At 36.9% G+C, this 127,102-nt stretch overlaps 2 protein-coding genes and 1 long non-coding RNA gene across 3 annotated transcripts; 1 reads left to right on the top strand and 2 right to left on the bottom strand.

Annotated features, from left to right (window-relative positions):
- The first annotated feature begins 8,516 nt into the window (after positions 1-8,516).
- LOC145981353 (uncharacterized) lies at positions 8,517-15,138 on the top strand. Its single transcript, XR_014440959.1, has 3 exons — positions 8,517-8,611; positions 11,455-11,500; positions 14,789-15,138. It is a non-coding gene; the product is annotated as an uncharacterized LOC145981353 (long non-coding RNA).
- A 28,371-nt stretch (positions 15,139-43,509) lies between these two features.
- LOC145981360 (uncharacterized) lies at positions 43,510-46,769 on the bottom strand. Its single transcript, XM_083114593.1, has 4 exons — positions 46,688-46,769; positions 45,874-46,073; positions 44,800-44,959; positions 43,510-43,604 (listed from the first exon to the last, which is right to left on the bottom strand). The coding sequence occupies exons 1-4, from the start codon at positions 46,764-46,766 to the stop codon at positions 43,522-43,524; spliced, it is 522 nt and encodes a 173-aa protein (XP_082970719.1). The 5' UTR covers positions 46,767-46,769; the 3' UTR covers positions 43,510-43,521.
- Positions 46,770-47,828: 1,059 nt separating this feature from the next.
- On the bottom strand, positions 47,829-98,184 carry LOC145981396 (uncharacterized). Its single transcript, XM_083114633.1, has 5 exons — positions 98,094-98,184; positions 88,523-88,950; positions 80,513-81,590; positions 49,276-50,898; positions 47,829-47,930 (listed from the first exon to the last, which is right to left on the bottom strand). The coding sequence occupies exons 2-5, from the start codon at positions 88,864-88,866 to the stop codon at positions 47,829-47,831; spliced, it is 3,147 nt and encodes a 1,048-aa protein (XP_082970759.1). The 5' UTR covers positions 88,867-88,950; positions 98,094-98,184.
- Between the last annotated feature and the right edge of the window lie 28,918 nt (positions 98,185-127,102).

Here is a 127,102-nt window from a genome sequence, read left to right as displayed (position 1 = left end):
GAACTGCACTCCACAGCGCTTGGTTGAGGTGGAAATTACATCCCTTTATATCCACTGCAGGCAAAGCATCCTGTGCTGCGGAAAATGCTGCAGATTCGAAGTCCATCATTATGGTATTGGGATTAAACCCCGGACACCATCCTTTGACTAGATTATAAAGTCGTAGATAAGTGAAACGTTTCTTATCTGGAAGAACAGCGTACACTGATGGTATAACACAAGTCACCTCGTCAGTGTTCCCTGCATATACGTGAATAGTGTACAACTGAGTGAATTGTATTGGACAACTGTCAAAGGTTCCGTCGCAAAGGCACAATTGGTATTTTCTATAAAATTCTTTACTTCCTCCGTAGCAAACATGACAATTCTGGAGCCATCAGTCGAATCAACCTCCAGAAAACGTTTCCCGTCAAAACACTCTGCCTTCTCGCGTTCTTGCCTGTTACCCAGAGAGGCATTCCGTAGATTGTTCAAGCCCGACTTTAACGACGAATACAGGGGAAGTTTGGTAACCATTTCGTAATTGTTATCCTGTACAGCTTTCATCTCTTGCGAGAACACTTCGGGGACAGGTACACCTACATCTTCCCGTACTCTCTTCCTACAAACAGTCAGTGCCTTCCTCACTTCAGCTGCTGCTATATTTGGTACACAGGTATGGTCCTTCTGCGAAATAATTGTTTTTCCATTTATTGATATTATCGCCGGACATCCCCTCCTCTCGTTCAGGAAGGCCTGAAATAACAAAAAATTGTTATATGGTGTACGGTTTCTATTAATTAATTCTATTAATTACAACAGAACAAGAAATACATTATTATGACAATTTGTAAAGAGACTTACCCATAACACTGATCCCTTGTTTATCCTCTTGAGGTGAAATTGATGCCTTGGCGAATAAGCAGTGGCTTCCCCTTGGAAGTTTCCGTTACTTCAGACTCCATTTCTCACACGATACAAGTACTTAAGTATTTTTTTATTATTATTTTTCGTTGTCATGTCGGGTTTCCTTTATTATTTAATTGCAACCTCTTTATTCATTATACTAGATAATTACATGATTACATGATTTTGTGTGGCATTACGTAAATTTTGTACTACCTCCCGCAACTGTCGCAGGGAGGAAAAATCTGTGTTGTTCCCAAGACGGCACATAAACAAACACAAACGAAAAAACATATAACCAATTCAGATGGCAGCTAACAGTTCGTGTAGGATCTGAAGTCTGTCATCTGAGTCTTCAGCGCGATGGATGGCATGTAGTCCTTCCACCAATACGCGTAGTGTCTGGAGTACAGGTCGGTTCAGCAGTATGTTTAACAGCCGACGTAGTACGTCCAGGTTGTGGGCTCTCTGTGGTCTCGGTATTGAGGCCGATGATTGGCTGGGAGAAGGCGCTACAGGAGTTGGTCTATTTTCTAGCCTCCGTTGTTGAATGGCGCTCTGCACTGAAGTAGGAGCTGGTTGAATGGCGATCTGCGTTGCAGTCGTAGCTGGTTGAATGGGGACAGTATGATCCGGAGGCTTGGATATATTATTCTTCTCCTTGTTAGTGTCCTGGGTTGATTTCGTTGGGACCTTAATACGGGAAGCTTGCAGTAGCCGTTGATACACAGGACATCCGTTATAGTTGGATGTGTGTGCTCCTGCACAGATCACGCTCTTGGCTGGTATGTCTGGTGTGCGCTGGAGACATTCTGTAATCCAATGAACCCCAGAGGATTTTAGGCATCTGGGGTACATATGGCAAAATCGCTGCCCGTGGCCAAAGCGTTGGTAGCGATGGCACTGCAGAACGTGTTGAGGTCTGCGTTTTTCAACTGCGATTTTGAAACCACTGAGGGAATTGAGTTTATATGCATCCGATGAAGGTCTTGCCGTCTCGGAGTCGAGTTCTACACGTCGTATTGTTGCAACGACAAATGGGAGTTTATATTCCCTTTATTCGGGAACTGACGAAGCTCGTGTAGAGATAATAGTTTGTCTTTCATGAAGACGACGAACATTTTCTGTTTGAAAGCCGACGCCCTGTAGGGCATGATAAATTTGTTCCTCTGTATAATCCAAAGGAACGTGCCTAAGCACAACCTTACGGTAGTTCTTTGCTGCTGATCCCGCAGCTATGAGCTTCTTGCCACACGGTCCTCGTAGATACTGCCAAGTCTTATTGAAGTCAAAAGCGGTTTTACATAAAACCTTGAGTTGGTGAAACATCACGACGAATGTTGGACACGTAGTTGTAACCTTTCGTATTAGGTTGGCGTAATATTCACATCGGTCAGTTCTGACGAAAATGGGTAGGACATATTTTTCTGTGCAGAATGGTGTCTCATCGTATCCTTGAAAACCATACGGTGTTGACGAACAGTTGCCTTCTGGAGTTTCGCTCTGTGACGTACTCTCCCTGCTGCGTTTCGCCCTCGGTCTGGGACATCCTATCCCTTTCAGGTCCGAGGCTGGTAGTGGTCCGTCAAGTACTTACAAGTCTGGTCTTTATATATATTGTCCTGTTCGTATTTCTATTCGTAGGAAAAGTGAAAGGTGTATTTCTATTCGTATGGAAACGTGACAGGTGTTTTTCTATTCGCAAGGAAAGTGAAAGGTGTAGTTCTATTCTCAGGGAATGTGAAACCTAGGGAAAGTGAAAGATGTTTTTCTATTGGCTTACCCTATTCTGTTAATAGAAAAAAATAGTAGAACAGGTGAAGGAGTGTAAGTGGAGTTGGCAACACTTAACGCAAAATCCATCCCGGCGACATTACGAGTCACAAAGCGACACGACGAAGGGCATCCTAGATACTTATATACGGGCCTCACACCAGCTTCCGTGACGTCACAGGACTAGTCAACTAGAGTCAATTTATATAATTTAATATTTATTTTTCTGATTGAATCGTCCTTTCTTATCCATTCAGAACGTTAATTTCACATCAAGAACATTTCAAATGTTATTCGGCATTACAAAATACGTGAACAATGTTGACAAAAGTAAAAATCCAATTTTTTCCGATCTGCATAATGTACCTTTATTTTTCAAATTACCAAGAGCAAAAAATGCGGCAGAGTTAAAATTTGATCCTACATTGACACTTATTCAGATTCTTTAGAAACTAGCAAATTTTCACTTTAGCAACTTGTCTACAGATTTTCGTTCTACATTTCCAACTGGTAACACAAGAACACATTTTTATACAGTTCGCTAACTACATCGCAATAATCATAAAGATTTATTCCTGTCTTTTACAGAAATAATCGACAAATAGAAAATATAACATCCATTACTGAGTACAAAGATATAAAATTATCCACAATGTATTCGTGAAATAGGTTATTAGAGCTGAACGAAGTAGTAAAATTCCATTGTAAACCGGAACATAGCTTCAAGAAGTAAGTGAATACTCCTCTACTGTGGCTAGATAGTAAATTAGATGTTTAAGACGTGAATTTTGAACTTTGAAATACACAATTCAGACAACTCATCAGCAATAACATAGACATATGATTAACTATCAACATTTTTCGTGTTAATTAAATTAATATAATTAGTAGTTACAAGTTCGGCATCTGTGTAATTAATATTACCATATACAATTTCCTAAATGTCGTACTTCGCACTGGTTGAACACACTTGTTTTTTTTACTAACGTGTAATTAAACGTTGTATTACATGTAAGCGCAAAAATTTACTTGTAACTGATAAGGACATAACTATGTTAATTATTAATCTTACTCTGAAATAAATACATTTACAGGAACTCTTTTTAGAACAACTCACTTATTCAGATACATGTGTTTCGCCAAAACACAGGACTAATCTTTTAACGTCATCAGTCCTTTGACGTCATTAGCTTGATGCTCCTATACGGAGTATGCACGAAGTACACGCATCTCTGAGGCCCCGCATGACGAGTCATTTTGTTAGTTAGCTAAACTCTGTTGGTAGATTTCGTCTATGAATGCAATAGGTCTAGGTCTGTCTTTTATAATTTGTGAAGCGGGTTAACGATATATAACAGTTTACAGCAGAATCAATGCATCAATGTAAATGTACATGCAGAATTAATGTATTATTCTGTATTTTATATGTTGTGAATAGAGTCAGATTGTAATATTTCAAAATGCATCTCAAAATATGACTTAATATCTCCATAAAGATACAAAAGGTAGTAGCATATTGCACTGGCCTTTAATTAAACCTTAATTCATAGATCAAATAACAATACATGAGCTAATTAGCTTATTTTCTAAGGGAAACATTAATCTGGTCATCCAGATTTTCTGTTTCAGCGATTTTCTTTGTCAGAATATAATCACTTTTAATTTGCAATTAAATAAAATTTCGCCGCCATGATACTGTCCCCCAGTGCGAAAATTTTGGATTGGAGTTTTTGGTCTGTAACTAGATGTTTGTGGCTAAATTAAATAGATTCACGCATGCGCAGATTGTTTTGTCGCAAGCTGCTCCATGCAAAACCAAATTCCCTAGGCATTCGTAAACTGTCGCAACGTGATTCGAGGCGACTAGAGTCAAATGTTTCGTCCGGTGTGCGGCCGCCGTAAGAACCATATGTTAAACCTTCCCCAAGTCGCGTCGCGTCGCGTCTGGTCGGATCCGGTGTGCGGCCGACCTTATAGTACGGCGGATATGTGCAAAGAGCGATAAGAGCATGAAACTTGGAATGTAGTTTAATATCCGCCTTAATATCATTTTAAAGATTGGAGGCATTCAAAATACCCTGTTGGTCGGTAATGGCGGATGTTTTCAAAATGGCGGCCGATTTATTAGTATATCTTTTGACACAAGCGGGGTAAATGAACTTTTATTGGTCCTGTTTGAAGATTTAACTTTGTTATTGGTCAAAGGGAAGGAAAACTTTCCAATAAGGCCTACAAAAGCATTCTATATGCCTATTAGTGACGAAAAATACCTTGATTGCCTATGTTTAAGGAACGCTTTTTTCAAGATTTTTTATAAGAGCATGTTGCTGTTCAAAGCGCTTCAGTTTTGAAGTTTGAAGTGTAATCGTTAATTATTACCACTTTAGTTACTAATTATTATATTTCAATGATGTGGATATATGGGTTGTATAAATTCCAGGAGCAAAAACACAAACAAAGACTGAACTACTTAATGCTACTTAAAAGAGTTTCTTGCATATCAACAACTGTGTTAAATTGTTTTAATTGTGTTAATCAAATTGTTTTAATTTTCAAATTATTGCTTATAATCAGTACCTAAAAAAATATGAATGCAATCAATAAATGCTCTTAGTAACATCACGAAATCATAATTGACATCTTCAAATGGTGTCTTGTCCTTCGTCACAGCCACCGCATCTACATAGTTGGGTATTCGGAAGGTTTGCAGGGAACAGTGACGTGCATTGAGGAGTAGCTAGTCTAGCAGAGATAGAGCAATCAATCTCAAATCTCTAATTATTTTCAAATCACAATAGTTATTGTATTGTTGAAAGCACAGTTCATATGCAACACCTTTTTTTTCACGCGCTTCTCGTCCCTCGGTGCGTTCAGCGGTCAAAGCTGGCCTAGCTCGCTCATACTCCGCCTCACAGTTCCAGGTAGAAACGGGTTTCCGAAGGGAAAGGGAAGGTTTCTGACTCTACCTCCCTTGGCCCCTCGCATCCTGCTCCAATGGATGAAAGCCCGTGCTTTCAGGTCCTCCAGTCTATCTCCTATAAGCCCGACCCTGTGGCCGAGTGTTGTCGACCTCCGTGGCGGAGTGGTTAGCACAGCGCGCTGCAACGCCAGGGGTTCCGTGTTCGAGTCCCGGGTAAGGCATGGATATTTGTGTTTTTCCAAACGTGAGAAACTGAGAATACTGTAAAAAATTAAAAGTGTAAAGGTTGAAAAAGTGTGAATGACGGGGGATACCACCGCGTAGGGGTATTCCTTTTTTAAAAAAAAAAAAAAAAAAAGTGGTTAGCACATCGCGCTGCGACGCCAAGGGTCCCGGGTTCGAATCCCGGTCGGGCTTGGTTGTTTGTGAATGTCCATTCATCAATTTCATCATTTCATCACTCATCCCCATCTTCGCAAATTAGCCAAGAGGCACAAAACGCGAAGTAAAATAAACTAAATCAAATCAAATCAAATCAAATCTCCTATAGGACAGATAGGGGATTGGTTTCTATTCGATTTCTTTGTAAATCCCCTAAAGAACGAAAGGGAAATTTTTCTGCAGTACTTATGTTCTGTGTATTTACACTACTTTTTACACATTGTACAATATGTATGTATAATATGAGATGTACTTTTATTATTTATGCAATTGGAACGTCTTATATGCAGAGGAAAATGTTATACTTTCCTTTTTTTTAAATATAGAATATATAATGATTAAATAACAAATATTTGCTCACGCTCTCTCTCGCTCACATTTTAGTAGTGTTTTATTTAAATATACTAATCTCTTGGCCTCCAACAAAAAAAGGATAAGCTAAACAAACATAAATACGGATGTACTTATTTGGGCAAGAGAACGCGCGTTCTAATTCTTGTTGTTGGTTTGGTTTATTTTATTTCGCTTTTCTGGCACATTTGGTTATCGCAAAAATGAGGATGAGTGATGATATGATGAAACTGATGAAGGGACGTCACAAAGTACAATTCAGACAGGAATTCGTGACCAGCGCGCATTCCTGTTCCTATGTGTTGTACTCTGCCTGCAGTGAATAATGAAAAAAATTAGAAATAAAAAATGTATCCCAGAACTCAAAAAGCCAAATGAATATCAGTGAAGAAAGTAGAAAAAGGTGTGCTTAAAGATGTTTTTGTTACCTGTTTATCCTCCATCGCTTTTTCCAGCTGTATAGATTTAATCGCAATAAGTAGCTAAGAGCTTATGAAAGTCGTGAGGAACAATAATAAACAGAGAATTCTAGGCTCCTGATTTCACAGTACCCTGCAGACGCAATGGGAGGAAATTACTTGTATTCTCTTCTCTCTTCCATCGCTTTACCTAATTTCTGCCATGACGATGAACGTTCATTAAATTAAACGGATGAAGAGTGCTTGCAAAGAAACACTCATGCAACGGTCAGGGCTCGATCTCGGATCCTTCAGTAACGAGATCGTGAGATGGGGAAATTATGGAAATCAAGCAATGCAAAATTTTTGAAAAAAAAAAGAAAAAAATCATATATATAAAAATGGTATTTCAAAAATTCAATTCAAAATTACTACTCAGGAAAAATGCAGTTTGCTTTACCGATACCCACGTATCCAAATGGTTAGCGCCTTCCTCTCATCTTTGCTGTCGGCCGACCTCCGTCGGGGAGTGCAAGTGGTCCCGGATTGGTAGTACCCGATGGAGGCATATAGTGGTTCGGATCACACATTATACTATAGGTCTAGTCCCGATTAGCCTTTCTGTGTATAAGCGTGGGTCTGTTATTGTAATAGAGTAAATACATAGGCGTAACTTGGTGGGGGCGAGGAGGCACTCGCACCCCAAATTTTAAGGTTACTAAATTTAAAAACAAAGGATACATTTTTATAACCTCTGGGACCTGAGTAGCATGAATAGTATACTTTATGATTGCGTAAATGTAAGTTACTTAGCAAAATAGTTCTGGACATTAAGAGGCACAAAACGCGAAGTAAAATAAAATAAATCAAATCAAATCAAGTTCTGGACATTTTACGAGATGGAAAACTTGTCGATCACGGCTCCCAAAGTCGCAAGTTTCATTCTGACCCCGAAAGTTAAGTCGCAAGTTTTATTCTGACCCCGAAAGTTAAATCCCAAGTTTGATTCTGATTTGATTTGATATATTTTTAAGTCAGTAAGGCTAATCGGTACTGGACCTACAGTTTAAAGTGGGATCCGAACCACTATGTGTCTCCACCGTGTATCGAACCCGGGACCCCTTGATTACAAGGCGACGACGCTACCACTGCGCCATCGGGGAGGCCTAAGTTTGATTCTGACCTCGTAAATTAAGTCCCAAGTTCTCTTTTGCCCCTCCAAAGTTAGGCTCCAAGTTACGCCCATGAGTAAATAAATTACACGAAATAACAGAAATATCAACCGTTTGTTTTTAAACTAAATACCACATTGGAAAAAGAAGTAGTCTAATATTTTTCTTCAGTTTAACGTTCTCAATTTCAAATAAGATAGGAGAATAAAATACAAGACGAATTAGAAATATCATCGTCATAGTAGAGATAATTAGCCGTGTCAGCCAAGAATACACGCATTGGCCGTCTATAATTCATATTTCTTACATACCGCTAGAAAGATCTGCGAATAGGTAACGCCTAATAATCCTAAGTATTACATTTTCACAAAGCGATAAGTATCAGTTAGGAAGATGACAAGTGATACTGCTTGAAAGGAACTTTACGATTACCTCTATATCATGGAATATAAAACGTAATGTCCATGTGTGCGTTAATATCATCACCCTTTGTTTTCATTTTTACAGCAAAGCAGTTTCGAAGGTCGTAAAACTTTAGGTTTACAGATTCTTGTTTTAGTGTTCAACATGTAAGTTTTCTCTGTTTCTTTGTTTCCTTGTGTTGATCATCTTTTTGTCGTCAATCAAGAATGAACGCTTTAATGGTCGTTGTTATATTTGTGATTCTGGAGGTAATTCCTGAAATTAGATATTGGAGTTAATATTTAAAGTAGTATTAAAGTTCAGTTCATTAACAGTGGAATCTTTGTTTTACTTTGTTTATTTATTTGTCTACTACAGAGAAAGGATATCTCCAATTACAGAAGCATTAAAATAACATAATTAATATGTGAATGTGAATATAAGTGAGATTAAATAGCATGCATACATATTACATAGATATAACTATAACGTAAGTATATTTATATATCGTAGAGTAATGATGTGCTCGCATAATATATATATATATATATATATATATATATATATAACACATAAGGTAAACTGGGGTATTAAGGACCATCAAATTGCTATTTCATTGAAGAAATTCATCAAGAGCTGTTCAAGAAAACACAAACAGGATGCATTCTGGAATGTGTACTTTCTAGTTTACATTAATGACAACACAAACGAGTGGGAATATAATGCAAAGGCAAAAATAACAATGAATTGAAAGGTAGGTTGTAATATCCCAATTGCCCCATTGCTGGGTAATAAGGACCAGCCAATGGGGTATCAAGGACCGGTCCGCTTTTGAATAGTACGTCCTTCTTTTTCGAAACACAATAATCTTGAACTACGTCACACAAGTCTTGTTTGTTCATTCCAAAAGCCCACTGAGGAAATAGAATGAAGCACTCCTCTAATTGTGATTCTTCTGCAGCTGTTAGTGCAGTAGACGTTCCAGGGTGAGCTTTTAACTTCATACAGCCGCTCAGCAGTTCTTTATGGCGTTTTCGCGCGTCTGTTTTTAGGCTGGTTCCATTTCGCGGTTTAACTACGCAGCTTACACACCATTTGTGTGCAGAGTACTATTTACACACACAAAAAAAGGATCACGGGCCGTGCACACGGCTGGTGCGCCTGCCGCTTCGCATTTCTTTGCGCTTTTTACAAAATTCTAGCACACGGTCCTTAATGCTCCGTGGCCCTTAATACCCCGGTTTACCTTATAAGTTTTTCATAAATCCACAACCAATATTCGTTAGAGAATATAGTATAAAATCACATTTCTCATGAATGCATATGTAGATTAGATTTGTTCAGAAAAATATGACCATAATAGGAGAGAAACAATAATGAAATAAATCCATACACAATTTAATTTACACATATCCATAAGCTCATACGCATACATATATTTACATTATACATACACATACATACATATTTATGTGGATATAGGGGATACATATAAAATATATTCTACAAATAAATAATAAATACAATAAATAATCAACCGTTTGTGAAAGTATCTCTGTCAAGTGTTACTTTTATAGCATTTATATATTCCAATATGTTAAGATTAAAATCAATATTTGGAATTGTGAATGTTATTCTATTATACATACTACTCATTCTAATTAATGTTGATTGTTTGTACTTTTCAGTTTTAAGGATATTATATAGCATATAATTTTCTTATTCTTAAATTGTACTACCTTCATTGTATTATATTTATTTTTTAATATAGCGATTAAATTTAAACTTTTAACATTCCGTTCTTTAACATCAAGTAGACATTTCAATACAGAAGATGTGGGGCATAAGAAAAGAAAAATTATCTTTGTACAGTGGGATCCACGAGTATCACCAAGCAAAGTGTCCATCACCAAAGTTTACTCTCTATATTGTACGTAATGAGAGCTTCAAGAATTCGAATAAAACACCAAATAGGCTGCTGGCAACTTCTGCATCAGCAAAATAAAAAGATAATTATCTTAATTATAATTCCTTAGAAACTAACAGGATACAAGAGAGAAATTAATTAAAGAAGTCATGGACAATTTGCCGAGCAATACTTGTGAATTTTCTGATAAAAATTATACGTATATTTTACTTTATATAAGGAATTGCAAGTATACTTTGTTGGTAGTTGATTCCACAGAATCGCTGTTTAAATAAAAAAAATAGATGTCATGCAATTTTATCGCACTTAAATAATTCTCTAACATTCACAAAAGCACAATTGAATATATTTAGATGATAATCATCAGAATACCGAAACTTTTGTTGGGTTTCTATATTAACCAAAGCATTAGTTCTTTCATTTACAAGTATTCCTCATGGTCAAAATTTACAATTAAGCAATTAAGTAACTAAAGAGAATTAGATAAACTTGTATTTTGATTCTACGGTAGTATTACCCTAAGCCCATTCTTATATTCTTGCACACATAATTTGTTTCTTTAAATGCAGAGGTTCTGGTTTCTGCTAGGAACGAAGGAAACAAACCACTGGGAGAATTATAACTTTATATTTTTATTCAGTATCAAAGTTTTACCTAATTGAATTTATAAGGAATAAATAACTGATGGAATAAATGACAGAACAAATATATAGAACAACAGAGAATGGAAGAAGAACAAGCGAAGATAGAATTCAAAATTAAGGTGAAATTGTGAGCAGGGTGTTAAAACTGCGGGCCCAGCAGTATCTTCCTTAGGTTATAAATGTCTACAACTATTTTTATTGTTATTATCTTATTATTATTGTTGTTGTATGAGAAAAGCAAAATAAAGTGCTTGAAATTAATTTTGGGTAGGTTAAGATCCAAAGGTTAAGGTTGAGTTTCATGATTTACTAATTATTTTTTCTTTTATATTATTACGTGAATTAACTTTAGCTACTTTTTGTGTGTTGAACGTTTTTAATGCTGGTTCAAACCTTTAATATTTCACGTATTTCTTTGAATTTTAACTGAAAAGTTTCACACGTAGAATGTTGCACGTTATAATTAAAACAAAGCCTTGGCTTTGTTATTCAAATATTGGGAATATAAACGTCTGACATTTTATTCTACTATTTTATTCAGATACATATCCTGAATGCCAATGAAGGAATGAACGGTGAAGTTAATAGTGAGTATAAATCAAGGGAGCACAGTTAAATAATTCAAACCAATTGACGAAAATTCTATGTATATTTTCTATTCTATGTTTGGTGAGAGAACAATTACAGGTAACAAAGTTAAGTAGTTTCACGATATCGAAGATCATCTACAGGATCACAGATGAATGTGTACAATATATAAAAATATAGTGAGATGTAAACTTGAGTATGCGTATATTATATGGGCCCTATTTATAAATCTTATGAAAATAGTCTCGAAAGAATTCAAAAAAGGTTTACAAAAAATATAATAAACCACCACATGACAACACCCCACAAAGACCTACTTCAGGAATTCAATTTCGAAACTCTTATTAATAAGCGAAAATTGTTAGATCAATTGTTCCTCTACAAAACAGTAAACGGCATACTATATAATAGTTTTATTTCTTGGAAAACTTCAGTTTAATATAAGGAAGAATAATTTACGTTGCAGAAATATTTTCATCCATAACATTCCAAAAACCCAAAAATTTAAGAGCTGCCCGATTAATATAAGTTGTGATATGTACACTTGCATGCAAAGAAATAGACCCACCTCACACTTTCGACATAAAATATTATTAAATTTATTAACATCATACGTATTTATTATTGAACTTTATCTACATATAAGTAGGATTAGACGCTTCCATTTGGATAAACATTTTATGTGCCTCCAAACAGTTGGAAGAAAAGTTAAGAACAAGCAAACATTTTATGGATGTATGCATATGTATCTATTTTAGTTGTATTGTAATTCTTCAATATTTTAATTACTATTCATTATTAGTAGTATTATTATTATGTACGCCTTCTGTCACTGGAGAATATACCTCTGTTGAAGGTATTAATAATTAAATAAATAAATATTTATGCTTCTTGAGGAAGAAACCAAGAAACGCGTGATGTGATATCGAAATGCATAGCTGCCACCAGTGGCGGCGATTGGGTTCCAAAACTGGATGGGTGCAAGGTTTCAAAATAGGGGCGAGAACAGTTTACTTTTCCTTGATACATAAGGTTTAGCATAGTGCGGGTGCAAAAGTGGCAAAAAGTGTGGGGCAAATGCCCCCCCCCCCTAATCATCGCCGCTGGCTGCCACTCTTTAAATGTCGACACTCTAATATGGCGTGAATTTTATCTTGAATTACTTATTGGCTTGCATCTCTGCTCATTTCCATCCGATCTCAACGATATATATTTAAATTAAAGTCCTTTAATAAAACACTCAAACGCTAACCAACGCAAAATTTATTGTATGAAAAATACACTATAAATCAAGGCCGCCGCAGGGAGGTCCAGGAGAGGCACTTACACCCCTCGCCTTGAGATTTCTGGAATTTAATTCCAATAGTGAAATTGTAGGAATATTTTATAACAAAAAGTATTGTTTTCTGTGACTTACTGGCCGTAAGATACAGCAATTATTCCTATAATGATAACAAGAATTATTACTATTATTATTCCCCACTTCCACCCTGGACTGCATTTTGCAGACGAACGAGACTCTGGCCAGTATATTTTTTGTGTTATCCTGTGTTTTGTCCGTGTGTGTGCTGAGTGCCTCTTGACAGCCTCAGCTTTTCACCGAAGTCAGAATATTTTAATATTTTTGTTACAACACGACGTTACAGTCATGTTATTTTAGTTCTGGTAAGGGGCTGGATACCGCATAAATTGACGGGTGCAACATAGCCTAAGTGCCCAAAATTTTATATTCAAATTCAAATGTTATTATTATTATTTGAAGCACGGTTACACTTAAGCTTACAGTCTATTTTACACTCATTATCTAACTATCTAATTATATATCTACAGTTATGCAAATTGTATACAGTTATACCAAATATAGAAATTACAATTATATGCAATTTTTAAAACAACATAAGTAGTGGTAGTAGTAGAAACAAAAATAATAGCAATAATAATAATAAAACGTTAAAATGCTGACCAAGGCAAACTTTTATAGTATACATAAAAACGTAACATTTCCACCCTCTAACAGGGTCTTCTTCAGACGAATGTTCACAATGAATTGATGAAAGATACAACCATCATCTTATATATACACTCCCAGTACAGGGAGGCACTAGTCCTTATCTTAGGACATTTCCTGTCAGGAATTCCTTAGTGTGGAATCTCCTGACAGGTAATTGACAGGTACCTGGTGAGAGTCTGTGCCTTATCAATTCCTCCACTTCTGGACATAGACAGGTTCCTTACCTCCTGGACTCGTTTCCTCCTCTTTTCTGTCTTCGTTTTTCTTCCTCTTCTTACCTCCTTCCTTTCTCTCATCTTTTTCACTCCTTGTAGCACTCCTTTCCATTCTTTGTTGACTTTCAGTCCCCCATTCCTGTTCATCATTTCTTCTTCTCCTTTTTTCTCTATTTCCTTGGCTTCTTACCACTTCCTTACTATTCCTCTCTTCTCCCTCCCTATTCTCCTAGCCTTCTCCCATTCTGTCGTGTCCCGTTTCTTTTGTGTGCTTGAATATAGCATTTTCATAATAATAAAAGTTTCTATGACCCTGCCCCCCCTTCATAAAAATTCTCCGGGTCTCCTTGCCATAAACGTAACGTTTCCACCTTCTAACAGGGTCTTCTTCAGACAAAGATTCACAATATTTTTTTAAAAATTACTGTGAATCTTTGAAGAAGACTCTGTTAGAGGGTGAAAACGTTACGTTTATAGTGTATTTTTTATACAATAATTTTTGCTTTGGTCAGCGTTTGAATGTTTTATTAAATATAAAAACAAGGCTTAACAATGTTACTAAAGTCGTTTGATTGATTTTAACTTTATTTTCGGACTTCTTAGAGGTGCCTAGCGGTTTTTCTATAAATTAATAAAGCTTAAAAATGTTATATTTGTTTATAACGGAAATTATATTTAAATTTATGTTCGAAATAGGGTAGTAAATAAGTTGCCATCAAAATATAAGTTGTGCATTGTTTGCATGTAAAAATAAAAATAAATCATTTAAATATTATTGTTACTAGAACAAAATTTAGAATTCGTCACAGAAAACACTAATAATTTTCATAATTTAAATGCTAATGAAGCTTCTTCTAATCCGAAGGTTAGAATTGTATAGACAGAAGATACAAATTATATTTGAACACTAACTGGACTCAAAAATTGACATCTTGTGCATTCAATACAATTCACTATTTATAGCAATGTATAAGGTGGTTAGCTTACTAAATTTATTTTCTGTTATTAGTTATTCCGATTTGGAGGTATGATTTTAACTTTAAGTTCGTTATTTCTTTTAGCAAATATTTATGGGAACGAAAAATCTACCCATCTTGGGAAGCGCCCAGAAACTAAAACAAGGAGAGGGAAGACAGACGGATCTTCGAAACATCAACGGAATGGGAAATCTCTTAGGGTGCTTGATGAGGAGTCAGTCACCACTACTGAAAAAATTACGAAACGTAAAGAAATAAACGTCGTAGTGAACGTTACTGTGTTGTAAGTCAGAAAAATACAAAATAAATCTACGATAAAGCAGGTATCATAAAAGGTGTACTGAATACAATTTTTATAGAATTCATTGATCAGTTTTATATTTTCGTTTCTACATCTGCCAGAACTGCAAATAAATATTAAGATTTACTATTTACTCTAGTTTATCAATACTTAACAGCTGCCTGCTCCTTCGAAATTTAGGATGATAGCTAGCTTATTGTGATCTGAGTGTTGTAAGCTAGCACGTCAGATCACTTCTGAACAAAGCAAACACTGTAAGAAGGTAAATGTTGCCATCTGGCGTTTGATACATGTATTACGTAGTGTCACACTGGTGAGTGTTCAATGAAATCGCCTTCCGTTTCGGTGCAATATTGAGTGAGTTACAGCTTCTAAATTTATGCAGTGTTTTGTACCCTCGTCATGAATATGAAAACAGCACAAGGAGTGGCGATTACGTTTTGTGCAAAACTCGATAAAACCCCTTCAGACACCTTTTAACACATTGACTGCCACCGTGTAACTAAAAATGTATCTCTTCTGGGCCAATCCGATTTTCTTGTTACTGACTGACTGTGAATGAAATGTGTATGCATAATATCTCAATACAATTGAAATTAAGCCCATTGTTCAGGTTTTTGTGGTGTGTATGCATTTCTATACACGCGGCGTAGGTTTTCAATTTGACGTTGTATGCCACGTGTATATGATTTCATACACGTAATTATTCACTTTGTGTTACCACATTTTGTCTTGTTCTTTCCGAATATCACGCTGTTTTAAAATTTTGTGGTGATCAAAGTACCAAAATTATCAGAATACTGGAGCACTAGTGCTTTGTTTGATTTTCCTCTTCCCCGAAGTATAATGAGTAGAAACAGATTTGAACTGCTTCTACGAATGTGGCATTTTGCAGACAATTCACGTGCTGTCCCTAATGATAGATTACATAAAATTACGAACATCACCAACAAACTCATTTCACAATTCCAAGAAATATACACACCAGGGGAAAAAAATTGTGTCGACGAAAGTATGATACCATGGCGGGGAAGACTTTCATTTCGGCAGTACATCCCTTCCAAAAAGAATAAATACGGAGTGAAAGTTTTCAAGTTGTGTGTCAGCAGGGGCTATACATGGAACATTATTCTTTATGTTGGAAATATAAACGGCCGGTAACATGTCAGTTCCTGAAACTGTTGTGTTACAGCTTGTAAGAGATCTTCTCGGTGAAGGCCGGCGTCTTTACACAGATAATTATTACACCAGCGTTCCTCTTGCTTACCTTGCCATTGACAATAACATACAGTAACATACACATAAATGAATTCAGGAAACTTGTAATCCTAAATATTCTTTCTGAACAATTACCTCCTGGACAGCAAACTCACTTTACCTGTGGAACAAGGCAGAAAAACTCAAACTCATCACTTGATAAACAAAGTAGGTGATAATGGAAGAAAGAAGCAAGGACGCTGTGAACATTGCTACAAAATCTATGGCAGAAGTGGAAATTCTGACTCGACAGGGAGGAAGTTTGCCAGGTGGTGAAGACAGTATTTGACAAATGTCCCAAAAATCCTTTTATGTGCCGGGAGTGTTTCAACAAAAATCATTGAACTTCCAAAGTGTTCGGTATAAAATATGTCATCCTTATATCTATCTATATATCTACAAGGAACATAAGTTTACAAAAAAATATTATATAACGAATCGTTTTGTAAGAATTATGATGTATTAACAACGTATTCCATAATGTATAATCGTTTGCTGTCAATTCTAACCAGAAAAAAAATGTATTTACACATTTACCCTTCTTTTTTAGTTGTCAATACATTTGTACTAGTGAAAAGAATACGTAAGCGTAAATAAAGTTTTGAAGATTTTTTTACTCTTGTAAGACATTACAGAAATTAAAATTATTACTGCCCCATCTTAGCTGTACGCCACGGCTATTTAACAGTCATATAGTTTTGCTTGAACTGTGTATGCGTTTCCATACACGCGGTCAAGAATCAGGTTCTTGTTTGTGTATGGAGTAGCATACACGTGGCCCAGAAGCAAGAAGCCATGTGTATGACATATCATACACACGGCAGTCAAAATGCTGAAAACTGCTTAAGCATACGGAAAGGAAACCTTCTGTCGTGCCAGTGATTTCATTTGGCATCGTCGATTCCGTGACGGGTGGGGGGGGGAGATGGGGATAATGACCCCAGGGAGGCTCGTCCCTCCAGCAGTCGAAGTGAAAATTCGACAAAAACTGAAACAAAATAAAAAAAACAGTCACTGAGAATGATTGATGATTGCGGCTGCGTATAGAGCCATTTTGGAGCGCATGCTAAAGAGACTACGACGAGTTAGACCAGAGCTGCTTAAATCCGTTGCTTGTTTCCGGCAGAACGACAATGCGCCAAGACATGAGGCAATTCTTGTACTTGTATTTGCAGGCAAATAAATGACTGTTTTAAACCACCACATTATTCGTCAGATTTGGCATCGACCGACTACTTTTTATTCCCCAAATTGAAATCCCACTTGAGCGCCTAACATTTTGACATCTGTTTGGATATTGAAGGAGCTGTGACGAGGCACCCAAGCACAATCCCAAAAGAAGTTGTCCTCAGAGGCATCCAGCAATTGTACAGACGTGCCACTAAGTGTGTGGACTTAGGAGAGATGTTCATCGAAGAGTAACTAAGATTTATGGTAAGTCTTAAATATTTAAATATTAAGCCAGTCTAAAAACTAGACACACGGTGTATGTAATTTTTCTTCTCTTGGTGACTTTGTGCGTTGGTGCCACAGTACTTTCTGTACATTCTTTCCATTTTAAAATTACTTTTAATCTATTTTCTACCTCTCTAGGTTCATTTCAACAACTATTCAGTTGGAATTCTAGTTTGGGCAACTTTGTAGTTCAATTTTGTGTAAGACTTACTACTGCGTTTCGAAACTTCATATAGGCACTTTTTTTAGGTAATGCAACCAAACCCATAAACTAATTTCGGAAAATCTTGATCTCCAATTTTACAATAGCATCCAGGGGCGAATCCTCCACGTAGGAAGTGAGGAACACTTGCTTCCAATTCTCTACTTTTTAGAAGTTTAATAATAATGCGCGTTATAAACTTGTGAGCTCAATGTACGTACAATTGACTACGTTAACTACTGCCAAGAGTTGACTTCTGTCGCTCGCTTCAGGTGCAGACCAAAGACGATGGACACACAGGCTTTGCTACCCCGATTGAGGAACCTCACTGGGAGCACTACAAACAAATAGGTGAGGAGTGGAAAAGGGCAGGGGGAAGGTTGCGGTTTTAAAGCATTCAGCGAGGAAGCATCGAGGGTTTCCTCAATGAGTGATACCAACTCCAGCAAAATGGTACTAAACCTAGCACAGTTTGATCTTTGTTGGCACCTAGCACCCTACTTTTGGCATAATGGTAAAATACAAATATCGCAAAATCTTCAAACGTGAGTCTCAGGGAGAGAGAAATATAATTCAAAGGAATATGTTTGCAGGAAATGAAAGTAAAATGAGGTTCAAATCTTATTTTTACTTCACCAGCGGAAATTTTTCAAATAAAAGGGAGTATGTCTACACATACAAGCTTTTCATAACCTTGCCAGGATCCATCCTCTATCTTTTCCTTACCTTGCCAGATTTTGTTCGTGAGGAAATTTTATGGCAGGAAATCGTTAGAAGGTTGGCGGTGAACAGTTACTTTTTTAAAAACAGTTTCAAGTTCCTTGCTGAACCCATTTCGTTTGTTGAACCATCGTACACAATTTTTCAAACCTTCCTCGGTTTACCATGACTTTTTCCTACACCACAAAAAAGCCACGAGTCGCCACTGAATTTTGCATTTCAATTAAGTTGTGAACTCTTTGGAATATGGCGGACGCATACCTTTTATTCCTACCTTGCAACATCCTGAAATATATATACAGAGTGTCATTTTATTGGCGCCCATGGACCACGGAAACGTACAGAGGACGACATCAAATCAAACCATTTTTCTTGGTAACATTCTCCTCGTGAGTGCGTATTTTTGGTGCTACAGTTGTTAAAAAAAAGCCGTTTCGCCTCCTGGATGATGGCAACCCAACACAACATTATCAGAAGGACGAAGTGCATAGACTAAATTGTAGGTGCCAACTTGGCAATGAGATTTGCAAATATTTGATATGTAATCTGAGACAAAATTCGATATTACCACTTCCATTTCAATTCTATTTGTTTTACTATTTTTCGTATAGTTTCTTCACTTCCAGTTGAGTTATTGATGCGTTTTCTCGCTTTGTTTTGCGGTACATAATGTGGCTGATTGTAGATATGTCATTTTTCGCAGAATATGTGTGTGTTCCTGGCAACCCTGGAACGCATCGCTTCACGACAGGAAATGACACTTCAAATGAAATCAAATGTTGTGTTAGGTTGCCAGCATTCAGGCTGCAAAACGGGCTTTTTTGAACGACTGTAGTGCCAAACGACGCACCAAAGAGAAAAATGTTACTGAGGAAAGTTGTTCACCTTGATGTTCTCTATACGTTTCTGTGGTCCATGGGCGCCATTAAAATGACACCCTGTATATAATACACACACACTACATACAGGGTGTTATTTTAATGGCGTCCACGGACTATAGAAACGTATAGAAGACATCAAGACAAACTTTCTTCCGTAACATTTTCATATGGTGCGTTATTTCGGCGCTACAGTCGTATAAAAAAGCTGGTTTTGCCTCCTGAAAGATGGAAACCCAAGACATTTGATCGTATATGTTACGTCATTTCCTACGGTGAAACAGCGCACGGCAGTGTTGCAACGAACGCATAAATCTTGTGAAAATTGACAGACTACCAGCCACATTATTAGCTGTAAAACGAAGGAGAAATTCGTCCAGTAAACCGAAAATCAGGGTACCAGCGCCAGAAGCCCAGCAGTCATCCCAGGGGAAGGGGGCGTGAACCAACGAAACGAGAAATGGTAGAAAACTTATTCAAAATGAAGTGGTATTATCGGAGTTTTTCTCACGCTACAAGTCAAATACAATAACAACAAATTTTATTGGACCTACAGCTTACATGTGGCAGTTTTACGCCCAGCTACATGTCAAATATTTACAAATCTCGTTGCAAGGTTGATATACGTATACAGGTTTGCGTCCTGATACATTCCTTGTGGTAATGTAGGGCTGATAACGGAAGTATCAGAGGTTCACGTTGTTACGTTACGGCTGAAGCACGTACAACCACAGTTACAAACAAATGATGAATCAGCAGCAAATATACTGTCATGTTCACAGTTGCACACTTCACTATTGCATGTGTATGCGGTTCTTAGATAAACATAGTCATCTGAGAAGTTGTTTTACTACTACTACTTATATCGCTGTATTTTGAACCAATTCTGTGAAAGGCCTCTTCGATGGAGGCGTAGTGGTAGCGTCGTTGCCTTGTAATCAAGGGGTCCCGGGCTCGATACCCGGTGGAGGCACATAGTGGTTCCGGTCCCACTTTAAACTGTACGTCCAGTCCCGATTAGATTTACTGTGCATAAAGTGGACTTAAAACATCAAATCAATTAATCAATCATTTTTGTCACTTACCTCATAATACCCTAAATATACATTATATTATGTGTTACTTACCATTGGAATTTTGAGTTCTTCCTTTTTTATTTTGCCAACTGTTCAGTGTGTCACAGACAACTAATATCAAATGGGCGACGTGGATAGACTAAACTGTAGATGTCAACTTGGCAACGAGATTAACAAATATTTTCCATGTATGCTAAGAGACAAAATCCTAAATTACCACTTCCCTTTGAATACGATGTTTTTCTACCATCTTTCGTATTGTTGGTTAGTTTTTTTGCTTTGTTTCACGATACATAATGTAGCTGGTTGTAGCTATGTCATTTTTCAAAGAATATGTGTGTTCTTGGCAACCCTGGCACTAACAGCTTCACAACAGGAAATGACATTACAAATGCGATCAAATGTAGTGTTAGGTTGCCAGCATTCAGGTGGCAAATGTGCTTTTTTGAAAAACGCACTAACGAGAAAAATGTTACTGAGAAACGTTGTGATTTGATGTCTTCTATACGTTTCTCTGGTCCATTGGCGTCAATAAAATGACACCCTTTAGAATCCCACTCAGGTGTCCATTCTTTTAACAATTTGATGTATACAGCACGCTTTATCTTGCACATAAATAAAGCGACAGTACAGGAGCAACAGCTATTACATACTCCGTGCTTACTGCGTAAGCTTGTATCGTGAACATATGTTAAATTGCCGGACCCTGTGGCCGAGTGGTTTGACAACAAGTTTTAAAATGCGACGGGGTGTACTACAAGGTAGTCCCTTGAGTAACACATTGTACGTCCTCACAATAGCCCCCTTTTTGTTTAGTATCCAGCATCATTTACAGGGCATTTCTATGGCTTAAACCACAATACAAGTTGGCAGCTTCATGGATGGCGTGGCCATTTTTCTCAAGGATGAAAGAGATCTGGACAGTGTTCAAAGCCAAATACACACTTTTGAGCACACATCAGGAGCAAAACTAAATAGTCGGAATTCATTCCTGATGCCCCTTGGCAAGGAGAATCTTTTCACAAACTATACGGAGATCCCTGTAGACAAGAAAATAAAAGTTTTAGGTATAAACTTCTATGCAAATATCGATGAAACGATCGAAGCAAATAGTAAACTCACGTGCGAAAGGGCAATCTACGTCCTCAGAGCGAACAAAATGCGCTCTCTGAGTTTAAAAGCACGAGTAAGATTTATCAACGTTTTTGCTCTCTCTAAACTTTGGTATGTAGCAAAAATCCTGCCCTTCAAACCACAGCACTTAGCCAAGGTCAACAAAGCTGTTGGCTGCTTTATGTGGCACGATACAATTTTCCGGGTGGCAATAAATGAGGTCATGTTATCAGAGAAGACAGGTGGGTTGGCACTAATACACGCGAACACACAGGCAAGAGCATTGTTTGTACAGACTGGCCTTCAAACAGTTTTCTCACTGCACGAGTCAACGACCCAAGCATGTATACAGACGATAATACGGAACATTCCATTAGAAGCTCCCATCGATATCCAAAGTATCCCAAAAAGGTTTTTGTTTTATAAGGACATCGCTATACAAGTATGCTATCAGTTATTACGACATGAGACAATTACACCATCTGTTAAAAAGTTATATAGTGAAATCAATAGTTCAAGGAACACTGTACCACGAATAGTCAGGGATTTCTATACCCATAATTGGCCACAAATATGGGAAAACGTCTCCGCCAAACACCTTTCAAAAGCTGGCCAATCAATATAGTACAAAGTGGTCCATCGTGTTATAGTGACAAGAGATAGGACATACCAATATAGAATCAGTGACTCTCCTAACTGTATATCCTGCAACATGTCAGACTCTTTAGCCCACGGCATGGAACAAATGGAGAACAATGCTCAGTCGTATATGCCGCACCTCATTAACAAAGTTTACGGATACAGATATAGTTTTTCCTGATTTCAATTTTTTCCCACCAACAAAACAACGAGCAGTACAATGGTTGATAACTGAATACTTATTATATATATTCCACAATGACGAGAGCAGTTTTCAGAAACAATTCAGTATCTTCATGCAAGAACAATACGAAAAAATTCATCCCCAAACAAGGAAGAAATGGTATGCAAATTTCTTAATAGTGATTTATACTTAATTTAGGTCAAACAAAAATGTAAAGGTTTCAACTAGATAGAAATACAAATTGAAATAGCAGTAATACACTTATGTAAACAACAATGTAATTCCATAACTTGTATATTAGAATGAGACAATAAATAAAAAGTGGTTAGGACATCGCGCTGCGATGCCAAGGGTCCCGGGTTCGAATCCCGCTCGGGCTTGGTTGTTTGTGAATGTCCATTCATCAATTTCATCATTTCATCACTCATTCCCATCTTCGCAAATTAGCCAAGAAGCACAAAATGCGAAGTAAAATAAACTAAATCAATCAATTTGTTTAAATTAACTTGGACACTTTTGATGGTTTCGCTCATAAAAACTGCCTTTCAAGTAGTGTAAAAGGCCATATTATAAACTCGAGAAATGATGAGCCCCCCTCAGGCAGATTTGCCCACACTTAAAACAAGCTCAAGATGTGCATATGAGCTTATTGCTCAAGTGTGGTACTCTGTCTAATCCAAGATTTTTGTAAAAATGCCCTCGGGAATTTCCCGTGAAATGATGAGCCCCCTCAGATTGATTTGCCTACACTTACAAAAGCTGCAACTGCCAGATTGTTGTCCATAAACTTGTCAAAAATATGCCCCTTTTGATATTTTTTTTTGGCTACACCTAAAACTAAGCCAAGATGCTCATAAAACCCACACCCACCTACATCTACACCCACATATATTTACTTCCGGTCCGGTAATATGGAGAAATCTTCTAGAATTGCTCTGTGACTCTCTCATTTCTTACATCATAAACATATGATTTTTTACCTATAACATTAACACTACATATGGTGTCATCAGGGAGTGTATCGTGGAATTCACAGATAATTTTAATGTTTGTCCTGTCATTAACCACAACTTGTTTTCTTTTTGAAGTGTTGATGACAAACATGGGTCTCTGTGCTTTGAATTCATCTGGTGTGTAATACATGTCAGTATTGCCAGTGGTGACCCTTTTATATGCTGTAAATGCTTCATATAATTTGAGGAAATCATCCTTGGACATGTCTAAATTATAATTTTCTCTAGGAAATACCTCATTTCTGCCATTTTTAAGATATATGTTCTTGATGTTGCAGTTATCAAATTTACTTGAATTTTTTTCCTGATTGTTGTGTCTTCCAGTCTGAAACAGTACTACCACAAAATCTGGCATGTCATATTGTATACTGGAGAATGAATTTGTAGCATCACACTCATAATAGGTACCAGTGGCAGGTTTCTGTACACATTGATATGTATAAAATTGTAAAGGAATCTGTGGATTTTTTAGGATATCAGCTTTGTATTTAAGAGCATAACTGGCTTCATATTCAACAACTGGAATTCTTAGTTCCATAGTCTGAATAAGGCACTTGCCCTCATCAGGTAGGGTATTAGGCAGAGCTTCCCCTGTAGAGTTTAATGAACTGTACCTCATCAAAGCATTATTATCATTGGCAGCTCTTCTAAATGTGATTCTTAAACCACCCTTCCACATAATATCTTTGTAATCTGAGAAGAATCCTGGCAACAGGCGCATGGGGAACAGCACTGTGTGGCTTTTAGATATAATTTTATCACCAGCCTCAAATCCACCTATTTTGTAGTAAGAAGCCTCGGTTTTGGATAATTTTAGTGTGGCCAAAGCTGTGGAGGTAATACCCAGATAATCTACTCTGTTTATAACAACACCATGTTTTCTGATCTCAATTTCAGAGAACAGATGTGGCACAAAATTATCCACCAATCTTATATTTGTGTTTGCCGGATAATCTGTACCATCGAGCTTTACAACATCAAATTTGATGTATAGATCTGCTCTGTGGGGGTGTATAAAGCCATCCCCTACATCAAGATCAACCTCAATCTCTGTGTTGGGTTGATTTAAATTTGCAAAGGTCCTCCTGTTTGGGGGGAATGATTGTAGCTCATAACTCTCAATATTTTCCATTTTTATTTTGTATGTATTTTTATTTAAATATTAATCTCTATGATAGCAGTTGTTGTGGCTCCAGCAAAATCAACTAATTCTTCTTTTTCATTAGTGACCATCAACTCAATGTAATCTATTCTATTATGGCACACAGGAAAATATAATGTTGGTGATGGATTGTAGATGATCGGCTCCATAAATTCAGAGTTAGGTTTGAATGTTGCAATGATGCCAGTTTGTTTGTGAGTGCCTATGCCATTTGATTTGGTGATCATACCCTCGGCCACATTACAGTGAATATTCAGTCTCTCTATGGCTAAGAATTTAGGTATATTAATAGCAGTGTGTTTGATGGCCGGTTCAAGTTTTGTGTTGTTCTCAAAGCCTAACAGCTCTCCTATAGTACCCAGATCCACTGTTTCTGTAGCAGATACAATCTCTACTCTGTGAGTGACAGAATTTTGAGTTAAAACTATACCTCTGGGTAACTGAGCATTTAGAGTGGATAGATTATATTGCCCTGGAGAAATGACAATTTTTTGATCCCCAACTGCAATTGTGTTGTTGTGGTGTGTAATATTAGGGATCAAGTACATGCCATAAAATGCTCTGAGAGCTATTGTTTTGGGATACACTATATCATCATGTAATTTGAGTTTCAATATTGAATTTTGGCTGGTGAGATGGAATACCCCCATGATTTTTCAGATACCACAGGGCTTTTTGAAAATTTTCAATTGATGGTTTATTTATTTGAGACAGATATCTAAGAACAGATAAACACAGATGTCCACAATTAACATCTTTGAAATTTTGAACACGGGCATTATTGTAATAAAGATTAGTTGATTTTAGATATTTTACTAAATTTTCAGGTGGAACACCTCCAAATGAATCAAACACAAATGCCTCATCTTTTAAATATTTAAGATAGCAGATCCAGTGAGTGCCCTGATTTTTGTACTTATCCAAATTAACAATGCCACACTCTTTGTTGAGTGGTTGTTCTGGCAAAGAATCAGACATGTACACACCTCTAAAATTTTTGATGCCCAGTGGCTTGATTAAAGCTTCAATATCTTGGTTTGTAAGCGGCTCTTGTTTTTTTTAAACTTATTCATGGCTCTCTTAACACCTTTGCCTTTTGTTTCCATGGCCAGGTTATGGCGCCTCTGCTCATCTAATTCTGCCTTATTCTTTTTGGCATCTATTACTGTTTTTGCTATGGCGGCTGATCCCCCAGCCAAGCTCCCCACAGCCCCAAGTGCTGCTAAGATAGCAGGGATAGTAAATATAAATCCACCCACATGTGATTTTTTTCTAGATTGAAGAATCTTTTTAATTGGGGGGTACTAAGTAACAATTTCATACCATGGCCCTTGGCAAGACAAGAGCTTTTCTTCTTGCGCTGCTTTTTGGTTAGAAGATTATTAATAGGCCCAAGAGATTTGAGACCTGCATAAGGTATTTGATACACAACACCCTTGGCCTTCATCCTAGGTTTATTATATATATATATTCACAACCCCCACCCCAGTTTTTGTTTGGTGTTCATAGCTATGGTGGTCCCCAATGCTGCTATTTTTTCACTCAAAGAAGCATCTTTGCTTACAAATCTACCAAATGCAGCCTCTTCTATTTTTTTCTCTGCAACATGTCTCTTGTCAAGATCAGTATGTGTGTTGTATGCTATGTCATGGTATCTACAAGCAGCATCTAGAGGATTAACACCAGGATCACCTCTGTGTAATCTATGGTCTAGTTTTGTGCCGGGACCACAATACTGATAGCCTGGAATGTGTAGTTCAAATGGCAGCTTGTTTATAATATCATTAACCAACCCCCGACCCTCAGAGATATTCCAAAATTTAGGTGGTAGAGTATTAATAATTTTTATAAGATATCCAATCCCCTTAGTGTCATTCACTATAAAATTAGACAATTTGGTGCTTATCATGTCCATAATTCCAACCTTTTCATTGTAAAAATTGTGGTTGCCAGCATTTTCCTCCCAGCTATCACCAGCAACCTATCTACAAGTTTCCTGACATCATCAACCCAGACAAATTCTTTAGGCAGGGTGTTGTATTGTTTGATTCCACTACCTGTCTTGATTTGTGACCATATGGGCTTGATTAAGTTGTTGTATTTTGCTCCACTGCTAGACTTGACTCTTTTTTGTGTGGGATCATTGTTCTGGTATAGAGCATCTGATTTTATTAATATTTCTTTGTAATACTCATAATCTTGATCTGATAGCTGCCAGGTCTCTTCCTAGTCATCAGTTCCCACAATCCAGGTGTTCCAGGATATTTAACAAAACCACCTCTTTCTCCAAGATGAGATTCTGAATATACAATTAGATCATCTCCCATAAATGTTACTCTGAAATTGCCAATTCTATGTATGATGCTACCATCACGCTCTGTGTCGGCATATAAGCCAAAAACCTCATCTTTGTTGTCTTTAGGTGTGCTTAAATATTTTTGAGCAAGAAGACCCAATTCAATAGGATCCTGAGTAGCTTCAATTCTTCGAGGATCAACAGGACTAGGTGTATGAATACTAGAAAGTGGGGTGAATGGATAATATAATATGTTTCTTGCAGCTACAGGTACAAGCTCTGTGATCAAATTTTGATTTTGCTCTGCAACAGTTTTGTTATTTTTACCTAATTCACCAATAGCATCAATAATAGGCTGTTCTGTGCGCTTGTGTTGTTCATAAAAACCTCGGTTCTCTGATTTCCATCCTTTAAATCTTTTTACAAGATAATCTCTTAATTTAAGATCGTCAATAATTGGCCTTTTCATGGTTATTTATTTATGTTTCAATGTCTAGAAAATTGTTGATTTTATTTCTGTATTTGCCACTATTGGGTTTTCTTGTCATATCAATTGTGACAAACCCATAACTGTCCTGGTTCGAGCACCCACTGCAAAACTTGGAAAAATCATTGTAGCTCAAGTCCCCACCTACATATTCATCATGTATGTGTTTGAGGTTGGTATGGTCTTGATGAAACACACATATAAAATTGCTGTTGTCTCGGATCAGTTGCTTCGGTATTTTAGAAAAAGTCTGTGCCAGGTAGAAGCAATCAATGTTTTTGTGCCGGCCCTGTGTAAAGAAATTTCTAACCTTGTTTTGATTATCCAGTATAATGTCATCAAACACAACAACAGAATTATCGAGACATTCATGGAGTGGCTTAACATCTGGTTCAAAAGTGGCTACATCCAATCCATCATATACCTTCATCAGCTGTTGATATTTTAATTGTTCCAAGCTCTTAGAGAAGACATACAAGTGCCTGTTTTTCCAGTCTAACCAGTTGGGTGCCAATAAAAAATTATCAATCATTAGTGTAGTTTTACCACAAGCCGATGGCCCAACAATAAGACATCTAATATTATCAGGTAGCAACTTGCCATTTCTCTTAATCTGCTGTTCAGGTTCTGGCAGCCTTTTTATAACATCCCAGGTGCTCATATTATCACTTTGTCTGCATCGATCCAGCTGTGTTCCGGAAGTCCTAGCCATTTGACAAATAACTTGTTGCCTTTTCTGCGAATGATTTTTTCTATGAGATATGTGTCAGGCTGTTTAGTATTGTTGAGTTCTTCTTCATAGAACCTGCCTTTGAGAATTTCTCCTCGGTGGTCTTTTATTATATATGTGTTAAGGGTCCCAGGTTTAACTTGAACCACTGTAAATAATTCAGTGCTCCAGTTTCTTGTAAAACCTCTTTTGAATAAGTGCTTATATTTGCTGATTCTTACTTGATCACCAATCTTGTATTTGGCTTTTCTTGTTGTTGGCTGGTATCTAGGATAATAAACAGTTCTGATCAATTTTTGCTCATCAGATGAAGTTACTTCAGAGGGTTTCATGTTGATTGTGGAATGGACCGAGTTGTTATATTTTTGTAGAAGTTCTGGAAGAATATTAATCCATTTATAATTACCTTGAAGTGTAAATTGTTTATACATATGATTTTTTAGGGTTTTGTTGAATCTCTCTACAATTGAGGCCTTGAGATCACTGTAACTCGAGTAATGTTGTATTGACTGGCTTTTAATAAATTGTTGGAACACAGAATTATAAAATTCTTTGCCATTATCTGTTTGCAAATAGCGCGGTGATCTTCCACTCTGATTGATTATTGTCCTGAAGGCTTCTGTAACACATGCTCCAGTCTTGGATTTGAGTGGCACAGCCCAGGCAAATTTTGAAAATGTATCTATGACAGTGAGTAGATACATGTAGCCCTTGTTGATTTTGTCTAAGTTTTTCAGCTGTCCACTTGCCATTTCCACCAAGTCGCACTGCCATAAATCATCTATGCCCTTTGTAACTACTGGCAGTCTCTTATAATTATGTCTGGCTTGTCTGTGTAATTCATCAACAATAATTTGTCTAGACATAATATGTAAACAAGAATATTGCAACTATAGGGTGTTCAGCAGCTGATACTACAGGATTTTCTAAATATAATTTGTCTCCTATTTGTATATTAAATTCCAGAGAGCCATCATCTTCAGCATAAGATGTTTCTAATGTATTGGGATCTGTAAAATCCTCTAACTCTACACTGGTGATTTTTGCTTTGTTATCAGCATTTGTTATTGATAAGATAGGGTAGTGGTGTGCCTGTGGTTGAAGCCAATATTTGATCTTGATTGGTCTAAGTGTGCCCCCAACAAAAAACTGGTAATAAAATTGTGCAGGGGACAGCATATATATTTTGCAACCTGGTGTAAATGGTGAATCATATTCTTTGTTGGGGATGCTGTACAATTCAAGAATTACTGTATGTTTAGGATTCTCGATTATGCCTGTTATTTCTTTTTCTGCTGTAAGCAATCTACTTGTTACAGATTCAAGGTGCTCATTGATAGTCCTAACAACATCATCATGGCCTGGCTTGATTTTTATGTCCACAACAAGTTTCTTGTATTGTTGCACAATCTCTTGTAGCTGCGTGGCAAAAACAGACAGAGCATTTGCTTGATTGGATTCCATGGTCCCTAGCTGTTGCTTGATATTAGCTACAATTTGCTGTAAATTTTCAACAACTGCCAATTTTGAATTTTGAGCAGTAAGATCATGGACCTGTCTTCTGATATCTTCAAACAGGGCATGCAGTTCATTAATATGTTGATTAGTTGGTAGAGTGGCCACTGTCTGAGTAAGTTGTTTGATCTCTGTCTGGATATTCCTGATATCTTCTGATTTCAATTTGCGATTCACAGCTCTCTTTATATTTTTAAGTTCCTGTGATATAGGCAGATTTGATACAGTATTTTGCAAAGATTCAAGTGCCAATTTCACATTATTTAATTCAGAAGCATCAGCCACATTTTGCATAGCATTTTGAAGCAGGGCTATATCTGCCTGAGTGGGTGTTGATTGTTGTAAAATTTCAAGCTTTGTTTGGATATCATCGATCAAGTGATGAAAATGAGATAGCTCAGATTCAGTGTTGAGGTTTTCAAGCTTTGTGATCTGTTGCTGGACACTGACAAGAGTGTCTACAATACCAGGCAAGCGGGATTCTAGAGATTCTTGTACATTTGTCAAATCACTTTGCACTGCTGCTATTGTACCCTCAAGATGGGTTATGGTACTTTGAATTTTTCCAAAATCTTCATATGTTTCAAGTTGCAGCTTAATGTTGGCAACACTCCGAGTTATTGCACTCAAAACATCAGAAGATGGCAAGTTGTTCATAAAATTTTCAAGTGTCTCAATTGGCTTGAAGAGCTGCTACAGCTTCTTCTAAACTTTGAAAATTATCCAATGTGGCCAAATCAGTATATTTCTGAAGCAATAATTTAAGTTCTGAGTCAATTTTAAGAAGAGGGTCCATGCATTGTGATTGCAAATTTGTAATTTCTAGTTGAAGACTGGCATTCAGTGTGGTTTGTAAAGCTTGTAAATCACTTCTTAATTTCTTGACTCTGACATCAAGCATCAGAATCTCATCACTGTGATCTTCATGTCTTGTATGGCCAAATATATCATTAGGCATTTTTGTTTTAGTGGTTATTTATTATTGAATATCTAATTCTTAATTCTATAAAAAAAGGTATAAGCTTGTCATAGGATCCAGGGACCTCAATATATAAGCAGTCACCAGCAGAAACAGTATAAACAGTGCCAGAAATCATGTTTGAGTGCTTAATTCTATAAATATTTTTCCCTAATGAAATCTTGACATTACCCTCAGGGGTTCTAATAAATTGTAATTGACCACCTACAGGTAATTGGTAATGATTTAAATTATTGTTAAATATGTACAATGTTTTACCTGTTTCCTCATCAACATCTGTAAGTATGCTGTTCAGATGAATAATTAACAAAGCACTTAGTTTAGATATTATATCAGAAGAGGGTTGTGGTGTTGGCAGGTCCATAACAGCCTGTTTTTTGAACCCAAATAAGTTCATAGGCATGTTTATTTATTTCAAATCATGCTCTGTAATTGGACATTGATTGCCATTTTTCAAATCACAATGACCCCATGGTAAAGTATGTATGCCACATGATAAAATGCATCTCTTATCATCATGTGGGTCCAGAGCCACTTTTCTTACAATATTTCTAGTCAACAAGTGATCCACACTCTGAATTCTGGATTCTGATGTTCTGATTGTGCTACATGATTTGAGGCAATTTTTGTAATCTTCAAATTCAAGCTCTTTGTCTACAGTCACTCTGCCAATGCCCTTGGCTTTTTTGGCAACAACAACACTACATGTTTCAAAACTGTACATCTTGGCCCTTAACCCACCAAATGCCACAATAACATCACCAAGTGTCTCATCTTTTAACTTGCCAGGCACCTTTTTGTTGTGGTGTTGAATTTTTGAATGTTCACTGGTATCAAAGTATTTAAACAATTCAGGCTGGGGCATATCTTGATAAACATCTTGTCTGAATATCAAGAACAAAACTATCTGTGTCCATGTACATCAGTTTTACACGATCCTTATAAAAAGGCTTCAACACATCATAATACAATTTTAACATGTGTAATTTGGCCATTTCCAATATCACAGCCCCTACATAAATAGGCTTATCAAACTTAATCTTTGTTTTTTTCATATTAAAAAGTGCCATATGCTCATCATAAATTCTTCTGTAATTGAAGTTGGGCTTTGCTATCAATTTTTTGCTCCGGCTGGGGTCAGTAATTATTTTAACATCAATATGTTTTCTGACATTTTCTATTGTTTTGCCATACACAGAATTGACCATCAATTTAAACAAGGTCTTATCAAATTGGCTCATTGCAGATGTTCGAAGCTCTGTGTTTGTATCAATATATGGCTTCAACCATCTTGAGTGCCTGAACCTCAAAACTTTGCCAACTTTGCTCACTTGAACACCATGATTCATCAGGAACTGGAGGTTTTTGTAATATATGACATAGCCCTGTTTTGGTTCCAGAGTAATCATCAATTTCTTCTGTTTAGAGCCAGGTGAGGACTTAACCTCAGGAATTGGGGGCAGATCAGAAAATATGTTGTGTAACTTATCTGGAATTGTCAGATCAACCTCTAAGAAGAGGCCATAGTCACTGTCATCAAAATCCTTAAGATCTTCAATATTGAAATCTTCAACCCACTCAAGCCCTGCATATGGCAGTTTATCCACCATAGCATAACCATAGAGGCTGTTGGCATCTACATACAGTATATAATTTGATGGCAGAGCTGGATCAAAATCAGGAATATATTTGTTATTTGCTCTGGCATATCTCTGAGAGCATTGCACCATGCCCCCTCTTATACATTGCTCCATAAACAGATACATATCTTGATCTTGGATTAGATCCAATTGCATTTTAGTATTCAAAAACATTGCAGACCATGCTAAGCCTGGTGCACTGTAAAAATACATTGGATCCAGTTTATAATTTTGCATGGAAGATTTTCTGAATGCCTGAAGTATATCAGCTAAGAGAGTGACATCAAGTTTTAAATATGCATTGTGATAATCACCAAATGTCTGGCATTTTAAATTGTTCCACATCAACTGGGCATGGTGATAATCATCATCAGTGATTCCAGATCCTCTGATTTTGCTGTAAAACTCTTGTTGCGGTGGCAGAGAACACTCATCAAATTTAGAAAAATCTGTAACATAGTCATATGGATATACACCCTTCCGCCTAATTAATTTCAGGTCCTGATTTGGAAACATGGCACATGTGATTTTGAATTGATCATCAGATAATTGAGTGGCCAGTGTAGCCAGGCTAGCGGACAGAATTCTGTAGGAATCAAGAAATCTTAAGTGAATAGGAACACCATTAACTTTAATTATTTTGCTAATTGCAATATATTTCTCATCATTTTCTGCTAAAATATTTAAATTCTCCTTGTCAAACCCCTCGTACCTGATCAAATGATGAAAATCATAATTGGATGCAGCATGGCAAAATATAGGGACAAATTTTGGTCTCTGGATCTTAATATTACAACTATTACACAGAGCCATTAAGAATTTACCATCTGTATAAGAATGGTGTTTCACCTTGATATTTGTATCTGAAAATTCAGAATCACATACCGGGCATTTTTCTGCATTGTTGAAATCTTCAATCTGTTTCTCTGTTAAAGGCAACATGGGTTTTGATTTTAATAAGACATTAGATGCTATGTCACGGCACTCATTTTCTATTCTATGTGCAAATTTTTTGATGGCATCTGCTCCTATGTATAAATCTTCTTTACTAACAACACCATCCTGTACAATCACATAATAAAAACTAGAAGTTTCATGTAACTGGTATGGTGTAATTGAAGATTCATCAGGGTCTGGGCTACAGAATGCAAGAGGTTTGAGATTTGATTCAAAATCACAGACTATATATGCTGGGTGTTCCAACAAGGCTTCAAACTTTTTGAATTTGACATTTTCACTTGGCATTGGCATCACCATATGAACAGGTTTATGGTTGCCACAGTATTTCAGATGCTCAAGTAACTTGTTTTTAGCAATTTCTGCATTCCTTTCACGAACCCCATTTATTATTTTTTTACCATCAAATACAGTCAAACATCTTCTGCACAACTTGAATATTGTATTGGATTTGTCTAATTGTGTTCTCACTAAAGCTTCAAGATTATGTATGAGAGTGTAATGATATGTGCCATCCCCTTCAATTAAGAGCAGATCAATCGGAACAGCAGAATCATCATCAAGTGTACTGATTCTGAGAGGTTCTATCAAGCAATTGCCACGGCCAGTAGAACAAATAAAAACATTAATAGATAATTGTTTGCCATTGATATCCCTGGCCTTTTTTTCAAATTTATCAATATTTTGAACAGACATTGGATATTCTAAGCCCTTCATTGCTTCATTAAAAATGTGTTCATGCTGTTTATAATAACTTATTCTTTCAGGATTCCTTAAAACTGGAAACAAAGCAGCTAAAATACACCACAAAAAGCATTTCTCATCATTATTTTCAATATTGACCACGGCTCCTTTGTTTTTAATATTGTCAGGTAATGGCAGATATGTAGATCCTTGTAATAGGCTGAATTCAGAAATATTAACATATAACTTGTGTGGAGATCCGCATAGGCTCCATCCTGATTCTTTTGCTGCAAATTCAGAGTGTTTAATATTCAATTGATCTATCAAACTGCTTATTATTTTGTCTAAATTTGCATTTGAATATACAGGTACAGTTTCTGTTATGTGGGGCTGTGTAAATTTTGTGCCATTTGATTTCTTATATTGTGTAAACAATTTGAGAGAGAGCTTATAAGAGCCATTTTGTGCATTTAGAATTGCCTGCACATCAGGATTTATACTGTTCAAAAAATTCTTAATGCCACATCTTGGCTCTGATACAAACCGGTAGTCCCTAAGTTGGCCATTAAAACTGCTATGGATAGGTAGTGCATAGCGTGGCTGCTTTGCTGCTCTAGCATTAACAGGTGCTTCATGCTTCCTTTTCAGACCAGATGTAGATGGTTGTGGGGGCAATGTTGATGACTGTGCAGAGCAAGTACCTTTATGTTTATATGTGAAATATTCCAGGCTATATTTTCTATGGCATTTAGGGCATATTTTAGTGGGAGTTCTGCATTTGTCTAGAACACAATTCCTTTGGTGCCTGGCCCAATTGGGGCTGGATATATTTTTATTGCATTGATTACAATATTTTTGATTTGGCATTTTTGTTGTTTATTATATAAGATTTCCTGGGGTCCAAATCAAAACTTTATACTTAATAAAAAATATCAATTGGGTTCAGCAGTGTGATTTGTGTGTGTGTATATGTGTGTGTATGTGTGTTAATATTTTTGGTTTTGGTATTTTTGTTGTTGGTTTATTATATAAAATTTCTTGGGATTCAAATCAAAATTCTATGCTTAATAAAAAATATCAGTTGGGTTCAGTGCAGACAAAAAAACTGCATAGCTCTATGTCAATTAGTTCTTGAGATATTAATTATTTTGTATTTAGGAACCACTTTGGCCCCCCTTCCAAAAATTGGCTTTTATTGCATCAGTGTATATTGTTTCTATGACCTTACTTGGGTTTTCCGCCAAATTATATGCTTCTAAGTCTCCTATACTTTGGTGGAGCCTGTTCAGGTTCTACCCCCCGCGATGTGGGTTCCTCTGCCGATCCAGCAAAGGTGAGGAATCTGCACTGTGCTCTGGCTTATATAGATTTATAGAGCCAATAGAAACCTTGCTTATTTAAACCAATCAGAAAACACCACATCATCACATTATGTCATAACCAATTAATCAGAAAACAACACATGCCTAATAATTTATTGCATAATATTACACAACATAATGCAATAGAAGTGTACCGGGAAGTAAATATGTATGGATGTGGGTGGGTGTGGGTGGGTGTGGGTGGGGGTGGGTGGGTGTGCATCTTGGCTTAGTTTTAAGTGCTGTGTTCAAAATAAAAATATAGTGGCTGGTAGCTGTATACAAGCCAGCAGAATGCCCTTCTTGTTGTATCCAAGCCCTATTATAATTTTTGTTTCTGCATTCTGTCACTAGTTTTGATCCTAGGACAGTTATATTTATGGGGGTGACTCTGCATGGCCCCCAGAGCAACATACTGAAATTTTGAAAAAATCGATTATTTTATTTTTGCAATTTTCACTAGTTTTGATCCTAGGCCAGTTATATTCCTGGGGGTGACTCTGCATGTTCCCCAGAGCAACATACTAAATTTTGAAAAAATCGATAATTTTTTGAATTTTGATTATCTCTGGAACCATGAATCCTAGAGACATGGGGTTTGTTGCTTTGGCCTGGGCATGGGAAGATGCAACTTTTTGATCTCTATAATTTTTCAAAAATCTCTTGTTGTTCTCTAGATCTTGAATAACTTGCCTATTTTTCAAGATAGGTGCATGGGGGTTGCATATTTGAAATCTAGAGGCTGTTTAGAAGTTTTGTTAAAAAATCGATAATTTTTTGAATTTGAGATTTTTCAAAAACTATCTGTACTGGAGACTTGAAATTTTGTAGGCATATTCTAGGCATGATTCTCTACATTTTATGTCTCTATAATTTTCCTGATATATGCAATACTTAAGCTGTAAATGCCTAATTTTTATAAATAGAATTTTCTGAAAAATGCAATATTAACAGAATTGTTAATATTTTGAAATCTAAACATGCTAGGGCACTATAGCAGTCACTATACTTAAGATATCATACAATATCAAGAGGGGCATATTTTTGACAAGTTTATGGACAACAATCTGGCAGGTGCAGCTTTTGTAAGTGTAGGCAAATCAATCTGAGGGGGCTCATCATTTCACGGGAAATTCCCGAGGGCATTTTTACAAAAATCTTGGATTAGACAGAGTACCACACTTGAGCAATAAGCTCATATGCACATCTTGAGCTTGTTTTAAGTGTGGGCAAATCTGCCTGAGGGGGGCTCATCATTTCTCGAGTTTATAATATGGCCTTTTACACTACTCTTTCATGATTTCAGATCAGTATTGTAGAAACAAAAAATCATAATTTTGCCTTCCGTACAATCACCAATATGCACGAAACTTGAGCCAATCTTGAGTGCAAGAATGAATAGAGAAACACAGTACTTATCCTATTGAATGATATTGCATTATTCCTAGGATCATCTGCTATGACGCCAGGGGTCCAGGGTTCGAATCCTGGCCTGGATGTTTGTGAATGTCCATTCATCAATTTCATCATATCATCACTCATCATTACCTTAATAAATTAGCGAAAGTGGCACAAGAAGCCAAGTAAAATAAAGCAATTCAATCAATCAATCAATCCAAGCATCATCTCAAATTCTACGAAGTTCTGATTTTACTCGACCATAAGTTGGAACCCGAGCTACAAGAACGAATCTAAGATTGCAAGCCTCTTTCATTTTGTCCATGTAGGTTTTCGAAACTGAAGTCTCCTCTTCTTGTCCATCATATTTCTTACATCTAGAGACAATTTTGAAAACATCATTCCTACATCTGCTACAGAGTATTTGCTATGTTTGGAAATTCTAAGACACCTGCCAGTCTCAGCATGGTTGGCAGGCTTTAGTCATTTCTCCTCTTCGCTCTGTACTCAGTCCACGAATTTTGCTTGAACGCACAGTCCACGCAACCTCTAAAATGCACTTAAATTAGCCAACATATTAGATTTATGTCATTATATTTTTGACTAAATACTCAGTACGAACTCAAGTAAGTTTAGATGCACCACATTGGAACAAAATAAATTGAACAATGTTCCTCAGCACAAAATAATATCCTGAAATATTTATTCAATAGAAAGAATAAAAACTTCGTGATATTGAAATGTGCATTTTAGTAAATGACTCTAATTCATTCTATGAGCCAAATTTGTGAAATTAATTAAACTGCGTAAAAGATGTGGTTCTAAAGTGAGTAATTATAGAAGTAAGGCAGATATTTATTTCTTCACGGGACGCAGACATAGAATTCTTTAAGTTTTGAAATCTGTTGGTATATTTCAGTAAATAGCTTTTCCAAGGAATTCTTTTTTTTAACTCAAATTTTGTGTTAATCGCACGATTTTCAATTTTGATATTATACATGTAGTACAAAAAATACCAGCCGAACGTTGTATTTCTATTAGTTATAATAAGATTCAAAATTATAGTTATGAAACAAATTAGAATGCTTAAAACAAACTATTTGAAAGTAATAATTTCTTGCAGATAACTCTTCTTTACGTGCACCTAGAAAGATATAACTCTCTAATATTTTGAAATATTGTGTTATATTTATTAAAACCATTAAGCCTTGTTTCCATGATAACCAAATACTCAATATGCTGACCAAGGCAGAATTTATTTTATTTTAAAACATAAAACTAAACGTTACGTTTCAACCTTCTAGCAAGGTCTTCTTCAGACTCTGTACCAAAGACAACTAAAAAATGTTTTGAAATAAAATAAATTCTGCCTTGGTCAGCATTTTGAGTATTTGGTTATATTTTATTATTTATTAATAAGCTAGTGGCTTCCATAAAAACTACAATTTTGTGAAATGTACATCGTTCCTATCATCAGAATTCTGAGTTCCATTGGTGTGTCCTCGGCAAGGTTTTCGTGACTATAGAGTGTTGCTTTTTGCTTGCAGTGACCTGAAAGGAGATCACCGTAGTTGCCACACCCATATCAACTCATTGTATTCCTCTTATCATGTGAACAAGTTTTGTTTCATGAAAGAGTATACTTATCAAGTGTTGGTTTCATGAAGAACCATAAGTAATGGATTATATATCGGTGATTTCGATGTACAGAAGTTACAAAATATGTCCGATAGGGTTACAGCAGATTCCAGAAGAACTAATGATTGCAGGACTCTGAATTAGGCAGGACACGGCGACAGAGTATGTTACGATAATGGAAGTTAATAGCGCTGTGTTATTTATATAAGGTATTGCATTATTATATTTGGATAAAGATTGTAAATACTGCGCAAAAACTAGCGCAGCGAAAATACAAAACATAGACCAATGGTCACAATCATACAGACAACTTATATTCATACACATGTGTAGATTTTATTTTTGAATAGTAAAAATTAGATCTTGACTGCCATGTTAAATTCAGCTAACCAAATGTTCATAACAATATAATGACATTTGTTCGGGCAAATACAGTTATTTCTATTTTAATAATATTGTACAAAATTAGTCACTGCCTGGTGTAGATATTCACCAAAACATGAATAATTTTAAAAATGAAGGGTATTGTCGAAAATTAAATGGTGTGACTCAGTTGTTAGTATATGCAGATGATGTAGACTTATTAGAGGAGGATATAAATACAATTAAGAATAATGCTAAAATATTTTTCAAAACTGCTAAAGAGATAGGTTTGGAAGTTAACAAAGAAAAAACTAAATATATGCTTACAGGCCGAAACCAAGTGTTAGGTAATAATCAAAATCTAATTATTGATAACAACTCGTTTGAACCAGTTTGCAAATTCAAATACAAAGAAGTAATATTAACAAATGAAAATTATATCAAAGGAAAAAAAATGTAGGCTTATTCAGGAAATGCATGTTACTTCTCTCTTCATAAACTTTTGTCTTCTCGTTTAATATCTAAGAAACTAAAAGTTAAAATATACAAAACAGTAATTTTGCCTGTAGTATTATATGGGTGTGAAACTTGGTCCCTTACATTAAAAGAGGAACATAAATTGAGAGTATTTGAAAATAAGATCCTTAGGAAAATCTTTGGACCTAAAAGGGATGAGGAGACAGGTGAGTGGAGAAGGTTACATAATTGAGAACTACATAATTTGTGTTCATGTCCAGATATTATTAGAATGATTAAATCAAGAAGACTTAGGTGGGCAGGCCATGTGGCACGAATGGGAGAGGAAAGGGGAGTTTACAGGATTCTTGTTGGGAAACTTGATGGTAAGAGACCTGTAGGAAGGCCAAGACGAAGATGGAGGGACAACGTTGAAATGGACCTAAAGGAAATCGGTAGGGATGGAAAAGAGTATATAGTTCTTGCTCAAGATAGGGACGGATGGAAGGCCTGTGTTGCTGCAGCCATGAACCTTCGGGTTTAAGAAGGCTAGAGAGTAAGTTAGTCAGGGGATAGTCATCCAAAAATGGACGTTTGAGAAGACTAGAGAGAGAGTTAGTTAGTAAGTTGTTCGCCACTGCACTATAGATTTTTTAATAAAATAATCACACTTTAGATATGAACGCATCGTTGGCACGCTGTCTGGCCATTTACGTTTATATCGGGATTCGAACCGAGGCTCAATATATGCCTGCAACATCTTTTCTTCTCTTTTTGTTCTCTGCTTTGTAAGAGGAGAGGCTCAAAACACAGGCTCTTGGCCTCGAACCGCTGGGTTCGTACTTAGGGTGACGGCAGAACCGGCCAATCTATTTTCGAACCATGTTACTGCCATAGATGGCCATCCATGGAAACGCCTGCCCCCATTCTTCTTTCTTTTTTCTACGAAGTTGTGAAATTTTCGATTTTGCCCCTGTACTAAGTTCTTGTAACTAGCGCATTGATTCTTCCGGTTTCAACATAGATTTTGACATAGTGCTTGATAGATTATCTTACTTCTGTGTGAAGAAATGCCATGTATTTTAGCGTCCGTCACTATCTGCTCAAAAGAAGAAGCGGAGGGTAGTACAAAACGGGGTCGTTCCCGTTTTGCACAGGAGTGTCCAAATTGAAATATGTTTTACCTGCTGGACCCATACTTTAAATCTCAGAAGATCTGTGATTTTTTTAAAAAAAATTAAGAGCCATTATTTCGAAATTAAACCAAAAAGGTGATGTTTGGATAGTTGTACATTCTGATCACTGCGATTTTGTTTGTATGTTGAAGTAGGTCATGAGAAATGAATATTACACAATTTTGAGACCCTGTAGAAAATCATGCTTGTCAGAGATCGTTGATGCCATTGGTTACTACTGAAATGCGTTTATAATGACGTTGAGCTGGCCTGTGAAGTTTCTTGACGATAGCTTGCCTTGACATTGTGAGATCGATTGCATTTGAACAGAATAACTTGTGTAAATGGATGTTAGGAAGGGGGCACTTCGTTCTTATTATGTATGAATATTTTTCCCACATCCTACGCATCAAAAACCGTCAATTCTTTATCCTCAGCGATTTGATGGACTGAATGGATATCGTCCCACACTGAAAAGGGTATTTCTGTGGTTTCTTGAAGTCGCGCTTACTGACTAAACTCATAGTTGGAACAATATCTTGTTTCCCATACGCCCATTAACTCGACTTGTGTAATTGAATAGTACCAGCCAGAAAGATTCGGTGGTGAGGTTGTTGATGATGAAGCATGTATAGTTTATATCCCTTAATGAGCTTTGAGCTTCTTCGTTCATTCGGTATACTAGTGATCTCGATCGCTTCCAAAGAAAACAATTTTGCAACTTTGGAAACGATTTTCACAAGATTACCATGAATTTATTCTCAGTGAGGTGTATCTGGTGTGTAATATGATCTGATAACAAAGAAAACGAAGGCTTGATTTTAAATTCAACATAAAATTACTAATAATTCTCGTTCTTGATTTGATTTGATTTGATTTAGTTTATTTTACTTCGCGTTTTGTGCCTCTTGGCTAATTTGCGAAGATGGGGATGAGTGATGAAATGATGAAATTGATGAATGCACATTCACAAACAACCAAGCCCGACCGGGATTCGAACCCGGGACCCTTGGCGTCGCAGCGCGATGTGCTAACCACTCGGCCACAGGGTCGGGCTAATTCTCGTTCTTGTTCTTGTAGTTTAGCACTGAAACAGTTAGATAGCATTGACTCATTTGTGATTGAACTTGCTCCAAAACCTGTTCTCTAAAGCTGGAAATAATTTGCTGAAGACTTTCCACAACATTAAGTTTAGAACTTTCCTCGGTCAGATCATTCGCTCTTCTAAGATGGCGTATCTGTGTTCTCTGTGCCGTTTCTGAGAACTATTTCCGTCGCTGTCCATTTACCTATTGTAGTTTATTCTCTCTCTATCTTCCGTCTTCTATCTCTTTCTCTCCCACAATTTATTTTATTCATCTCACCCATCATTCTCTTTCATTTCTTTGTTCTTCAATCTGCCTGTCTTTTCCCATTTTCTGGGTGCATTGTCAGACATCTTGGAATAATCCTGCCTGCCATAACTTCTCTCCCCTCCAGGGAACGCCGTCTTAAAGTAGCACTGACCGTGCGGGCGGAGGGGTTTGCGTGCTTTGTTGAGGCTGAGAGCTATGCCAGCGGCAGATTTTTCTACCAGCAGGGTCACCCATGCTGGACAGGTCTCAATAGAGAAGCCAGTCTAAGGCATTCTGCAACGTCCCATCTTACCTAGTATATCCTATCCTAATATTCCTACAAAGTCCCATGCAGACAAATGCGAACATCTGCATCTGTGTCCCACATTGTGGAGTGGCAAGTGCCAAGGCCTAAAGATGGCAGCCCCATCATGGCACTCGGGGTCAGAGGGCAAATAACCCACTACCCTTAAAATAAATTATTAAAGAAACCAAACGAAGAAATAGCCGGGCGGACAAACTGTTGACAACCTTTGGACTTAAAAAGAAAACTCTAGTGGGGTTTTGGAATATTAGAACATTATATGAGGCAGGAAAATTGCAACAAGTAGAAGCAGAAATGGAGAAATATAAGTTGGACATCCTGGACATCGTTGCTACTCTGTCTCTGATGTATTGGACGGCTTAGGAAGTTTTCGTTGGTAATGCCGTTTAGGATTTGTGGCAGAAAGAATGGCCCGATCACATGATTGTGGATGATTCCCATCCACACATTTAGTGAGAATTTTCTCTGCTGAGAACCCAGTCAACGAGGTAACGTTGTCAAAACGTTGTGGCAACGTTAGCCCCTTACATACCTAACGTTGCTACAACGTACAGTTTATGTTGATAGAACGTTGTGAAAACGTTGTGTCAACGTTGCAGGGTCATTTATTTCAACGTTGCTGCAACGTAGGTTGACGTTGTCAAGTTACGTTGCAGCAACGTTGTCAACCTACGTTGCAGCAACGTTGAAATAAATGACCCTGCAACGTTGACACAACGTTTTCACAACGTTGTATCAACATAAACTGTACGTTGTAGCAACGTTAGGTATGTAAGGGGCTAACGTTGCCACAACGTTTTTGCAACATTACCTTGCTGCTTCTGTAATTTATGAATATAACAATGCATATTTAAAATATGGTTATCTCGCCTGGCTTAGCTACTGAAGAGGTGAACGCCAAAGGACTTCAATTTAAACTCTTTGGCAGCTAAGCCACGTAAGACAATAATAACAATATCCCTTGGGGGTTAGTTATAACATAATGAGAGTAAAACAAACACACACACACAGTCATACAATCAAATTTTGTATGCAAAAAAATACACACATTGATACACAAAAAGTGGCAAACAACATTGGGCATGTCGCGAGAGCTCAATAGTTCCACAATTGGCATAATTTTTATAAATTTGGATTTTTTGAGCTCCCATCACATAGCTCCAATGGGTATGCATACCTCACATTAAGAATCCCTGTCACAGAGGGATAGTTATCAACCATACAGGGATTTAACAAGAGATGTTCCTGCACACCTCTACAATTAGTGTAGATGTATCTCATTTGCACAATCATTGAAGGGAAATGGATGCGAATTGTAAAAAACAATCTTTCAATTTGTTAAATATTTATTTAAAAATCGCTCTTGCCTTTAAATGCTATTCGTCAAGATACAATCTGGTTATATGATATATAATAAAATAACAAAAAAAAATAAAAAAAAATGCAGTTCCCATTGAAAGCATGGTTCCAATGTTGAGTCTAATTTCTCATCCTTGCAGGTGCAAAACGAAGCCAGTCTCCCATGCCTTTGTTGAATTCGACTTCAGTTATTTCTAAAGATTCTGAAATATAGAACGATTGAATTAAAAAGTGCACAAAGAATAAAAGTCGGTCATTTGAAAAATAATCACAAACCCTTATTGAAATTTTCATAATCACAGCATGTACATCAACTAAGTCAAAGAGTTAACAATAAAAGCACACACAAGTTAAAATGAAACCATAACGTTTCGTCCTCGTCCAAGGGGACATCATCAGGTGAGGTGAGGTTAAAAGTATTTTAGCGTATGTGCTTTTATTGTTAATTTTATTTTTAATTCAAGATGCCACGGATACACTGTTGTTGTTGAAACAAGGTAAGAACATGATATTTCCTGCATGTGGCACATTCCAAATTGTAAGCATAAGTCAAAGAGCTTTGGTGTGTCGAAAATATGTATTTTTCATAAATGTTTCAAAATGGTGAGCACTTCATAAAAGTATTCACATCTTGTGGTTCATTTTGAAGAAAAGTTTAAAAGGTTAAAACAGTTTCATGATAAAAGGCATTGAAAAGGAAAAGCACATTAGAAGACACTTTGTCGATTCAGAGCTTCACCCCTATTGGGCGTGTTGCTATGTCGTCAACAAAGTCACCCAATTTTCGACACCACAAGTAAGTATACAGATCTTCGATTTAATTAATTGTTTTTATATTACCAAAATTAACTTTTTCTCACATAAAGACTTCATTTTAAAATATATCACGAGTTGAATTATGTGCTCAGTTAAAAGTATAAATTATATCTTAAATATTATTTCTTAAAAAACACTGACAGCATAATTTATATCATCTATCCAGATAAAAAAAAATCACTGGTGACTGGGTTTCCCACCTTCAAAGGAAGAAATTCCAGTACATTGTATCCTTTTACAACTTAAAAATGTACAAATTGTGAACGCAAAAAGAAGAAATTGAGGGTGAAATACAGTCCTTACCTCCACAACTGAAGACGCTTTGGTTTTCATATGCTTTAAAGTGCTCGAAAATCACAAAATCAATCACTTCTTTGAAATTTAATGCTGATATATAAAAAAAAAAATTCCACTATGCAGTCATTGAATGTCGTGTTAAAATATACTGTCTACTTGTGTAAAATCTTGCCGTGAAAGTTTAAAGCATTTTAGAAATTTCAGCACTTAATTTTTTGATGCGTCTAAAAATTACTAAGGACACAATCAATACAAATTCAAGTATCTAAAAATTCCCTAACATACCAAACACACATCTGCATAGTCCCAGGGAACTGAAGCTTCTCTTCCCCTTTCTTCCCGTGAACGAGAATGCACTGGCTACCTGGTTGGTTAGACATTTCTTCATAATTCGCTGAAGTGTTTTAGTTGAACACTTCCCACCAATTCTTTTGAAATGTGAAATCTGAAAATAAAATTAAAATTGTTTTCAGAGAAAGATTAATATTGATAAAAATTACTTTGAGCAAAAGGTACACATCCTGACATTTAATTACTAGAGGCATGCAAATTTCGTTTTTGACAAAAACACGAAATATGAAATAACATGCTGTAATGTTCATTTTTTATGTTTCCGAAAGGTGTGAGGCGCATTTTTCTACCCTGTTTTGTCACGAAATAATGCGAAATGAACTGCAAAATGTGAAATATACTCTTAAACATGAAATTTACTGTTTATATACCGACGCGACACTTTCTGAAGTCTGAAGTATCCTGTGAGTTATGCAATTCACGGAAAATTGATTAATTCTGCTGTAAATATTTGAGAAGCAAAAATGGACCGCTTTACACAGGAATAAACTTAATACTCTGGTAACTACATAAATGTGCTATTAGAATGGGTAAGTTTATTTTGTGTAATAAGTGCAGTTTTTAAATCAAATTTAGGATTATATTCACAATTTTAAAACCAAAATGCCATTTTATATAGCACTTTTGATGTGATCATTCACCGCTATAACACCGAAATTTTATTTTATTTACCGCTTTTGAACCCAAAATCGACTGTTTTTGTACCGAAATTTTCCTTTTTTATTTACCAAAAATATGTGCCTCTATTAATTACACAAAAAGGGCATTTATAATTATTGTAATAGATTAATTCTCTCCAGCTTCTTGTTGTAATAGTAGCTACTGCTTTTAGGTTAATCAAGTCAAAGTGGCAGAAATGCCCTATCGTGACAGCTAATGAGTTCCGAACCAAAATTTATGTGTATCACAGTATGATTTGTAAGGTTTTTATACCCAATATATACATTACACACACGTCATTCAATTTGAACTCACATATTTCAAATATGACATTTATGATTTACTTACCAAAACTTCCTTATTTTCCTCCGATTTTAAGAAATCTTCCACAATATCCAATTCCTCTTCACTTTTAATTGGGAGAGCAAATGGAAGTGCACTTGAACGAGTGGAAGCACTCTGCAGATTTCCATTTGCTGCTGTATGCTTTAGTGTTTGGACTTCTTGTGTTAACACATTAAGCTTTTTCAAAATTTCTCTGTGAAATTCTGAAAGTACAAGAAATACATAATTATGACAACAAAAGAAATACAAGTACAAAGTTGTTACAAGTACAAAGTTTGACAAAAAGAAATGAAAAGAATCTGCATAGCATCAATGCCTTTACCTTTCTATAATATTGTTAAAAGAAAACCTGACTAATTAATTGAATTGAATTAATATTAACAAAGCTGAAAATGTCATTGTATATGGACACAGGTTCAGGATTTGTCCTAACATTTTCATCATGGTTTAGAATACTAGATTGAATTTTTGAAATTCTGGATTCCAAACAGACTATTCCATTTTTCATCACATCTTTATTAATAAAAATAAGGTTCTTCCTTAATAAATAACCAAGGCAGAATGCATTCTATAATGTGCAATGGAAGCAGCCTGAAAATAATATAACAGTGAAATGTAAATTACATAACACTTATTTCATGAGCCTCCCCGATAGCATAGTGGCTAATGCTATTACACTGTATTCAAGGGGTTTTGGGTTCAATTCCCCACAGTGGTCTGGAATCCACTTTAAACTGTAGGTTCAGTCCCCATTAGCCACTATTGAAGACAATATGCATTAAATTAGTTTTAAGTGAAACTTTACCATTGGCCTTACCAGTATTTAACAGCAGAAGTTCTTGCAAAGTTAGTTTAGATGCATCTACATCTTCGAGATTTCTCGGTCTTCCTACCATGGCAGCGGGACTCGGAAATGTTTCTTCTTGCATTATAGAGGGAACTGTTGGTGTTCTTTTTGTAGATGCATCTACATTTGTGTAATTATCCAACACAGCTGGAGGTGTTGGTGCCCTCTGTAATGCTGTTGTGGAAAACACCACATTACATTCTTTCCTAAAAATAAAGGTACAATTTCACATCAAAAGGTGAGCCATTCAATATATATTTTTAAGTTATGACTTTATACATTTATAGCCTAATAGCTTGCAGGCAAGTTCAAATATTTTGGAAGAGTGTGTTATGTTTTTTAGACATTATAATTTTGAAAAGAACAAAACTGAAAATAGGTGGTAATTTGAATTTAATAAATGAAGATGATAAATACAACTGTGAAAAGTACAGTTGTCTGTGAGCCAACTTTAGTAATATCAAAAATATTTATAACTCATGCAAGAAAAGTTCCTATGCAAAATATTTCAGAAAAATTACTTTCCCTTGAAAAGGAAACCATATCCCATAGTTGAAGTAAAGTTTGCAGGTTACTGAAATTTGGTTGAACAGGCACATAATAACACATGTAGGTCTCTTTTTGTGTGACCTAATTCATGAATGAGCTTTGGAGGTATAGAATAAATATATATAATAATAATAATAAAATAGCCTGCGATAAAGCCCAGAGGGACCGTGCACCTGCCATTCGACTGCTGGTCTGCCTCCCACGGTCCTCCCATGTCGTGGAGTTCTACAACCAGAAGTGGGGTGTCGAGTGGCCAGCTCAATGACCCGCAGCCATTGTAGTAGGCTTCAGAGGCCAACATTACGCTATTTATTCATAGGTTCCCAATTTCCTCACGATGTAGGTTGCAACCGGTCCTATACAAATGGGCCGAAACCGTTCTCAAGGAGACTGCAGCCAGGGCCCAGAGCTGAATGTCTTTGACCACTCGCCCATGGAGGAGAACTATAGAGTATATATGCAATAGAGTAACTAATATATAAAAGGAAAATGTACCTGACTTTTGGCCTAATTTGTTCATCATCTGAAGATGAACCTGGAGATTCTGACCAAAAGGGCTTCCTTATGGTTCTCTTCTTGGGGAGCCCATTTTCAGTGGAACAACTGCTAAGGTTGGAAGTATCCTCTGCTGTCCTTGATTTATGTACAGCCATGTTGTACTCCTCTGAAAGTATTAAACGATGAATTCCATACACAAAGAGGATTTCATAATTTTGAATGAAAGTATAAAAATATTGACCCCCCCCCCTTAATTTACTTTATCCTCTATTTGTGTAACTAAATTTTCAGATCTCAATGATTTCATGGCTATGCCACTGGAGTTTTGGTCAAAATTTCAATACAATTTTATATACCATTATTTTTTTTATTAGTTAAGAGACTTAAAATTAAAATAAAACACAAGGCTGTAATGGAAATTTAACAAAAGAACACTAAATTTTCTATTTCAAGGTCAAAATTTTAAACCACATTTAAAAATATAGAGATTATAATGTTTCTTTTTATTCTGCAGGCATATCCCATATATTTAAGTTACTGTAATAAGAAAAAAATATACTTTCTCTTACCATCAGAGCCTAAAATCCGAATATTATGGGCCATGAATGTACTGTTTGCTTCAGCCATTGTCTTTATAAGTTTTGTCACGTTTTTTGTAGTTGATGGGGGCCAATAACACTCCTTCAGGGATTTCAACCAACATTCAGGGACTACCTGCACTGTATTCTCTTCTTCAAAAAGTACTATGTAGTACATTTTCCTGACTCTGGAAAAAATTTGGAGCTCTCGTCATGAGTTTATGCACATCCAACAAACTTTATTTTGTCTCAGAAAGGTTTAAAACTCTCACTTTTAACAAGAATGAAAATGAAATACCATACATCCAGTTGCAGATTACTTATTGTTAAGGATTTGTATTGTTACAAAACCTGTTTAAACTCCAGAAAGAAAGAAAAAGTTGAACCAACTGCAACCTACTGCCTAAATGGAAGTAATCTGTATGTATCTGCTTGGCTCATTGGTAACTTGACACACTTATTTTTAACAGATGTGAAGGCTATCACAAGAACAGTCCTTGAGATGTTTGCAGCTAAACAATCACCAAAATATGAAATAGAGTCCACTGGATAGTTATATACACTACTGCAAGTTTTAAATTTCTGTACACACACATATATGGTTGATGGATTACAGTTCCTGCTTTCACATCTGCTGATTATGTTTACTATTATGCCATACGTATTGTCGACAAACACACAGCAATTGTCTTTGTTTGTTACATTTAACTGTAAATGCAATTTGGAGTCAAACAAATTTTGATATTGATAATAGGAGCAGTATTCTGCAGGTAATGGACCATCGTTATGCTGTCTTGTCAGCTGGATATGACTCTGTTCATCTACCAAAGTGTTCAATGGTGAATGAAGATTTTGAACTTTAGATTTTGTTAGTATTTCCTGTTCTTTCAGTCTATTCGCAACTTGTTCCAATGGACGATGCGGAGAACGTACAAGCTTTTTCAGTTTACCCAGGTAAGATTCATATTTAAAGGCTGATATTCTGTTAATGCCTCCATGAAATTTGACGTCTTCTGCTAAATGCAATAAGCAATGAACATTATACACTGCAATGTCCTTTCCATATAAAATGATAGCATTTTTAACGAAGATCTTCAGCAACTCAGATGCAAAGTTCATCAAATCACTTGATCTGTTTTGCACTAAAATTGACATGGCTACATGCAACATCAAAAAATGTTCATAGTGGGTTTCTTTCAATACACCTTTTAATGCTGTAGGTCCTATGTACAATAGAAATTGGTGGAATTCCGTAGCTTTCCACCTATCAAGATGAGCCAAGCTTCTTGGCTTTCTTCCAAATTCTGATGGAAATGTCGTGCCACATTCTTCCAAATATGAAGATACTTCTTGTACTTGATGAAATGATAGCTTGTATGTTGCAGGTTTCCCTTTCACCCACAAGCAAAGGAACTTCCTCATAACTCCCAGGCACACCAGGTGCATGTAATCCAAGGGGAAATTCTGTATCAAGTCTAACTGCGATAAAGCACAAAGTGGTGATATGGAAGTATGATGATCCTTCTGTGTCATGTTTATGAAACTTTCATTAGTCCTTAATGATAAATTTTCAACATTCAGAAAACAGACACGATTATTGTAGTAGGTACCTTTCTCTTCACACTTGTCACATGAATAGTAACCAGTATGCCCTTTGACGCATCTTAAAAAGCTTCTAGCAGGAGCATCACATATGAAAGCTCGTATGATTACTTTAATGTGCATATTGTTGTACAGAAACCCATTTTCTACAGTTGATGATAATTCTTCTATGAATTTTGCTAAGTACTCTGACACAGGATGTGGCTTGCTGTTGCCAACAAACAGCGCAACAACGAATGGACTTTGTTCTTTGTCTTCATCTATTGTGCACAGAAGAGGCCAGAATTGTGTGCTGCTGCTCTTAGAGATTGGGATACCATCAATATTAAATGCAAGATGTAAATGTTCCTCACTGAAGTTTGATGGCAAGAGTGGCATTCTCAGAAGTAAATTTCGTTCAATGCCAAAGTATTGGAAGTTTCCATTTAATGCAGGTGTTACAGTAGGTTCTGCTCTTCTAATCTGTGGTGTACACAAAAGTGTACGAGCATCTGAAGGCAAGTCATTATGGTACTTTTGCAGGATTTTTAAAAGTTTTGAGACATGAAGCAGGGGTACATTATTTTCCACCACCCACATTCGCAATAATTCTTCCAGCGGATGCATTGTATCATCAGATTTGTTATCCATGGTACTATATACTTCGTCATCATATTCAGAATCACTGCTCTCACTTTCCACTGAAATGTGAGTTTCAGCACCAATTGGATTTTGTGTAAAGGCATTGGGATTACTGCAGTCAGTGTTTGCACTTGGTAAAGAACTGGATGCTGATGAAAGCGGATAACTTATTGGTGAGATTTTTGATAACTGTATATTTACTGATGCTCTTTCATACAAGTTTTCCAAGTCTGTTTTGGCTATCTTTGCTGCCCTTCGAAATTTTAATTTCATTCCCGAGTTATCCTTACAAACTTGTTGGGCTTGTCGTTTTGTAGGACTCATGATTGCAAGCTGTACAAGGCAAAAGAGAAGAAAATAATTGGTCATACAGTCTTATCAACAGTTTCTGTACCATGCTCTCCTAGAGTCCTCGGTAACAGTTTCGTGTATCGGAAACACATTTCTTCATTTTTACAGAAGAAACTACTTACGGAAATGAGTTAGTCTAAGGTTTACAACATTCGTCAAGGTATTTTCTTTCATCGTGGAATATATTTGACCGGGAAATCTAGTATTTTTAAACAGAAATATCTCACCGACACACGCCCCTGTCAGTGTTCCCAACCCCTTTTTTTCACTATGCTTGCCTAACCTAACCTTATTGGAAATGATTTGTGGGGCTATACGTGAATGGCTCGTGGGGCTATCCATCAGCTACCCGTGCATAATGTACAATTTCCACTGGTGACGAACACGATAGTAGGTATTTTTCGGTGAAGAAGGTTGGAAACACTGCATGTGGCCGCCATATTGTGTGTTGCGGAAGAGAGGAAAGGAATCAAAGAAATTACCCTGTATGTGAAAAATTGTGTTTGTTTTCGTGTAAAAAGCATAATGCCACCTTGAACTATGCTCCGCAATACACAATTGGTAAGTACGAACCATGAGAAACACAAAATATCCGATTTTAATGTGTTTCCGATATACTAAACTGTTACTGAGTCCTCATCTTTGGAAGGTGTTTTTTTTTTCTATTTTATTTATTTATTTACATTTGGAAGAGAAATAAGAAATTAAATGAACACATTGTATACTGCATTTCCATGCATTTAAATAACTAAAATAATATGTCTAATGATACACAAGTTCAATGACTGGCTTGTTCAGTGTCAAGAAATAAATATATTTCAGGCAGTTATCTGAAGATGGAAACCCATGTTTTCAAGTAATTAAGGAAAAAGTATACAACATTTACAGTTTATCCAAGCACTGTAAAATATCAGGGAAAAATACATGGTTTTGACATGTCAATTTTGCATCATGAACAAGAAAAATCATTACATTTGTGAAATATTAATTTTAAGAACATCTGGCCTGGGACTTTGATATTATCAGGGTGCAATGAAATTATAACATGGTGTGGTGCTTAGCACAGGGGAGCACTTTACCTTTTTTTTTTACCTCACAATTTTCTGTAATAAGAAAATTTAAAAATGTTTTCTCAGTGTATGCAATTTATACATTATTCCTATGTGCATCTTTTTGTACATCAAACTTATATTTTTAGATTCGAAAAGTGAGAGGGAGATCATTACATGTGGACCATTCCCATCTAAAACAAAGGGGGGCAGCTGGAAAAGTTTTGAAACCACTGAAATACACATAGGTGTAATGAAACAAACATTATTCAAACAAGTTACTGTGTCACATGTACTCTATCCTGAATTGAAATGAATCCAATTTTAAAATTCCAGTGATATTTCCCTAGAAACAAACTTCTTAGTTGATAATGTCTCAAAAACATTAAATCTATGGAGGGAACAAAAAATTTCTCAAATGGACTGGAGGTGCATAATGGGCAGTACCAAAAAAAGTGTCATCTTATTCAATTTTCTATATGTCATCTAAATAAACTTTAAATGTTAAATTGACATTCTCAATGATTACAAAATAAATTACAAGATTTCTTCACATTGTACATTTAGCAAACTTGGCATAAGAAATCACTGTACTACGAATCTACAGTCCAATCCTGGTTGTAAACATTATTCTTAAGAAAATTTTTATCACTTTACTTTGAATCTACAAACAAAACAATGCTGTAAATATTAAATTGAAGGTTTTGCATAATTGTGCATAGAGAGAAACTAAACTTGAATGCCTAACCTAACACGAAGGAACAACTATTGAAATACAATTGTTTACAATGATAATTTTTAGAGGTGCACAGAACCGCTTTTATGTGAAATGTTCTCAACTATATATTTTTAAAAAAGAGAGATTATAAAAAAATCGAACACGGCATTTGCCAAAAAACTATTATCCTTGACACATACCAAATTTTATGATATCTTCTCAACAATCTTATTTTTTAATAGACAGACACTGAACCTGGCTGCCTAACCTTCTTCTTCTTCTTCCATTAGCATCACAACCCTTTGTGGGTTTTAGCTTTCTCAGACAAATCATTCCAATCTTTCCTCTTCTTTGCCATTTCTTTCCAATTTCTAACTTTGAGAATCTTTAAAACTTCGCATACATCTTCAATCCATCTCATCCTAGGTCTTCCAATTGGTCGCCTTCCCATAGGTTTCCATTCTAGTATACGTTTTATAGTTCTCATGTTATCCATTCTTTGTATGTGGCCTAACCACTTAATTCTTTGACTTTTAATATATCTTATAATGTCTGCACCATTGATTAATTTTTCTAGTTCCACATTATTTCTTATTCTCCATATATCATTTTCTATCTGTACTGGGCCAAAGATCTTCCTTAAAATTTGTCTCTCAAATATACTTAATTTGTTTCTATCCTTCTGTGTTAGGGTCCAGGTTTCAGCAGCATATGTAACCACTGGTCTTATCATAGTAAGATATATCTTCATTTTTGTATTTCGTTTCAGAAGTTTCGATTTTAGCAGGGATACATTTGCATAATAGGCCTTATTACCTTTCTTTATTCTTTCATCTATTTCAGATTCTATTTTATTGTTTTCGTTAAGTGTAGATCCAAGGTATGTAAAGTTACTAACACATTCAAAAGAGTAATTATTTATTAATATTGATCTGTTATTATTCATGTTTGTTCTATTAATATTCATGTATTTAGTTTTCTTTTCATTGACTTGGAGTCCTACTCTTGCAGCTTCCTCTACTAGACTTATAAACGTTTCTGAAAGAGCTTTCTTAGTTCTTGCTACAATAGCTACATCGTCAGCATATGCTGTGACTTGTTTTAGTCTAGAACTGATGTCTCCTCTCACATCTAATTTTTTAATCACTGAATCCAAAACTAAATTAAATAATGTTGCTGAAAGAGGATCTCCTTGGTGGACTCCTGTCATGACATCGAAAAAGTCCGATCTTGAATTTTCAATTTTAACTGAGGCTCTAGTGTTTTGAATTGTCATTCGGATTAATCTTACTAATTTATTTGGTATTCCAATTTCTTGTAACCTTTGTAATATTGTTGGTCTATATATTGAGTCGAAGGCTTGTTTGAAATCAATAAACAAAACATGCAAATCTATATCATATTCATAGCATTTCTCGAATATCAAACGCATCATCAGGATGTTATCTGTTGTACTTCTGTTATTCCTAAATCCACTTTGATACTCTCCTATAATATCTTCGGCATAATCAGTTAGTCTGATGTTAATTATTGCTGCAAGTATTTTATATAGGTTATTTAGTAGTGAAATGCCTCTATAATTTTCACAGACTGTTTTATCTCCTTTTTTAAGTATAGGGCACACTAGTGCTATGTTCCAATCATTTGGCATTTGTTCTCGATTCCATATATTAATTATAAGTTTATGTATTCTACGATACATTTCTTTTCCAGCTGCTTGTATAAGTTCACTGTTCATATTGTCATTTCCTGGTGCTTTCGTTTTTTTAAAGTTTTTAATTACTGTCTCCACTTCTTCGTATGTTGGTGCATCAACTAATATGTTTTCATTATCCTGCTGATTCGTCGTATTCCAGTAGGGCACTTCTAAATCCTGGTTGTGCTGAACTCCCTGGAAGTGTTCTTTCCATCTATTCATTATTTCTGCTTGTTCAGTTAGGATTTGACCATCTTTGGATTTTAAGTTTCTAGTTCTTGGTTTATACTGTTGTGTTATAACTTTCTGGGTTCGATAGAATTTTCTATATTCTTTTTTGGTGTTTAGTTCTTGTAACATTTCTATTTGTGTTTTTACTGCTTGGCGTTTCTTTTCTCTACACATTTTCTTGGCACGCTTTTTCAGATTTTCATATTTTTCTCTATTTGATCTTGTAGTTCTATTAAGACAACTATTTCTAGCTTCATTTTTTGCTTTAACCGCCTTTTTACATTCTTCATCATACCAATCTTCATTTTTTTCATATGCTTTGGTTCCTAAAACCTGATCAGCAGTACTATCTATGATGTTTCTTAAATTATCCCACTCGACTTCTACATCATCTTCTTCTCCTGCTTCATCGAGTTTTGTTTGTATTTCTTGTCTGTATGTATTTTGTATAGAAGATTTCTTCAATTTTTCTATGTTCCATTTCTTAGTTTTCTTGTATATTCCATCATTAACCATGCTAATCCTTTGTCTTATTTTAGTTCTAACAAGATAGTGATCCGTATCACAACTAGGTCCTCTATATGTTTTGACATCAATTATTAATGTAGCTCTCCTCTTATTGATCAGTACATGATCAATTTGATTACATCGTTGTTCACCGGGTATTTTCCAAGTCCCTTTGTGGATTTTTTTATGCTTAAATCTGGTGCTACTGATATCAAGGTTTTGTAATTGTGCTAGTTGTATCAGCCTTTCTCCATTGTCACTTGTTTCTTTGTGTAGGGAAAATCTGCCTGATACTCCTCTTGCATTAAAATCCCCCAGTAGAATTAATGCATCATGTTTTGGTACTCTGTCACATACATCTGACAGTTCACTATAGAAATGTTCAATATCTTCTTTGTTTGTGTCTTCGGTTGGTGCATATATACATATAAAGGTCATATTGTTGAATTTTCCTTTTATTCTTAATTTACATATTCTGTCATTTATTGGTTCAAATCCGAGTATACATTTCCTCGCATTTCCAGTAACTAAAAAACCTGTGCCATTCCTTCCTTTAATTGTTGGATGCCCACTATACATAAGAGAGAATTCTTTCTTTTTGATCCATCCATCCCCATTCCATCTTATCTCTTGTAATGCTGTTATTTGCATGTTATATTTTATTAATTCATCTGCAATTTCATTCATTTTGCCTGGTTGGAGCATGGTACAGACATTCCAGGTTGCCACATTAAAATCCACATTCCTTAGCCTTTTACATTGCGTGGGTCATCTCTTATAGATCCGTCCGGCTTTGCTTGTCTGAGAGTTCGTAGCGGGAGGTTGTTTTACGGGGTAAGGGTGCTGGCCTTACGTCCAACCCCCAACCTGGAGGACCAGGGATTTGTATTCGAGGTTCCTACCCCTAGGAAGACTGGCTTCACCACGCCTAAGGGCTCTTCCTACCCCTTGGTTTTCTGTCAGGGTTTTCCTTCCCTTAGCCTTTAGAGATCCCTCTCTTACCTGCAAGGCAGCAGGGGCAGTGCTTATTTAATGGCGGCACTTACTCGCCATGTCTCAGTGTCGTCGCTGGATTTTTGTGGTTTTTAAATGAGAGTTATCCTGCCAGAAATAACTCTCTCCACATCCTGTTGACACTGACGCTCCTTGTCCGCAACTGCTTATTTGTCGCAGCTAGCCTACATATCTGTAGGCCGTTCCCCTATCCGCAACCTGGGGATGCGCTCGGCAGCATAGAGCTCTGCTCCTGGGAATGTTGCCCATTGGGATTACTGCAGTCAGTGTTTGCACTTGGTAAAGAACTGGATGCTGATGAAAGCGGATAACTTATTGGTGAGATTTTTGATAACTGTATATTTACTGATGCTCTTTCATACAAGTTTTCCAAGTCTGTTTTGGCTATCTTTGCTGCCCTTCGAAATTTTAATTTCATTCCCGAGTTATCCTTACAAACTTGTTGGGCTTGTCGTTTTGTAGGACTCATGATTGCAAGCTGTACAAGGCAAAAGAGAAGAAAATAATTGGTCATACAGTCTTATCAACAGTTTCTGTACCATGCTCTCCTAGAGTCCTCGGTAACAGTTTCGTGTATCGGAAACACATTTCTTCATTTTTACAGAAGAAACTACTTACGGAAATGAGTTCGTCTAAGGTTTACAACATTCGTCAAGGTATTTTCTTTCATCGTGGAATATATTTGACCGGGAAATCTAGTATTTTTAAACAGAAATATCTCACCGACACACGCCCCTGTCAGTGTTCCCAACCCCTTTTTTTCACTATGCTTGCCTAACCTAACCTTATTGGAAATGATTTGTGGGGCTATACGTGAATGGCTCGTGGGGCTATCCATCAGCTACCCGTGCATAATGTACAATTTCCACTGGTGACGAACACGATAGTAGGTATTTTTCGGTGAAGAAGGTTGGAAACACTGCATGTGGCCGCCATATTGTGTGTTGCGGAAGAGAGGAAAGGAATCAAAGAAATCACCCTGTATGTGAAAAATTGTGTTTGTTTTCGTGTAAAAAGCATAATGGCACCTTGAACTATGCTCCGCAATACACAATTGGTAAGTACGAACCATGAGAAACACAAAATATCCGATTTTAATGTGTTTCCGATATACTAAACTGTTACTGAGTCCTCATCTTTGGAAGGTGTTTTTTTTTTTCTATTTTATTTATTTATTTACATTTGGAAGAGAAATAAGAAATTAAATGAACACATTGTATACTGCATTTCCATGCATTTAAATAACTAAAATAATATGTCTAATGATACACAAGTTCAATGACTGGCTTGTTCAGTGTCAAGAAATAAATATATTTCAGGCAGTTATCTGAAGATGGAAACCCATGTTTTCAAGTAATTAAGGAAAAAGTATACAACATTTACAGTTTATCCAAGCACTGTAAAATATCAGGGAAAAATACATGGTTTTGACATGTCAATTTTGCATCATGAACAAGAAAAATCATTACATTTGTGAAATATTAATTTTAAGAACATCTGGCCTGGGACTTTGATATTATCAGGGTGCAATGAAATTATAACATGGTGTGGTGCTTAGCACAGGGGAGCACTTTACCTTTTTTTTTTTTACCTCACAATTTTCTGTAATAAGAAAATTTAAAAATGTTTTCTCAGTGTATGCAATTTATACATTATTCCTATGTGCATCTTTTTGTACATCAAACTTATATTTTTAGATTCGAAAAGTGAGAGGGAGATCATTACATGTGGACCATTCCCATCTAAAACAAAGGGGGGCAGCTGGAAAAGTTTTGAAACCACTGAAATACACATAGGTGTAATGAAACAAACATTATTCAAACAAGTTACTGTGTCACATGTACTCTATCCTGAATTGAAATGAATCCAATTTTAAAATTCCAGTGATATTTCCCTAGAAACAAACTTCTTAGTTGATAATGTCTCAAAAACATTAAATCTATGGAGGGAACAAAAAATTTCTCAAATGGACTGGAGGTGCATAATGGGCAGTACCAAAAAAAGTGTCATCTTATTCAATTTTCTATATGTCATCTAAATAAACTTTAAATGTTAAATTGACATTCTCAATGATTACAAAATAAATTACAAGATTTCTTCACATTGTACATTTAGCAAACTTGGCATAAGAAATCACTGTACTACGAATCTACAGTCCAATCCTGGTTGTAAACATTATTCTTAAGAAAATTTTTATCACTTTACTTTGAATCTACAAACAAAACAATGCTGTAAATATTAAATTGAAGGTTTTGCATAATTGTGCATAGAGAGAAACTAAACTTGAATGCCTAACCTAACACGAAGGAACAACTATTGAAATACAATTGTTTACAATGATAATTTTTAGAGGTGCACAGAACCGCTTTTATGTGAAATGTTCTCAACTATATATTTTTAAAAAAGAGAGATTATAAAAAAATCGAACACGGCATTTGCCAAAAAACTATTATCCTTGACACATACCAAATTTTATGATATCTTCTCAACAATCTTATTTTTTAATAGACAGACACTGAACCTGGCTGCCTAACCTAACCAGGGAAAAAATCGAAATTCACCTGTTTATCAACGATTATTTTCGCAAAAGCCTCAAAATAAAAACTAACATTTCATCTGACACACTGTACTTCAATAATCCTTGTAGACATGTTAATTTCAGTTTCTTTCCTTCATTGTTAGGTTAGGCAGCCAGGTTTATTCTCTCTCTCTCTCTATTAAAATCTATGCAAAGCATTCAAAATTTGTGATGAAAAGTTTAAAAATTCCTACTTGCGGGTATATTTCGGAACATCCGTATCTGCGTAAATACGAGTTTCCCCATTCTAAAACTTTTGGTGAGGCCTTAAAACAACAAAACCGTGACATCGGATAAAAAAGAAATTCCAGAAAATCCAGTGTTTAATCTGCCTGATCGTACCCCACATTTATTTGAAATTTTTGCCCTTGTTGATAGGTTATTCAGCCAGGTTCGGTCTCTCAGTATTAAATATATAAAACGTAAAAAAAATCATGATGAACAGATCACCACTTTTCTATATATATTTCGGAACGCCATAGGTTCGTAAATACGATTTTGATGGTACAAAAACCTTTGGACAATGTCTTATACGAGCTCAAACTATATAGCAAAAACAAAATTTCGCAAAAATACCTGGATGATACATCGCTACTGGTCCCCAAAAACACATTATTTTTATAGTACGCATTTGAAATTCGTAGAACCATTCCAGTAATTGCCTTATTGGTAATACTTATGGCAGTGAACATGCGGTCTTCGATTTCTTGCCTTTGTTGTTAGCTTAGGCAGTCAGTTAATTTCCTTTTGACCCCTCTTTGTATTAATTTTCCTTACAAACATAAAAAATTCCAAGATATTTTTAAGTGTACAAACTTACGGTTATATTTTTTTAACGTTGGTAGCGATGTGAAAACTGCTTGCAATACGTTGTTAGGCAGCCAGGTTCAGTCTCCCCTCTCTAAAAAAAGTACGAACATAAACTATATCCAAAGAAAGAACAAAAACTATGACCAAAGTTATGAGGGGGCTGTGACAAGTACAAATGTAAGAAAACCGTATTAAAATAAATGTACACTCACCTCAATACTTAACTTCGATTACTGCTTCGAACAACTGTACACTTCACATACAAATTCAGATTAAGACTGTATATCATGGAAAGGCCTTTTCCGAATTCGCCTTCCTTCTGCCGATAGAGCACGCACAGAGTTTACACCACCAGATGTTTTGTCCAGGCCCGCTTCACGAGGCCCTCAAGAACACGCCTCCTCCGGTACCTGGTCAGTTAGTAATTGACTTGTCGTAAAACCCTTGGCATATCTTTCCTCAGACATGTCCTAGGTTTTGCTTTCGGGTCTTCATTGCCAAAAGCTGATCTTACCATTTCGTGTCAAAATTCCAGACGATAATATAGAGTTCTGCAGCAACAATATGTGGCTTGTAACATACATAATTGTGGAAGCTTCTCCTCAACGAATAAGGAGTCCCAGAAGTCTACTATTTGACCTCCGGGGCGAGGTAGTTAGGACAGCGCGCTACGACAGCAGGGGTCCCGGGTTCGAATCCCGAGTAAGACATGGATGTTTATGTTCTGAATGTGAATGTTAAAAAATATGGAACTGAGTAAATACTGATATATGAGAAAGCAGAGAAAATATGACATCGGACTGCCACGTAGTAAACCCAGGTTCGATTCTCAGTGTGAATGATTTCAAGCGGAAAATTTTCCAACATTATCCTTGCATAAAACCAACTCTGTAAATGTATTTGATCTATTTCTTTAAAACTTTCACTGATACACAATATATGCACTAATTTAATCAAACTTGCATATTTTAATTAATATTAGGTCTAAAGCAAAATATGGTCATTTAATACCATGTGGTCCAGAAAAATAATAATTGAGAAAATGGTCTACTTTTTCTATTTGCGGCATTTTTAGCCTTTGTAGACAGTTGCGGTAATTATGATAACTCATCTAAGAAAAATGATAGCTTGGGTAAAAAACATTGTTTTCAGCACATTTCAAGCTACATTGTATGTTTCGCGTATTTTTTCAACATATTGATTTTGACCAAAATTCAAAGTTTAGGATATTTTTGTTAGGGAAGTTATGTAATATCAGAGTATTTCGGCTGAATTACTGTTATAGCTCTTTGATCGTTTCTTTATTCTCTTTTTCAAAATTTTGAGCCCAGATGTCTAAAAAAATTGATATTTACAGCGTAAAGATTACTCTATGACAGGTACCTGTGAAACAAAAAATTCCAGATTGATATTTCATGGATAACAAACCTACAACAGGAGAGGGATTGGTCAAAAACAGGCATTTTACATTATTATTTACAAAGAAATGTTTGCTTTTTAATAATCATGTAATTAGAATTATTGTATTTATTAATTACATCATGCGAATGGCGTAATAAGTCCGTTAGTAGTGTTACGAATTAAATTTTCCTTCTTCTTTATCCCATTAGTTATGAAGAACTTCATCCCGGCTCGACAAATGTCACAAGGTCTTTCAAACTAAAAAATCGACTGCTTTATGCCAAATTTAAGTCAGATTACGTGTGAGTAAGCAGCTTTTCACCTGTTTAGACCACTACTTCAACTGCGACATTTGTCCGAACGGGAAGTTTACTGATTCTGGCCTACGTTAACTTATTGTTTATAGAATTACAACAAAATGGGTTGCTTTGTTATTTTATTGTAATTTTGAAAAATCGAATTATATATAAAAAGATGTTTTGTTACTATAATTAACTACTTGTATTTGAAAGAAATTGGTAAAGCCACGCACCTGCATTATGCAATGTGTTTTGAAGACGTATTGGTGGGTGGGTGGTGGTGGCTCTTTACATATTCACAGTCTCGCTTATTTATAGAGGCGATGCAAATCGTCTCTATGCTCCCACGTAGTTATATAGTAGAGTCCCTTGTACTTAGATGCACCCCATGCAGTGGGAGAGCCCACTTTCCTCAGCCTCCCCTCCGGGAATCGAACGGCAGTCAAGCTCTCCTATCGATGGTCTTTATCCTCCCAAAACTAATTTCCGAAATAAATTATGACCGATTTTGAATCAGGTGCAACACAAACAACATTGGAGATATTGAATTGGTTGAATCGGTAGAGAAAACCCGATTTGCAGGTTGTAAACTTATATTGGCTCCCGAGCGTTCGTGTATATAAATACAATCCCCCCCATTTTTTATAATTCTCTAGGCATTGAATTAATAATGGAGGTTAGTATATTGAATCTTTCACCCGAAATTCATTATAAAATTTTAAAATGAATTCTTAATGATTTAGTGTTTAAGTCCACTTTATGCACAGTAAGGCTAATCGGGACTGAGCCAGGCATGGAACCCGGGATCCCTTGATTACAAGGCGACGACGATACCACTGCGCCATCGAGGATGCTCAGTTTTTAATGGGGAAGTAATTCAAATTATTAATATTACAAAAGCCTCCATGCTATTTATTCCATCCTGTTTAATGATTACGAAAGATTGTTGGTTCAATTTAGCATGTAGAAGGGTTCGAACAGATGTACCAGCCAGATTAAATCGGCGTTTTCTTCCAACGTTTCGAGCACATACATAGTAACAACATCTCATCCCTGAAGATGAAATCAATGTATACGATGGAAGCTAACGCCGATTTGACCTGGCTGGTAACCCGAGAACCCCTGTTCAATGGACGTCGCCAGGAAAGCTACAACTCCTATGTAGAAGGGTGGAAATGCAAACGAGTTGGATGAGATAATTCAGGAAATTAATGAATGATAAGTCTGATGAGATGGGGGCCAAAAAATATATATACATAAGAAGATAAAGTGCCTACTGGCAAGAACTAAATAGAATAAGATATTAGATGGAAAATACAAAAATTGATTTAGTAATAATTAGAGGTTATTGTAAGCGTAAAAAAATGATGAATGAAAAATATGTTTTGATATGTTTAATAAGTTATGATTAGGGTGCGGATTTATAGGAAATTTTTTTCTATCTATCTATCTATCAATCAATCAATCAATCATATGTTTTGTCACTGCTGCTTACCTACTAACTATTCATACTGTGCTTCAAAAGCTGCTTTCTTTTAGGGATATTTGATATCGAAGCGACAAGCGACACGTGTCTCTTGGTAACTGGCTCTCAGTAATAAACGCAATCAACCATTCAGCTTGTGTTGTCTGTTGCTTGTGTTGTCTGTTGCTTGTGTGTCCCTAGGACTGAGTTCTTTTTCATACCGTCCATCGTGTCGCCCTGGCCTGTTGTTCGCGCATGCACAGTGAATATTTTGCTTTAGACGGTGTGAAATATCTGTGTCGCTTGAGGATTTCACCAATTGAACGCAGGCTTGTGTGACATGTTATTCTACAGCTGTGTGAGATGTTGCTGTTGATAGTGTTGCCCACGGGACGAGACGGGACAGGCTTTTAAAAATTCGAGACGAGACGAGATTGATCATGTGTCCCTTTGACAAACGAAAATTTTCGAGACGAGACAGCATTTCACAGCATTTCCACGAGACGAGACAGGCCAAAGTCTCGTCTCCTGGGCAACACTACTGTTGATTGGATTGTTCTCTAGAGGTATGTGTCGCTTGTCACTTCGGTCTGCAGCTACAGTGAGAAACGTTGCTGTTGACTGGCTCGTTCCCAAGCGACACGGAACATTCACATCAAGCAACAAGAGCCTGTACAGTTTAAAGCAAAACATGCACGAACAACAAACCGAGTCGACATGATACACGATATTGAGAGAAAGTCCCAGTCCGAGCGACATGCGACACGAGTAGCTTCTTTCAGTCATGAACAAGCTATGAAGATGTAATTGAATTCATTGTCACTCACCCTCTTAGGGAGAACTCACACCGAAGCGACAAGCAACATATGTCGCTTGGGAACGAGCCAATCAGCAGAAACGTTTCACACCCTAGCGGCATGACAGGCCGCAGATGCCTACGCTCGATTGGTGAAATTCTCAAGCGACACGTGTCGCCGGTCACTTGTCGTTCCGGTGTGTTTTCTCCCTCCATCACGATTAATGTATTCACATAATATCCAAAGTAAAATATTAATGAAACTAGAATTAAAAAAAATTGCAAGATGTAGGTTCCATTATTATAACATAACATTACATATAGTATAATTGAATGTGCAGTGAATTATATTTAAAATTTAAATATCTACCTTCAGCATAGTTGTCTTACCTCTTTATGAAATACATCGGTGTTCTCTAAATGTGAATGGGCCTCCCGATGGCGCAGTGGTAGCGTCGTCGCCTTGTAATCAAGGGGTCCCGGGTTCGATACCCGATGGAGGCACAAGTGGTTCGGATCCCACTTTAAACTGTAGGTCCAGTCCCGATTAGCCTTACTGTGCATAAAGTGGACTTTAAACACCAAATCAATCCAATCTAAATGTGAATGTATTGCCCAAGCGTGTTCTTTGTATAGACACAAATTGTATTTTTAAAATGCGTTGAAGTTAATGTGACTATAATTGAAATTATATTGAGAGATCGAGACGAAAACGAAAGAGCGTTTACATAACTCGGGACAAGAACAAGATTTAGAGTTTGAAAGGGGACCAGACTGTCTCACTTCCTTTCGCTGTAATTTCTGTAGGGCCTTCCAAGGCACGTATCTAGAAATACACCGAACCAATTGTGTCAGGAATAATAATAATAATATGATGTTTAAGTTAAAATTATATTATTATCACATAAATAGGTAAAAAGATCGGATAACAGCAAGTATTCATTATCTAGCTTACCTGTAGTTAAGATCGGCATAATTTGCATATAAAACAAGTGCCCTGGCAAAGAAATTCATTTCAAATTGATGAATAATTGAATATTTATTGAATAAAAGAGAATGTTAGATCCGGTTAGCGAAAAGTAAAGTTCCTGATTAATATTTTATGCATATTGTTATAAATAGTAGCGTGCAAGCATAAATCTTTGGTAATTGGTACTGTCCTTCTAAGCCCCCTACTTCCAATCTTTCTTCCAATAAGTTCAAAGAGTGGGCCTCCTAGATGGCGCAGTGGTATCGTCGTTGCCTTGTAATCAAGGAATCCCGGGTTGGATACCCGGTGGATGCAAGTAGTGGTTCGAATCTCACTTTAAGCTGTAAGTCCAGTCCCGATTAGCCTTTCTGTGCAAAAAGTGGACTTAGAAACAACAAATCAATCAATAAGTTCAAAGGAAATTATAACCATCGATTATGTAATAAATGCTACACAAATATATTTACATTATTTAATTTTTTCACTTGGCAAGTCTTTCTTGGGGAGGGGTCCGGACCCCTCCCCAAATAAGTCCTTGAGTTTCCTCGATGAAATTAGTAGTAATTATCTTGCCTTGTATTCAAGGGGTCTCAGGTTCGATCCCCGGTAGAACTACACAGTGGTCTGGATCCCACTGTATCCTGTAGCTTCAGTCCCGATTACCCTATTTGAGCATGTAATTGACTTAAAACAAATTTAATTTTGCTATAATTTATGTAAGATTCAATTGGGACAGTCTCTGTATTAATGTATTTATTCTTTTGGAAAATAGAAATAAGACAAATTAAACACAATGAAAAAAACAGCCGGGTGAAGGAAATCAACTTTGGATTTTCCGAAATGGTCGGAGCACGGTCAAAAGCTGCCCCCAAGGGAAAAGACAATGCCAAGGGTAGAAGAAGAAGTAATCCAAGCCACGCCCACAGTAGTAAAACCTGGTCAGAGATATCTATCGGCGGACGGCTGAACTTGTAGGACTTGAACATAACCCCGCCAGCCGATGGCCAGCCCCGCTATGGCTCGAATAAAGCCATTCTCAAAGGTGTTTGAAAATGCATATCAATGTTTGCAATGGCGTATTGTCACAATGGGCCTCTCAATTTGAAAAATAAAAAAAATCAGTTTACTCAGGAAGGATGCAAGAAAGGCTTGCAAGGTTAAATTTTTACAGTAACTTAGAATCGGGCTCTATACGCCGATCCAAAAACTGAGATATTTGACAGATAATATCTATTAAAATATGGAAGTGATAAAAAAATTTTGATAATCACTGTTAAGATTCATCCTTTCTTATCAATTCACCACAAAGCTCATTCAAATGCCTCAAATAGTTTTCGAGTAAAAGTGTTCTGAATGAAGGTCTGTTTTTCCGCTGCCCATGATATGGCCTCTTAAGCAAAACACTCCAATCTGACGATTGTGGCGCTCATGGTGGCGACCCTCCAAACTAAAGCGCATTCAGCGGAATGTATTTTTGTAACGTTGTTTCAACGTTGGCACAACGTTGTTCCGCAACATACAACATTCATCATAAATACAACATTCATACAACGTTGTGGCAACGTTAGTGTGTTGACTGGGAAGTTTCCTTCAATTTTCTTGGTATGGATACAGTCGTGCTGTACTATGTACAGTGAACAAAACTTTCCATTGAGTCAAGCCTCGCCAATGCTCTTGTTGAAGTAGTGCCGAAAACATGACGATGTCCTCCTCTTCGACAGGATCATGAACTCGGGGTCTGCCAGCATAGCCTTGGCGTCGTGAAACCGATCCCGTTTCTCGAATGCGCCGATATGTCGTACCAAGCAAGATCACGTCATGTAAACGGCGAATAGGGAAATAGAGGAACGGGAAAAAAGGCCTAACCCAGAAATAATTGCAACACAAATGTTTTTTGTGCCAGATTGTGCGGAATGGTATAGTGAATAATATATTAAAAATCCGCCATCCAAAGGTTTGGAAAAAATCAGAAATTCAACTTAAAAATTAAAGAAAAATTAATATCTCGAAAACGATGCATTGTACACAAAAAGTGAAGATAACCAAAATAAAAGAACAAAAAATTTGCTAAATTATGTTTTTTTGTTTGATAGAGGTACCATAAATCGTAATTGAATTAGAAAGATTCAAATATTTTCTTTAATTTTTAGAATTAGCGTAAAAGTTGGTTTCTGACACAAAAAACAGCAAATATGTAAGAAACTATGTAATTTACGTCCTAAAGTCACTGAACCAAATTGATAGCTTATCATTTCCTCTAGAGATTGGTCTTTGTTTCGTGCCTTTGGAGTCAGGGGTTGAGGACATATGTAGTTTAATGCAGTCATGTGTTTCCCTAAATTTGTGTTCCATTTCTTATGAATCATAAGTTATGATAGTTTATGCACACTCTACTTGAAGAAGCATAGTGCATTGCAAATGAGCATATTTCTGAAATACGTTCAATAAATCTTTGGCCTGCTCAATTCAGAAATAGATGCTAATGTAAGTCTGTAAGGTCTGAGGTGCTGAAAAATCTTTATCTACATTTGGTTCAACTCTGAAAGATAACAGGACGCTTCTGCTCTGTGACTGCAATACATTAGAATGCTGGATATTCGTCAGAATTTCATTAAAGCCGAGCGTATTGGGAATTGGGGTTTACATCTTCAATCAGTTACGCAAATGTTTTCCTCTTGCTGCATCAGGGGCAACACCTGTGATACAAGTGCACGTCTGTATGTAGAGGAAATGATGAAATTTTACATGTTAGCACCAGGTATCTACGAAAAATTCTGCAATGGGCTCTAAGGCAAAGTGACCGGTTTACAACCTTAGTTTACCATATCATATTAAGCGATTAGGGATGGGGGTAATGAGGAGTAGCCCCCCTTCCCCCATATAGACACTTTTTGTCCCCGCACTATGGTCTCTTAATGCTAAGATTTGTCTGCCAGTGTATTTGACCCAAAATCATCTGCCCGAATTCCATTTTCAATATGCTTCTCCCTAATTGCAGTCAGTAGAAAGTAAACTATCCTTGCCCCTCCCCTCCCTCAGTTTAAACGCCTAATCGCCGCCGCTGTGTACATACATCTTTAAACAACAAAAACAACATGTAAGTAATAAACGTCACGTGAACGAAACACTGCATTACATTCTCACCAATATGATAATAGCGCTACGACGCCAGGGGTCACTGATTCGAATCCCGGCTTGGGCATGGATGTTTGTGAGTGTCCATCAATTTCATCATATCATCACTCATTCCCATCTTCGCAAATTAGCCTAAAGTGACACAGAAAGCGAAGTAAGATAAAGCAAACCAATGAATCAATCAACCAATATCATAAGAAATGGAACACATAAATTTAACAAAACACATGACTCTGCATTAAACTACATTTCTCCTCAACCCCTAAATCTAAAGGCACGAAATAAAAACCAATCTCTAGAGGAAATGATAAGCTATGAATTTGGTTCAATGACTTTAGGACGTAAATTACATAGTTTCTCACATATTTGCTGTTTTCTGTGTCAGAAACCAACTTTTACGCTAATTCTAAAAACTAAAGAAAATATTTGAGTGTTTCTAATTCAATTAAGATTAATGGTAGCTCTATCAAACAAAAACCATAATTTAGTAAATGTTATATTCTTTTATTTTGGTTATCTTCACTTTTTGTGTACAATGTATCGTATTTCTGCCGCCATTTTCCAAGATGGTGGATTTCCCCAAACATTTGGATGGCGGATTTTTAGTATATTATTCACTATACCATTCCGCACAATCTTGTACAAAAACATTTTGTTGCAATTATTTCCGGGTGAAACCGTATATTTCCTTTACTAAAACTCTCGTGGTAGTCTCTTGGTGCTGCAGCGGCGTCACCATCACAAAACCCGTAACAATACGATATCCGCGTATTCTACATTTTCGAAAGCATCCATTTGACACGAAAGCTGTTGTGAACCTTTAGTTAACAACGCGATGTCCGAACTCCCAATGGTTGAAGATAACTGATTACGGAATTGAGCGAGAGAGTGAGCCTGGGTTGTGTTCCCGAATATTCCTACAGATTCCCGAATACTCGCGTAAATGAAAAGAAACGAAACTCCGCTACTTGCTCTATGCTTTTTATTCAAATTTCTTCCCCAACCCATTTACAAGTTGACAACATTTCTATCATTTTGGAGAGCTTATGAAACGAGGATTTTTTTTCGTAATTTTTACGCTCAGTGTGTTACTATTTTCTTGAGTCATCCTCTTCGATTTAAACGATAGTTTCCAAATTTGTTCATGACGTGTGATCTAATGACTGTTTCTTTCTGTGGGTATGGGAATTTTGGGCATGATTTTTTTCCCCAGAAGTCACTCTTTCGTCAGCTGTTGGCAACGTGTCAATTAAGTGCCCAAGGTGGAGTAGTTTGTTTACACACAAAAGTATTGAGCACAAGTCGGAATATATCACGAAAATCTACAAACTGCAGTAACTCGAAACACATCGATTTCCGACACCCGATGCATAGGGTCAAATTTATTGCAAATGTCCTCTAGTATTACCCCTTCCCAGGAATAGGTCGAAATACAAATCACCCTATATAGAAAAAAAATGTGCAAATTTATGACTGAAACCGTATGGTTTTCGATCTTCTTTCAGTGTGTTATGCACAATGAAGCTACATTTAAATAACGTGTTCAGATATATGAATTTTTTGTGTATGAAAGTATTCCTCAGTAGAAATTCCACATGCTTTATTTGACTTGTTTTATGTGATATCTCCATTGCATTTACAGTTCTATAGATAATAATTTTTCATTACTTATAATACTACTTTTCTTACATAGCGATACAGTGAAATAATTGATAAATTTTAATGTGTTCTATTGGGACGTATTTAATTGAGAACACAAATTATATATTATAACACGTTTCAGGTAAACATAATACTTGGGCTATCGGCAATTAGGATGACATAATCACAAATTTGGCATTGCGAAATACAAAGTGTGCCCCATAATTTTCCGGACTGATGTAGTGCATTTACATTAGAGTGCTGCATAGAGGCTTTTTGCTCGATCGTCTAATAGTTCGCACGGATGACGCTAGATGGCTTACAGAATCTACTGTTTCTTCGCTCGAACATCAAAACTATCGGCATACGCTCGAAGCCCAGTAGTATAGTGATGGGTCATGGCAGTTCCTTTTCGGGAGGCAGTTCACCGGAGCTCGCTCACCCAAAGGAGTCGTTCACCAGGAGTCGTTCAAAGGAACGACGAGGCCACGGAGCATGCTCTCGGACGAGGCAGTTCCTTTTAGAAAGGCAGTTCATTGGAGCTTGCTCGTTGAAAGAGTCGTTCACAGGAGCTACCATACCAACACAGCTCCAAGTTGGTTTCGTTGGGCGGGGGAGGGGATGGAAAAAATTAGAGGGGAGGAATCCGCCTTCGCGCAAGAATGGAAGAAAACATAAACAGCTACTAAAGTCACTCCGGCTAGAGTTTGGACTTGAGGAACCCCAGACTTTTCGTCTCCACTTGTGCTAGTGTGATAGGGGGGGTGGGGGGCGAAAGCGGTGTTGCCAAACGTCTGAGAGTCTGATTTTTTTTTTTTTTTTTTTTTTTTTTTTTTGTCCAGTCTTACAGGACATCTTTTCCTGTCAACATGCACCCTTCGCTCGCTCGCATTTCAGGCAGAGGCAGGGAGGCGGAGACCCACGCTTTCGCTTGCTACCCCTAGGCAACCGGCTTCGCCGTGCTTGGCCTTTTTGGGAGTGGATTCTCTCGAGGGGGGGGGGGGGACGATGAGCTACGTCGAGTTCCGATTACTCAATATTATCCATCCTTTATAGTTTATATTAATTTCATTGTTGTCTACACAGCGATATCAAATAGTGAATTATATATTGATTGGAAGTGAACGAACATTATGTGTTTTACTGATATCCTCACAAGAGTATCTACAGAATGTTTAGTAAGATCCTGAAATTTAGGTTGAATTCAGAATTTATGTAATATTGAATGGGTGATTGGGTCGAGGGGGACTCATGGGGCTGCAGTTCCCTCCCGAAATTTTGAGAAATTCAAAAGTTTCAACTAAAAGTATTTTTTTAAAAAATCAGGAAAACCAAATTGGTAACTGAAGAACCTCTTAAATCAACCTCTCAAATATAATTTTTGTCATTAAACCACTTTTAACCGTGGTATCAGTATCGGAAGATATCAGTTGGATTAGCTATATTTACCGACACCGGCCGATACTTTTTCAATATTTTAATCTTTCGCGAGGCTTGCAAATATGAAGCAAGCACTTTCAGGGTGTCCTTGAATTTATGCATAATTCCAAGTTTCCGTTATTTTGAACCAATGTTGTATGGAAAAGTGTAATACTGATTACTGATAGATGTTATCCTAATAAGAATAATTAATTAATAGGTTCTATCTTAAAGGGTTTAGTTCTCGATAGTTTTCATATTTGAGATGCATTAGTAAAGTGATACTTGCATAAATGAACAGTTCTTTCTTTCGCATAAGTTTGCAGTGATATATAATTATGTTTATTAGGTGAGAATTTCTTGTATTAAATTCATGGTGTCAATAAAATATAAATGTACATTTAAATGTATTTGTTTTGTGTGTGTGTTACAAAGGTTTTCCAAATTCTGCGCCTTTTGTTGGATTATTTGGTTATTTTACGTTGCGTTTTTGTACCGCTAGGTTAACTGTGACGATAAGATGGATAAACTACTACAATTAAACATACATCCGCTGTATTTTTTTTTCCAGGGAAGGGTAAACAAGGTATTTTTCCAAGGTGTCGAATGAGGCATATTTTCTCCCAAAATAGTATTATCTCCTAAAAAAAAAACTTCAGTTTGAAGTTAGCATGCACCTGTAACGCCCTTCTAATAAGTATCATATATTGAGATTGAAATGAAATTATAATGTGTAAAATGTACAAATTTTAGGTTAAAATTTATTTTCTAGGGTGGCCGTAGCCCCTCCCCAACTTTCCAAACGTTCATACAATTAAATGGATACACGGTCAAACAAACACCCATAAGAGAATGGAAGAAAGGACGCTAAACCTTTGACTACGAAGAATAGCATTCATTGTATTTTTCAAGCTCTCTCCGCCTCCCAACCCCACTTTTTACTTTACGGTAATGGAACAGCACGGAAACTGAATGTTGTCGTAAGTTTGATATAATGATGTTCTAATCTGTCAAGTTGCTTCTACAGTTCCTTGCAATGCGAGTTGCGAAAACATACCAGAAAAAGGGTTAAAGGTGAATTACTTGCTCATCCCTCCCTCATTGTTGAGCTACTGCAGCATTGCTGTTGTAAACAGAGTTGCACGCATAACTAAGCGGAAAACCGCCACTATCAACAACAAGCAACAAAAGACGGGACCTCGCTCGCTCTCGCTTTCTCTCCCCCTCTCCCTCTCTCGCGCAGGTTCGTAGGAGTGAGTCATCGACGGGGAGCGTTGGCAGCATACAAGCAAAGCTCACGACTCCTGAGGAACTACCACTTGTCATGGCAGTTCCTTTTCGGGAGGCAGTTCACCGGAGCTCGCTCACTCAAGCACTCTCGATGTTGGTTTCGTGCAGCTGAAGTGAGGGGGTGGGGGTGGGGGAGGACTTGCTGGAGTTAGCTTGAGTGAAAAGAATTAGGAGAGAGGGAACTCCGCCTACTACTCCACCTACCACAAGAAAACCAGAGCACGTACACAGCAGAAACAAAACAAAACACCGTCGCTCTCTCTCGTAGTCATGAGTCATCGACGTAGCTGGAACTGCAGGAGCGGTTGACAACGTACACTCAAAGCTCACGACTCCGAGGAACGACCGCAGAGGAACTGCTCGTTCACTCCGAAGGAGCGAGCAGTTCACAGTTCCCAAGAGGGAGTCGTTCAAAAGGAACGACTCGTTCACGAACGACCCATCACTACAGTAGTACGCGTACAACCGTAGTAGTGGTCCTTAAATATGGATCGTGAAGTGAAAGTTGCAGTGAAAGTGAAACTAGAGTGAACATAGTCATCATCTCCATGTTAAAATGAAATTTAGTCTTGATTAAATCTTGATATGCCAGTTCTTTTATGCTTCGTAAATACTAAACATCTTTCCAGGTTTTCACTTTAAGTGGATTAACATTGCTGATTTTCAGATAAAAATGCAAGTTTCCTAATGTGTAATCCGAGGACACGCTTCAGCATTTGAGATTTGTAGAATTATTGTTTCGTGATACTGTTTTACATAAATAAATTAGTGCCACACGTTAAATAAAATAACGTGCAAAGGCAAGTTTTGTAACTAAAAAGCAAGTATAAGTTGTTAAATCACTACATTTTGATTCCAATTTCAAGCTTAAAAACAATAGAAAGTGTATATTTGATTCATAGCTCGCGTAACTTGTGGCAAATTAGTCCAGTGGTACAGTTTTTGCTTTGGAATCTGAAGGTTGTACGTTCGAATCCGGTACACTTTAATTGTATCGCGTAACATGATATTGTCATGAAACATCGTATGATTAACTTCATTGGAAAAATGTAAATATATGTATATTTTAGTGAAAATTGGTAGAATTACTTACGTGATAATTTATGAATAATTTGTAACATGAATAGTACAGTGCATTTTAAAATGATCAATATATTTATATTTATTGAATCGTGAAAAAATATAATATTACATAATTGTGAAACTAATACCTCATTTCTACAAAGGAATGACCTTAGAACTAAATTTTTAAACTCTGGAAAAATACATTACTGATGTTTTTACTTATCTCTGTTGTATCATAAAAGAGCGCTTAATTGTTTTCTCTCAATATAAGACTTTCAAAATTGTGATTTACCTGTTCCCAGATTACATTATGAAACTTGATGTGACTTTTTCAGCATTCCATATCAACAATTCATAACCAGTTTTTGCACATGGAAAAAGTTGCATTGTGCTTATAAATACACTAAGCTGTTTTGTTAATATGCAAATGGTCAAGTTATAATACTACTAGCTTCTGCTGTTGCTGACAGTCGTATGTTCAAAGATACAAACATTTCTTACAATTATTTTCCAAAGGTTTGATTGATTGATTGATTTGCTTTATTTTACTTCGCTTTTTTGTGCCACTTTTGGCTAATTTGCAAAGATATGCTAACCACTCTGCCACGGGGACCGGCTATTTTCCAAAGGATTCGTCGCTTTGTGACCAGAGGATTCGTGCGAGCAAGCGTAAAGTAGTCAATATACATTTTTATGTCGTAAAACATACAAAATGTGTGTGTGTGTGGTTTATATTTCAATGCAGAAGACTGTATGGGGAATCTACTAGCATCCGTAAACGTGTGTTTACAGGAAATGTGAACAGCATTGACTTCATGTTGCTACGAATTAGTGATATTAATTATTTGAATTATTAATCCTTAGATTTTCTTAGAGAGAAAGAGAGAGGGTATCTCGTCGATCTCACCTCAAAAAGTGTCGAAATGTTTGGTCTCATTGTCATCTCAAGTTTTAAAAGACACAACTCGTCTCAAAATTCGAGACGAAACTGAGATAAAACTGAGATTACTCTCATCACCTCACAATCTCCAATTCCAAAAAAATCTCCATGGGCCTATGTAGGTTTAACTATAGTTCGAGTTTTTTTTTCCGAACCCCTTTTACAAAGTTTATAACTAAGTTATGGACAAAAATGGGTGATAATTTAGAGAAGCACTTAAGTCTAAGCTGGACCATTTGCCAACGCCAACAAAGCAGTTTTCGAAATTTCCTTTACTTTTATAAAGCGCTATGATATCCGAAAATCTGAGAAATTATATTTGCTTGGAATTCCTTCCAGAGCATTCACATGAGTCTTCGCGTGGTTTACTTTTGTTGTTGTCTAGATATAATATTTGCAACAGTTTCGTGGCTATGTAAGCCTCTAGACAACAGTGAAATCAAACCACACGAAGATTCGCCTGAATGTTCTAGAAGGAATTCTAAGCAGATTTATTTTTTACTGGATTTTATAGGTCTTCGAAAATAGAAGCAAAGACTGCTTTGCTGGCGGAGGCCAAAGCATGTCGTTCATGTCGACATTCATAATTGGCGGTTCCATTATTCCAAGAGAGAAATAGTGTATCCTGTGTAGGATCATAGAAATATCTGCAAAAGAAAAATATCAGTAATTGAAGTGTTTCTTTGTGTTATGTATGAAGAGTCTATTCGCAAATTATTAACAAGATCATAGTGTATGAAATAAATTTTAGATAAACCTATTCACTTCCTAGTAATTTTGAATAACCTTCTTCCCCTTTTAGATTCGTCTTTTTATTCGATATTCGATCTACAGTTTAAATTAGGATATGAACCTCTGAATTGATTTCAGAATACCTTGATTCAAAGTAATAACATATCTAAGCCACCGAAACTTTTCATTGGAATACAATACATCCATTTGGATTAACGTCTTAAACTCAACTTCTGTGTATTAGCTTCAGAGCAAGTCACGCCTAATAATAAATGTCAGGATAGTTTTAATACCTCTTGAATGCACAACTGCTTCAATGTAATAGATGAACAAATAATATTATACCTAAATAAGAAATTTCGTTTTGTACAAGTCCTATTTAATTTACTAACATTTCCTTCTTCAAGAGCGAAGAATACATTGAAATCTAATGTTAGAAAATATAAATCTTCAAAGATTTGAGTAACAGAACTAAATTCTTTTTATCTCGCCCTTGTTCTCGGGATTTATGGTGAATTGTAGTTTCCCACCAATAGGGAATTTGTAATAATTTAGATTGTTACTGAAGATATAAAATATTTTACCAGTATCATCATTATTTTCTGTTAGGATACTGTTCAAGTGGATAATTAGCAGTCCATTAAATTAGACAAGAGATCAGTGAGATTTGGTGGGGCTATCTGAACAGGCACTTCCATGGCTTGTTTTCTAAACCCGAACAGATTCGTGGTTATTTTATTGGCAAATATTACATTGGTTGCTATTTTTTATGCGATAGTGACCCCATGGTAATGTGTGTATCTCACATGAGATAATCTGTCTCTTGTCGTCCTCTGAATCCAGTGCAATTTTCCTCACTTTATTTGTGGTTCAATATGTGATCGACACTGTGGATTCTCCTCTCCTCGCTCAGTTTGGGAGACCTAGTTTTGAGGCAGTCGTAATAATCATCAAAGGAGAGTTTGTTCTCTACTATGGTTCTACTCACTCCCTTAGTTTTTTGATGGTGTCTCTCTCTGATCTAATTATCCGTTGTGAACAAGTCCAGAAACATTCCGAAACGTGTCCGCACACCAGAAAATGAGGCTGCAGTGCACCAGAAAATGCTTCAGAGTCCTACCAAATCAACCCGACGCCTATCACGTCGATCATGCGGATGAATACTCCACGTGGACCTGCACATGCATCCCTATCGAGTGTCTTTGTTCATGCATTAAAACCAGCAGATGCTCCTCAGCACCCTGAGTTTTGTGAGTGGCTGTTCACTGAGATAACAATGCATGGCTTGGACATGGATATGTTCTTTATTTCTGATGAAGCCTGGTTTCACCTAAGTAGTTATGTCAACTCACAGAATCACAGGTTCGGGCAGCGCAGAATCCGCATTATTTCCACGAAACACCATTGCATGAGCAGAAGGTTGGGGTTTGGTGTGCAGTGTCTGCATGCCGCATTATTGGTCCCTTCTTCTTTCATCAGATGCTGAATTCGGAGCGTTACATTGCCGACATTTTGAATCCATTTGTGGCAGCATTAACTGAGGAGGAAAAGACCTATGGTTACTTCCAACAGGACGGAGCAACTGACCATACAGCCGGCCGAACCTTGGAGCACCTTTACACAATCTTCACGCCTGACAGAGTTGTTAGCAGAGGTCAGTTTGGTCTCGGCCCTAGCTGAACTGCAGCAGAACATTTTGGATGAGATTGCAGCACTTCCAGCCGTCCAGCTTCGATCTGCCTTCCACAACTTGCTGACCAGGGCCCAAAAATGCCAAGAGATGAATGGTGGTCATTTTCAACATCTGCTATACTCAGGTTAGTACCGTATTTCCTTTCCTTTGCTGTATTTCTTTGTTCTCAGTATTTATATAAACATATATATATTGTAGAGATATGGTGATTAAAAATATGAGAAATCCTCGTCAAGAGATTATTTTATGCTTGTTCATTCACTGGAATTGTCCGACCGCCGAGCAATCTCAAGAATGTGCACGCTTCGATATTTTTTCAGAGCTTTTGACTGAGAGGTAAATACGTGGATCTAACATGATTCAGCGTGTTCGAAAGGTGTAAAAACCTTTCAAGGCAAAAGATTATAAAAGCAAGCTTGCACCAGAGCTCGCTCTCATTTCTCTATTTTACTCATATACTTTAAAACGAACTAAACTACAACGATGGTGTACAAAGTTTACGGCTGCATAAGCCTGCAGCCATTCGTGCAGGATTGCTCGGAATAGTGAGCCAAGGGTCGCAGTATCAAACCTTGGCACCAGTCACAATTCGGTCAGCAAGAAGCATTTGGACAAGAACATCATTCATCTACCAGGTATGAACAAGCGTGAATAACCTAAATTCAATCATCCATATATCCTTTCTCTTAGTCGGAGCAGGTTCAACTCACAAGTATAATTAAGCTCTACCTAAATGTGTTACTGAAGCATCCCTGCGACCTCTGATCCCTGGTGAAAGAGAGATTACAACAATATTTATTTTCAAGGGAAGGTCTTTAATGTTATTTGAATTGGACTGAAGCATGGGACTTAAAAATGCAATTTGCGAGGTAATAAGACAAAATACTAGTATCGGATGACATGACACTTATGTTCCCACATTTTGGAAAATAATTTTAAAAAACTTTGGAAATTGGGTACATGCCCATGTCTCTTAATTGACACAAAAAATAATGATCCTGTCTCATAGTAGGAACATGTAAATACAATTCACCAAAATTTACCCAATACTTAAATAATAAGGGGGCAGCAATGAAAGAAGGAAAGCTTTGTGGTTGGAATAAATTTTTCTAAATTTCTGCATTGTTTTCCAAAATATGATTTCTTTACATGACTAGAATAATGATATAATTGAGACATTTAAGGCCAAATCTGTATTTAAAAAAATCAAAGGGAAAAGGGGAGGCATTGGGATTAAAAGGAATACACAGTCTTCAAGAATTGGTACGTCTAGTAACTGCATGAGCTTTTGCATTCAATGGGTGCTTTCCGAAAGTGGCACGAGTTTAATTCAAAGATGTTATGGCAACTTCCCGTTCAATAAGTGCTTTCCTTTGTTTTGTGCAAGAAAGAACTTATTCCTACCACATTGTGCAAAAAACAACAATTTACGTAGCTAGTAATGTGAACCAGGCAGGTGTTGGGCCAGAGCAAAACATCTGAAACATGTGATCATGTGCAAGGGAATTTCACACAAGTATTCCAGTTAATGACGAAAATTATTAAGAATTCTTACTAAAAGAATGTACTTAAGATTTGGTCGAAATCTGGGTGTACAGAGATGAACAGCTCGTATATTAGGGAGATTATCTCATATAGTGACATGTGTGACTTTTGAAGGAAAAATCTGACAGTATTTTGTCTTTTGTTCATATATTTGCAAAGAAAACGGTTGGTTTTTTATCCTAAATTATTTTGGAGTAAGGATCATATGCTCACCATGGAACAACCAGCTGTTTTTTCATTGAACATGATATTGCAGAAAAATTAATGTGACAATTTATACAGATGCTATGTCATAAACAGAGGACAACAAAAAGACGACTTCACAAGCTTTCTCCTCCTCTGAAAAATGAAGCCTCAAAATGAGAATAAACCTAAATAACATTATATAGCTTTTCCGAATCTTGTACTTTAGTAAAATACCACATTTTTACATTTTCATGTAATTTGGAACTAATAGAATCCTATGTAAGCTGAAAACCTCTACATCATTTGACTATAGAAAATAAAGATTTCCACAAAATGATAATTCCCACTTGAACAGCGAGTCGAATCTAATTTCTTTTTAAATTCGTAAGTTTCCAGTCAGTTTTGAGACTATTATGTTTACTTAGAGTTGACATCAGTTCTGCAATCTGAGTCTCAGGAGTCAGGTCTGGGATAAGTTGCCTCCAATTATGCATATTTTAACACCATTTTGTACATTCACGAACATAGCAAAGGTTGAAGTAATCGTTTTTATAAGTCTACGAAACGTGTATTGTTTAGTACAAAGGAACTGCATAGGAAGGTATATTAGGTACTTTTACTTGCAGATCTCGATAATGTTTTATAGATATAAGCCCTTAGCCATGTGAACAAAACAAACAATGGCTAACCAATGTTTAATCATTTACTGATTGGAAGTATTTAAGTATAATGTAAACATAAAAAAAGCAGATTAATGGAAGCCTGCATATTACTCAACCTACGTATCATTCACAAAATGCATTAGAAATCTAAACTATACAAGAGTTGTAACCTCATGAGTTCAAATTTTTCTGACTCCCAATCTGAAAATATATCTTCACAATTCTCAAGACATCATGATGTAGGTGTAATTGGGTTTTATCCCTTATGAGAGATGGTGGATGCCCCCAAAATTCATTGAAAAGCAAATTTCTAGGAAATTAGTATCTACATGCCGAAGTATCAGTAAGGACAGCCAGAGCACTAGAGGTTCCATGCTTAAGACGGCATAGTGGCTGCTGATCCTGAAGTGCCCTGAAGTTGCAGTCTGATGAAAGGACCTCTCAATTAGGTGAAAGAACAAGCAGAGCCTTTACACCACATTAAAAAAATATATATTTTTCAAATTATTTACTGCACATTAAATACATGCGAGAACACAAAAGGCTAAACAAGCATGAAACCTTGAATTTCTTGAATTAATTGGATCCTGTTAAAATAATATGTTAAATGTTGTATAGAAAATAGGCTATTAAGCTATATAAATTTCTGAATGTAGTCTAAGATCTTGCATCTGTGCACATGACTTCTTACATGTTGAACACACAAAGCGCATCTCTTCAGTATGAATTCCAAAATGGTTTTCAAGACCTTCCTTCCGTGCAAATGATGTGTTGCATGGTGAACGCATATAGGGCTTCTCTCCATTAAGAATTATTAATTGTTTCCTAAGGGCTTCTCTCCATTAAGAATTATTAATTGTTTCCTAAGATTAGACTTCGCTGTAAATGCAATATTACACAATGAGCAGGCAAAGGGTTTCTTTCTCTCCAGTATGAATTATTAAATGTTTTCTAAGATGTTCCTTCTGTGTAAATGATTTGTTACACATTGAGCACAGGTAAGGTTTCTCTCCAGTATGAATTCTTAAATGTTTCCTAAGATTTGACTTCAGTGTAAATGCATTATTACACACTGAGCATGCAAACTGTTTCTCCCCAGTATGAATCATTAAATGATTTCTAAGATCTTCCTTTCGTGCAAATGATTTGTTACATGTTGAACACACATAGGGCTTCTCTCCAGTATGAATTATTAAATGTTTTCTAAGATCTTCCTTTCGTGCAAATGATTTGTTACATGTTGAACACATATGGGGTTTCTCTCCAGTATGAATTGTTAAATGTTTTCTAAGACCATCCTTCCTTAAAAATGATTTGTTACATATTGAACACACATGGGGCTTCTCTCCTGTATGAATTCTTAAATGTCTTTCAAAACCTTCCTTCTGTGTAAATGATTTGTTGCATGTTGAACACATATGGGGCTTCTCTCCAGTATGGATAATTAAATGAGATTCAAGACATTTCTTAAATGTAAATGATTTGCTGCATGTTGAACACACATAGGGCCTCTCTCCAGTATGAATTCGTAAATGTCTTTCAAGACCTTCCTTCCTTGCAAATGATTTGTTACATGTTGAACACAGATAGGGCTTCTCTCCAGTATGAATTATTAAATGTTTTCCAAGATCTTCCTTTCTTGCAAATGATTTGTTACACGTTGAACACAGATGAGGCTTCTCTCCAGTATGAATTCTTAAATGTTTTCTAAGACCATCCTTCCTTAAAAATGATTTGTTACATATTGAACACACATGGGGCTTCTCTCCTGTATGATTTCTTAAATGTCTTTCAAAACCTTCCTTCTGTGTAAATGATTTGTTACATGTTGAACACAGATAGGGCTTCTCTCCAGTATGAATTATTAAATGTTTTCCAAGATCTTCCTTTCGTGCAAATGATTTGTTACACGTTGAACACAGATGAGGCTTCTCTCCAGTATGAATTCTTAAATGTCTTTCAAGACCTTCCTTTCGTGAAAATAATTTGTTACACGTTGAACACAGATGGAGCTTCCCTCCAGTATGAATTCTTAAATGTCTTTGAAGACCTTCCTTTCGTGCAAATGATTTGTTACATGTTGAACACACATAGGGCTTCTCTCCAGAATGAACTATCAAATGTTTTTGAAGGTGTGATTTCCATGCAAATGATTTCTTACACATTGAACAGACAAAGCACTTTTCGACACTGTGAGCTTTTGAATGTTCCTTAAGATAGTTCAACAGTCCAAATGACTTATTGCATTTTGAACATCTAAAGGGTTTCTCAACACTATGAAGCCGTAAATGATTTGCAAGAATTTCCTTTCGTGAAAATGGTTTATTGCACGTTGAGCAGAGGTAGGGTTTCTCTCCGACATGAATTATTAAATGTTTCCTAAGATTTGACTTCTGTGTAAATGCATTATTACACACTGAACATACAAAGGGCTTGTCTCCAGTAGGAGTTCTTGAATGTTTTTGAAGATCTTCCTTGCTCACAACACTATGAGTTTTCAAATGCTTGCTAAAACATTGTTTCAATGCTAAAGGATTAATACAGGTTGAACACATAGAAGACCTTTCACCACCATCAAGTCCTGTATATTGCATGAGACATTTTATCTCCTTAAATGATTCCTTGCACATTGAGCACTCAAACGATTTTGTTCTAGTATGATTTTGTACGTGAACCGCAAGTTCACATGTATCAAAAAACAAATTACTTCCATCATTCCAAATGGCAAAACCTTCAGAGTTTGAAGATTTTGTAGATACTCCTTCCCTTGCAGGTTCTGGAGTAGTTCCACTATTATTTGTCGCAGAGCAGAATACTGTCGCTAGTGTGGAGCTGCAAGAAAGAAATCTATTGAAAGTGATTTGGGTCGAAGATATGAATGTATAGCATTATCCAAGTATTTTTATTGAAGAGCAGAGCTAATCAATACAAACAAAAACACACACACACACACACCACTGCCACTGATAACTTGGAAGGAGACATATGTTATTAACCCTTAACTAGGCATGTGGGGGTAAATTTGACCCCCAGGTACATACTTTATTTTATGCCCAGACACTTGTGGGCTGGTCATACTGCTAGCTTACTAGTACCTTTCTAAAACAGTATGATTCAAATGTGAAGATCATTCTTTCAATATGTGAGTAACGGAAGCTAGGTGGAACTGTTCCAAGTTGCTGGGGGCCAAATTTACCCCTCTGTGCCTGGTAAGGTGTGCAATTTTTGTTAATTACTTTTAATTTTTTTAAATTTAAAAAAAAAAGGGTTGTGCAACTACTGTACAACATTGTATAAGGCATTCCACATCTGGAGTACCCCATTATGCTTGCAAGGTGAAGTACCCAAAAATATATATTTGTGTCATTTTAAAATTTCTTTAAAACAATTACCGTGATGATAATAGAAGCACGTTTGTTATTTGCAGTAACAATATTAAAGAAGATTGAAATATCCTAAGCTTGCTTTTCCTAGGTCTATTTGAGACTGATTTCTTAATATTAAGTGTTTTTATATAACTTTTCTGTCACTTTTGGCTAATCGCGACAATGAGGATGAGTGATTATATTATGAAATTGATGAAGCAATACTCACAAAGAACAATCATCCCCAGACCGGGATTCGAACCCGGGAACCCTGGTATCGTGGCATGCTGTGGTAACCAACCACTCCAACACAAAGTTCTACTCCTAGGCCTACCTGAATTGAAATTGGTTTCTTTTGGGAATCTTACACACACAGCATAGTGCTACAAGTACAGGCTTTTACAAGAAAGTTATGTTGTCTTTGGGGAGGGTCATAAACCCCCTTTAGCCCAGTAAAAAGAATTTAAAAGAAGGAAAAGATGCCAAAAAGATGGAAGGCTACAAAAGAAATGTATAGCCTCCAAACCTTATCAAAAGTCTTTAGTATAGTGTTTGGTAGAGCTTTGTTTTAAAGCTCACTTTATGCACAACAAGGCTAATCAGGTTTTGCAGTTTAAAGTGAGGTCCAAACAACTTGTACCTCAACCTTGCATCAAACCCGTGGCTCCTTAATTTCAAAGAAGCGACTTTACCATGCTATCTATCAAAGGAAGAAAAATGAAAACTGTCCCACAACTTCTCAAGACACAGACTGTTGCATTTGGAACAAAATAGGGAGGAGAAAAGGTTCTTCCACATTCTGATAGGGGAGGAAGTGTGATAATTTACATTTCTTAACATTTTAATTGTCTTTCTCAAAAATGGGACAAGGCCTTAATGTTTTGCTTTTTTTTATATTTCCAGGTATTTGTACATATATTCAGCTACAAAATGGCATAGTTAATTTTTTTGCTTGATGCTGTTTGGAGATAAGCTTAATTCTAAAGTTGTGGATTTCGCAGGGTTTCAAATTTGCACATTTATTTCTCATTACCTACTTCAACATATAAAAAAATTAAGCCAAACAAAAAAATACATCTATCTCACTTTGTTCAAATTTTAAATTATGGATCTTAACAACAGATATTTATGTCATATAAATTCTTAATGTGTGTTAACATAATTTATGACAGCTGAATAAAAAAATGTCTAGCCTAAAATCCTGCAAATCGCTGAATATCATTGAACTTTCGATGAGTACTGTGCCAGAGAAATATCAAACAAGCTGAGCAGAAGCATTTCTCAAGGAAGGCATAAATACTTGCAGTGATTTAACATAATCTTATATTACATTATTAAAATACTTTGCACTTGGTCCATAACAAGAAAAAAGAAACGGAAGAGGGTAGGATATGAACCTACGATGTTTCATTCTTGACGAAAAACTATAACAGGGTGACTAACCAACTGTTCCGTGAGATTACTAAGGAGAAACTCTGTAAAACAAGTTCGTCTCAGTGGAAACAAACTCATGTGTGAGTTCTGAACAATTTTTCACCACAGATCAAGGAAAAGACTCACTTTGCAGAATTCCCAATTTAAGGAAATTGGTGGCAGCGAAATACATAGCTATCCAACGATCACAAACTTTCAATTCCTATATTAACATACATAGTTGGTAATGTGAATGTATTTTGTTGCATGTGGAATAAAATGTAATGCTATCAAGCATGATGTAGCCATTGTGGGATACAAGTGGGCCATTGCAAACTGTAAAATGATGCAGACTATGCCAAATAGTCTACATGAGAGATTTTCAAATAACGCACATAAGCATTTCTACATATAGACGATAGAACTACAAGGTGGGCGAAAAGTAACTACGCAAAAAAAATTGCTGTAGTTCTTGTAATATTTAAGCAATCTGAATGAAACTTTCTGCACATATACATTATGGAATAGGATTGCATATGTGCATATGAATTTCACAATGCATTGATGATTTCTTATATTTTCAGTAAGATGACTTAACCATTTGACAACCCAGGGGCAAGTGCAGATCATGCAAGCTACGAGGCGTGGAATTCAGTAACTGCTGTGCAACCGAGCCTGTGGTCTTAAGACAGTTATTGTCTCTGGCGATAGTTGCATTTCTACCCTTCACTGTACGCCACAACCTCTGCACAGCAACCACTGAATTCCATGCGTCGTAGCATGCCACAATCTGTGCTTGATCTTGGGCTGTTATGGGGTTAGTTATCCTACTGAAAAGATAACAAAACATCATCATGTGAAATTTTCATGCACACATGCAATCCTATTCCATAATGCATGTGTACAGAAAGATTCATTCACATTGCTTAAATATTGCAGAAACTACAGCAAAGTTTTAATGTCTAGTTACTTCTCGCCTACCCTGTAGAACTACAAAGAGTCCTTAAGTTTTCTTGCGTTTTATTAATTCAAAAGATTCTTGCTCTTGATTAAAACACTATTTAAGATGTTTACAACATAAACAACATTGCTACTTATTTCCTTAGATCAAAAGTAAGGTTTTGCCAACACTAACCTTCGGTCATAGCTACAGAACATTATCTTACAAGCTACTATAACTATTATCTCCAAGGTTTATGGCTGGTAAAATTTAGTTCTTTGCAGTAGAAACTAAAATTCAATGCTGAATCTTGTGATGCATCTACATGAATCTGTGCATGATTCTTCTTCAATTTGCTATATTTTAGTAGCAGTTGACAGTTGCCTTTAATCTTGTGATACAATTTAGGGCCAGTGACAGACTGTATCCCCTAGTATATAATGTTAAATACTTTAAAAACAGTAGATTTAGATGTCCCAAATATTTTCATTTTTTTATTCCCAAAACCTGGTTCTATTCACACTCAAAAGTGAAAATGTGAGTGGCACAAAAGCAAATGTAATAATAACCTAACAAAAATGTAAAATTATGATCGGTATCGAACATAACAACATGAATTTCTTAACACCACTTAATCTAACACTCCCAAACAAGGAAAAGCAATCATCTGTTAGAAGGTTATCTTTTAGTGATATGCTGAAGAATAATCAACAATATGTGCCAAATTCAGCATATTCGAGAGCACTTTCACTTTCTTTCAAACAAAATATCATTGTACTATGTGCATGCATAAAGCCACAAAATGCATGGAACTGTCAACAGAACCAAATCTAGCATTGCTAGAGTCGAACAGCTATATGAAAGAGGCTGACCTTGAAAAAGTTTCGATGCGCAGTAGCAAAAGAAGGAGGTACAGACTGTCGTAGAAAATGTGCATTATCGTTCTTTTAGTTTTCGAGCGATAAGAATCGGTTCAGTTTTTGTTGTGACTGTTCATGTTTCTTCAGTGTGATCACAAAAATTTCTCAACGTACATGTGCAAGATGGCTACAGAAACACCTAAGTGTTGTGTGCTACACAAACAAGCACGAGATATGGTGTACAAAGTGTATCAATCCTTCCAAAGCGAATCTCGCAGTGCAGACAGTGCCTCATGTTCGCCAGGGAGTAGGGTAGCTTTTTTTTTTTTTGCTTGCTTGGCAAACGTCGTAATCAGCGAAAGAATGTTATGCACTTGGATGATTTTGATAAAGGGGTATTGCGTAATATTATATTTGATATGTACGCAAATTTCCTACTGCAGTGAAATTCAGGGCTAAATTGCAGGAAGCTGGTTTGCAAGCAGTATGTGGTCAGTATTAAAAATTTTGAAGAACATGGGGTTCAGATATAGGAAATGCAATGATGGGAGGACATCTTTAATGGACAGGGGTGATGTTGTAACTGCGAGAGTGATTTTGAAAGCTGGTAATGTAATTATGTACTATTTAGATGAAACCTGGGTCAACCAGTATCACAGGAAGACGAGCTGCTGGAGAATGAGTGATGGTTCTGGTAGGTTAAAGGTGCCACTAGGGAAAAGTGCTTGTCTTATAGTGTGACATGCTGGATTAGCTGCTACAGGCTTTGTGCACCAAAGTAAATTGTTTTTCCGCTCCAAAACAAACAATATTGACTATCATTCATAAATGAAGTCTGCAGTATTTCGAAAGTGGTTTTACAAGCAGTTCTTGCTATTTCTCGCTCCTGAATCCATGACTGTAATGGACAACGCGAGCATACATTCCTTGCAAGTTGATAAAACACCTTTCATGAACACAAGGAAGGGGGATATTATGGCATTGCTCTCTAACAAGAACATTCCCCACACAAGTATGGAAACCAGATTAGAGTTGTTACAGACTCACAAAAGTTACGAAATCGATATAAGAGCAAGAGAATATGGTCACAGAGTTGTTTGTCTCCAACCTTATCATTGTCAGTACAACCTAATTGAAATGATTTGGGGCACAGGTGAATGGGTACGTAGCTGACAAGAACAAGACTTTCAAAATTGCCGACGTAGAGAAACTGACTCACGAAGCAATAGACAGAATAGGTGTTTCCAAGTGGGCAGATTGTGTGGCTCATCCAGAAAAAAAATACAATAAGATGACTTCCAGCATGAAATAGTCAAAGAGCATGTCATTGAGCAGGTCATTATAAATTTGCAAGATGTAGATTCTGAAGGTTGACAGCTGTACGGAATGAGCGTTATGTATGTAAATTGCATTTTAAATTTTCTTTCAGTTCATATTATGCATGCCAGGCAGTTGTTTTGTTATTGCGAGTGCCACAATACTAGCACATGGTATCTGTGGCAAACAAAGTTGCATTTGCCATGCCGTGAAAGGAAAGAATGAATCAAGTTCTTCTCTCATGTTCTCATAACATATCACTAAAAATATTATACGAGCTTAAAATTTTGAGCTTTTTTGTAATTTTTTTACTGGAAGTTATTTCAAAACTAATTTAATAAAAATCGGCTCACAAGAGAACTTTTTCTCTATACAATAATGGTCAATGAAATATTTTCATTTTCTTTTACATACTTTCAAGATTCTGCATGTTTAATTTACAGAACAATACGATTGTCTAAAGCTTTCTGGTAATACTTGTGCAGGATTAGCATCGATTGTTACAATAATAGCTGTACAGCGACAATTTACAATTATTCGAATGTACACCATTGTTTTTTATTTTGTAAGAGCTGGCATGTAAGAATGGTGAGTAGGTGGCAACAGTGGAAATGTATCTTCCTCTCTCTCTGTGCAGAGTTGTCAAGGTCAGCCATTTTCATATCCCTATTCAACATTAAGTAACATGAAAGTACAGGTTGGTGCATATTGTATATACCAATATCACTTGCCAACAACGTCAAAACGCAAGTGCGTATGTGGAAAAGTATCCTATGCTTAGGCAGATGCAAGTCTGGCAATCAGTCTGCCATTGATTGTTGGCAGTTCATCTGAAAGTATTTCATCCAGTAGACGTAGCAGGCACCTTGATGACAGTCCAATGACGGTAGCTGTTAAACTCGGCCAGAGCATCAAAACATGATACCATGGATCAGACAATAGAGAGCCAATGGCAGTGTGGAGAAACAGAAGTCTGCAGATCGGAGAAGGTGTATTCTCTGCCATCCTGTTGCTTCTCAGTTCAGTGCCTGCTGCATCTCCTGAATGGAACCCATTTAGATGAATGCTTCCACTGGCACGAGTCATGTCTTAACTGGCCAACGTTCCATGGTAGACTGATGGCCAGACTTGCATCTGCCTAAGGATGGGAGACTTCTGCTCATGCGCACCTGCATTCTGACAGGATTGCCAAATGATAATAGCAGATACAATATGCACCACCCTGTACTATCAGGTCCTCAGTCACTCTAATAAATGGAGTTCACCTGCACAAATGATAACACCACAATCACCAGAATTCACGTGAGATCTTGTGAGAACAATAACCCAAAATACAACATTTAATAAGTAATCATCCACATGCACAACATATCACAAGGAGCTGTGAATGATGTAATGGCATGATAAATAGTTTAACATAAAAACACTCATTACATTGTTATAATGCATCTCCGTTGAATTAAAACAACAGGTGGAGTGGTGAGCACAGCATGCTACGATGCCAGGAGTCCAAGTTCAAATACCTGATGGGGCATGGGTGTTATTTGCGAGTGTGCCTTCATCAATGTCATTCTATCATCACACATCTTCATGATTAGCCAAAGTGGAAGAAAAGTGAAGTAAAATAAACCAAATCAATTAATCAAAATGTTCACAACAAAATATTCTTAACTTTTGTTCTTAAAGATGGGTGACCGGGAGAGTTGAAATGTATGCTTCATTGTTTAGTTGCTACAAGCAAAAATTCATATGCCTCTGCCCATATACAAGAAGAAGTTCTGAATATTACTAAATATTCAAGCTGAGGAAATATGATCAAAGTATTGCGGTACTCGGTTTCATTAATTTGAAAATACTTCATGCACTCACCTTTCTGTCTCTGCAGATGAATCGTTATGTTCAATTGAGAGTTCACTCTTCACATCTTCAGGCTCTATATTAACATTGTCACTGTAATCACTTTTGCATGCAACAGCACCAAACTGTGCAATGTTATCACTCGCATTGAAATCTCTACTATCCTCCGGCAAAAATTCATTATTCCCAGCACCGGAGTTCAAGTATATGTGAAAGGAGCTACCAGCAACATCCTCTGACTCCTCTACTTTAATTAGTTCCTCCCTTGGTTCACATTTAATAAATGATGATGGTGATGGCTGCCAAGTGTTTTCAGTTGACTCTTCATTTGGTTCACTCTTGGTTGAACAACTCATGAGGTCAGGTTCTTCCTTCAGTAGGTTGGACAATGAGAGATCATGAAACTCAATCTGCAATGATGAGGAAAAGGCACTTGCTATCTGAAAATACATTTTACGCACAAAAATCAGATGGTGCTCAAATTGAAGACAATATACAATACATACATAAATATGTATACATGTATGTGTGCATGCAACAAGCAAAAAAGGAAAGCAGACTCACAGCACTCCTAAAAATACTGAAGTTTTGAGAAGTTGTAAAGTGATGGTTAGGGAGGGTTGGATGTTTTTCTCTTGCAGGAAATGGGGTGTGTGTTTGCACTCAGGCTGACGTGTAGGCTTTCTCTCTCGTACTTTTCATACTGTGGTGTTGGCAGATTGGAATAAGGATAAGATGACTGCTACCCAGAAGCAATCATTGAAAGGGATACTGTGATGGTTGGTATGGTAGCAAAAGTTAAGTCCGGGTTGTGGGTGGAGCGACAGTTGTTGATCCTGAGGTTGAGGGTCGTTGATGATTCCCCCAGGAAAAAGCCACCAAAGATGTTGCAGGTGAGGACATAGAGAAGGTTTGATGTGTGGTAGGTCCTTTTAGGGTAGAGGGTAAATTTGGGAGATTTACCTGGAGACTTGGGTGGCAGGACATTCACAGTTGACAATGATTGGCGTAAGCAGAGGTTGTAGATCTGTCGGGAGGTGGGTTTAAGTGTGGAGGTGTTGTCCTCTTAGAGCCAGAGAAAATGGGATGGCTCTCATGATGTGGAATGCGTGGGAGCTGGAGAAGTGTAGATATTGCATGTGCTTGGTGGGTCTCACGTGCATGGGTGTTCCCAAATGATTGAATTGTTTTTTTAAGTCCACTTTATGCACAGTAAGGCTAATCGGGACTGGACCTACAGTTTAAAGTGGGATCGGAACTACAATGTGCCCCCACCGGATATCAAATTCAGGACCCCTTGAACTCAAGGCAACAACGCTACCACTGCACCATCGAGCAGGCCCTGGTGTTCTCAAATGACCTTCCTCAATGTGTACATGCAGTTTGGATGGTAGAGAGGTTCCAGACGAACTTGATGGAGCAGACGTGGCTGAGTTGCTCCAGGAAAATGGATAGGGATGGTTCTCCATGTATCCACATCATGAAGATGTGGCAGAGGAGAGGTTTTAGGGGTTGGGTCTCCAGGACTTCTTGTTAGAGTTTTTCCATGAAAACGTTGGCATAGGATGGAGCCATTGTAGTACCCATGGCAGTGCCTCAGATCTAGAGGTTATGTTGGTCTTCAAAGTTGAAGCTGCTGCACATGAGGACAAGGTGAGTTAGGTGGATCAAGAAGTTAGTGCTGGGGTTGTAGTCTTCTGCTGAGGTAGAATTCCATGAAGTGGAGGTTGAGGGCTTTGACTGATTTATACGGTATATTTTACTACACCTTTCTGCCACTTTTGGCTAATCTTGACAATGGGAATGAATGACGATACATTGAAATTGTTACAATCACAAAGAACATCCATGCTCAGGATGGGATTCAAACCTGGGACCCTTGGTGTTGTAGCACAATGTGCTTTATAACTACTACACCACGGAGGATAGCAAGATGCTGTCTGAATGAGGTATGTTGGAGCTGATAGCAAGGATGATGTTCAGGGACAATGGTGAAGAGTTTAATTTTTCTGGAGGAAGTGGTAGGCATCTCGAAGGTAGGAAGGCAAGTCGTTCACAAGAGGCTGGAGATGGAAGGCCACAATGGACGAAATTCTTTTGGTGGGGGAGTTGTAGGTGGGACTTGAGTCTTGATCTATGCAGTCTTTAACATGTTACAAACTTTTTTCTCAAGAAAATATTATGAAAGCCACTTAGTGTATGTAGTCTTCACTCTTTCATTAATGTGTAACGGAGGAGAAAATGAAAAACAACTGGAAACCAGTCTCTGGAGAGGCACCTATCGAGTTCATTAAAAGTGGGATGTAATGTCAAGACGAAAACTCCATTGAAGAAACAATTGCACAACCTCTTTATTTTTGTCATCTATTGGATGTATTTCTGCAATACCAGCAGATGTTTATAGTAAGTACATTATGTTAGTAGATAGCATATTGTTAATATTATTTTGTTTGAACATCATTAAGGACAGTTGGGACAAATATGTATAGAATGACATATGTATTGTATTGTGAATTGTTTGTATGAGGTACATAATCAATTGAAGACTCAGTGCTATTTTCCTGTTTAATGATGATTGCATTGTTCGATGTACTTGTAAGAATTACACGCACATAGTGCTGACATTCTTGCAAAATCACTTAATTTCTAAATAAAATATATTCCACCCACGTAATATATAGAAATGCAAAATAATGATGCTGCACAAAATAAAAGTAATTTAGTTGTTTTTCTGCAAGATATTGTCCTACTGTAACCAGTTAATGAAATTATGGCATTTTATAATACTTTCAGTAGGCATCACTACCATATGTTTTATGGTGACAGAGTAGGTTCACCACAAAATAAAATGTTGCACATAGCATGATTTGTAAAGCTAATGAACTCTTCATAGAAAGATTTTAAAGTCAATTCTGAAAGTACCTCTCGGTTGTAGTTGTTGCAGGCTGAGGACATTAAACCACTCCCTCAAATTTTCAAGGAAAAATTTCCACAAAAGATTAACTGATTTTAAAATGATATCAGAACTTTTGGGGGATATGGAAAGACATTTGTAGAGTTACAGGCACTAGACTGTAATCCAAGACTGTATTTTCTTATGACAATGGGACTGTAAAAATCATTTTTTTATTATATTTTTTGTATAATTTTACCACTTGGCACTAAATCTTAACTGAAATCACTTTTATGTTAGACATAATGATGCTAATTTATTTTAAAGGCAGAGTCAGAGCCTATCTGCTTAATCTAACAAGCAGCACCAACCAAAGTTGTTGAAAGTACTTTTCAGTTGTTCCCTAGAGAGTGGAGAGAAAAACATTTTGTAGCAAAAATGTTAAAGTAATGTGTAGGTGGGAATTTGTATTCATAGTTGCCAGAGGCTATAATTAGTTTTAAGGGGGAAATATTTTTTCCTAGGTAACAAAAGCAAATTGGCAGAATGTACTCAACGTGGTTCAACTAACTTATGTTATATGATGATACAGTGGGAAGGAGAGTACTGCAAAGAGCATTTTTCGCTCTAGTGCCAATTAGTTTGCATCAACAATGCTAGAGAGCATATGGCATTGAGAGTTTCAGCCCATAATCGTCTATTAATTTTCATGTATCGTTATGCTTTGGTAAGATAGATTAAACTATATTTTAACATGGAGATTATGACTGTGGTCTCTTAAGTTTAGATTTCACTGCAATTGTATACACTAGAAGCACAGCAGTAACGTATAACCATAATTTGTCTGTGGTAGTAGGCCCCAAATAAGGATCGTGGGGTGAAAGATGGAGTGAAATTGAAACTTAAGTGAGCACAGTCATCATCTCCATGTTAAAATATAGTTTAGTCTATCTTACCAATACATAACTATACATGAAAATCAACAGATGATTATGGCCTGAAACTACCAGGTCAGATTTTTACACATATATTTGTATTATTATTGTCACATTGAAATGATACTTGATTCTTTGAGCATATCGTGCTCGAGCGTGGGACATTCGATTAAGTATGTATGAGCAAAAGTGGTCCCATGCAGTAGTCTAGTGGGTATCATGAAGTCAATCTATGCATGAAAAGCATTTAGTAGAAACTGATAGAACCCAAGTAACCAGAATCGTTTTTACATTGGGAAGGTTGGCAAATTAAAGTTGGTCTTATGTTAGGCCAACAGTTGCTGCCAACACTTGTGCAGCCATGCAAAAGTGAGTAAAAATCAGTTTGTGCAAAGTGACAACATTATGCCATTGTTTCCATTATATACCTGCAGATGGTGTGAACGTCGAAAGTCACGCAGTCTCGCCAGTGTTTCCAAACATGTCTCTTTTTTACGAGAATATTTTTTAATTTTTTTTTAACTATATGCTTACCTAACCTAACCAGAAATGGTCCGTGGGGCTATTGTGAATAGTTTTAGGGGCTATCGTGAATTGTTTTTGGTGCTATCCGTCATTGGTTCTTGGGGCTATCGTGAATTTTTTGGTGGGCTATCCGTCAATGGTTTGTGATGACATAATGATCACAAAAGTAGGTATTTTTCAGTTAAGGTTGGAACACTGCATACCCACTCCAAATCGACAAAACACAAGCATGACACGCGATGATCCACAGCTGTGCGTGCCATATTGTATGTTCCGCAACAGAAGAAAGGACCCAAAAGAATTACACGTAATGTGAAAAATCGAAGTTATTTTCGTGTAAAAAGCATAATGGCACCTTGAACTATGTTCCGCAATGCACAATTGGTAAGCACGAACCATTTGAAACTGAAAATATCTGATAGAAATATGTCTCCGATATAACAGACATTTACCATAAATGTATATAACAGAAACCTACCTACACTTTAGTTTTCAGTTTGATGGCCTAATGCAAAAACCAACAGTTGACCCAATGTAGGAACCATGGTCAAAATTACTGTTCCTCAATGGTATGCTCTTACATATAGCCAACCACTTTTAGTATGGCTGGCTGAAAGTTTGACCAAACAATTTTGGTTACTTGGGAAGTTTCTTCGTCAAAGAATTTATAATAGTTTCCTGAAATAATTTTTTAGGTGCCAGCAGCTCTCTGACTGTTTACATGGAGCTACCAGATAATTACAGGCCAGGCCAAGATTTAGTCTTAGACATCAGCAAGGTGGATTGATTCAATTCAGGTTGATTTAAATCACAATGTAAATCAAGGTTTAAATCAAATAATTTTCTTGTGAATAATCACGGATTTAAATCACTTTAAATAAATAATTCGTAGAATAATGTACATAAGGATTTTGTGGAAATCAGAATCACTTTTGGTGAAAGTACCTTAATCTCATAATCATTTAATGGTGTTTATTAGGCTCCGCACTTTGGCTATTTCGCAACCACCACATTACAGGAGGCCCAGCCGCTTATCATAATAAAAATAAAAGTGTGTGTGAAAACTAAAATATCCTTACCTGAGTTAAAAGCTCAGGCTGTAAAGGGGCTCTCAGCACAAACAATGACAAAACACAAACAGTCCTATGAAGATTATACTGGCCGAAGGTCCAGACACCAAAGAATCATTAGTCTGCAACATGTAGCGCAGGATGTACTAAGTGGAAGTGAAGTTGACAATTGGGTGTACTGCATGGAAGGGTCACCCTTAAGAAAGGAATCAAAATATATGTACTGATGTGGTGAAGCTCATAACAAAGGAAACGTAATATGTAAAATGTAAATGCACTTAAATATTTCTTGAATTAAAATCCAAAAATTTTTATAGGCAAAAATAGCGAACATTTCGTGTAGAATAATGTATAAAATAAAAAATCATGTTAAATCATAAATAGTGTGATTATCATTAAACTGTAAATAAACATGGCAGCTGATATTTTGCAACTATCATTAAAGAAATTACCAAAATTCAGCCAAAAACACTATAAATAATATTTTAAGTTACAATATGCAGAATCTTTAATTTTCACTGGAAGAAAAGTTATTGAAATTATTATAGTTTCATTAAGACACCCAACAAACATTTCCATAGTAGGTTCATATATACAGTATCAGGAACAGAAGAATGTATATTTACATATATTGTATGTTATTTGCTTTAATCAAACTGTTGAAATATTTTACAGGGCAGTTTACCAGAAAGAAGCCTTTCCATAATGTAACATGTATCTATATGTATAGTGCCAAAACCCATACAATTCTTCTTCTCTTAACTGTCCCTGTCAGTATTATCTTGTCGACTTTGGACATCGTTACTGTTTTGTATTTGTTTTAATGTTTTTCTTCTAAAATTGATAGTTAGTCTCTCAAATTCATAAGAATCACAAACATAAAAACAATTAATATGAATTATTCACATTTTATCCTTTTGCTGTTTCTTTTAGGCCCTTATTCATAGTTGTCTCTCAAGAAAGGAAAGCGTCTTGAGACCTCTCTTAAGATGCCATACTGTTTCATAGACGTACCTCAAGATACTAGTCAAGAGACTGTTTGCTTCACCATTTTCGATAAGAAGAGTCTGTGCCAAGAGAGTCTTACGGACGTTTTTTCTCGTTTCATAGTTCTCTTTCAAGATCCGTCTTAAGGTTCGCTATTTCATAGACGTGTCTTGGCAGAGTGAGAGCGATATTTGGTCTCTTAAGATCCTATATTCGCCAAGAGAATGAAACAGGTCTCTTGAGATACAGAAAGTTCTCGAGAAAAAAAAATGGACGTTGCAGTTAGAAACTATGATGAAGAGGATGAAGATTTTGAAGATTTTCTCATTGCAACAGCTGTTTTATCAAGTTTCTATGCCCCGGTTTTGCATCAGGTATGTAAATTGAACTACTCTCTACGTAATGATCTTAGTTCAAGGAAACAGAAAGCTTGTTAAATGGTTGTACTGCCTATTTCCTTCTGTTTATTGATTCATAAAGAAAAGTATAGTCCTATATTATAATAATATTGCTTCTGCATGAACATTATTTGATTCTGAAGTAGTGCATCGATTTGTCACTCAGTTGTGTAGCAAAATAATGGAATAAAATAGGATTTCGGGGTCGTTAACTCAATGTACTCCCTCGAGAATTGTGTTTTGTTTTATGGACGAACACGATAGTAGGTATTGTTCGGTGAAGAAGGTTGGAAGCAATGATATTCGAAAACAAAAGAAGCGATATCATTCGCAAAGTATGTGATATCGCACTGCTACGTGTGTTCGGTAGCACTTAGAAAAATGCGTTATTTTAATAGAAAAAGTGTTTGTTTTCATGTAAAAAGCATAATGGCACCTTGAACTATGTTCTGCAATACACAATTGGTAAGTACGAACCATGCGAAACACAAAATATCTGATTTTAATGTGTCTCCGATCTATGAAACTGGTACCCAGTTTTTAACGTTAATTTTTTAACATCTTTTTTATATTCTGGAATTGTGAGTAATACGCACCAAAGCTACAAAATGCTAACTTTTCATTCTCTAGTACCAATAATTATATTCTTCTCGTTTTTCTACTTGGAATGAATCGTAAACATGACATTTAAGGAGCATTCGTTTTCCAATTTTAGTTAAATTTATAAATATCGGCACACCGGGAGATACTATGTGTACCTCCATAACATATCCTTATTTTAATTTTTTCATCCATCTATAACTGCTTCGGGGCCGTCGACACACTGTACCCCCTCGAGCACTACGTCGAATTTTCTTATAATCGACAGATTTCAATATTTTAGATAATGTAAAAGTGGTTCCACCTTTAGGAAAGTACAAATAACTGAGATATTTGATCCCAAAGAATCGCCCACGTAAGAAAACCAACTTCAGAGCATTTTTTGGTCTATGTCAAAATCTTACGCCCTCGATTTCGCAGGGGATTTATATATAAAAGAGTAGGCATTAAAATTTCAGTAACCACCAAACATCTCTAATTCCCTTATTTTCCAATTTTTCACATTGATACTTGATTCTGCATTCCTAATGATTCTTCAAGTTCGTGTTTCGTTTTTTGAATGCAAATAATCTCAATTTTCGAAATATCAAGTATTTTTATTTTGTTCACTTTCGCTTGCGTTACACGCAATATGGTGGAGAAATCTTGACTAGAGTAGCCCATGATCAGTGGTTATGTAGTGTTGCAACCTCCTTCATAGAAAAATACCTACTTTTGTGTTACTGGTTTTGTATTTTTTTCCAGGTTCGAAAACCCCACGAACCATGCATGGAAAACCCCACGAACCATGCATGGATAGCCCCACGAACCATTCATAAATAGCCCCACAAACCATTCACGGATAGCCCCACGAACCATTCATAAATAGCCCCATTAACCATTCATGGATAGCCCCACGAACCATTCATAAATAGCCCCATGAACCATTCACGGATAGCCCTACGAATCATTCATAAATAGACTCACGAACCATTCACGGATAGCCCCACGAACCATTCATGGATCGCCCCATGAACCATTCATGGATCGCCCCATGAACCATTAATAAATAGCCCTACAAACCATGCACGGCAAGGTTAGGTTAGGCAAACATAGTTACATTTGTTTTTCAAAATTTCAGGTTTGAAAACCCCACGAACCATACACGGATAGCCCCACGAACCATTCATAAATAGCCCCATGAACCATTCACGGATAGCTCCATGAACCATTCACGGATAGCCCCATGAACCATTCACGGATAACCCCACGAACCATTCACGGATAACCCCACGAACCATTCACGGATAGCCCACAAACCATTCATATATAGCCCCATGAACCATTCATAAATAGCCCCACGAACCATTCATAAATAGCCCCACGAACCATTCATGGATAGCCCCACAAACCAAACATAAATAGCCCCACGAACCATTCATAAATAGCCCCACAAACCATTCACAGATAGCCCCACGAACCATTCAAAAATAGCCCCATGAACCATTCATCGATAGCCCCATGAACCATGCACAGCAAGGTTAGGTTAGGTTCTGTTAGGTTAGGCAAACATAGTTAAATTTGCTTTTCAAAATTAGAATTTTTTTTTCGGGTTCGAAAACCCCACGGACCATTCATAAATAGCTCCATGAACCATTCACGGATAGCCACATGAACCATTCATAAATAGCCTTAGAGATAATGGGCGAAAGGCGGGGTTATAACTCCCATCAACCTCACATTGAGCATGCCACTGGTCCTGTGCACGTCATGTTGTCGCAAGTTTGTAATCACAAATGATGAACAGTAACTCACGTTTATTTACGTTCTAGAACTGTTACACTGTTACAAAACCGCGTATTTGGAAACAATGACCGGTTGTTACGTCATTAAACGCACGCACAAATTTGGTTCACGTAGTAGACGGACATCAAGGGAACAGCTTTCGTGCATCGGAGTGACATTAATGTCGAAAATTACATGATTTACCGGCAAAAAATTTTAAGCGAGGGGAAAATACACTTCCAAGACCTTCCTAAAGTATAAATAACCTCATTTGGTAAGTACTTTCTCCTGTAAAAGTGAACAAACACGTTTTGGGGAAACGAAAATTACCCCCCTCATACTATTTCTCGCACCGACACATTTAGGTACCAAAGAAATAAGGCTAAAATTAAACCTCAAAAGGTAACTTACCTTTTTAACTCAAGTGCAGGCTGAATTGCGGGCCGAAGTTAATTTGAAAGTCCAAAAGGGAAGTCAGTTGTATGTCAAAAGTCTCTGTTGTCCTTTTCCACAGAATACTACCCTTCCCTGTCCCTACCATCATAGAAATAAGAAGTTGCAAATTATACTATCCCACAAGTCATTTCTGGCCCGCACTTGCGAAGAGAAATGTGCACGATGTTCCACAAGATAACGTATTTACACACGCTTAGGATACATTGTTGAATGATATTCCTCATCGCGTCTCGTCGCTGTTTTCCATGCCTCTCAAACCACATAAACTCATCCAGATACTCCTCCAAAAATGTCGCAAATTATCCCATTGCACAAGCCAATCATAAGAAGAAAAATACAATATTTAGACGTGCGCCTGTTACATGAATCCAATATGGAATCCTTAAAAAGCCGTATAGACGCAACGTACGTAAGGAACTTCAATATATAAAAAAACTTAAGTTTCGTAGCCGTAGATGTATCAAAAATACCTTCCGCGCTATTTAGAAACACCCTTTGTTACATGAAACTTATTTATTTGACGAAAGCATTTGAAATGTTCGCAAATTTCAGGTGTAAGCTTTCGGCACCGAGCCGCTGTGAGTACCAATCCTAACCTAACTACATAAAATTATAGCTGGTTTTGTGGATAGTCGGCTGGGTGCTATATTCACTTCCTCGAACCATTCGGGCTGTTCTGCTATGGTAAAGTAACACGCTAAGGCAACAGGCGTACTTTTTTTCATAATAACACATTTGCGAGAGCTAAAATCAACTGAAAACGTTCATAAACCATGGAAGATATTTCACTTTCTGTAGGGGGTACAGAGGATCAATAGTAACACTGATTCTTCAGCCTTAGAAGTGGCATTCATCTTAATAATTTGATTTTAATCTTAACAGTTCATCATAAAAACAATTAATGCCCGGTTCGCTTAACCATTTTTAAAACGTTCTTAACGAGTTGATAGTTAACGCATCACTAAAATCTTAGCATCCTGTTAAACATTTAATGTTCGCTCAAGCGATTTTATAAGCACGTTAACTAACGACATGTTAGAGGCATTTTGCTTTGATGCCTTGCTATTCTCATACTGTGATACGAGAAATGCAATGTTTTGATAGGTTGTGGCTATTGGACAGTAGACTGTGCCTAAGCTCATTAACTAATCTGTGCCTCTTAAAACTAAAGTACAAAACAGTACAAAGTAATCAATAGGTTTTGTTGCTACGTTGTAAAGTTTTTTGTCTTTGTTTTGCGCTTGGGTCTGTTGCAATGGAAAATAAACCAAAAAGATCGCGAGCTTCGAACTGTACGTATATTCAAAGAAATTTATTTGTTGAGATTTTGCCCAAATACAAACATATAATTGAAAGTCTGAAAACTGATGGGCCATCGTTGCGAGAAAAACAGAACACGTGGGACTGCCTGACAGAGGAATTCAATTGTGATCCACGTGTGACGAGAAGAACTGTAAAACAGTTGAAATCCTTTTATGATAACATGAAACGCAAGGCAAAAAAGGACAATGCTGACGACAGGATGGAGCAGCATAAAATAGGCAGAGGAAGCTTCATACCCAAAACGGACGCAACTTCTGCTAAATTACTCGCACTAATTGCGGAGCAAGTTGGATCCAGTGCAGAACTGTGTGGACAGCGACGCTCAATATCTTGGTGAGTAAGCTTACATACATTAGGTATGTAAAAGGGTATTATGTTTAAAAAAAACAATCCTGTCATTTTTGTCGGCATTCAAGCACATTGAAATTGGGATGTTTTAGTGTGTGTATTGCTCGTTTTGCTTGTATATGATTTGCATGGGATGTAGTAAATTATGATATGAAGTATGAGACAAAAAATATTGTTGCAGTTACTCCAATCAAACTTGTGCATGTCTGTGCAACTATAATGCATTCTACTAAGTTTCCGATTTACTTGTACATTATTCCCACTAGTCTACGATTACAATCACTTGTCAACGGAAAATACATTGTCCATGGCGCAGGGCCAGATTAAGGTGGGTGCTATTGATGATGCAGCATTCGGCCCAGATGAAAACAGACGAGAATTTTCCGAAAGCTGAAGTTTTCTTTTGGGTAAAACTTTGATAGCATCCCAACACCTCTCACTTGTTTATTTCTTCATTTTTAACATTTGTATGTACCTATTCTGCATTGCGAAAGATTCTTCAAGGTGCTTTTTTGCTTTTTTCATGAAAAAAAAGTTCAGTTTTTGACATAAAGATTATTAATTATTAAACCATTCACGTTAGCCCCCAAAACCATTGACGTTTGCCCCACAAACCATTGACGTTATCCCCACAAACCATTGACGTTAGCCCCAAAAATGCACGATAGCCCCACGAACCATCACAGTGATGAGGTATGCCTACGAGGTTAGGTTAGGTTCCATTAGCACTCATTTCGTTCAATTTATCATATGCGGACAACATCGGTTTTTCTCGATGAAAGAAAATACGAACAAGAATTTCTAAATGCTACAGAAACTCATTTCGGTAAGTAGTTTCTTATGTAAAAATGAAGAAATCCGTTGGGACGCTATCGAAGTTTTACCTTCTTTTGCTATATTAACCTGAAAATAAATCTTAGAATGATATTTGGAGCCCCAATTTTGGACGCCTAGACACAGCATTACTTATTATACAGTTATTCTTATTCTTTATGCTGTGACGTCGTTGTGTTTACTGTTCGCCGAAAATTTCAAGCATCAGGCCCATTTTCGTCTTAATCCGAGCCTGTCCATGGGGAGCACACATGCTTGAGTAAGGTAATGTTTATGTTTTTTCCAACATAAATATTTTTTTTTCAAAATTTCCAAAATTCTACGATAGTTAGTCTTCCTGCTTGGAGAATTAAAAAAAAAAGACTGCGACTATTTTCACCAGGTTGTGGGAATAGCATACAAGGCTATTTTTACAGGTGCTGAGAGCAGCTTATGGAGCAATTTTCACCAGTAAAAGTAATTACCAGAATCATACCGTTAATGCCACCAATTGTGTCGCCAGGGTCCAGCCCTGGGATAGAATCTTAGCTCGTAACCATACCATAACATTGTATTTTATTACATTCATAGGCAGTATTGGGGGCCTTCCTGATGGCGTGATGGTAACGTCATCTCCTTTTAATCAAGGGGTCCCAGATTAGATACCCAGATCTACCTTTAAACTGTAGGTCCCGTTCCGATTAGCCTAACTGTGCATGAAGTGGACTTAAAATCTCATTGACAGTAGAACTTAAGTTACTCCTAAGGAGTTAATTTAAATTGAAAATTGGTGCAACTACTACTGTCACCAAGTAGTGAGAATAGCAGAAAGTGCTAAGACCAGAAATTACATGATCTGGTGTTGGGAAGTATTTACAGAAGTAATTTTAATAGTAGCCATAAACCTGACCTGCCTAACCTAACAAGGAAGTCATTTAGGAATGTAATACCTCTTCATACTTAAGTCATGTGACATTTTATCAGCACCAGTTCATATTGGAACATCTTACGGTATTTTTCCAACTTTATAGTGTGCAGAAAAATTACTTGTTGTCCATATTAAAATAAATGCACTCCGACATAAGCTTTTTACACATTAACAACTAAAGAATGCAAACATACATGTAGTAGGCCAGGTTGTAAATCATGGACATGCATGGTTTAAAATATGGTGAAAATAGCTTGAAAGCTGGCTCCACCACCTGGTGAAAATTGTCACTCTGAAACTAAAATCATAAGAGAATCTGAACCATTACCTCAGTTTGATTTCCATAGTAGTGTAGTGTAGTATTAATTTCTATCCTTAAATCATGCAGAGTACGTTGTTCCTCATGCATGAGTGCATACAATGCAAGATAAAATCATTAAAATAGCAGTTTATGTAATTTGGTGGTTTGTCATGTAAGTGGATAACTGAACTTGGGAATCTACCACTTGGATGAAAATATTTATTAGGCTTATATTGCTAAATGTCTTCTTGTTTTTTTTTTAATTGTATGGCAGATTTGAGAATCTGTTTCATAATGAGTTAACGAAGTTGAAGAATATAATTTTAAATGTGTCATATGCCACATACTGAACCACATAATCTTAATATACACAGTACATAAATAATCATTAATAGTTTCCTATGTTTTCCAAATTTGTTTGTGTATTCAGGAACTGAAGGACCCACAAAGAAATACACACAACCATAGAACTGTAACTCATTTATACGCCTTGTTTATGTGAGAGGAATACACTGATGCTTTTTCTTTGTGAATCCTTAATGCACTGAAGAGGCAAACAGGGAGTTTGTGAAATGTGGGAAAGTATTTGTTGCGCATATCAAGATTATATTAAATTAAGAAAGTAAATCCACTGTAGATAACACAATGCTACAAGGTTCGAATCCCAGCCTGGGCATGGGTATTGTTTGTAAGGGGCCCTTCATCAATTTCATCTCTCATCTTTGATGTTAACAATATTATTTTCTTTTGTCCAACATAGGCCATCTTCCTGTTGAGGTTTGCCATGTACGAGAAGATTATGTCCATCAGGTAGAAGCAGGAACGGAGGAGGATATGATCATTACATTAGGTATGTTAACCACTCTTTGCAAGTAATTTATATTTTGTAGTTAATCAGCATACGTCTTCAGTTTTTTTTTTTAATTTTTATATGAGCTTTTTCATTGATGGATGAGAGGCAGTAACCTTAAACCCAATTTCATTATGTGGTTAACATAGCTGCTTGATTGATTCTCATTAGATTTTGTTGTTGCATCATGTACTTTTCCTTTATTGTATGTTTTATTTGTATGTGATTCCTGAAGATGCATGGCAAGCTTATTTCTGCTTTTCATTTAACCCAGTCGTGCAACTATATTTTGTAGTAGATCTACAAAGCATGCCTAATAAAGAGCAAAGATAATCTTGAGTAACACATGCACAATGAAAGTAAATTCACCTGTAGTAAATTGATGTATAAACATCACATACCATTTGAAGATTTATTAACGCTGATACTGCAAAACAAGAATATGTGATGTTTGCATAGCCACCGAGTTATACTTAAAAGGCAGAACTGGAATGAAAGACATTTACGTGGAGGACGTGCATGGAACCCTCAAGCAATCCAATCCTCACTAGCAGCTCTCTAGTCAACACACATTTTTTAACTTCCTTTAATTCATTTTAACCCATTTTATAACAAGTGATCCAAAGAGCAGAGGATTCACCTTATTGGATTTCTTCTTGAGGACAGATTGGGAAATCATTTTGAAATGTTTATTTTAAGCAACTTGTAAGTATATTTTATTCCAGTTGCTGTTTTCTTTCCTCATAATACATAATAGTACAAGCATCATGTTGTCATGACATACTCAATGATTGCCCTACCAAGGAGGAAATAGCACATGTAATGCAAGATCCCCTAGCCAACCCACATAAAAAACTCATGTTACATTAATTAGGGTTACTTCCAGCAAATATAGAAAAGCCACAGGCTGAACCTCGCCCTTTAATAAAGGAAAATTGAAATATTCTATGTTGCATTTTCATCAGCAGGAATAGAACAATCTACAGTTTTTTTGTGCACAAATCACAGTATACTATTTACTGCTGTTTCATTCTACAGTATTTAAAAACACTCCACAAAGAATATGCTCACATTATTAAACCTGTTTTTTTGATGAAAATACAAAATGTGAAATACCACATTGTAATGCTAATTTTTTAGTTTTTTTAAAGGTGTGTGGTGCATTTTTCTACCATGTTTTGTTGCAGAATTTGAAATAAAAACACAAAATGTGAGGTATAATTACAGACACTACACCTTATGAGGTCTGAATTTTCATGAGTTATGCAAATCACGGATTAATTCTGCTGTAAATATTTGAGAACCAAGAATGAACTGCTTTACACAAAAATGAACTTAAAACTCTGATAACTATGTACGTGTAAATGTTCTATAGAAGTGAAATATTAATTTTGTGTAATAAGTATGGTTTTTATATGAAATTTAGATTTTTATTAGCCATATTAACACAGAAATACCATTTCATATACAGCTTTTGATCCACAAATATGCAATTTTGGTACAGAAATCTTTATCGTTTATATACCACAAATATGTGGCTTATAATTGATACTTCCTCCATAGACATGTTCTGTGTTAAATTTTATGGATAATGTTCAATTTCTATGTAATATAAATTTGATTAGCATCATTGACTTTTATTTGTTTAATTTTTTTTTTGTACAAGTTGCCAATGTTTCTAAAAATAGTCCCCTCTTTTACTTCCTGCAGATACCATTGAGGACAATATGTATGAGACTGTAGAGGAAGTTGCACTGGGTTCAGAGACAAAAGGAGGCACAAACTTTTGTGATATACCTCCTACTTCTTCTTCTACATTTACATGGCCAAGAAGAAATAGGCCTTCTCTGAAGAAGAAGGAAGCGGAAGCCATGAGGGCCAGAAGGGAACTGGGCTCCTTATCAAAGGAAAGGAAATTATTATGTCTTGAAGAAAGACGAATTCTCCTGGAAAAGGAAAAGCGAGACATTGAATTATACAAGTTGGAGAGGGAAGTCCTGGAAATTAAAAAACTAGCAAAAGCAGCTAAAATTAAATACTATGAAGAGAAACTTGCTTCCATTAGGAAGTGAGATTACTGGCCATTGTTAGCTATGTATAAATTAAGCGTGTGCTGCCCCAGTTTTTATAGTATTGCTTTGTAGAAAATATATACTCTCTAAAATTTACATTTGTAATATATCAAGTGTTCCTTTTCCTGTTGTAATTTTGTGCAAAATTACAATTTAGGATATCATGATATAATATGTTAAGTGATTTATATATACTGGACAAAATTTTTGAAGTAGAATTTCCCATAAAGCTGGCCTGTGCTTCGTTCCCGGAGAATTGATCAGAGATTTGTTGATTTAGAAAATGCTTTCAGTTTTTCATACCATGCTCATCAAAAATATTGATCTAGTACTTTTAAGGGGGACTTCAGACTGAAGTGACATGTCTGTCATCTCACTGCAGCATGAAATCTTTCTCTCACTTAACTTCAGTGTTAGTTGTAATGTGATAGTGCAAGCGAAAAGTGAAATATCAAAAATTTTAGTATTGCCTTTCCTGGAGGTGATGTCTAAGTGTATCAGAAAGATTTCCATGGCCAACAGAAAGTAAAAAGTCTTGAAAACACCACATTTGGAAGACAAAAAGGAGGGGGGAAAAATACCACTTGGCAGTTATAAAACGTGATTTGTAAAGGCTACTGCAAAAATATGAGCTGTAGCAGAGTGGTTGGTTTTGATGATTTATGATCTCAAAGTTAATCCATGATTTCACATAAATTTGTTAAACATCTTAAATTTTGTATAATATAGAATTACTACTTGCTAGAATGTCATCTTATACCTGCTTACTAATGGAGCTTTCACACTTAAGTGACACAAGGCACTTGGAAATGAACCTTCAGAAATAAGAGCAAACGTTTGTTACAAAGTGACACAAGTTTTACATGCTGTTTTCTCAACATTATGCATTGTGTTGTCTCAATCTGGTGGTCATACACATGCAGTGAATTATTTTTAACACTGTGCCTGTGCCCCTTTCATGTGAAACGCTCGTGTCACCTGTCTTCAGTTGGTAAGCTGCCTTAGACAATCTGCTGTCAGATCAGCTGAAAGTGTAGACTATTCTCTATATATTTGACTAGAGATTGTTTCAAAATGCAATTTTATATGTATTTACTTTTAATCTCGAAATGAACCCAGGTTTTATACCAAAATCTTGATCCCTTATTCACCATAAATATGTGGCCATAGTAATAAGAAACACACCACTATGTTATTCATGTACAAAACTACACATTTTGAAACAAGTTCTGTTAACATCTTGCACAGATTGTATTAATTGATATTGAGACATTTTATTCTCTATTTTTGTGAGGTTTTTTTTGGCAACATTCACATGTAGTGTAAATTCACTGAAAATTGTGCTTTGTTGAGTTTACATTTCTAACATTGCCATCTGCATATAGGTGTGGATTTAGAGACAAGATTTCAAAGTATATCCAAATCAGTACACCAAGAATACACCAAGCATATATAGTGACATCAATCCCACACACAACACTACTATGTTGAACATACACTACTGCCCCTACATATTTGGTCTTGTTTTGAAGCATTTTGCATCTGCTTTTAAAATCCATTATCAATTCACATTGCGAAACTGATTTTATAGATTTTTATACAATGGAGTAAAGCTGGACCCTGAACATGGCAACATTGTTTGCATTGACTTGCAGCGACAGCCTGCAGTTTCCACAGTTCAATGGATATCGCTGTGTGCAGTGTTGCCACGTTCTGCATACAGCTTTACTTCGTTGTAAATTTTGTCTTAAGGCTAGTTAGCAATCTTGCACACTTTATTAACCTACCTGCTGCTTCTGTAGTATATTTTACAAGCTGGAATTGAGTTAGGTCTGCTACTTGGAAGTAGACTTCTTTGATAACTTATTCTTGCCTGTCTACTCTAATATGGCACATCTTTTGTACAGTCATGGTCACTTCTGGGTTGTAACGATTCCATTGAAAAGTAATGGAATTGTTATAACCCAGAAGTGTCTGTGACTGTTCTATAAATGTGAAGTATCACTCCTACATGTTTCAAACAATTTCTTCTTCCTGCATTAGTTCCAGAATTGGCAACAACTACAGATAGTACAACTTAGTTGTAATTTATCCCGCAATAAAAAGTCGCATTATCATCTCTGGTGCAAGTCGTTAACCAGGTTACCTTTTTGTTATGGTAATATGAAATGTATATGTACTATGTATTCAGTACACTTAAACGGGAAATCATCTTGCCAGCCTTTGGCATCGACTTTTAGGTCTATTATGCATTGGACACAACCACGGTGCCAGAAACAAGTGATGGAAGGTCAGGAGGTAGGAGAGGAGAAATTTCCAGTGAGGCAGACACATTTGATGAAGCTCTAAATGTCACATTTGAAATGTATTGACATATTTTTTTTCTTGTCTATGGGAGTTATAAAGGGTCCCTGTCGACCAGAAGGATGCACCCACTCGGGCACCGTTGGAGAGATGTCTAACACCATAGTACGGTCCCAAGCTGAATTTTGTGTTGTATGCCGTGGAACGACATTTGATCCATTGTAGCATGTGATTTTTGTCGGATAAATCTGACTAATGAAAAGATTCTCTTGGGCTATTGACCAGGTGAGTTGTGGAAAAGATTCCAAGCTTTCAAAAGCTTAGAATGTTTTTCACAACTCACCTGGCCAATAGCCTGAGAGAATCATTTCATCATTTGTCGCCATGAAAGCTCCAAGACTTAGGATCTGACTAGTGTCAAATTGCGACAAAATGTCACTACAGCATAGAAATGCACGCATGGCACTCTTATGCATCCAATTAGCCATAAATTAAAACACAAACTTTGGTAATAATTGACATTTTATTGTCTTAATTACAGTGACTCATCACTTACTTGTCAACATTAACCACCGTAAAGTAAAAAGTAAAGTGCTCCCCTGTGCATAGTACCATGCCATGAAGGCGTATAGGGGGTGTGGTGGTAATGCCCCACACTTTCTTGATCCGGTCGTGAGTGGGGGTGGTGTGATCAGCATCATGCCCCTGACCACCTTTACCCCCCAGGGTTTCCCCCAGGTACCCATGTTGTTCGATGCTGGGTGGGCACCGGGGCCGCTTCCATCGTTAGAAAAGTTCCCGGATTTGAACCGGCCGGGGATCGAACCTTTAGTATGGTAGGCAGACGCGTTGCCGACAGCCACCGCGGACATTCACCACCGTTCTTCAGGTATTTGTTATAGTGTGGCACTAAATTTTGTATGCCCATGCCATGTGTCTGCCTCCAAAAAGCGGAACCATCTATATAGCAGCGTTACTGTCAAAACGTATGTGATGCCATCATTATAATGAGGGCAGGATTTCAAGGGGGAAAAGGGGAAATTTCTCATTTTGGTCTCTATGTGCTGGGGAATGGGGTTGTGATCGGGTGTCAACAAAAGGGGAGAAATTGTTTCTGCCTAAATTCTTGTATTAACAAATGCTCGTAAAATACACAAATCTCTCTCTCTCTCTCTCTCTCAAGCAAACACACATACACACACACAATAAATGGACAGTGTAACCAGAGGGTTGGCGCAGAAATACTACCAGTAAGAGCTTACAATGCACAAGGAGTGGGAATAAGGCCAAGGTGGAGACCAAGGTGTCAGTGGAAAGAGCAGTGTGTTGGAGAAGAGGACAAGATTGGAACACTGTGGAAAGAGAGGAGTGGTGGAAGACTGGGGAAAAAAAGGAGAGGCTTGACTTCAATGTTGGCCCAGTCAAAGGCAGATGATGACCAGAGGTCTGTCTCATCAAACATCAGTTTAGCATTCATCCTGATTCTCACGATTAACCTGAGAGATTGAAAAGTGATGTGTAATAAACAAAATCGAAAAATAGTTTTATCAACTTCTACATATTACTCTTCGTAATTTTTCATTTAGTTTTAACTTCCCCATGTTCTGCCTTATCTTACATAAACCCCGTCAAATATTTTTTGCATGCATTGCTCTATATTTCATGTTGCACATTGTTTTCGAGTCACTAGAATTGCAGCCAAAAAAGAAAATTTGTTCCCTTTCAAAGGTTCATTTACCTTTTCCAACTTGCCTTTGGTTTTGAAAAAAAATAGTTGTGCATTTGTTAAGTAAACCTGTATTCAAGTTGAAGAGCAAATATGTGACACAAAGATCCATATGCAGATAAGACTCACAGTTAAGTATCATGCAAATGAAGGGTAACCTGAAATTATCTCCATAAGAGTTCCTTCGAAGTCTACCAGCGGTCTTGTGTAACAATAATCCCAATGAGGTCCCGGCAGCCAACGATGCACCTGGTGTATTGTGAACATCTCTCTTTCTCTTTAGAGACCTCCCGCAGTCAAAACAGTCATCGCCCATGTGAGTGGTGGACGTGTCTCAAACATAGTACACAGCATATTCTGGAAATTCAAATACCTGGGCTAATCCCCTTTTCCTTTGCAACTTTAGACTTTTTGTCTGTCCCAACCTGCATAACTGGGTTTCAACAGGCATGTTTTGGCAGCACAGGGAATGTGACAAGGGAATATTTTTATTTGAACGACAGTTGATGGCACTTACTTTGTGGATAGTGTAGTGATGGGTGAGTTTGGATTTTCTTCCACGCCAAGCGATAGAACTATGTCATTTGCCGATAGTATATTATATCAAAAGCAAAGTCATGTTGGAATATCACTGTACTGAAGTCGATTGCCTGATATAGAAGCAATAGTAAGTTTTCATTCTCTTCTTAAATTTTGTTTACTAATTTTGATAAAGGACAAAAAAAAAAAAAAAAGACAAAATTGGTTTTACATTATAGCTTTACTGTTAGTTTTAGATGCAGTGTCCGGGGCTGGTAAATCGCTTATTATTTTTATGTTCACGGATGATTAATGTTAGTTTGGGAAGAGTAATTCCTTAGTTTTAGAAGACGTTGAGGACATGATCTCATTTTTCAACACTGGGGGAAAGTGGGACAACGACGACACAATTGCTTAGCTCTTAGAGGCACTTAATATTTCTCACATATTTGAAACATCTGATCGATTAACACTTATCAAAAAAAAAAAAGACTGTAAAGTTTGGATGCATCGTTGGAAGAGAGCATTGCTTGGTGGGTTAATTTATTCATCGCCCCTTGTCAGAAATGCATACGTATAAAATGTAATAATAATAACAATTCCACACATATCCAGTTTTTATGTCAAGAAATAGTCACAAGTAAAACATCATAACTTGAAAACTGCAACATGTACCTTCTGTGGGATATGGATTTTTGAATCCTCCTGGATACCTCAAGATGGAAAGGAAACCAGCTAATCATCAAATAGGTTCCACTGAGTAATTTATATTACTTCACTTTTCTGTCCCTTTTGGCTAGCAGTAAATATGACCAAATGAAATTAATGAAAGGGCAATCACAAGCACAAATGGACAGCACACAAACATGAGCCCCATCGAGGATTAAACTGGATGTTAGTTCAGATACCAGAGACTTGTTAGTCTGCAAAATGCAGTGCGGGGTACACAATATGGAAAAGAGGATGACATTTGAGGGCCTTCAAAAAGGGGTCACCCCTTACACTAAGTATCCTTGTAAAATTGATAAAAGACTAAAATCAGATAAAATCACTGTCAAAGTTGAAGTCAACCTCATTGCACTTTGAATGTCAGTAAGACAATCTCAATACTGTTTACCAATTTTTACCTTTTTAATTATCAAGTAACATTTACTTTACATATATCATCTATGGTCACAAAATACTTGCCTGTGATTTACTCCAAATGCTATTTATAAATTATACATCACAATTTCTAATAACTGCATTTTCCATGAGTTTTCCAGAATCAGCACATTTTTTCCAGAGTACTCAATACCCAATACATTACTATTCTACAGATTCTACAGACAGACCCACCACAATCACCTGGTTATATACATTAATTAAGGAGGTGAATGAACCATTCATCAAACATTCAAGGAGCACTTGCAATTTTATATCAGATCAGTAGGTCTATTAGTAAATTTTGGATAGTATCTTATCAGTATCAGCTAATAACAAAATAAATTAAAGAATAAAATAATATTTTATGCACTTAATTAAGAAGTAAGGTTTCTTTGGCTTTTTACTTTCTTTACAACACACAAAATAACAAAAAAATTTCAAACACTGTCACAAACTTTGGGAGGTGGCTTATCACGTGGTGTTCAAAGTCATTGCTAATCGACCTACACAAGTGATACAACATTTTGTCTTTAGGTTTCATAATGGAATGGGACAGTTACAAAAACCATGCGGCTGTTTAGCAGCCTGTAGCTTCTCTAGAAGCTACAAATCTCCCAAGTGATTCAATTATCGTACTGTCCAGCATTTCAGTAGCACTGGAAAAGTGAAAGATGGGAACAGCCATATACTATAAGAACTGTGCAACTGGAAAAATCAAGTGTATGGAAGCATCAGTGATGGTCTGTGAACTGATCAGTTCCACAATGTCCATGTCTCATATGTTGCAAAGTCACATACGACTGAAAGCTTAAACACAACATACAGACCACTTTCTAGTTTCAGAAAGCAATAAAGGCAAAGTGCCTACTGGATCATTAAGTATAAATTGGCACAGAAGAATTATCATGGAGGCAGCTTTCAACTTGCAGAATGACAGGTTGTGTGTCACAAGAAGTTAGTAGGGGCCACATTACATAAGATGAATTATATTAAATTAAATTATAATTATAAATGGAGACAATGGTCAAGGATCTAAGCTATGCTATTTACATAAAACCATCTTCAGATTACTCAATCAATGCAAAACATACATGTAGAAATGTTAAAGAAAAAATCACAATTACACAATAATTCACAATTTAAAACACAAACACTGAAAACGCTATATCACAACAAACTCATATTATGCACTGCTATGCTACACTTCACATCACTTGTTTTTTGCTGTCAAAATGAATATGTAGACACAAAACCATCAATGCAAAACATACATGTAGAAATGTTAAAGAAAAAAAATCACAATTTAAAAAACAAAACACTGAAAACTTTGTATCACAAGGCTGATAGCATGCACTTCTCATGGTCAGGTATATCCAGAAGAAATCCCATGGTGTTTGGTCATCTGTGAGTTCCTGAAAGAAACAAATACAGTCATCATGAACTTAGCATGAACATTGGCATAAATCAGGTTTTCAAGGTGTGCACTGTGGTACCTACCCTGGAGTGGCTGGCTTACAAGGCTGCCGCTTAATGTTCCAATATTTTCAATGAAATGACACTTACTTGTTAGTCTACACATTGTTCTAGAATCGGACCATCACATCAATCCAAATATGTGTGCTTATTTAGTATTTTTTACATGTAAAATGTTTCTGAAATGTAAATACCTGTTTATTTCTTAACTTCAGGCAAGCAACCTAACCACACTAACTGAGCATTGCAAGTGTTGAATAGGTCTACATTCTGACTTGGGCACTGCAGAAAAGTTTTTAAACAGTGTGTCGTGAAAGGTAAAAGTTTGAGAACCCCTGGCTTAAATCACTTTACACACACCTACCAATTCTATTGGATAACCCAAGTTAGATATTTATGTTAAACAAAACATGATACTATTATAGTATGGGTGAGACACCTATAAATCGTATATTTTGCACTTTTTTACAATGCTAACGTACTATTCTGGAATGCGGAACATTTCCTAAGGTGAAATAATGCATTTCTAACTAAGATAATGTATATTTCTTACATTTACGAGTACTTACTGTTACTTGTTATTTCGATTCTGTAACACATTATGGCGGGCGATAGCATACTGGTTCAGGGCGCGTTGTGAGAGTGTTTTGTCGATTTATGCAGTGTTGCAACCTCGTTCACTGGAAAATACCTACTTTCGTGCCCGGATATGAAATTATGCTAATACGTCGCAAACCATTGACATTAGCCTCACAAACCATTGATGTTAGCCCCACATACCATTGACGTTAGCCCCACAAACCATTCACGTTAGCCCCAAAAAGCATTGACGTTAGCCCCAGAAACCATTCACGTTAGCCCCAAAAACCATTTTCTGTAAAGTTAGGTTAAGTTAGGTTAGGCAAGCATAGTTTAAAAAAATTAAAAATACTCGACACGTCATGTTCTAGTGAGAACACGGCGAGTCTGAAACACTGACTATGAGGTTACGTCATCTTAACACACGGAACATTGTACTCTCATGCAGAACGCAAATGGCGGCAGCAGAAACAGTGTGTCGGACAGAGATTTTCACAGAAAACAACAAGCATTCGCATTAAAATGGATCAAAACTACATTCACGAACTTCCACAATGCTACAGAAAATGATTTCCGTACGTAATTTCTCCTGTAAATTTGAAGAAATCCGTCTCCCTTATACTATAATGTTACCCATGTTACATGAGTAGCTCAATGCTCACAATTTATTAAAAATTCTGTAGAATTAAAGTAATAGTGAAATACAACAATTTGCAAGCTACATTTTTTTTTCATAAATACCCAAAGAACAATTTCATATTAATATACACATATATAAGCAATAGCCTTTAACCTACAGAATTCTTCTGTAGATGGAGTCTCCTACATGTCTCTAGCCTCTCTCAACTGGAACGTATCAAGTGTGCAATTTTGAAACTTGCTGTGATGTACAAAATAGAAGGAAAACAAAAGTAGCTCGAGAACTCCATGTCATAGATGATTTTTTTTCTTTTTTGCGAACAGGGCTTTTAGTGGAAGTGAAACTTATACTTTGTTCCTCCCAATAATGGAAGTTAAAGAGAAGAAGAAAAAAATTGAAATTTTTCAAATAAGGTGCATTGCAAAATGATAAGAACGGTACTGCAGATAGCGAAATGGGGAAAACAAAAAGCAAACTGAAAATAAAAACGATGGCCACAGACACAGATAGACGTGTGTATCATACGAAAGCAGTTACTGTTCGCGCAGACGGGTATATGTACGAGTAAGTACGAAAACATAGCACATGAGGTCGGCCGAATGTTGCAAAATGATAAGAACGGAGCCAGGTAACGTCTTTCCCGTGACATCAGAGGCAGGGAATGAACACGTCTCAGCACGCACCAAAGGCAGACAGTTGTTAACAGTGATTTGCCCAGGAAAGGTGGCGAGGAAGTCGTGCGGACAAGTGTAGTAGAAAGGGCCATGGAAAAGCATTGTCAGAACGTGAAAAAGGCCAGATATTGGCTTATAAAGAAGAGGGAGTGGCTGCGAATGTGATCGCACGTCGGCTTGGGCGGACTGCGTGTGTGGTGAACAATTATCTGCGATTAAGGGAACAATATGGTATAAAGAAAGCGCCAGGAAGGCCGCGAAAATTAACGCCGCGGCTGGAATGTTCTGTTGTGAGGAAGTTGGCAGCTGGGAATACGTCACTTGGACAGTTGTCTCGCGATCCGAATATACGTGTACAGAAATCCACGCTCTGCAGGACTGTCAAACGGTGCAATCGTCTTCTCTATCGCAAAGCCAAGGTACAGCCGCGACTCGCTGCACAACATAAAGATCAGCGAGTCGACTGGGCCAGGACTTACGTGACGTGGAAGGAGGAATGGCGGCGTGTCATCTTCAGCGACGAGAAAAAATTCAATTTAGACGATCCAGATGGCTGGAGGTATTATTGGCACGATCTACGCAAAGAGGAACGGATCTTCTCCAAGCGACAGCAAGGAGGGCAGTCTCTGATGGTGTGGGGTGGCTTCGGATATCATGGCACCACCAACCTAGCATTTCCTATGGGTCGTCTGAATGCACCAGCATACCAAACCATACTGGAGGACAACCTATTGCCTTTTGCTGCACACATAGCTGACACCTCATGGGTGTTCCAACAAGACAACGCCACAATACACATGGCTGAATCCACTGTAATGTGGTTTCTGGAGAAGAACGTCTTTGCAATGGCTTGGCCTGCTAATTCTCCAGACGTTAATCCTATGGAGAACCTTTGGGGTATTCTTTGCCGAGCCGTATACGCCAATGGTACCCAGTATGACAACATCCACGATCTACGACATGCTATTGTTGCTGCATGGAACGATCTCGATGTTACTCTGTTGCAAATACTCGTGGGTAACGTGTGATAGAGTTTTCCATATTGTGCACCAACAAGGTTCCTTTATTGGCTAATAAGTGATAGTGTTCGTATCATTTTGCAATGGTCGGAGTGGCCTGTTTTGTCTTTTTTTCTAAACTGTACATATTGCCCATGTTGTCACATGCCTGTTACTTTTCAGAACGATTTGTGTGCTCTTTCTGTAATAATATAACCGTTGATTATATGTTCGTACTCTTATTTTCATTACTTTGTACACTTTCCCACAGCATTCTTATCATTTTGCAACGCACCTTAGAAAAATAAGTTCGTATTCAGCATTCCCCAGTAGCCACCACAATAGAGTCAGTGAAAAAAAAAAGTAGTATTTTGCAGTTGTACATTCCTACCATAATGTAAAGTTGATGCACTGATACTCCTTGAGGGGGAAATAATGACAATGTGTAAGATTGGCAGTGTAGCCAACTTATGAAGTAAAAAACTCCCACAATTACACTTCAAGCATCAGCCATATGGACATTGGATGGACCAAATTTGCAGGGAAGTATGACAAAAGATCTGTCTTTGAGTCAGGTGGGTAACTGCTCTGAATGGTTAATGATTTCTTCAAAGATTCATAGGAGAAAGACTAATGTAATTACTACTGTTTGGAGTTCCAAAGAAGAGCATTTTATCAGCGAAAAAATGACGTAAAATGTACCTTATGCAATCCTCTGCTCTTCCCATTGACAAAGCATTTTTGTCCACAGAAGAAAGAGAAAGTATACCACAATAATAAAATTGATTTTGAAAGTAAATTTCAAGCTTTCCGAAAGTAATTAACACTGTTTGCAGATGTGAAAAGTCTTATTTAACAGCGAAATCAAGTGTAAAAGGACCTTACGCAAATATCCTCACTTTCCATCGACAAGACATTCCACAGAGTACTGTGCACATGAGACTACAAGAGGTGTTGTGCTTCAGACTAGCACCAAAATGGTGGAAGTTGCAAGCATTTATGGAAATTACTGTAACACTAAGAGCATCCTTCTCACCACACGTGATCTATATGGAAAAAGCAGTCCGTAACCAAGACGAGTAAACAAATGGCCAGATGCAAGAGAAGAATCCTATAGGAGTGCATGGAAGTGAAAAAGTATCCTCAATCAAACATCCAGTAAATGATCGCTACAACTCGAGGGTATGTGTTAACAGACATAAATGGAAATCGAACCATGAAAGAAATGTCTGTTCACCACGATGAAATCGGAATTAACCCTTTATCTACTAACTGTACTTTAAAGTACCAATATTCTAAAAATCACTCTCTGGCCACACCCTTGGTTAAATACTGGTGGTACTCCTACACACAATGCTTACGTATGTTCTCTATCGGTCCATAGATGGCAGTGTTGCTTGCTTTTGTTTTCTTACATCCAGCAGCATCTGGCAGGCAGTGATGGGCAGCAATTTCATGAGAAATTTTTTTTCTGAATATTTGAATTTATATTTAGCCATCAAAGCATGAAAAGTGTTCCATTCTTTTTTTATTGATTTCTGAATATTCTGTATGTTATATGTGCAAAAGATATAGCTTGTCTCAGGATATTATCCAAATTAGGTGCAAATTTCATTTTGGTACTTCTAACTACCATCAGGCGTCTGAAACATGATACATTTGTGGCATGCTGAGGATTATCGTAGTAGGATTCCTTCAGTAGTCAATCCTTAGTTTTGCATCTTTTCCTGACTTTCACATTAGTTTTTTAGTAATACTGAGCTAAAAGGGGGTTCATGACTCCCTCCCTTGGGCATGCCACTGTGTGTGCAAGTAAAACAGCCATAATTTCACTGCAAGTGAGAAGAAACTAATGTAGGAGAAACATATAGGATGCAGGTAATTCTTAAATTTACATAACATGCTTCTAACACGTAATATGTTTATATGCATATATAAAGCATGTCAATATATGTGTTACAAGAACACAATTGTTCTCCATGTTGTTGTTTTTTTAAAACAATGAGAAGCAAACATTGGGTGACAAAGACATATGACCTATTTTTTAGGTATTTCTATTAGATTTAGATAAATCTGAATGAAATTTTAATTTAACAGTGAGAAATATTATAACCATGTATGTGAGTTCAAATTTTGTTATTACGACAAATTAAAATGCATTGTGACCTGGCTGTACTTATAAGTACCAAAAGTTAATTTTGTAATTAAAATGTAAACAAAATAAGTGAATCATTATTATTAATTTCCTCTACATAGTTATATCATAATTCAGGGTATAGAGGGTTAAGTAATCATAACTTGGGCCATCAGATCTCCTCCTAGAAGAATGGATATTATTCAACATTTTTGAAAGTCTTAATGTTAGGGAAATTTTCTGAAATATCATGTGTAGTTTTGAAGAAATCCTGTGTTAATTGCTGCCACGTGGTGTCCATACTGGCCAACTGTTGACTAAAGTTTGTTACCTGTCCTTACCACAGTCTGAAGTTATTTGGGCAATTCTATGAAAAGTGAAACCAACATATCAGATAATGTATTTGTGATATTAAATTTTTATTCATGGTATCAGGTATGAAGTACAATCTGAATGTCATTTTACAAGTGAAAAACTGAATTTTTTCCCAGGATACATTTTGACAGGTACATATTTGAATTATTTTTATGTATCAAGTATGGGGTTTTTCGGCTGCATATTCAATGTGGAAATAAAGGAATTAGTGCTTATAAACTGCAAAACTTCAAACCACCTTGTGCATCACACAAAATATTAACTTTTTCTTGTGGAACAAGAATTTTTGTACAAAAACATTTCCAAAGTAAAATATACTTTCAGTAAGTATTACAATTTCATAGAAGCTGCTGAAACAAGAGTTGAAATAGTTTTGTGTCCCGTGCATCACACTTCAAAACGTAACAAACTTGAAAGACTTCCTTCAATGAACAATATAGTCTGTTTTCATTTATTCCTTCCAGGTTACAGTTGCTCCAAGGTCAATGACATTTTTTTCTTTTTCATAATTTATGTAGTTGTTCAATGATAGGAATGGTCAGTCAAAATGAAACCTTTCTTATTCAAGGATGTGTGTGGTGGTTGTCTCTTAACTGTGTATAAGTGGCGGGGGGGGGGGGGGATTTCCTTTTGAAAGGAGGCCATGCAGATGTATGGTGAGTAAATTAGACTTCTCTTTTATAGATTGACCACAAGGAAACGAACCTTTCGTCAAAAACGCTCGCACATCTTCCCTGCCATTCTCATGTATTTAATGCAATGTTGCCAGGTCAGACTTGAAAAAAATGAGGATACTGTTTCTTGGGTGAACCAGATGATCTGCTAAAAAATGATCTAATAGTTGTGGATGAATGATGTTCTTGAGGAGGGAGGCATAGGCGTGCACACTGGGGGGCAATGGGAACTGCTGCAGATTTTTTTCCAGGCAGGGACCAGCAAGGTATTTTTCCAGGGGGTAAAACAGTCATACTACCCCGTAATAGAAAACCACCAATTGAGTTTGAAATTATCACATTTTTGGATTCCCATTATAATAATTGATGTAAATTACTGTGACTGAAATCAACTTATATGTCTGAAATAATATATATATTTTTAGGTTAACATTCATTTTCCAGAAAGGTGGGGGGTGTGGTTGCTGTTGTATCGGTTAGCCAGAATTAAAGTTACCCAACTCAGAGCCCTCTGTAGCCTGTTTGAGGCATCGTAGAACTCCAAAATTTGGTGAATCCACTATGCAGACCATGGGAAAGAGGATGGCGATATATAAAAATATAGTTCAATTTTCCACCACCAGGTTGAAATGTGGCACTGTACTTTTATGATGGGTTGTAATAATGACATAAACTGCTCCAATTGCTTATGGATTTGCCTTTTACCTTGCAATCTTGCAATAAACGAGAGATTATTTTCTCGCAACTTCCAGCCACCAACAAATATCTTTCTAATTAATAACTCAGCTAAATCACTTAACGTCATTATTTGTACAACCCATCATGGAAGTACAGTGCCACATTTCAACCTGGTGGCAGAAAATTGAACTATTGTTTTTTATTTCGCGATCCTCTTCCCCATTGTCTGCATAGTGGATTCACCAAATTTTAGAGTTCTACGTTGCCTCAAACAGGCTACAGAGGACTCTGAGTTGGGTAACTTTAATTCTGGCCACCCAGTACTTACCCATATAGGTACAAAAACGATGTAAAATAACCAATATAGAAATAGATTTTGGATTGAGTTATCATACAACCATCTAAAAATAATAATGTAATAATAGTAATAAAATACTACTGCTACTACTACTAATTATTTTTATTATCATTATTATGTCCTATCACAATTGAGTAACTTTTGCTGTAATTTCACAGTTCAAACAGCACTTTTCATAGTTGAGTGGAGTGGAGTGAGTTATTTTATCTATGGTTCCACTTGCTCCGATCTACTTCTCCTTCCATGCCCAAATAAGATGATAGGCTCTTGGTGGTTCCTAAGCAACAATTTATTAAGGAAATCTTCCAAGAAATCAATAGGGCTTGCAACACTGACTCAGAGTGCGCCAAAGGCTTCTCCCCCTCCTGCCCTTTTCCTCACCCGCGAGTGCAGTGCAGTTCTGCACAAGACTTTTTCCCTGTGGTTCCACTATAATAGTGGAAGTTCATCACACGGTTGACTTGATTGATTTTAAGGTTTTAAGTCCACTTTATGCACAGTAAGGCTAATCGGGACTGGTCCTACAGTTTAAAGTTGGATCCGAACCATTATGTGTCTCCACCAGGTATCAAACTTTCATCGCACAGAAGATAAACTCCATATTTTTATGACATCACTGCAAAGAATCTTCGTTGGTTTAGGTTAGTTCTCTTCTCGTAAATAGACTGAAATTTTAGGGGGCTTGTGTTATTTCCTCTAAGAGAACCAAACTTAACAATGCATTCCGCTTTTTCGTTAGAACAAGAAAGTGTGTCTTTCATGCGATGAGTGAGACCATCATAGGTAGGTGTATGACATCAATCATGCAGTGCGTGATGTCATAACTAGTACCACAAAAAATAGTTAATTACTCATGTGTAACGCATCCCAGCATGCTAAAAACATCGGCAAATATTCATATGTATGATACTATTCTCAATCCACTAAAAATGTTTCAGTTTCTGAAGGGTGCATGGAGGGTCACCATCACGGAAATATCTTCCATCCATGGCGGCTAACAAAGGTGAATGACAAGTTAGAATTAGCTTCTATTTTCATTAGCAAAATATTATATTTTCAGCATGCGCTGTGACCGAAATATTCAGCAATAGTGTTACACGTAATTTATTTTACACTCTAGAATTGACAGCAGACTCTACAAAGTTATATTAACATGAGATTTTGACTCATTTTTCCATGGTTGGGCAGGCGTTGGCCACAACTGTTGGCCTAACATAAAGCCAACTTCAATTTCCACACCTTTGCACATAAAAACTCTAGTTGACCCAACGATTCTGGTTACTTGCCTTCTATCAGTTTTACTAAAAGGTTTTCATGCTACGCACTATCATATAAGATTGTTGAACCACCTTGAGTACATTCTGTCGATTAGCTTTTGTTACCTAGGAAGAAATATTTCCCCCTTAAAACTAATGGCAGACTCCAGCAACTATGAATACCAAGCTCCCACATACACGTTACTTCGACATTTTTGCTACAAAAAGTTTTTCTCTCAGCACTGTCTGGGGAACAAACAGAAAGTACTTTCAACCACTTTTGTTGGTAGAATAAGGAGTGTTCCGCAACACTCCACCCTTATCGGGCCGCTTCTGGCAGGAAAAACCCAAATAAACAACTAAATAGGCTTGTTAGTCCTGGGTTCCCATCCCGTTCCTCACCAGAGCGCTCGGAACCAAAGATTCAATCACAGGCAAGAACTTACTGAATTAATGTTGCAGGGTGATTGCTGAAAACTCGAAGAAATGGCCTTTATACATTTATTTACAATTCAACAAAACAAGGCTCTGATTCTTCCAATAATTCTCTAATTTACATTATTTAAATTCCTCTAACTTGAGCCCCACAGCAGAACAGCCAAGTGGAAGCTAAGCATCGGCAGAACTGCCTCGGGATGCTCTTTCTTGTGGGAGGCAACTGGAGACCGAAGATCACTCTCCCTTCTGCTATCCGGTTCATAAACACTCTCTGTCCTGTCCTCTCTCAGAGGCCATATTTATACTTCCTCCCTCGTCGCATGGGGGAGGGCTGAAAGTTCAAACCTTATTGGCTCTTTTAAACTACACAGAACCATGGAAGAAACCCAAGCATACAGAATTATGCACAAAACACAAAAAAGAAACAAAAAACAACAACTGTTTGTAACAGTATTATACTCCCCTCACCAAAAAAAAAGGGCTTACCCAGGTAAGCCTGTGAGTCCAATGTTCTGGTGAGGTTTGTCTGAAAATAAACACTAACACCATCCACCTCACTTCACTCACTTTACACTTTCCGAAATAAGTCTCTCCGAATGTTCCTCACTGCATCCGGTGATCTCTGGAACTTGTGACTTATGCTAATTAGTCATCTTGCAGTCCATTTCCAGGTGTGGGCGGTTTGACATCCATGGCAAGGACATCCTCTTCCAGGGTGCTTCCTTCTTGTGAGGTTCTGGGATCAAACCTCTTCCCATCTACTCCTAGGGTAGGAGTAATATCCAGCACGTGAATTCGCGGCACTTCTCTGCTTAATTACTACAGAAAGTGCAAACACTCACGAGTAAATATGTGCCTCCGAATAAAAATAAACTTTTAACTAATGGAAATTTCAATTAGAACTGTCTCTTTAAAAAAAAAACTTCCTAAGGGATGTGGCAAAGGAAAAAAGACTGGTTTCTTATGGTCTACCCAGCTGTTTTCCCCTAAGCTCCATAGGGTGTCTCTGGGTCAGCTGACCATTCTTTCCGGCGCCTTTCGTTTCCACCAGAAACTGTACGTCACACTTCGGGCATCTTTTCACCTGGTTGTTCACTGCAAATGTAATCGAATCTAAGTTTTCTGACCAGATGCTGTGTTCCGTGCAAAACTTTTCTATCGCACTCTTTACTGTCTTAGTTGCTGCTTCTGCGAGATCTGCTTGTGGACGGTATGGAGTAATCTAGATGGGTTTGCAGTTGATAGTCTTGAGTAATTGACGAAACAGGCGGCTACGAAACACACTTTGATTATCACTGGTAAATATTGATGGGAAGCCGTAAAGATGACAATATTTCAATAATAAAGCGTTGGAAATTGTCCTAGCTGTCACTGTAGTCAAAGGTGCCAAGAATATGTGTCTCGTGAAAGAATCTTCAATGAGAAATACGTAGGGATAACGCCCCCTAGAGCTGGTCGGAAATGGTCCAACATATCTCCGTACAATTTCACTCCTGGGCGTATCTGATTGCGACTTCTCATGAATCTCATCTTTTTAGAATAATCTCGATTGTATCCCAAACAGGTGAGGCATGATCTGCAGTAATCTCTAACATCAGAGTAAACATTTTTCCACGTAAACTGTTCCAAAATCTTGAACAGAGTTCTAGCTGCCCCTGGATGTGCGGCGTGAACTTCATCATGGAGTATTCGCAGCACTTCTGGTTTCAAGGAATCCGGTGTCCAAATCTTTTGCTGCTGTCCAAACGCAGGAAACATTCCCTTCCCTTCTTCTATGCTTCTGTAGAGAATCCCATCTTCATCCAGGTAAAAAGTGCTCAGATGAAAATCTAATACTTTCCTGTTCAATTTATCTTCCAATTGAACTTCCTCTCCCTTAAGGCACGCAATTAACGAAGACAAATATGGGTCCTTCTGTTGCTCTCTTGCCCATAATTGCTTATCCTTCAAGTTGATATTACCGGTTGTTATTTCGTTTACTTCCAACTTCCTTGCATTAGGTTCTATTGCTGATTGAGTGCAATTGTTGATTTCGCCCCGAGGCTCAGGTGTTATATCTCCAAGGAGTTCAACAGAAGTGGTGTCAGGGTTGTCTCTCAAAAGACGTTTAGAGAAAACAGAGCAATGAAAGTCTTCATCTTCGTTGTCTTGTCCATCGCCATCTGAATTAGATAATGGCATTACATCTTCCTTAATGTCAACTAAGGTTACTTTCTTTTGTTCCGCTCCCTGCGCAGCTGAAGGACCGGGACTCGAACCAGAGTCATCTCTTCCCAGGCAAGTAGGCTTCTTTCTCTTCCTTTTTTCCTGGAACTTATTGAATTTTTCATTCACATCCTTCTCGAATTCGTAGTGATATTTATATCCACCATCCGGACATTCAAAACGAAGATAACCTTCATCCTTCAGGTCGCTAATCGGAATATGATCTTTTTCTTTCCTCGTCGATAACCTTTTCTTTTTCCTGACTTTTTCGGCTCTGGGGGTTTGCAACACTTCTTTGTCGCGGTTCTTTTCTACGTGAATGACAGTGGAAGATAGGAGATTACTAGTTTTCTTCTCTTTCTTCCCAATTGTATCAAAAGAAATAATATCGTCCCTTTCATTCAGAAAAACCCAACCGTTCAACGCGGTGCAATTAAAATCTTCGCTCTCACCATAAAACTTCTACCGGCGATCAGGTCATTCTGGGGATTCTCCAAAACAAAGAATTTCTCTCGGACCTGTTGACCGTAGAAAGTTACATTGAAAAAGACGTGTCCCACAGTTGTTGTTTTCCCTTCAGCTAACTGTACATTCAGCTTACTATGACGTAATTTTTGCCCCCTTTTCTTCCAATTTCCGAAAGAAAGACAAACTCATGCAGGATATATATTAGCCTCGGTATCCATATACATAGCGATCTGAATGCCATTTATTTCTCCAAAAACGAAAGGTCCCTGAATTTTGCTATTTGACATCTTTACTTTTGTCGAATTACAGACTCGTCTCACTGTCGCACCCTGTCCATGACGTTCTTTTGACTCTGAAACATTATCTTTCTTTGCAACTCTGTGAAAACTTGCCAGATGTGTAGTTGATTGACAAACGTAACACTTGCGTTCTTTGCCAGACATTCTTGGGTGGTCAGTAGTCGCTTTTGTCTCCTTCGAAATAGCAGGGGGTTCCTTCCCTAACCTAAAATATTTTGCAGTGTCCAAAATACGTAATAGATCCTCCCCCACGGTGCTACTCGCCCCTCTAATGGCCACCAGCCACTCGGACTGAGGAGGTGGGGTGCCTCTCAAGGCAAAGTTAATGATTTCCTATTCTGTCTCATACTGACGAAATGTAGCATTTTCCAACATCTCTCCCTGTAACTTCAAAGCATAATCGTGAAGATCTTTCATGCTGTTAAAATTCTCACATCTTAATCTCTCGCGATACACAGGGTTACATTTACGTCTAATAAAATTAACCTTCTCATTGACTGTAGCGGTGGATTTTGCTATCTCGAACCATCTATCTATCTTGCGAATATAGACTGCCAACGAATCGCTCTTTAGCTGAAAGCAAGAATACAAGAATCGCTCTAATTCTCGTTCGTGATCCAACCCATGAAAATTCTTGAGCAACAAATCCCTGAATTGCACATATCCTTCAAATGGGCTTGCAAAATGAAAGAATTCCTTTGCTTCTCCTTTTAACGCTAACAGAAGGTGATAAAACAATAATTCCTCTTCATTTATGCCCAAAAGATCCCTGTATGCATCCAGTTCATCCAAAAAGCTATAAAATTCCATCCTTTTTGTTTCCCCATTAAAAGTTGGTAACTGCACTCTAATGTCGTCTGGAAGAATCCTCGGCCTGTTTGTTACTGTAGCATTGTTTTCTGAACCCATTGTTGGCGTCGAACTAGTTTCCCCAATAGCGGACGACAACGTAGACTGAGCCCTTGTCAGCATTTTGACCCGTTTACAGCAAACGTTATTCAGTTTCCCTTTCTTTGCCTGTGTCCTTTCACACAAAAAATCCAAGGACGAGACCCCAATAATTCTCTGTTCCACAACACTCCACCCTTACTGGGCCGCTTCTGGCAGGAAAAACCCAAATAAACAACTAAATAGGCTCGTTAGTCCTGGGTTCCCATCCCGTTCCTCACCTAAGCTCTCGGAACCAAAGAATCAATCACAGGCAAGAACTTACTGAATTAATGTTGCAGGGTGATTGCTGAAAACTCGCAGAAATGGGTTTTATACATTTATTTACAATTCAACAAAACAAGGCTCGGATTCTACCAATAATTCTCTAATTTACATTATTTACATTCCTCTAACTTGAGCCCCACAGCAGAACAGCCAAGTGGAAGCTAAGCATCGGCAGAACTGCCTCAGGATGCTCTTTCTCGTGGGAGGCCACTGGAGACCGAAGATCACTTCGGCTATCTGCTATCCGGTTCATAAACACTCTCTGTCCTGTCCTCTGTCAGAGGCCATATTTATACTTCCTCCCTCGTCGCATGGGGAAGGGCTGAAAGTTCAAACCTTATTGGCTGTTTTAAACTACACAGAACCATGGAAGAAACCCAAGCATACAGAATTATACACAAAAAACAAAAAAGAAACAAAAAGCAAATACTGTTTGTAACAGGAGATAGGCTCCCTTGATAATTGATTAGTTTAATTATGTCAAACATGAAAGTGATTTCAGTTAAGACTTAGTGACAAGTGGTGAAATTATACAAAAATTACAACAATTTTTTTTTTCATGCAGTCTTGGAATACATTCTAATGTCTGCAACTGTACAAATGTCCTTTCCATACCCCCAGAATCTTCTGGTATTTGAAAATCAGTTAACCTTTTGTGGGAACTTTTTTCCTGAAAATTCGAGATGCCGTTTGATATCCTCAGGCTGAAACTTAGAGGTAGTTTCAGAATTGCGTTTAAAATCTTTCTATTATGAGTTTACTCACTTTACGAATCATGCCATGTGCAGCAGTTTATTTCGTGGTGATCGTACTCTATCACCTTATAACTTATAGTAGTGGTGCCTACTTGAAGTATTATAAACTGGCATAATTTTATTACCTGGTCATAGCAGGAGAATATCTAGCACAAAATCAGCTCATTTACTTTTATTTTGTGCAGCATCGTTATTTTACATTTTTATATTACATGGGTATCAAAATACTACATATACTTTGGGCCTCCCTGGTGGCACAGTGGTACTGTTGTCACCTTCTAATCAAGGAGTCCTAAGTTCGATACCCGGTGGAAGCACATAGGATTCCACTTTAAACTGTAGATCCAGTCCTGATTAGCCTTACTGTGCATAAAGTGGACTTAAAACACCAAATCATTCATTCATTCATACTACATATAACTATTGCAGTAGTATTAGAGGGAAGGCCTACATATCAGCCATGAGTGCAACCACACCCTGTTGGCTGAAATAAATAAAAACATTCACTAACTTCCCATAATCATCACTTTATAACTTCACAAAACTCCAGTTTTTCTCTTTCTACCACTGTAGATGAAACTCACTGTTGCGGAAATTTGAATTTAGCCAGTATCTGGTGCATGCTTCTGCTTTCCTTTTTAACTTGTTACACACACACATATCTTGTATTTTTATCTTCAATTTGAGCAGCAACGGATGTTTGTGTGTAAAATGTATTTTCAGATAGCAAGTGCCTTATCCTCATCATCACAGATGGAGTTTCACGATCTCTCTTTGTCCAACTTACTGAGGGTAGAGCCTGAGTTCACAAGTTGTTCAATCAAGAGTGAGCCAAATGAAGAGTCAACTGAAAACACTTGGCAGCCAGCATCATCATCATCATCAGTTATTAAAACGAGGAAAAATGAATAGCAGAAGAGCCAGCAATATTGCTGGTATCTACTTTCACATATACTTGAACTCTGGTGCTGCCGTAAATGCGCTTTTACAGGACAATAGTAAATATTTGGATACGAGTGATGATGTTGCAAATTTCCTCAACTTGAATATTTAGTCCTATTCAGAATTGCTTCTTGTGTATTGGCAGAGGCATGAATTTTTCCATGTAGCGACTAATCACTGAAGCATGGATTTCAAGTCTCCCATATTTAAGAACAAAGTATGGTAGCTTTATGAACATTTTTACATGTGAACATGTTCTGTTGTTTTGATTGATTCGTTTTGTTTATTTTACATCACTTTTCCGCCACTTTTGGCTAACCATGAAGTTGTGTGATGATAGATTGAAATTGATGAAGGCACACCACTCACAAGGAACACCCATGCTCCATCAGGTATTTGTACCTGGGACTCCTTGCATCGTAGCATGCTGTGATGACTATTCCACCACTGAGACCAGACTCTGTTGTTTTCCT

Source organism: Lepisma saccharinum, chromosome 29 (genome assembly GCF_977018435.1).
Source record: "Lepisma saccharinum chromosome 29, izLepSacc3.1, whole genome shotgun sequence".
Taxonomy (NCBI): domain Eukaryota; kingdom Metazoa; phylum Arthropoda; class Insecta; order Zygentoma; family Lepismatidae; genus Lepisma; species Lepisma saccharinum.
The sequence above is the reverse complement of the archived record's forward strand: the minus strand, read 5'-3'. Positions and strand labels throughout refer to the sequence as shown.

Bases quoted from the DNA above. Each gene is read 5' to 3' on its own strand.
- LOC145981360 (XM_083114593.1), bottom strand. From the start codon at position 46,766: ATGGTAGGAAGACCGAGAAATCTCGAAGATGTAGATGCATCTAAACTA. The intron at 46,074-46,687 runs GTAAGGCCAATG...TTGTACTTTCAG, and splicing joins ACTTCTGCTGTTAAATACTG to AATTTCACAGAGAAATTTTG. The intron at 43,605-44,799 runs GTATGTTAGGGA...TCTATATTTCAG, and splicing joins ACTATGCAGATGTGTGTTTG to AATCTTTAGAAATAACTGAA.
- LOC145981396 (XM_083114633.1), bottom strand. From the start codon at position 88,866: ATGAGTTGTTCAACCAAGAGTGAACCAAATGAAGAGTCAACTGAAAAC. The intron at 50,899-80,512 runs GTGTGTTCAATA...TGCCTTGTACAG, and splicing joins ATACAGGAGAGAAGCCCCAT to CTTGCAATCATGAGTCCTAC. The intron at 47,931-49,275 runs GTACGTTCTCCG...TAATACTTTCAG, and splicing joins TGGGTAAACTGAAAAAGCTT to AGGAGTACAACATGGCTGTA.